Genomic DNA, 144,179 nt, shown 5'->3' with positions numbered 1-144,179 from the left:
CCATGACTAAGGACTGTCTCTCCCTCCCACCATAGGCCCCAATCAGCCTCATTGCTTTGATCACTGTGAGTCTCTTGTATCAAAACCACTCCTATATCTTTCAAATGAATAATCTCTGAAAGTAATCTACTCTTTTTTTCTATCTCTCATCCCATTAATATTTAGAGATCCCACCCGCAAGACTTCCATAAAAAAGAGGGAGAGAAGGAAAAAAAGAGTACAGAAAATAAAAGAATTAAACTTCACCATTATTATTGCGTTTTTCCTTTGCCTTTCCCCTCGTCATACGTTCTTTCCCTATTTGTTTTCCTTGTCTAATACCAGTTATGTGCTTTTTTAACCGAAACCTCTTCTGCTGTGAGAGCTCTTCAAGGCTTTTTTTTTCCTTGCCCATGTAACAGAGGTTATAAACTTTTCAAGATCCGGAAAAAAATCACTGACTTCTACACCTGTTTTTCCTTTTGTTTCATCTAAAAAATAATTGATCTGTTCAAGAGTATATACTGTATATCTTTTTCAGCCACTCTTGCAATATCAGATGCATCAGACTACTGTTCTTCATTTCTCAAACTAGCATCATTACATTGAGACATTTCATCTACCTCATCAATCATATTTTCTTCAGAAACTCCTGCTGGTGTTTCTTTAAGCAGACCTTCATCACCTCTCTGAGTTTCACTATCATCAGTTACATCAGTCACAGTCTCAACAACGCCAACCAACTGCTCACTACCTCTAGCATGTAAATTCACATCACTCTTCTGAGGCTGCTTTCTCCTGTGTCTCAGTTCTCTGTTCTATATTCTGTTGATATTGGTTTGCATTGTTGTCATCTCCACGTGATGTAGACGGCCGCTGATCGTCTTTGTGGGCATGTGTAGCGTTTATGTCCTAGGTCACCACATTCAAAGCACTTCAGACTTTCAGTACTTGCGTAAATCCTAAACGAGTTCTCTCCTTGTTTAACTCGGAACGAAACCTCCAATGTGCGCTCAGGTGAAGCCAAAAACATAAAAACTTTATGCGGCGGCGAAAAGAAGTGACATGTTTAAGCGCGATGTTTTTACAGCCTAAAGGAATCATTCTCACTGGACTTGCTATTTTTCCGAATCTTAGCAACTCTTTCGTAATGACTTCATTACTAATAAAAGGTGGAACATTCGAAATCGTGATTTTTGTTGCTGGAGCGGATAGTGGGGTAACCGGAACAAACGTTTCCTTAACCCATATTCCGCTCACAGTCAACTGGTTAATCAACGTTTCAGATCTCAAAAAAACAACAACTGCTTTGTTCATGCGTGAAGCTGAAACTATATTTTCAAAACCTAATTGCTCCCTTACAACTACAAGCAGATCCTCTATAGTCACGCCGGGCTCTGGTGCACACCTGCACCCATTTCGGAGTGATAAATTAGGTGGCGTTTGCCCGGGAATTGACGCCATCCCGGCGTCTAAAATTCCACGAGCACACAATAAAAACTTATCCTTATTTTAACTTAAGTCGAAAAAACGAGGGGAAAGGAAAAAGAAAATACACGAAAAAGGAAAAGAAACATATAGGCCTAAGAGAAAGAAAAGTTTTCTTTTCAGTCACTCCCAGACCCACACTCCCAACATGCAACACGGAGAGAGAGAGAGAGAGAGAGAGAGAGAGGTTTGCATTGTTGTCATCTCCACGTGATGTAGACGGATTAAGACACTTTTATTTTAACAACAATTTTAAACAAACATTTTTTTTCACCACTATATGATGATGATGATGATAACAATCATCCATCATCACAACAAATGAATAAATATTAAAATTTCAACACCAATTCATCTTCATAAACTGTACATAAGACATGGTTTATCCCCCAAATTTCCATAAAACGCTCTAAACGGCCAACCAATTTATAGTAAGCATATTCCACTCTGAGACGAGAACCCACTTGGCCCAAAAACATGAAAATTGGATTTACTGCACCTTGTTCTAATATCTTATTTTTCCTAGTTTTCCAGATGGCTAATTTTGCATTACCAAATAGGAAATTAAGTAAAACCAAAACATTCTTTTGCTCAACGGTGTACTTTGGACCAAAGATGAACAACTGAAAAGAAAATGTTTCACCCAAAGATGTAACCCACTCTGTTAACAAGGAAAACAATTCCATCAACCTTGTACATTGCATAAACAAATGAAAAACAGATTCAATCTCTGCACAAAAAGGACAACCCACACTAACACTAGGATTAAGATGCACCACATGTCTGTTTGTAGCTATAGATCCGTGTACAATCCTCCACTGGAGGTCACCAGTCCGCTGGTCAATCGGACGTTTGTACAGGATACGCCAACTACCTTTAGGGGAAGAGTCAGAGCCAAAAATCTCTGTCCATTTCGTCGAAAGAACCCCAGCCAAAGAATGCAAATTAGTCACCTTTACACAGGTGACATAAAGGGCTTTCTTTCCGACTGACTCAAATCCATCCATTTGTGGAGTTCTGAATGACAGTAGACTTTTCCTCTCTTCCAGCCAGTCCCCCACAGCAGCTCTTACAGTCAGAGAGGGGAAACAATACTCACATCCACTTCTCCATTCATCTATTATAGCTGGATTGTCCAGGAAAGAACGATAATTAAAATCCAATTCTCCAATCACCTCTGTAATGAGCTTTTGTAATATTCGTGTTGACTTAACTCCAGCTTTCCTGCCCAAGGATTCCAAACTGGTGTGTAGTAAATGCCCCAGCTTTGTGCACCCAGCAGACAGTAGACGTGCACGCAGAAAGGCTGAAGATAGAAGTCTCGAAGGCAGGAAAGAGTTAAGAAACAATGGCTCCTCCAACAGCCACATCCCCGCAGGTACTTCAGGTGATCTTGAAAATGCAAATACTTTCCAGGCTTCCAGAACAGATTTATAGAAAGGAGTAAGATCTGTAAGCTCAGTCTCTTCTAGCTCCATCAGAAACAAATGCTTATCAAGCCCCATTCCACCAGCTCTTCTCAAAAGCACCACTGCGGTGTCGAACCAATCACTATCATTGTTGTATAATAGTCTCTGGGCGGCTTGTAAACGAAATGTCATTAGCCTGGACCTGATATCCACCAAACTGTGGCCTCCTTCTTGCATCGGAAGAAACAGTACAGAGGACCGCACCCAATGTTGTCCGGACCAGAAAAAAATCACCAGCTTTCTTTGTACTTCTTGCATTAGTCCAGCCGGTGGTTGTAACACATTAAATCTGTGCCACAATGTGGAAGCAACCAAGTTATTGACAATCAAGACTCTCCCCCTGTAGGATAGTTTGGGTAGCAACCAGGTCCAGCGATACAATCGGGTGCATACTTTCTCCATTACACCCTCCCAATTTAACTTCTGAAAGTCATTTGAACCAAAATTAACTCCCAAGATTTTTAACCCTGCTTTGCCCCAATTAAGCTTTCCTGGCAGTGATGGCAAACAATGTAAAGGATCTTGACCTGCCCAAAAAGCCTCACTTTTGTCCCAATTTACTTTTGCTGATGAAGCCTTCTCATATGAATGAAGGACTTCAGACAGAGCAGTAATATCTTGCCCACCGCTAACCAACACAGTCACATCATCAGCATAAGCAGTAATAGAGACATTTGTATTCTGTAACACATTTGGTATTGAAAACCCACATAAAGTCTTTCTTAAATTAAAAAGTAGAGGTTCAATAGCAATACTGTACAACAAACCAGACAACGGACAACCTTGCCGTATTCCTCTTTGAACAGAAATTGGTTTACTCAAACCGCCCCCAACTTTTACCATACATGAAGCACCAGCATAAAGGAGTTGTATCCAATTTAAAAAACCTTGCCCAAAACCAAAAACTTTAAGTAAGTTGAATAAATAACTGTGATCTACCCGATCAAAAGATTTTTCCTGATCTAGGGCAACTAATCCAACTCCTAAATTAAATGTTTTACAAATGTCTAAAATGTCTCGTACTAAAAACAAATTATCCATTATTGACCTATTTGGTATGCAATATGTCTGATCTTTATGCACTATTGTGTGTACATATTTCTTTAACCTATTGGCAAGACATTTTGACAAGATCTTATATTCCGTGGTCAATAAGGCAACAGGCCTCCAGTTCTTTAACAAAGACAGATCTCCCTTCTTAGGAAGCAAAGAAAGAACAGCACGGCGACATGTAACAGGCAAAAATCCATCTTTGAAACATTCACAGAAAACCTCATAGAGATCAACACCAAGGAGGTTCCAAAAGTGTTTGTAGAACTCTGATGTCAACCCATCAACACCAGGGGAACGCCCCGAGCTGAGCTGTGCGGCAGCAGATGAAAGTTCCTCAAACGTTAAAAAAGAGTCTAAGGCAGTCTTAGAATCAGAGTCCAATTTAGGAAGGCCTTGAAATAACTGTTCAGCACAGTCCAAGTCACAATGTTCTGCAGAATATAAACAGGAATAAAAATCCACTGCATGACGACGCATTTGTGCAATGTTCGTGGTGACCCTTCCATCATGCAGAAGGAGGCAGGCCATTTGTTTGTTCTGTGCTGCTGAACGTTCCAAGTTAAAAAAATATGCACTTGGGGCATCCATCTCATTTACTGCAATAAAACGAGACCTCACCAAGGCTCCTTTTACCCTTTCATTTAAAAAGGACCCCAATTCACTCTTTTGTTGTTGTAAATAGTGAGACAAACCAGGATCATATCTATCCAACAAATCTTTCTCTATTGAATCTATAGATCGTTCAAGAGTTTGAATAGCTTTCTTTATCATATTTGTGGAATTAACTGTATATTGCTGACAAAACATTTGTATCTGTGTTTTTCCAATTTCTCACCACTGTCTTAAATTTTCAAAAGTATTTTTTGTTCTTTTCCAACATTCCCAGAAAACTTCAAAATGTTTACAGAAATTAACATCTTGTAATAATTTGGCATTAAAGTGCCAATATGAAGATTTCCTTGAAGACTTTGACAACACCAATGACATTAACACCATATGATGGTCTGAAAACCCCACTGGAAAAATTGAGCACTCAACAACCCGATTACTAGAGCATTTAGATATATAAATTCTGTCCAAACGGGCAGCGCTCACTCTATCATCAGAAACTTTTACCCAAGAATATTGTCTAGCAGTATTATGTTTAATCCTCCACATATCTAATAATTCAGCTTCTTTTACTATTTTAGAGAGGTAAATGGAAGATTGCATATGAGGTTCCTCAGAAGTTCGATCAATGGTAAAATTTTCTGTGCAATTCCAGTCTCCCCCAACTATCACATTGTCATTATTATGACACTGTTTCAATATTCCACTTAAAATCTTGAAAAACGTGATTCTCTCATACCCCACATTCGGTACATACACATTTATGAAACAAAAATTAAAACCTTCAATTTCAACCTTTACTAAGACAAGACGACCTTTTATAACTTCTTCAGAGCTTAAAATATTAACTCTAGTTTCTGGAGAAAAAAGAATCGCCACACCTGCACTCAAATTTGTCCCATGACTAAGTATCTGTTGCCCCTTCCAACACATTTTCCAATCAACTTCATTATTTACATCACTATGAGTTTCCTGAATCAATACAACATTTAATCTTTTTAGCTGTACGCTTTCTAATAACAAATCACGTTTATGTTTATCCCTCCCACCATTAACATTAATGGAGCCCACCCTCAAATTATCCATACCTGTATTTAAGAGGAGGAAAAACAGACACAACAGAAAAAGAAAGAAAGAGAGGAAACCCATGTGATGCATTCCTGATCAGTTTAAGCGCTTTTTTTCCCCTTCCTACCTTTTCTGATCACTGTAAGATGCTTCTTTAGTCGAAAACGCTTCTTTTCACTCAAAATATCGAAACCAACTGCTTTTTGAAGAAACGTAACAGACCTAACAAACTTCTCAATATCTGGGAAAAAATCTTTAACATTCACCTGTGTGCCAAAAGTATTATCCAAGAAGTCATTTATTTCCTCAAGGGGATATAAAGAAATTTCCCTTTGAAGATCTCCCTGTGAGCCCTCAATATCAATTGAATCTGTATCATCAGACATGACATCAATGCTATCATTGCCTGTACAAGTTAATGACCCACTCGGGTTAATTTCATCAGATTCCTCACCATTATAGTCACTTTGCTCAACGTTGCTGATACCTGGTACAATAACGCTAATTCCAGCTGTGGCGTTCTCAGCATTATCCTTGCGAGTGACGTCACTAGCGCTGCACTCAGACACTGCCTCAGAGATGACGCGCGCTACTGTACCAGTATCTGACTGTAACCCAGAAGGACCTGCGATTTCATTGTCAACTAATTTTTCTGAGATGATCACAGCATCAACCTCCCCCTCTGAAACAATTTGTTTCGCTCCTCCATGCTCTTTATGTGGACACGCAATACGCTTATGCCCTATGTCACCACAATCAAAACATCGCAAGTTGCCAGTAGTTGCATAAACCATATATGATCTCCCTTCATACTTTACACGAAAAGAAACATCCAAAGTATTTTCTGGAGAATCCAAAAACATGTACACTTGTCTTCTAAAAGACTGAACATGTTTCAAAGACGGATGTTTACAACCTAAAGAGATCGTTCTAAACTCGCTAGCAAACTTACCAAATCTAACTAATTCGCGTTCCAACGCCTCATTAGAAATAAAAGGCGGAATATTTGAAATAATGATTTTACTAGAAGGTGCATAAAGCGGAGTAACCTGTACAAGATTATCACGTATGACAATACCATTTTCAATCAACCTACAAGCAGTGTTTTTCTCTTTTACAAATACAACAACCGCTTTGTTCATTCGGGAGGCATAAATAATACTTTCAAAACCTACCTCATCTCCCACTGCCACGAGAACGTCCTCTACCATAACACCATCATCAGGTACACACCGCACACCATGCTGCAAGGATAGAGATGGCGTCTCCTGAGACGCCATCCTATCGCGCAACTTAGTTGCGCTCAAAAATTAACCACTTACTATCAAACAAAAACTGTCAGAACATGCAAAAGAGAAAAAAAAGTGAAAGGAAAAGAAAAGAAAAGACAAGAAAAAAAGAGATAGACAAAAAAAGAGAGAAAAAAAAAAGTTTTGCAGGTCAGTTCTCACTCAACGCCACTCTCACCCCAAAACTCCCAGCATGCAGAGAGAGAGAGAGAGAGAGAGAGAGAGAGCGAGAGAGAGAGAGAGAGAGAGAGAGAACTCTCACCGACTTCAAACTGTCTTGCTCTCCCTCGTTGATCCTCGTCTGGCCTTTTAATTTGTAAACTTCGAAACCCGAAGTTACATAGTGCCAGTAAAAGCGATACAGACACTGTCAGGCTTCGGCAGACCTGTCATTCAACCTATTGTAAGTCGATGTACCATCTCAAGGGTCTTGGAAATATATTATGAAGGTTGAAAAACTACATAGTGTCCCTTTAACTGCAAAATCAAACAAAACTAAACCCTAAATATGAAATAATATATCCAATATATAATGTCATTAAATGTCAATACATCTTTTTTTTTTGTTTAGCTCTACCTGCTGTCTGTTGGTATATCATTGGGTTCCACCTACAGTGTGAAAGACCCTTTAGGTTATCGACAAGAAGAGTTGTAAGTATCAAATATTTAATTTTTTTAAAACTCAACTTTATTTATTTTATGCCCAGACTCACAGACAAGGCTTACACCTAGTCCCAGACTAAAATGCATGTTTGAGCTATTTATGTTGGTGCCATTGTTTTGTCTAAAGATGCACACTAATGTTTTTTCAAGCTACCTTTAAAAAAAGATACTTAAATGCCCTCATTTAAGACCTAACCCTGTCTTAATCTAAGCCCTGCCTGTGAAACCAGCCCTTAGGATAGTTCACCCAAAAAGAAAAACTTTGTCATCATTTACTCACCCTCACATCGTACCAACCCCGTAAGACTTTTTTTCATCTTCAAAGCACAAATTGACAGTCTACGCAACAACCACTTTGTCACCTTGTGCAGTTTAGTCCAAATGTGATCACTATATATGATGAACAAATTGAATTTAGGCTTTTATTCACATATGAACATTGTTCAGCGAACATAACCAGAAGCTCAAGCATCCTTGCTTGCGTCGCTGAGAGTGTCAGGCTCGGGTGAAATCCTCCACCGTGTCCCAAATGCTCAAGACTAGATGATTGGTATCTTGGGGTGAGGCATGCTGAACAGCAGTGTCCCACTCCAGTGCCTTTCTTCCCCGGAGGTCAATGAGGAGGTCACAAAGTCGTGGAGCCACCTTTTTCTGCCCGAAACCACACTGGCACGTTCTCCACACCCTCGATGGTTGGATGGCCAAGGGGCACTTGGGTATCCCCCCAGTGGAGTGTGCCGTTGAGATGCAGCTATTCCTTCAAAATTCTGCTGTCTGGCAGGGTAATCCGCATCTCCCATTTAAGGCCTGTAAGTTTTCGTCTGTGATTACGGCCAAGGCTTGAATCAATGCTGGACAGGCATCTCTGCCCTGCACTACCATGGCCATCCTGCAAGTATATCAGGCCAAGGAACTCAAAGAGTTTCACGAGGGTAGTTCTGACCCAGGGTTGAAGCAGGAACTGCGCACAGCGACGGACCTCACCCTACGTGTGACAAATGTCACAGCGAGGTTGGCTAACTGGATTTTGGATGCCATAGTCTTGGCGTATCAGGCTCACGACCGGCCGTGTCCCCTTGGAGTGAGAGCTCACTCCACTCAGAGTGTTGCCTCCTCCTGGGCATTGGCACACAGTCCCTTGCTGGCAGACATTTGTAGAACTGTGGAACTCACTCGCCAATGTCCATTGGCTTGTTTTATTTACACTCAAATGTGATTGGGTTTTCAGTTGACATTCAAGTTCGTCAATAACCTGGCGTAACCTTGCTAAAGCTCAAACATGCTGCATAATACACAAGAATGAAGGTCATTGGTTCTTCCTGAAGCTCAAAAGTGCTACATTACACACGAGAATGAACCTCATTGGTTCTTGCCGAAGCTTAAATGTGTTGCGTAACACGATAATGAACCTCATTGGTTCCTGTGGAAGCTCAAACGTGCTACGAGCAAGCATGGTTGGGCTTCCATATTCCATAACTGATGCATGCTTTGATGAATGTTTATATGAGAATAAAAACTTAAGTTCAATATGTTAATCTTATAAAGCGATCGAGTCATTTCAGGAAATTTGAACAAAGCTGCTCAATTCACGTGGATTAGTTTCATGATCTTTTTGTGAACTTTTTGAAGCGCACAAGTAGTAGTTGCATAACTGTCAACGGATGGACAGAAAGCTCACAGATTTTAGTGAAAATATCATCATTTGTGTTTCGAAGATGAACTAAAGTCTTAAGGGTTTGGAATGATATGAGGTTGAGTAAATTACATAATTTTCATTTTTGGTTGAACCAACCCTTTAAATGTAAAAAACTTTATTTGTGTGTTTTTACATTCAGTTGTCACTCTTCTTTGATGCAGTTGCTGGCTGGCTTCTCTGGACCACAAACAGAAGTTCAGTATGGGGAAACCCATGTTTTGGGGATTCTTGCTCCCATTAACGCTCATACTGATCTCAAACATGGCAATACTGCTGCACTTCTCTCACAACATCTGCAGGACCAACACTAACTTAAACAGGTATGTTTACTTTAGGACTAGAAAAACACTATCAGTTATCAACCAAAAGGTATGTATGAGAATATATTTAACCAATAACACTGTTGCTGTTTAGTTCACGGAAAACTCCTCTAAAGAAGAAGATTTTTAGTAGTTTCTCTCTAGCAGTGACGCTCGGCCTGTCCTGGGTCACCGGCTACATTTTGATCATAACCCATGAAACAAATCTCAAACTTATTTTGAATGTGGTTTTCTGTCTCTTAACTACAACACAGGTGTGTTAATGCACATTGTATAAAACTTCATAAAATCTTATAATGGATTATAATTTAAATCATCAATGCTTCTGTTTTTCTTTCCATTTCCAAAGGGTGTTCTGATATTAATTTTATTCACTCTGAGGCCGTTATTAAACTCAAACCCAGCATTTCTGAACAGTCTTCGTGTGTCAAACATACCTGTAGACTTTCACATGAAGACTTTCTATTCATGGAAAAATAAGATGCCAGAAAGCAACGAAAGCTACAAATCCACTGAATCTGAATTGGCCTGATTGGCCATCAAAGGTAATTACCAAAATATTATTTTGAGAATTCTTTTAATTAATTTCATACAATAAATGATGACAATGAGGAATATCAGCTTAAGTCAGTTATTTTGTCTTGGGGTTCGTACTAGCAATTTGTTGTGTATGTGTGTATTTGTGTGTTTATACACACATTTTTTTCTGACTTTAATGTGTATGTGTGATATATTTTATATATTTACAATGTTCCCTTTCGAGGGAACTCAACACTGCGTCGAGAATCGACACTTTGGGGACGCTCCCTTAGCGTGCGCCTCTGAAGTAAGAATGAAACTAATCCAATCCTGATTGGTGTTGCGTCGTGATGTAACATGTGACGGCATAACCGGATGCATAAAAGTGACGCTGACACACACACACATCAGCTTTAGCTCTTTAGCAAGCGCTCTCTGTGAAACTGTCTGTCTTATTTGGTGTTGTTTGTCTGTGCAAAGCTCTGTATTATGGCGACGGCTTAGATCGTGGAGATCGCAGAAGGATCTCGCGGATGAGAACGAGACTGCTGAGGCACCTTTTCTCTCATCATCCGCAGATTCTATGACACTTGTTCACGACGCAGAAGCCCGCGATGCGGCTTCTTCTGCCCGTGACGAGTGCCCAGTGCTCGAGCTATCTGTTTATAAGGAAGTAGATGTGCTCAGCATCGGGCAAGAGCAACATGAGTCACACTCGCCGGCTTATGTTTCTGCTTATGTAGAGCTCGTGGAGGTTGTGATGCGTGCGGTGGCCAGACTAAATAAATATATAAATAAATATATTTATATATATAAAATATATGAGCTGGCCACAAAATAAGCAGGATGATCCCCATCAAAATGAACTAGACGAGAGATTCCTGCAGCACCGTTCACAACCTCAGAGCCGGGGCTTACTGTTTTTCCCAGATCTTTATAAAAATATAAATATATATGTGTAGATCCTGGGAAAAACCCCATTCTTTAGGTATCTCACCACATTCATTATATGTTTATTCGAATGTGGTGGGTGCGAGAGAGTCGGGTTATGGCAAGTTGCCGCAGATGGAGGAAGCTTTAGCGTGCTATCTTTCTCCTGATCCGGCATCTTCACTTTAAGCCCCGGCGCTGCCCAACAAACCGTGCAGGGACACCTCTGCACTGGTTGGCTGGGCTTATATGGTGCAGGAAATCGATGTTGCTCTTCCGCCGTTAAAAACGTTTCGGGACACATCGGTTTCCAGCGAACGCAGGCTGCACTGTCCGCCCCACATTTTTGCGGCCAGGCAGCATTCGCGTTCGCCAATCGAGAATCTTTTTCGGTCCAGCCCTTCCGGAAACCCGCTTCAGGGGGTCGAGAACGAATCCCGATTAATACCCGAAGCCAGGCTCGAGAGCCTGGTTCCTTTGGTAAAATATTTAGAAAAGAAAAGGTCAGGCTGGTGCGTGCCTGCACTCTAGGACGATCTTCTTAAAGATCTAAGTGAGGGAAATATTTCCTGTTGGCCGCTCCGCTATCTCCTTCTGGCCGGTTGACTGGTTTCAGGAAGCAAAAAAAAAAAAGAGAGCGTTGCCTCTAGAGGCCCTCCTGCGGGAGTTTGGCAAACAGAGGAAGCACTCTCAACCGAAGTCCTCCAGCCAGAAGGGTGACCTGAGGGCCGCCCTTCAGGCGAAGAGGTCCTAATTGTAGGACCTCTGAGGTGCCCGACCTCCCTAGTTTGCTGGGGTGGTACCGACTGCAGTGATTCCAGAACAGGCTCGGGTTATGGAACAAGAGGTACAGACTCTACTGGAATTTAGGGGCCATAGAATGTGTTCCCCTACCAGACAGGGAGTCCGGGTTTTACAGCCGGTACTTTATAGTTCCAAAGAAGGATGGCGGACTGAGGCCAATTTTAGATCTAGGGCTTTTGAATCGTTCTTTGAGGAGATTCAGGTTCAAAATGCTTACTATTCCCATTATCGTGAGCCATATCAGATCCGAGGACTGGTTTGTCACGATGGATCTAAAAGACTCTTATTTCATGTCTCCATCCTTCCATGTCACAGGAGGTTCCTGAGGTTGTTTTCGGGGGCGAAGCATACCAATATCGGGTTCTTCCGTTCGGCCTAGCACTCTCTCCCCGCACGTTCACAAAGTGTATGGATGCGGCTCTGGCTCCACTGAGGCTTCAGGGCATCCGTATACTGAATTACATCGGCGACTGGCTCATATTGGCCCAGTCTCGAGAAATGGCAGTTCGGCATCGAGATGTCGTCCTTGGCCACATTCAGAACCGGGGGTTGAGGCTCAACACTAAGAAAAATGTGTTGGACCCAGCTCAGAAGACTACTCTTCTGGGCGTGGTATAGAATTCGGTTACGATGCGGGCACGTATGTCTCCCGCTCGTATCGGATCCATCCTGGCCATGGTGTCCGGGATAAAGCTAGGCCAGGCCATCACTGTAAAGCAATTTCAAAGACTGCTGGGCCTCATAACAGCGGCATCCAACATAATTCCTTTGGGCCTGTTTCACATGAGGCCCCTTCAGTGGTGGCTCAAAGCCAAGGGTTTTTTCCCCAAGGGAAATCCGTTCCATATAATAAAGGTTACGCGCAGATGCCTTCGTTCCCTATTAATATGGAAGAAACCTTGGTTCTTGTCCCAAGGGCTAGTGGTAGGGGCGTCATGTCGCCGGGAAACTGTTTCGACAGACGCTTCCCTCGCTGGCTGGGGCGCGGTCTCGGACGGCCGCTTTGCCAGGGGTCTGTGGTAGGACCATCATCATTCTTGGCATATAAATTGCCTAGAGATGTTGGCTGTGTTCAGGGCTCTGAGGAGCTTCCTCACAGACATCAAAGGTTACCACGTCTCAGTGGTAGCTTATCTAAACCGACAAAGAACACTCAGATCGCGCCCTCTATCCAGATTGGCGCATAAGATCATTTTATGGCCCTAAGGGAAAATATTATCTATAAGAGCAATATATGTCCCGGGGGATCTGAATCAGGGAGCGGACATCCTGTCGAGGCAGGGGCTGAGGCCCGGGGAATGGAGACTCCATCCAGAGGTGGTGGAGTTCATATGGCAGAGGTTTGGACCAGTGGAAGTGGATCTGTTTGCGTCTCGAGGGACGTCCATCCCACTGTCCACTTTGGTTCTCCCTCACTCATCCAGCCCCGCTGGGGTTGGATGCCATGGTACAGGCCTGGCCGAGGCTTCGCCTGTACGCTTTTCCCCCCGATCGCTCTGCTCCCGGGGGTCCTGGAGAGGGTCCGTCAGGAGGGCATCAGTCTTCTTCTGATAGCCCTGTTTTGGCCAGCCCGAGTATGGTTTTCAGACTTAATTTCACCCCTGATAGGCACTATATTCCATCCTCATCCAGAGCTGTGGAAATTGTGGGTCTGGCCTCTGAGGGGGCTCAGTACCTAGATGCTGGTCTATCATCTGGGGTGGTCGAAACCATACTTATCTCTAGGGCTCCATCTACTAGGAGATTATATGGCCTCAAGTGAAATATTTTTCTACTTGGTGTAGAGAACTTGAGTTAGACCCAGTTAACTGCCCAATGGCTTCAGTTCTGGAGTTTTTTCAAGATTGTTTCTCTGCGAATCTCTCCCCTTCCACACATAGGGTGTACGTGGCTGCCATTGCGGCGTTCCATGCACCACTAAATGTTGGGCCTTTAGGGAGGCACCAACTGGTCATACTATTTCTCCATGGTATTGGAGGATGAGACCGACAGTCAGGTCCAGGGTTCCTTCCTGGGACCTGGCGGTGGTTCTCGAAGGGCTATCCCTGGCTCCCTTCGAATACCTCCAGTCGGCTTCGCCTAGGAACTCACGTTCAAGATAGCCTTTCTCTTAGCTATTTCTTTAAAGAGACTGGGAGATCTCCAAGCCCTGGCATTATCGCCAGTTTGCTTGGGGTGTGCCCCAGGCGGAGTTAGGGCCATCCTGCATCCGAGACCCAGCTATGTGCCTTAAGTGCAATTTATCATGGCTAGGTCCATGGTCCTGCAAGTATTTCATCCTCCACCTCATGTGTCGGCAGAAAAGGAGAGGTTCCTTGCTCTGCCAGTCAGAGTTCCGAGTATTACCTTGAGAGGTCCTCTTCTTGGAGGAGGTCGGACCTACTGTAGTGTGTTTTGGATCACCTATTAGGGGCTCCCGGCTATACAAACCATAAGTAGGCCTACAAGGTGCGGAATTTCCCTTCACCTTTGGCCGTTAGGGCTCATTCTACTAGAGGCATGGCGTCCTCTAGGGCCCTCATTTCGGGAGTTCCCATCAAGGAGATCTGTGAGGCAGCCGGTTGGGCTACCCCACACACTTTTGTTAGGTTCTATAGTCTGCACCTCCCTAGTACGCTTGGCGCACACGTGCTCTCGTCCTAGCTGAGTGCCTGAATCAGTTTCACTCCGGGGCAGGCCTGTTTTCGGTGCGTGGCTTAGTGGGCATTCGTTCCCCAAAGTGGCGATTCTCGACGCAGTGTTGAGTTCCCTCGAAAAGGAACGTCTCGGGTTATGACTATAACCCTTGTTCCCTGAGAAGGGAACGAGACACTGCGTCGTCCTGCCACGCCCCTCGAGGCCTTAGAGCGTCTTGCTTCATCGCGGAGCTGATGTGTGTGTGTGTCAGCGTCACTTTTATGCATCCGGTTATGCCGTCACATGTTACATCACGACGCAACACCAATCAGGATTGGATTAGTTTCATTCTTACTTCAGAGGCGCACGCTAAGGGAGCGTCCCCAAAGTGTCGATTCTCGACGCAGTGTCTCGTTCCCTTCTCAGGGAACAAGGGTTATAGTCATAACCCGAGACGTTTTATTGTATGTGCCATTGGGAGCTTTTTGGGCTTTTTTTCACACTGTACACAAAACTGATTTGGTTTTAAATTTCAATCTTTAGGACTTACTGTTGAAACATTTTTCAGGTTATGAATTCTGACCTGCTAATTACACTAGAAGTATAGGCTTCTTCACCACGTAATGCATGTCATATAATTCACACGAAAATGTGCCACATTCCAAATGATGATAAAAACTGCTCAAATCTGATCTGAGGGTGAAAACAATTGAAAACCACAACAACAACAACAACAATAGATATAGCGTTGTTAACACCTGAATTAATTGGCTTTATTTGCTGTTCAGATTAAAGAAACTAAAGATTTTTAGATGTGTCTTAACAAAGCTTGTCAACTAAGGTTTGGAGTTGCAAGTTTATTGTCAGTTGCCAGTTCAGTTTTTTTGCTATGTTTGATTTTTTTGTGCTCTAATGTGAAATAATATAAATGTACTGTAAACACACCAATCTTCACACAAGTTTGGCTCTTTGCTTCTTTTTTACTAATCACTGTTGACATATATTAAAGGGCACCTATTATGCCCCTTCTTACAAGATGTAATATTGGTCACAGGTGTCCCCAGAATGTATTTGTGAAGTTTCAGCCAGTGGCGTAGCGTCTGGGCATGCAGGGTATGCACGTGCAAATGGGCCCGGGCCGATAGGGGGCCCGCCCATGGGGAACTTTTAATTAAAACAGGTTAATTCATTTTTAAAGTGTAGCCACAATCAATATATTTTTGTATGCATGTCATGTGTAATAATTTCTTGTTTCTCCATAATGTCTAATTTCTCCGTCATTTCTTGTGTGCATTTATTATGCGTTTATTATTTTTTGCACCCCGAGGCTGCCGTAGAACTGTACCGTCATTTTTTACGGCATCGCCGCGTCAAATTAAAAAAAGAAAACACAGTGTGAGAGAGGTTGCTAGACGCTAGCTAATTGAACATTAAAGGATGGAAAAATACAAACATAAAAGTGGGGCCTTAAAGAGAAAAAAGAAGGTGGAGAAGTTAGTTGCGACACAAAAACTAACTAAAATAGACCGGTTTAGTTCTCTTTCTTACCATCCCTTCTGTTGCTTCAGCGGAGCCCTCATTTTCAAAACTGAAGCTAATAAACAGACTATTGGGACGGGCAATTATTTCCATCGAGAATGCACAAAGCCATGAATTAAACACCAGTGACATCGTGCTCGTGGATAAATTTGCAGAAAGAAAGGCCCGGAGAATGCAACTAAATGAGTAAGTAGTTTTATGTTTTTTACATTTTGGGCCGCGGTGCCAAGATCAGTAGTTTATTATTGACATTGGGTGAGCCTTGGTTGGTTTTAGACTTGTTTTTGTTCCGTTCTGGTTGTGAAAAGTTGTTGGGTAGAGTGTTTTTTATGGTATTGTTTGGTATGGTATTTTCTTGATACACTACAGTGAACGTCTATAAATTAATCTTCAATGTACTTGGGGGGCAGGGTTAGGGGGGCCCGTACACATTTTTTTTGCATATGGGCCCGGGACTGACTTGCTACGCCACTGGTTTCAGCACAAAATACCCCACAGTTAATTTATTATAACCATTTGAAAATGTCATTTTTGTGGCCTGTTTTAAAAAGAGCTGTTTTGGTGTGTAACACTGTAAGGAACTCAGCTTTTTGGAAATATTAATAATCAATAATATCTTGTTATTATTAATTATAAATATTTGGGTCAGTTAATTGGATTAACTTGATGTGGCTGAATTAATATTACAATCAATGAATCAGTTCTTCCAACGAACTCTTTTGATTATTAATTTATTCTAAGAAAAGGGTATCTTCCATGACCACAGAAGAATAATTATTTCTTCGCATGTACAGTACTTTGAGCCAGTAGCAAAAACCGTGATCGTAAAGTGACTTGTATTGCAAACAAAACAGAACCAAATACATATTATGTCCAAGTTTTATTAACTAAATATAGATATTTATATGAATATAAATAAACTAAACAACATACACACATGAATACATAAATAGGTTAGTGATAGGATGAAATTGGAAACCGAAAGAGGGTCTATGAGAAGAACTATCAGAATTTCATTTTCACATTTCATTGAATTGAATACTTGCATTTGTAATGGGAACAATTCTTGAAGTTGTTGAAAATTGAAGTCGTTGATGGTTCCGGCAGTGTCAAGTGGAAGTTGGTTGAGCGTTCTCTTTCTCCAGGAACGCATGACTGGTTTGATGAAGGCCTGGGACTCTGTTGAGGCCACGCCGAGCACCCAGGAGAAGTGAGGAAGTCGGAAGGATGGGTGATTGGAGTCGTTGTTGGTTGGAGTCTTTGTTCCAAAACTCTTGAGATTGTCCTTGGTTCTTTATGAGAGAGTCATCTCTCTCCTGCCTGTGCCCATATCTGGTTGGATTGAGGCCTGCTGGGCCCTGGGGCCCCCGTGGAGGGGGAGGGGGTTCCCCAGAATCACCAGAACAGTGTTGCGGCTGGATGAAAGAACTAAGAGAGGGAGGTCACATGTGGACTGTCTCTAATAAGGCCTGGAAAAGATCCTCCCCTAAGGGTTGAACCTGACCAATCAGAAAGGTGACATGTCTGAGAGGGAAAGTGGCTCTTAGTTGATTTACGGATCTTTGTCCCTAGCATGATTATACCTTCATTAATGTTCAGATAGCTATAACACATCCACACTGCATTCTAGATGAAGGTGATGTACATCAAAGTGTGAGTCATTAAATGAGCATTAATTAGGTAGGAGGCGTGATACAGGTGAGGTTACATTGATCGTTAGTTGGTTGTATACCAGGATACATACCATAATATATACCTAATAGTACACGAGACAGTAAACCATTTACACTGTTTCTTTCACAGTTTTATGCATGTTCATTTACAGATCAGTTAGTCTATGATTAATGCAGCAAAGTCTGTTTTAAAGAGGTTTCTGTTTCATAGTCTCTCTCTTGAGTATGTGGCCACATTCCTCGGAGGTCGTAAAATCTCCTTATCATGCCCTGTAACATGACACTGTTTCTGCCCTTGTGTTTGTTCATTTGGGCTGTGTGAGGAGTTTCATAAACCTTTGTATATAATGAATAATTATTATGTGTCTGATTGGTCCATACCCTACACCACCTTAAATGTAAATGAGCTGCATATCCCCGCCCTGCCTTTGGATAAGGGCGTAACTTGCATACCTATGGCAATAAACAGTCTGTAGAAGCAGAATGGCTGAGAATGACAGACTCGCTGTTTTGTATGGCATTCGGCCGCACATATTTGAACCAGAATCAGACCCAGATGATGAAGAGACTCCGGCAGAAGAAACACAAATGGGAATGGACCAGGAGGTCTCGGAATGGTTATTTGATACATGTATGTACTTATAGAGTTGTAATCACGCCCCCTTTGCAATTATGGATGTGCAACACACAGACACAGACACACACAAACTGTGATAACGTTGGCGCAATTTTATGATACTACAAACACAAATACTGTGATAACGCTTGCTACGTACAAACGAAATTACATTTATGTGATGTTTCTGTCTGCACGCCAATATCCCTCGTTCTACAGCTTCGTGTCGATGTGCTGGCCTTTGTATAAACATAACAATTTTGATGTCTTGTCTTTACAGAAAACATGCACAGTTTTTAATACAATATCTTTAAATATATTTATAAACGTGCAGTTACACACTATACAAACAAGGTTTGAATTATATACACAGACATCCTACGACGACGACAACTTTAGACGCATTTGTTGTTGAATTGGCTGACATCAACTGAAATGACTATTTGCTCAAAAATCATAAAATACACATAAATCTACTGGAGGTGACGTTGGATCGCGAACAGTAGGCAACGATCCACACTTGAGGATTAACTTTGAAGCAAGACCTGCTTTGAATTGACCCTCGTTCATAAAACAGTCAGTCAGAAAATGATTCGCGCAAACAAACGTATTTTGGAAGTTTAAGTGGCGCCTTTCCTTCGTAAATAAACTCCATCCACTGCGTTTTCAGTGGCTCTGATGTCGGAAGTAAGTGAAAACTACTATGTACATTATTACATCCCACAACAGAACACTTATGTTTCTGAACACCGGCTGTCGTTGAAACAATGGAGGCTGGTGTACAGATCACCGAGGGCGGGGTCTATGCCAAAACCACAGTGTCAATCAAACAACGTCGGTGGGGCTTGCTCAATTCTACGTCACATTGAGCCGAATCTTAGAACAGCTCGTTCTGAGACAGTGCTTATGATTTATTGAGATTGTAAAAAAAAAACACTGGGTGGATTTTTATCATTCTATGGTGGTTTTGCTCACACACTGCCAACACACATTTATGTTCAAACACCATGTACAAGTGAATTTTGCATAATAGGTGCCCTTTAAACATTGATGAAATGAAATATAGACTGTTGGGTCTGAATTTATTTTTCATTGATCTTGAGATCATATGTATGAGTTGAGGAATTTCTTTACTTAAGTAACCATGGCATTTTTAGTTGAGATCATATTAGAGTCGGACAGTTAGGAAGTTTCTGTAATACGGCCCGAGACCCCTAAAGCTAAGTCAGGAGAGTGTTTCCACCAGGGGGAGCCATTTACAAGATCATACTTTTGTGATGCCTATAGAAGCTACATAAACTGTGGTTGATCATACTTTGCATTGTTTAAGCATATACAGTGGATATTTATTTCCATTTTTTTGTTACTCTTACATTCAAATGTTTCATCTGACGCAGATCAATTTTGCACTGAGACAAGACAAGCTAAACACATAAACATAAGTTGCTTTCATGCAATTTATCAGAAAATGACATCTTCAACATTTTAAATGGTATATTTTCTAACTGATTATGTGAACACACACACACACACACACACACACACACACACACACACACACACACACACACACACACACACACACACACACACACACACACACACACAGATAATTACATTGCCAAATGCAAATCTTGCTCTTCTATTCTAGAAAAAAAAAACATGGTGAGTTTTTTTTGCCATTTTCTGTTCCCACAGAAAAGTCAAATATTAGACTACTCTGTCTGTTAAGTATTTTTTTACTGTTCTTCTAATGAATCTATGAGCTATATATATATATACAGCGGATGTCACTGTATGCACGGTAAGTCTCACAACCTCCCTTTCATAATTCATACCTGCCATGGCGCTGCTCTGAATAAGGTCTATTACAATAAAAACTAGGTGGATACCCCACATTAAAATATTAATTTTATTTGTAGTCTAATAAACATCCCAGTATTTCTCGTTCTCTTTTGTCCCGTCTGCCATGGGAGTTTTCGCATGTTATTGCAATAACTGTGTATATTCCTCCCTCCGCTGCTGCTGCAGCGCCTTGTGAGCTCCTTCACACTACAGTGTCACAGCTGCAAACATCGCAATGCATTCCCTTCTTCTCATCTCAGGTGATTTTTAATCATGTCTCATTGTCCTCAACTCTTCCCACATTTACATGTTACATCCGACACTAGGGATAATAAGACCCTGGATTTACTGCAAACGTGAAGGATGCCTATAGTTCCTCCCCTTGCTTGGTCACTCAGATCATAATCTGGTGCACCTCTCATCTGTCTACAAACCTTTAGTTCAACAACAACCTCCTATGACAAGGTATGTGAGGAGATGGACAGAAGAGATCAGTGAGGAGCTGAGAGACTGCACATGATGAGGAGGACATACACAGTCTGACACACTGCATTACGGACTACATAAACTTTTGTGAGGAGAAAACTGTGCCCACTAAGACAGTGACAGTAATAAACCTTGGGTGACCCCTGAATTAAAAGCCTTGTTAAATGAGAAGAAAATAGTTTTTAGATCTGGGGACAAAGAGGGGCTGAGGAGGGTGCAAAAGGAACTTAAAAAGAAAGTAAAATAAGGAAAGGACAAATACAGGAGAAAGGTGGAGGGGCAATTACAAAAGAGAAATACAAGGGAGGTTTGGAGGGGATTAAAAACAATATCGGGATATGATAGTGATAGTAGGAGGGATCCTGAAATTGGAGATCAGGAGTGGGCAAATAAACTGAATCTATTTTTTTATAAATTTGATCTAGGATCCTCGCCATCACCAGCCCATCAGAACTTAGAACAGTCTGTATCTCTGCCATGTTATTTCTCACTGCCAACTTCATCCTCCTTTATAGCACCCATGACATCTTTTGTGCCACCCTCATATGTCTACACCTCTCCATCCCACTTGTGAAGTCGGGAGAACTATATATGCCATACCTACCCTCCATCAGCCTGCCTCCTCATGATCCACCCTCACCTCTTCTACAAGCCTCCGTATAACTAAGGATCAGGTAAGAAGAGAACTACAGAGAATCAAGGTGAAAAAAAAATACAGGGCCAGACGGTATTTGCTCCAGACTGCTCAGGGACTGTGCAGACCAGCTTTGTCAGGTGGTTCTGTACATTATTAACCGGAGCCATTGTCTGGAGAAAGTTCCTGTTCTATGGAAAACTTCCTGTATGTTTCCAGTACCGAAGATTGCACAACCGAGGGAGCCTCACCATTTCAGACCTGTGGTGTTAACTTCTCACTTGATGAAAATCATGGAGAGGCTGATATTGAACCATCTTCGACCCCTGTTGAGCCCGAAGGTAGACCCCCTGTAGTTTGGATTCAAACCAGGCATTGGGGTGGACGATGCTTCTACTTCATCTACTTGCTGCACAGATCCCTCTTGCACATCAAGGATCCCAGAGGCACTGTGAGGTGCATGTTCTTTAACTTCGTGTGTCTTTAATACAATACAACCGTTGCTGCTGAAAGAGAAGTTGGAGGCGGCGAGGGTCGACAGTCAGCTGACTGCGTGGACTATTGACTACCTCACAAACAGAGCACAATACGTGAGGCTTCATGGCTGTGTGTCTGAAAAGGTGTTCTCCAGCATAGGGGCTCCACAGTGGACAGTGCTCTCTCCTTTCACATCAGACTTCAATTATAACACTAGCAGTTGTTATATCCAGAAGTTCTCAGATGACACAGCTCTTGTTGAACGGGTATCAGATGGGAATGACCTGGAGCATAAGAAAGTGATCATGGACTTTGTTGATTGGAGTGAATTTAATCACCTTCACATCAATGCTACTGTAGCAGGTTGATTGGTAGCAATGGTTTTAATCACTCTCTCTCTCTCTGGACCAATCAGTACGTAACTGCATGCTATATAGGCAGGGGGTCCTCTTGACACTCTTTACTCCTTTTTGCTGGAGGCACATTTCCGCTCTGGAGCCTTTCGCGTCGGTTGTGCAGTTATGGTAATTCGACAGGTAATACAGTGTGGCTAATTTGTTTGTTAACTATAGGCCTTGTTTGTGTTAGGATGGGAATTACAGCGTGCAGTGTCTTTTTGCAGTGTCTCCCTTTCATAAACCCGATCCTTCCTGTAACGGAACCGGGTTGAGTTTTGCTGCTGGTAGGTTGCTCAAATCTTTTTCAAATTTTCTTTTTTTGAGTGTTTAAGTAATTGGCCGTTTTATTGTAGGCTCCGTGTAGCTGTACTATTGGCAATATTGGTGTATTGGTGTGAAGCTTCCTGGCGGGTACCGTAAAACTTTGAATAATAGCCGAGTCCCAAATAGATGCCTGTCTTTTTTACACGCCTGGTGTGGCGACAGGTTTGGTAAATAAAGGCCGGTCTCAAATATAGGCCGGGTCTGTTTTTTAGTTTCGGGTTGTATTTAATCTTCTAAAACCCGTCGGATCGTACGCTTTTTGGCGGCCGCCAAAGCAAATTTTTGTCCCGTCAAAGCCTTTTTTGATCGGTGAGAGATTTAGAATAGAATTGACAGGGCGCAAACGAGCAGAGAGAGAGCGCCCCGGCCACACGCGTGCACTCTCACGTCTTCAAACAACACAAGCACGGTCTTGCTCTCTCTCCCTCGCGCATATTAAACAAAATCAATGGACACAATAGAAAAAGGTCGGAAGACCGCAGTTTCACGTGGAGCATTTGGACATTTTTAAAGATTAAAAACTCTAGGAACAACATCTCAATGATCAACATCTCAATACTAAATTATAAAGGCCTGTCTCATATAGACGCCTGTCTCAAATACAAGCCGGTGCAGTTCCGATTTGGGAAAATATAAGCCCGGGCTATTATTTGAGGTTTTACGGTATATATGTATACTAGTTGGCATTGTGGGTATACGTTGTTTAATCATAAAACGTTATTGAATTTGGTTTGTTTGTTTACGTCAGGGTTGTAAACTGCATCGCTTGCGCTGGGATCTGCACTTGCCCTTCCCTTCCCTGCCACGCTGCTGTTCTGTCTCAACCTATTTTGCCTTTCAGCGCCAGGATCTGTTGCCCACGACACGGACGATAGTTTTGCCTTCCTGTGGCTCGCCCGTGTTTGTCAGTATGTGTGTGGAGAGTGGGGTTTATGCTTATGGATTGATTTGTTAGATTACAATTTAGTGATGTTTATGGATTGATTTGTTAAATTTTTTGTTAATTTATATTTCTTTTGTTTAAGTTTTGATAAAAAGACTGTCATTTTTGTTGAAACGTTATCTGTTCATTTTTGGGGTTTTTTTTGTCAGGCTCTGGGCAGTTATAAAGTAACCTTCGCTGCCTAAATTTGCCTTTGATTTAATTTTATTTATTTTTGGTTTATTGATCCACGATAATTGGATAATTATTTCCCCCAATAATTGGATTTCTTCTCTCACAGTTGCTGAGTGCCGAAGGTGGAGGGGTGGAGGTGACGGTGTCCTCGGTGGTGGTGTCTCTTCCTGTGTGCTGTGTTTTCCCTCTTTTGTGTTTTTTTTTATTTATAACTGTGTGTGTGTGTGTGTGTGTGTGTGTGTGTGTGTGTGTGTGTGTGTGTGTCAGTGTGTGAGTGTTCACGTGTGCGTGGGGAATTCTGTCCTGAGATCCCACACCCTTTGACCCTGTCCCTCCACTGGTAATGCCTCAGTACTTATTTCCCCTATTTTAGTGAGAGTGGTACTTCATACTTGATGTTTCTTGTTAGTAACTGTATAAATAAAATTATTGTCTTTTAACGGAACTACGGGTCTCTGGCTTCGTGCATAGGTCGAGCATGTGTGCTTTCTGTATTTGGATGTTTAACTATCGCACTAGTCAAATTCCCCGGGTGGCATAGCCGGTGTCTTCCTTGAGCCTGGGCGTTGAGCGGTCGAAAAGAAAAAAAAAGAAAAGTTCCACCCACCACACTACCAAGACAAAAGAGTTGGTGATTGACTTCAGTAGGGCTGGACATTGAGAGGGTGAGCGTGTACAAGTATTTGGGTGTTCATATTGTTGTGGAAAATATGCAATTGTCCTGTTACAAGTATGCCTTTTTGTCTGTAGAACACTTCTGTATTGTAATCAACCAAATTTCTGCAATTTTTATTGTAAAATGGTTAACTGAGAAAGAGGTTTATAAAGAAAAACATACCACTCTTAATGTTTTAAGCATTTATTAAAAAGAATATGAACAAAACATGTATTAGAAAGAGCTTTGCTAAAGAAAGAAGAAAAATGCAAGGATTACCGTGTTGCGGACGAGGCACAGAATGCAACAAAGAAGAAAAAGTCAGAAGAAGGAGGACGAAGAGGCCAAAGGCTTTATAGACAGGTCCGAAAGGAATATCCAGAGCTAATGACAGTTCAAGACTCTGGATTGGATAAAGACTAATGAATTATGTGGGGATTTCTAAAGATGACGACCTCAAGAATTCAGATGGTCTATAAAAAGCTGAAAGGAGAAGATGAAGGCAGACGCTGATTCTTAGGAATGGCCTCTCTGCTGTTAGATGCCATGCCACTGAACTCTGACAGAGTTCAAAACGCTTGTAAACAATTTACTTTTGATGTTGTTTTGTCTATTTTTTTTTAAAATATATATTAGCACTTTATATGTAAATTAGTTAACCTGTAAATAATAGAACAATATTTAATAGAAACTAAGAAAGCTTGCCTGCCAAAAGTCTTTGATCTCAAAAGTGAGCTCAACAGACCACAGAGAAGTTGACTTAGGAATGGAATTTAAGCCCAGATGGAATTTAATATGCATATAGAAATACAGACTGCAAGGGGTAAATAAGTTTTTGTTTTAAGCTACTAACATTTACATGCTTTAATACATCCTAATTTGCTTGCACTGAAATATCTGCTTATCTTTATTTGATTGTTTTTTGATTGGGTAAATTCTGACGTTGATTATTCATGAGGGGGCGGGTTTTGGGAGATGTCCACGTTTTTGCAGCAATGCATGGTGAAAGTGAAAGGAACTTGCAATCCGCTTAGTTCTTTTAAAAAATATGATAAAGTACACCCAGTTATTATGGATGACCACTCGTTTTGCTTTTCTGGGATGCTTGTCAAATTGTTTGAAGGTTTTCTGAAAAAAAAATGTTCTGTTTTTTTGTGTTTAATACTGTCTGTATTCAATATGGCTAAATACTGAGGAAAATGCTAATCGCGAATACATTTAGTGACTGTTAAAGTGTGTGCACATATTATATTCACCCGTTATGTTTGTATTTTATTTGGCAAGTTACATGGACTGATTATAAAATATTTTACACAGGAAACGGACAGTTGTTTCTTGTGGTTGGGTTTATGTACAGGGATCATCTCCTCCTCAGTGGGGAAAGATATAAAACAGTTTCTCTGAGGATTCGTGGTGTCGAGTATTCTTCACTGGAATCCGTATCTGCTAACCGGTAGCTGATTGAACTTGCAGTTTTGTACCTTTCTGCCTGACGTTCATCTGCAACTGGACATCTTCTCAGGTCGTGAGTACTACCAAGCATGTGCAGTAACTATTTTGTTCCCATTCAGGGAACTCAAGCTGCCTGAAACGCTGTGGGAACGCCCCTGCGTGAGTGCGTCATGAAGCACGTATGAAATCAGTCCAATGGCAAGACGGAACGTCATAGGCGGGTGACGTCATCGACCAGGAAACTATATAAGCACCCCAAAACACAGCGCATCAGCTTCTGAGTCTTCAGCAAGCGCTCTGTGTATGAAAAAGTCTGTGTCTCAAGTGTTTTTGTCTGTCCTTAGAAATTGCTATGCAGGAGTTTTTCACATATATATATATATATATATAAACTATAAAAGAGACTATATATATATATCATGGCGAGCGAACAGCAGTTCAGAAAGTGTGTTCATCCCTGCCCACGTTATATTACAGTTGGGGACACACACAATCTGTGTGTTGTTTGTTTGGGAGTGCAGCATGCCAAGTCAGCTCTCGAGGGAGCTCATTGTGAGCATTGCGAGCGTTTGTCCATAAAAACTCTCCGCTCCCGCCGAGCCCTCTTCGAGGAGAGTGGTTCGGTGCGTGCTCCCCGCGGTTCGGGTCCCGCTGCTGCCGAGGCCCAGCGAAGGCCTCAATCGTGGGGATCGCAAATGGATTTATCAGCGGGGATTGAGTACGGGCTCTGCCTTATCTCAGCCCTTGCCTGGTAGATCCAGTGCCTCAGATCCGGGTTCGGAAGCACGCGCTGCGGTTTCTTCCGCCCGGGCTGAGGCACCATCACTTCAATTATCCAGTTCTTAGGAACTGGATGTTGAAAGTATTGATATAGCAGAGACTGGGGACTCGTCACTTCAGTCTCCTGCTAGTGAGAAGCATATGGAGGTGCTCACTCGTGCTGTAGAAAAATTAAGCATCGAGTGGCCAGCTGATAGACAGGAATCTCGTTCAAAGAGTAAACTAGATGAAAGATTTCTGCCCTCTCGTGCTGCACCTCCATGCCGGTGTCTTCCGTACTTTCCTGACCTCCACACCGATTGCCCACCAAGCCATTAATAAAGACCTCGGCTTTGGTGGGCAAAGCTTACTCGGCGGCAGGTCAAGCGGCAGCACGCTTACACACTATGTCGATATTACAAGCCTATCAAGCAGACCTATTAAAAGATATGAGTGAGGGGGATGAAATTAGTGCTGACGTAATTCGAGAATTACATCAAGCAGCAGATCTGTCTCTCTCTGCCACCAAGGAGATGGCCAAATCAGTGGGCCGCTCTATGGCAGCCATGGTGGCAACGGAGAGACACTTATGCTTGAATTTATCCAACATGAAAGAAAAGGAAAAATCTTTTCTCCTGGACGCCCCCCTTTCAACTGCTGGCCTCTTCGGTGACTCAGTAAATTCGGTCATCGAGAGGTTTCAGGAAGAGAAAAAGCAGGCGGCGCTCCAGAAAGTTCTCCCCCTCCATGTTCATGTCGAGCAGCCCCGGCAGTCGAGTAGCTCCTCACATAGGGCGCAACAAAAACAGAGCGTCGCGTCTCATGCTCCTCTCGTGCTCCTCCCCGTTCTGCCAACCCCGCCTGCGTGCCGGGGTGTAGACGGTCCCAGCGAGCGCTTTCCAGAAGGACGATCACCCGTTCTGAGGAGCGGTTTAGAGCGGCGAGACCATTTGTTCCCTGCCGGTGCGCCGTTACAGGGCACTGTGTCTGCCACTCAAAATATTCCACAGGCCAGTCTCAAGAGACTGGTACCCTTAGTATAATTTTTGGCAGAGTGGAAAAGCCTTCCAAATGTATCTCAATGGGTCCTGCAGACTATCGAGTATGGGTACGCGATCCAGTTCAGATCACGCCCACCTCGCTTCAGAGGGGTTCTGCCCACAGTGGTGGGCCCCGAGCAGGCTCTGGTTATGGAACAAGAGGTGAAAACTCTTCTGCTGAAGGGGGTTATAGAACGAGTTCTTCCTCCCAGCAGCGAGTTGGGTTTTTACAGCCGATATTTCATCGTTCCAAAGAAGGATGGGGGGTTATGTCCAATTTTAGATCTGCGCCTATTAAATCGCTCAGTAGGGAAGCTCAAGTTCAAGATGCTGACTCTCAAGCAGATCGCGTCACAGATCAGGTCCGAGGACTGGTTTGTCACGATAGATTTAAAGGACGCATACTTCCACATTTCCATCCTTCCTCAACACAGGAAGTTCCTGAGGTTCACTCAGGCCCGGGGAATGGAGACTCCATCCCGAGGTAGTGGAGCTCAGATGGAAACGTTTCGGTCGTGCCGAGGTAGACGTATTTGCATCTAAGGAGACATCACACTGTCCACTGTGGTTCTCTATAAGCCATCCAGCCCCTCTGGGGTTGGACGCTATGGTACAGGCGTGGCCGAGGTCACGTCTTTACGCATTTCCCCCGATTGCTCTGCTCCCAGGAGTTCTGGAAAGGGTTCGCCGGGACGGGGTCAGTCTACTGTTGGTAGCCCCGTACTGGCCGGCCCGAGTTTGGTTTGCGGACCTAATTTCTCTTCTCGACGGCTTTCCTCTTGAGATTCCGATCAGGAGGGACCTTCTTTCTCAGGCGAGTGGGTTGATCCTTCACCCCCGCTCAGAACTATGGATGTTGTGGGCTTGGCCTCTGAGGGGGCCCAGCTCATAAAATCTGGTCTCGCGACTGAGGTCGTGGAGACCATCCTCCAGTCCAGAGCTCAGGCCAGTAGGAAATTATATGCCTTGAGGTTGGAAGATGTTCACCTCTTGGTGTGAGGAACACAAGTTGGACCCAGTTAACTGCCCGGTGGGTGAAGTGCTGGAATTCCTTCAGGAGCGTTTCTCCACAGGGTTATCCCACTCCACACTGAAGGTGTACGTGGCGGCCTTATCTGCTTACCACATCCCTTTAAGTGGAGCCTCTCTCGGGAGACACCCACTTGTAACTCGTTTCCTTCGTGGCACTTTGAGGCCAGCAGTTCGCACGAGGGTGCCGACCTGGGACCTTGCGGTTGTTCTAGAAGGTCTCTCTAGCACCGTTCGAGCCCATTGAAGAAGTTTCTGAGAAATTCGTTACTCTAAAAACTCTTTTTCTTCTTATTATCTCTTCTTTAAAAAGAATAGGAGATTTTCAAGCTCTATCGGTCTCTCCCTTGTGCTTGGAATTCTCGCCCGGCATGGTAAAAGCCTTTCTCCTTCCTAGACCGGGCTATATTCCTAAGTTCCCAACTAATACTGTTAGGCCTATTGTACTGCAAGCCTTCTGTCCTCCTCCATTTCTGACGTCGGACCAGGAGAAGCTTAACCCTCTGGGGTCCTCTGTGTTTTTGGGGTCCTGGAGGTGTTCTGACATGCTCTAACATTTGTGCTTTTTTCAGTTATTTATAAACATGTTAATGGCAAAGGTGTAAATTCACTCTATATAGCACAAACAGGGCTACCATAATATGTTAGCAAGATGTATGTACATGTTTGTATTTTTGAGAGAATATTGTTTATGCATGGTTATTGAAAAAACTAAAACTTAAAGTCTCTGAAATAAGGCCACAAAACACATACTAAATATGTGTCCACAAGACTTTTGACTAATGGATGTTCTCGCCTAGGATTTTTGCTTCAAAATGATCTGAAAATCATCCTTCCAAATCATTCACATAAAACAATACATTGATTTAAATTTAGTAAAACACTTTTTGTTTGGAAAGGCAATATGCGAAATGGGCGTGACTCATGTATAATGGTCTGATTCACACCTGTGAAGACAAAAGACCTGCTTAATGAGCCTGCATAATGAGCTTTTCACAGGTGTGTCACTGAGCCACAAGACAGAATACAAGGACACAAGAAAAGAAATGTGTATATATACTACAAAATTGGTTCACAGTTGGAAACATCTATAAAAAATAGTATTTTTCCACTTGTATTTTTGCTTGCAAATTGTATAATATCCAAGGTGAACATTTCTAGTAATTGTGTAGTTAATTGTCATACTGTATTTTCAGAAAGTTTTGGATATGTATCCTCTCCCCAAATTTGTCACTAATAAAACACAATACAAATAATTTGAAGAGAAGGCTTATATTGACCTTTTAAGATTTTGTTTACATCTACCTTGTAAATATATTATTTGCTATTTTATTAAAAAGGTTACAATTACAGCAACAATTAAAATAACAATATTTCAAGTGTAATATTTCTTTGTAAAAACTAAAGTATACATTTTATCATACATATTTCAAAGTTAAGGATTCATTAGTTTGAATAAAGCCTACATTGGAACAAACACTATAATAGCATCCTAGTTGATGACTTTATTTTTGACAAAACAAACATAGCCTAATATATTTAACATTTGAGCAGAAATTGGTGAACAAAAGCTTATTCAATGTGGCAGTAGTCTATAGTTTAGGCTACAGTAAACAGTTAATAATCTATCCAAAAACTAGTCAACGAAATGTTGTCTTTCATATTTCTTCTGTAACATAGGCATATCGTTTGTTGTTTTTATGATAGCCTATATTAGGGCATATAAATATTAATTTGCAGTTTAATACGTTGCTAATACAAAGACATTTTAACGTTATTTCAACATATTTCAGTCGATTTTCACTCATCTCAGTATAGCAATAGGGTTTGGTAAAAACTGTTCAGTTCATTCATTCACACACAGACGCGATTCATATTTAAACAGTCTTTTTGCAGTTTACATACACTATGATATCGCAATTAGAACACTAATAAAAAAACTTACTTCTCAGATGGATATTTCATATTTCTTTGTAAAAACTAAAGTATACATTTTATCATACATATTTCAAAGTTAAGGATTCATTAGTTTGAATAAAGCCTACATTGGAACAAAGACTATAATAGCATTCTAGTTGATGACTTTATTTTTGACAAAACAAACATAGCCTAATATATAACATTTGAGCAGAAATTGGTGAACAAAAGCTTATTCAATGTGGCAGTAGTCTAGTTTACAGTAAACAGTTAATAATCTATCCAAAACTAGTCGACGAAATGTTGTCTTTTATATTTCGTCTGTAACATAGGCATGTCGTTTTTTGTTTTTATGAGCCTATATTAGGGCATACATATTAATTTGCAGTTTATTACGTTGCTAATACAAAGACATTTTAACGTTATTTCAACATATTTCAGTCGATTTTCACTCATCTCAGTATAGCAATAGGGTTTGGTAAAAACTGTTCAGTTCATTCGTTCACACACAGACGCGATTCATATTTAAACAGTCTTTTTGCGGTTTACATACACTATGATATCGCGATTAGAACAATAATAAAAAAAAAACTTACTTATCAGATGGATCCGTTGCTCCTCGAAATGAAAAAAAAACAGTACATGTTCTGAGGTAAATGTCCCAGGATTATTCCTCACACAGCCTCGCAAGAAGAAATAGGGTACATTAATCTGATGATTACATTTGTTGTGTCATCGCGTTTATGAGGGGCGTTGACACTTTGCATGTGTTGCTTCAGATCATTTGCGTTTGAATACCGCGCGCTCTCCGTGGGCGTGTCAGATTAGCAGAATAATGAGCTAAGAGAACGATAATGAGATCGGCTGACACCTCTCTCTTTTTTAATAGATTACATAAACAGAGAATATTTATTTTAGTTTTGAATTAGATATTTTAAAAGTAAAAACTTAAATGATAATAAAGATATATTGCTCGTGCTTGTGTGAATAGTATTCGCTGAGCTTTGTTTAAGTTTAGAGACGTGCACCAGAAATTTTTTTAACGGAGACAGAGAGGCAGAAAGCACACCCTGTTTATTTTCTTCATTTTACAAAAGCACACGGTTTTGATGTTAATGTGAGTGTACACAAAAAAGAAGACCCTCTATAGTTTATAATCATGTGTTGATTTTATTTATATGACCAAAAATGACGGAGTATTTTAAGTATATGTTGCTGCTATGTGGAAAAACGCCGGCGCGTTTCTCGACCCCAGAGAGTTAATCTGCTCTGCCCAGTTAGGGCTTTAGATGCTTACGTCCACAGAGCTGACCCGTGGAGGAAATCTGAACAGTTGTTTGTTTGCTTTGGACCACCCAAAAAGGGGTGTCCTGCGTCTAAGCAGAGGATGAGCAAGTGGGTGGTCGAGGCCATCTCAAGTCGGCTGGTCAGCCTTCACCCTTGGCTGTACAAGCTAACTCTACTAGGAGAATGGCTGACCTCTAAGGCTATTTTGTCAGGTGTATCAATTCAGGACGTTTGCAATGCGGCAGGCTGGTCCTCACCGCACACATTAGTAAAGTTTTACCATTTGACTTCAGCTCCACTCCAGGGGCGCAGGTGCTTTCGTCCGAATGTGCGCCTTGACTACACACGACGGACACTTGCTTGTATGGTGACGTTAGTATTAGCATTCCCACAGCGTTTCACGCAGCTCGAGTTCCCTGAAAGGGAACGTCTCTGGTTACGTATGTAACCTTAGTTCCCTGAAGGGAACGAGACGCTGCGTGTCTGTGCCATACTCCCAGCATGCCCTTGAGCACTTGCTTCAGTCTTATCAGAAGCTGATGCGCTTGTGTTTTGGGGTGCTTATATAGTTTCCTGGTCGATGACGTCACCCGCCTATGACGTTCCGTCTCACCATTGGACTGGTTTCATACGTGCTTAATGACGCACTAAAGCAGGGGCATTCCCACAGCGTTTCACACAGCGTCTCGTTCCCTTCAGGGAACTAAGGTTACATACGTATCCAGAGACGTTTGCTTTAAAAGTGAAGCAATTCCAGTATAAATCAAGTGGGGAAAGTGGGCCCACTTGATTTATTGTTACTAAGGTTCTACTAACTTGAAGGTTCATTAAATCTGATTTGGGTGTAAATTGAATTGTGGATTTATACTGGAATTGTTTTAATTTTGTGTTGCATATTAGTTAACTGTTTTCCCCTAAATTCAACATATTTAATCACAAACATTTAATACTTTATTTTAATTTCAGTAAATTGTATATAATTACTACATTCACATTGCTGTATGTTTTTTTTCCTGGCAGTTTACAGTTTACACCGTTCTTTGTGGGTTTAATCTGTGAGTTAAAAAACATACATTCTTAGTAGGATAATTTGAATTAAAGTAATAATTTACTACTAAGTGGAGGCACCACCAATGGCACCACCACCAGTGGAGCAAGTTGCTGCAAAGTTTATTTAACCAAGTAGTCATAAAATAAACCAACACCTGTGTTATTTGTTTTAATATTATTTAATTTAGAACCGACCCAGGGCCCCACCTCGTGTTATATTTACTAAATTGGGTTAGTTACATTCAGTATCATAATCAGCATAGAGACAAGGGGTTACATAAATTGGAGGCAGAGCTGGGATCCTTTTGGGGTTTTATTTTTGTACTATTGATGCAAGTTTGAATATCTGAGATTAATTTGAGGTAAAGCAGAGCAGCCATGGCTGGCACAGCGAGGACTGAAAGGATGGCTGAACTCCGAAATTGGTGTAGAGGTGAAGGAATTGATCTGGCTCATGCAGTAATGCTATCCGGAGTGCCAGAAGAAGCTGATGTGGCACACATTGAAGGGACAATGGAGATGATCAAAGCTCTTGGTAGAGTGAGAGTAAGAGGGAAAGTATTTAAGCCCAACCAGAATTGACTCAAGGTGTTGTGCGAATGCCGTGAACAAGTAGATTCATCAGTACTCCCTCCTGAAGTCGTCCCTTTGCGTGGAGGTAATGCCTGGATGATAACTGTAGCCGATGAGGAAACTGAGACGAATGATCCGGATAGTTTCACAGAGAAATTGTCACGCTTATTATTAAAAGAAGAGGTAAAGACTTGGGAGGATATTCAAGCTGTTAAAGCTTCTAATTTAACATCGGGAAATAGCCTTGAGTCTATCATTAGAGCTGTTGGGGAACTGTTAGAAAAAACAGCAAGACCCCTTCCAGAGAGCAGTGCTTATCGCCGTCTTCGAACCCTGTCAGATGTAAGCCCTACTCCTGTAGGGGAAGAAACTTTAGACAGTTGGAGCAATCAGGCCAGACTAATGATAGAAGAGTGTGACTGCTCAAACAAAGAAAAGAGGAGAAGGATGGTAGAAAGTCTAAGGGGTCCAGCTTTGGAGATCATTCAAGCTGTGAGAATAGCGAATCCAGATGCAAGTCCCATTGAATACATAGAGGCTTTAGAAAGTGCATTTGGAACAGCCGAATTAGGGGAGGATCTGTATTTCGTTTTTCGTCTGCTCTGTCAGAATCCTGGTGAGCTTCTATCTGCATTTTTGAGAAGAGTGGAGCGATCGCTTACCAATGTTTTGCAGAAAGGTGGTTTAGATTCCACATTAGCTGATAAAGCGCACGTTGAACAGCTCATCAGAGGGGCTAGTGAGTCAGATATTCTACTGTTGCGGTTAGTAAGAAAGAGCAATCCTCCTACCTTTTTGCAGCTCCTTAATGAAATCCGTGAGGAGGAAGAACAGGATGTAGCGAGGCACAAGTTCAGTGTGCCAGTGTAGAGACAGCATGTTAGAGCTGCACAGATCAGTCAAGATATAAATTCAGAACAATCAGAACTTTCTGATTTATGCACTGAAATAAAGGTTTTGCAGTTAAGGGTAAGAGAGTTGTCTACTCAAGGGCGCTCTACACCAACTACTTTGGTAAATAGTAGTAGTGTTACTATGCCAAAGAAACCAGCTAAAGCAGATCAGAATAGTGAAGTGCAAACTCTGAGAAAGCAAGTGAAGGAGCTTCAGACTCAGTTGACCGCTATGGCAGTAAAGTCTGCGAATGAGTTGAGAGAACCCAAGGCACAATCTTTTGGCACTTCAGATGGTCCATCTATACACGCAAGAAACTTGTATTTTCAAGATACTGATGACTTCTTTTGTTATTGTTGTGGTCAAGATGGACATTGCTACCAGATGTAGTGCTGCTGAGAACCAAACGAAAGTAATTCAGAAGTTGCTTCATGTCTTACTGTTACGACCCTTCTTAGATTTTAGCCGTCTAGGGCGTTAGAAGGGGAACATTAATCATCCCTCGACAATAATTACCAAAAGAACACTGGGAAGTGAGTGAAGCAAAGGCAGTAGAATGCTTAAGGGTTTTTATTCCTGGCCACAACCTGTCAAAAAGAGCTCTCCATAAAATATATGTATTTCACAAGTACATATACTTATAAAGAAACAATTCAAACAAATAATTGCCAATCAATAAAGTAACATAAACATACCAGCAAATTATATATTAATTCTGGGAAAGGAAAAGGGCAACTGGACAGTGCCAACTCAAATAAATAAATAAATAAAAAGAAAACAATCTTTCTTACCCGTTTTTAATCTAACCTAACTAATCAAAACAAAATGTAGAAAAGAAAGATCTTCCACGTCCACAACGCCATATGCTTCCTTACACTAACTAACCAAAACAAAAATACAACGGTGGCACTTGTCCCTAAATCTAATGTGTCTAAACAGAGAAAAATACTACATGTGCAAAGTGTATGTCACGTGACATCTTACCCAACCCTTTTCTTTATCCCGTTTTAATAAAGCATCAATACTCAATTCCAGATAACGAGTAAAGGAGTTCAGGTTACAGAACTAACACTGATTCACATGACAAATTTAACATAAACGAACTGATTCAATAATCAAACAAATGTCAACACAAACATAACAAAGAACTAAGCAAACGGTTGCAGTTCACAAAACAAAAGGCTGGACACATCAATTGCGTTCTGGTGCTCCTTTATAGTTCCCGCATTTCCTGATGATCTCCGTGATTGGATCGCTCTTTCCCTCCTCTCTGATGACAAGCCGCAGAGATGAGCCAATGAGTGTAACCAGGACAACCAATCAGCGCTTCATCTGCGAAAGAGAAAGTAGACCACGGCAGAAACACAAAGAAATACAGAGACACCCAAAGTCGCAGTCTCTTGTAATCATCTTTATTCGTAAACACTTACCAAAGCTCAAAGAAGAAAAGAAATCCATACCGAGTAAGTCAACGAGAAACTGTTATGTGAAGAGGAGCACAGTTGAAACCTTGAAGCTAGAAGCTAACATTCCAAGGGGACTAGTAGGGCCGTCATCTACCATAGATATTAAGATTTGTGGTCATCCCTGTGAAGCCCTGCTTGATAGTGGCTCACAAGTCACAATTATCTTTGAGAAGTGGTACTCCAAACATCTGTCAAATGTGCCAATCCATTCAGTAAATGGCCTGGCCATATGGGGACTGAGTGAGTTAAGCTACCCATACAAAGGATATGTTGTGGTAGATCTTGAGTTCCCCAAAGACCTAGGTTTTTTAGGGTCTTTATCAGTACTCCCATTGGTATGTCCAGAACCTAGCCATTCAGACCAAGTTCCGGTTATCATTGGGACAAATGCCTATTTATTCAAACGGCAAGCTGATCTTTATCAGGAGATACCAGATAACAGGTCTGTTCAATGTCTTAAGCTACAGCCCATAATTTCACAAGCTCTTCTTAAACAGAAATATCTGTCCATTGTAAATGATGATGCTGTTGGACAGGTGAAATGGTTAGGCCCGGGTCCACTCACCATGGCTCCTAGGAAAGAGTGTTTGGCTATCTGCAAAGTAGAGAAGTTTTCGCAGACAGAAAAAGATATCCTACTTGTTGAGGCACCTAGCTCTCCTACCTTGCCAGCTGGTATGTTAGTACAGTCTTTTGTACTCCCTTCTTCCCGGGAGTATGAGAAAAGGTTCCTAGAGAATGGTTGAGATGAGAGGATGAGAGAATCTCCCTCCCTGTGGGCACTGTCCTTGCTCATATGTATGCTACCGATACTGTGACCGTGGCACAGAAGGATGTTACAAAGACTGCTGTTTTAGACCCCAAGCTCTTCAACTTTGCCAACTCACCCATTTCTGAGGAGTGGAAGAATAGACTGAGTCATAAGCTGGCAGAGCGACAAAATGTTTTTTCCCTTCATGAATGGGACGTAGGTCTGGCTAAAGGTGTAGAACATCAGTTCCGGCTCAGTGATACTCGTCCTTTCAGGGAGAGATCACGTCGTTTGACCCCAGCTGACATTGATGACGTACGCCGCCATATTCAAGAGCTAATGGCAGCTGGCATTGTGAAGGAGTCTCGCAGTCCATATGCCTCTCCTATTGTCATAGTACGAAAGAAAAATGGCAGTGTTCGTATGTGTGTGGATTATCGCACGTTAAACAAGCGTTCCAATCCTGATCAGTATACGATGCCCCGCATCGAGGATGCCCTAGAGTGCTTATCAGGATGTAGATGGTTCACTGTCCTTGACCTCCGGAGTGGATATTACCAAATAGCAATGTCAGAAGAAGACAAGGAGAAAACAGCTTTTATATGTCCCCTTGGGTTTTACCAATTTGAGCGTATGCCGCAAGGCATTACTGGGGCCCCTGCTATGTTTCAGGGGCTTATGGAGAAAGCCATGGGGGATATGCATCTTCTTCAAGTCATTGTCTATTTGGATGACATAATAGTTTTGGTAAGAGTTTGGAAGAACACGAAGAACGCCTTCTAAAAGTTCTTGACCGTCTGGAGTTTGGATTGAAGATTTCCATAGACAAATGTCAGTTTTGTCAACCTCAAGTGAAGTATGTAGGGCATATGATGTCGGATACTGGCATTGCCACAGATCCGGAAAAGGTTGAGGTGGTAAAATACTGGAAGCAGCCCACTGATCTTAAGTATTTGAGATCCTAGTTGGGTTTTGTGGGTATTACCGCAGATTCATTAGCAATAACTGTGCTATAGTGAGACCGTTAACAGAGCTTACCAAAGGTTACCCACCCACACAACATAACAGAAAACCAGAGACAGACAAGTTAACCGGTTACTTTAAGGAGTCTGAGCCTTTTGGTGAAAGGTGGGATCAAGCATGCTCTGAGGCATTTAGTAGGATACTCCACTGTTTGACTAATGCTCCCGTTCTAGCTTTCGCTGACCCAATCAAACCATATATACTACATGTTGATGCGAGCAGCAATGGATTGGGAGCGGTGTTAAATCAGGAACGTCCAGAAGGTTTGAGACCGGTGGCTTTTGCCAGTAGGAAGTTAAGTCCTTCCGAGCAACGGTATCCTGTCCATCAGTTAGAGTTTTTGGCACATAAATGGTCTGTGGTAGATACATTTCATGATTTCCTCTATGGAGCCAGATTCACTGTAAAGACAGATAATAACCCTTTGACCTATGTTCTCGCAACAGCAAAACTGAATGCCACTGGACATCTTTGGCTTGCTTTTTTGGCAACATATGATTTCACGTAATTATGAGCCCGAGCCCGATTTAAACCCGACCATTTTTAATACGTGGGCCGTTAAAACCAGGGGCGACGCCAGATCATTTTTTAACACAGGTGCTGAATGGGTGCTAGACCATTGACAGGGGGGAGCTGCGCAATTATATATATATATATATATATATATATATATATATAAATACTATTAATAAATGTGCAAAAATTGTCCACTTAATATTTAATATTCAATTATTTTAATTATCACAATGAAAGTTTGAATTTTATTAAATTGAACAAGCACAACATTCAGCATTCAATCAAATATTCTAAAAGATTCATTATTATTAATAATGTTATTTCGACATATGTGTGCGTGCAACAAGCAAGATGTGAATTTGTAAATTCGGTGACAAGCGTGGCGAGAATTGATTTAATTTATGATGAGATGGCTATAGTTCACGTGCTATGGTGACCGCGGCTCGCCGGCGCCTCCATATCATGATTATTGTCTGCTATATTTTCTGCTTATTTATTAAATCCAGGCAATTGGTTGATGAAAAATTTATTAAAATTAAGATACAATTTATACAAAACGAAATTCACTTTAAAGAAAGGCTTTCTACAAAACAAAACATAATGAAGTGGTCAAAATAATGCCTGAACCACTCCATGCCTCCTGATATTAGGCATCCTCCTATCTACTCTGTTCACTTTCATAATCAACATAGATGGAAAAAAATAACATCATAATATTTTAATAAATATGAAACTAAATGCGCTTATATAATGGCTACAACACGCGTACAGACTCTAGCAGCGCGCCGCACTTGCACTCAACAAAGCCAGCACATATGTTGTCACTGCCCACGACTAGTTTAAAATATTTCCATACCTCCGACTTTCCTTCATACTTGCTCAAAGTTAATTCTCCTGTTTTAATTTTTTTCTTTACTTCTTCAAGCTCCATGTTGCACTTAAGCTACACAATAGGCCTACAGCACAGCGTGCGAGTGGAGGAGACGCTGCGCGTGACACGTGACGTGCTTGATCATGGGCTTGACCCGACCCGAGCATAGTGGCGGGAAATATCGGCCCGGCCCGCGGCGTGAACGTGCGAAGTTGGTAATACTGGATGGTCTGCTACACAGAGTGACCGAAAAGTCCTCAGGAAAAGAAATCAAGCAGCTTGTCTTACCTAAAAAATTCCAACCTATGGTAAAGATCTCTTCACGATGAATCAGGCCATCTTGGAGTCGAGAGGACTATTGATCTTGTCAAGGACCGGTTTTACTGGCCTAAAATGAGTTCGGAGATTGAACAATATATTAAAAACTGCGGAAGATGTATTTCTCGGAAGTCATTACCGCAGAAATCTCCACTGAATCAGATCACAAGCAATGGTCCACTAGATATTGTGTGCATAGATTTCTTGTCCCTAGAATCATATTCTAAGGGAATTGGCAATGTGCTGGTGGTAACTGACCATTTCACTCGGTACGCCCAGGCTTTCCCAACAACAAACAAAAAAGCCATCACTGTAGCCAAAGTATTGTACGAAAAATACTTTGTGCACTATGGTTTACCAGCCAGAATACATTCCGACCAGGGCACTGATTTTGAGAGTAGATTAATCAAGGAGATATTGTCAATGGTGGGGGTAAGAAAGTCTCATACAACACCTTATCATCCCCAGGGAGATCCCTAACCCGAGCGATTTAATCGTACTCTTTTATCAATGCTCGGAACCCTTGACACTTCCCAGAAGCAGAAATGGAATCAATACATCAGTGATCTGGTACATGCATATAATTGCACGAAAAACGATGCCACTGGCTACTCCCCTTACTTCCTCATGTTTGGTAGGGAAGCTCGTTTGTCAGTTGATATCTGTTTTGGTACCTCACCTGATAGGAAAAATGAGATCCAATATCAGAGGTACGTAAGTGAGATGAGAAGAGACTTAAGGAAAGCTTATGAACTTGCGTCTGATGCTGCGAACAAGAGTCATCTGAAAAACAAAACAAGATATGACCAAAGGGTTCGGAATCAATCACTGGAGAACGGTGATCGAGTGCTAATCCAAAATGTTGGAATAACAGGAAAACATAAACTGAAAGACCGTTGGAAGTCGGTACCTTATGTGATTGTTGAGAAGTTGGCAAACTTACTGGTGTACCGTGTCAAGCCTGAACAGGGAGCTGGGATTATCAAGACCCTTCACAGAGACCATCTGTTACCAATTGGGTACCTGGTTAGGCTGTCTACTTCTGTGGAAAAAGAGAGAGTGGCTGAGAAACCTGTCACCAGAACTCAAATTGCACAAAAACAGACCAGGAAAAGGAAATCCGATTTGTCCAGGTCCTATGATTGCAAACAAGCAGAAAGTTCGGTTTCTGAAGTTGACTATAGTTATGAATTTGAGAAGCATGAGAACATCCTGAAAGTAGGTGATGGAGCGGTGGATGAGGAAAAACCCAGTTCTTATCAGAACGAAGATTTGGAAGAAACAACCTTTTTGGAGGGCTCTGAAATTGAGGTTACCCATCCATTTCCTGATACTGTGGGGGACACAGAGTTAGAAGAAGGAGACGTCCTTGATTCTAGTGCATCAGTAGAGGATGGTGAAGCTTTGGGTTCCTGAGTATCCAGATGAGTTGTGAAGCCAGTCATCCGTTTGACCTACGATGAACCTGGAAAACCCTCAGATATGCCGTTAATTATCAGTCATATGGGAATGATGATCCAAATCAGTTACTCTGACATTCTAGGGAACTTGAAAAGTACACAGAGAACCCATGTTACTTGTGCAGTGTGTGCTAAACAACCAAACCTTTTCGATAACAAATATAATCACTGATTGATAAGGGTTTGATGAAGACATCAAAACTTTTAGAAGAGGGAGGATGTAGCCCAGATGGAATTTAATATGCATATAGAAATACAGACTACAAGGGGTAAATAAGTTTTGTTTTAAGCTACTAACATTTACATGCTTTAATACATCCTAACTTGGTTGCACTAAAATATCTGCTTATCTTTATTTGATTGTTTTCTGATTGGGTAAATTCTGACGTTAATTATTCATGAGGGGGCGGGGTTTGGGAGATGTGCGCCGTTTTTGCAGCAATGCATGTTGAAAGTGAAAGGAACTTGCAATCCGCTTAGTTCTTTTAAAAAATATGATAAAGTACACCCAGTTATTATGGATGACCAATCATTTTGCTCTTATGGGATGCTTGTCTAATTGTTTGAAGGTAAAATTTCTGGTTTTTGTGTTTAATACTGTCTGTATTCAATATGGCTAAATACTGAGGAAAATTCTAATCGCGAATAGCATGTTCGCATACATTTAGTGACTGTTCAAGTGTGTGCACGTATTATATTCACCCGTTATGTTTTTAATTTATTTGGTAAGTTACTTGGACTGATTAAAAAATATTTTACACAGGAAACAGACAGTTGTTTCTTGTGGTTGGGTTTATGTATGGGGATCATCTCTTTGTCAGTGGGGAAAGATATTCTACAGTTTCTCTGAGGATTTGTAGTGTCGAGTATTCTTCACTGGAATCCGTATCTGCTAACCGGTAGCTGATTGAATTTGCAGCTTTGTACCGTTGTGGCTGACGTTCGTCTGCAACTGGACATCTTCTCAGGTCGTGAGTTCTACCAAGCATGTGCAGTAACTATTTTGTTTGCTTTAAAAGTGAAGCGGCCGTTGTGTTTTTTGGCCACCACGCTCTCAAGCTACGTCACAGGCCTGCAACGATTTGTTTTGTTGAAGACTGAATGAATGAGAGAGGTGAATGAAGGTGTGGGCCCACTTGAATTATTGTTACTAAGGTTCTACTAACTTGAAAGTTCATTGATCTGATTTGGGTGTAAATTGAATTGTGGATTTATACTGGAATTGTTTTAATTTTGTGTTGCATATTAGTTAACTGTTTTCCCCTAAATTCAACATATTTAATCACAAAAATGTAATACTTTATTTTCATTTCAGTAAATTGTATATAATTACTCCATTCACATTTCTGTGTGTGTTTTTTTTTTCCTGGCAGTTTACAGTTTACACTGTTATTTGTGTGTTTAATCTGTGAGTTAAAAAAAAAAACATACATTCTTAGTAGGATAATTTGAATTAAAGTAATAATTTACTACTAAGTGGAGGCACCACCAAAGCAAGTTGTTGCAAAGTTTATTTAACCAAGTACTCATAAAATAAACCAACACCTGTGCTATTTGTTTTAATATTATTTAAGTTAGAACCGACCCAGGGCCCCATCTTGTGTTATATTTACTAAATTGGGTTAGTTATCTTCAGTATCACAATCCCCATAGAGACAAGGGGTTACATATATTTACCCATATACTTATATTTAGGATATTACTTTTTTTGTTTTGGTCTCCCTACATAATGTATCTTCGGAATACATATTTGCAATATGGTTTTTGTCTTCTTAAGTGTAATATTTGTTTCTTTTACTGTTTATTCTGCTGTAACGACTAAATGTCCCCTTGGAGATAAATAAAGTTTTATCTTATCTTATTTTTAGCTGTTGGTTGGCGTCTCTGGACAAGGCGGGAAGGTTTGATCCGAAGCGGCCTATGTTGTGGGGTTTCTTGCTCCCTCTAGCGGTCATGTTGTGTTTTAACACAGCTCTGCTTGTTTACTTCTCTCACACCATCTGCTGTGCAAATCCCAACCTGAAGAGGTACGAACCATAACTGAACTGAACCATAAACTAATGTTCCGGGTTTAAATCCGGGTTTAATTCCGTGTTTAAAAGTATATACTTTTTGATCACATAATTTTTACAGTGTTTAGTAAACATTAGATATTACAATATAACATAATATGCAAACAGACTTTTCAAAAACTTAACTTTAGTCTTTGATTTATATCAGACTTGCTTTAGGACAATTTATGGATTTCAATTTTTACTGTTTATTAAAAAAAAGATTTATTTGAAAATATGTGGTTTGTTTTAATTATTCTTTACTGCTTTCAAGGCTCAGTGATGATGAAACAAAATATTTTAGTTTATAGTGTTTTTTATAGTTTATAGTGATATTTGTCAAATGTTGATGCTTAATATAATGATCTGGTAAAGTAAGGAGATAAGGACAAAAGGAAGCTTTTCATAGGATTAGGAAGTCTTCCTACTTCGCAAAGTCAAGCCTCGTTTATATTTAATCTGTCATGTTAGGTTGATTGGAAATGTGGCTGTTCATATATATATATATCTTTGTTTGCAAATATGGTCCCACTTTTATTACATGTCCACGTCTTTAACAACTTACATAAGAAAATGTTTGGTCCAATGTCCTCATTGTGTTCACGTTTTTTTCTTGTTAGGCTATTGAGGTGGGATGCAGGTAAGGTATAATCATTAACATACTTTTTTGGGTACAATGTCCTTATTGTGTTCATGTTAAATCTTGCTTTTGAGGTAATACAGGTTAATTTAGGTACGCTAATCATTACCTAAAAATTCATTCATTCTCAATTATAAATGGTAATTTTTCTAAACTTCTTAATTTCCAAATTCCTCTTCATCATTCACGAGTTTCAGCATTAAACATGTTGACAAAGGGTATAAAGGATGAATTAATGGTTTCTTGAGCTTTCAGTTCAAAGTCGCAATATCCCTCCATAATTTTGCATGTGTGTTTAGGAGATACCCTGAAAAAGATTGGTAAGATATATGTGCTGTGCCTGTGTGAATAACACAGAATAAAATGTAATATACTGTTTTGTATTTGTATTGTTTAGCTCTGTCTGTAATGTAAGTATTATTGGAAATGGATGGTTATTTCCTTGACTGATGGACTTCCCACTCCAGCAAAGATCCAGCCCTTTATAAACCAGACAGAGTTCATATTAGTAGTTAGTTTTATATTTGTCATGTGTAATGGATCCCTTCATGCTCTTAATCGTTACCGCAGGTAAGGTTCACTTTTGAAATATTTAGAATTTCTATACAAATTAATTATATATAGTTAACCATACTATGTTATTATTATTATTATTATAATTATTATTATTATTATTAACAATTAATAGCAATAATAAAATAATATTTCTCCACTATTTTCATTATAATTAATTAATAATGGGTATGTTTTAGACAAGTATGCATTATTTCATTTTGAAGCTTTATCTGATTGAGCAGCAAGACATTACTTCTCATCTTTTGTTTTTTCTTTACCCTTTTTGCACAACTTCCTAATTCTGTGCTTGTTTACTGGGTTAATTTGTATATTGTTGTTTTGCATATCACAGTTCTGTGTAACCACTGCATATTACTTCCTAATTTTCCAATTATTTGTTAAATAGAAGTAGCCTCCTAATTTGAATAAGGCACGATACATATCGCTAAAAATCACATTAACCTGTTAGCTGCAACCCCACTATTGAAAAATCCCCAGAAATGGCATACCCAAACTGAAACAGATACAGTTCATGAACCCTTTGTACTAAAAGCACAAGTGTGATCTCATTTGAAAGCTGACACCTAGCAGTTTATTGCAAATGTAGAATTAATTATTGCCATAATGAAAAAATAGTTATAAATAGGTTCAAAGTTTTGTAAAGTTATTAGAAATTATTTTTTATGAAATATCTTCATAAAAATAATATTGAAGTTGGCATTGTATCAATCTATGAATGCACTGCAGCTAAAGCCACATGTTTGATCATGTTAAATTTACCATGTTATGGGAATTCTAAAACTCTGTATTTAGTTAAATGTTTTTCCAGATCATGTCATATGACTTTATTTTGATTAGACTCTAAAATGCATACTGATGTTTATTGTCATTTTCTAAGCATCTATTCAGTCTATTGTCTCTATTGTTTTGTGGTGCAAACAAGCCCCATTCAGTCTCAAGTCTCCCCTGCACACATTCACACCTCTCCGGCCTGTTTATTGCTCTAAATATGTTTTTCTTTTGTCTTCATTATAATTACTAACGACTGGCTAGGGACTGGCATAGGCATAGGAAAGTCGGGCTGAATAAACAAAAGAACAAAAAACAAAAACGAGACAAATGTGTATAAACGTGTAGTCAAATAGACAAAACACACTGGCAATGAAAGGGAAAAACTGAGGGGAAAAAAAGGAACAGATCAGAAAAGAATGAGAAACAGCTGTAAGAATAGCATGGCTGCATTTATTACAAAGCCTTATAAGCTGTGTGTGGCCGACACATGAAAAATAAAAAATAAAAACACTTGAAGAAGAAGAGACAGATCAAACCTGAAACCTGACAGATACCTTTTGTCTAATGTTTTGTCTCTGTAAACAGCTGTTTTTGAACACACTGAATCCTCAACACTCGGCTCAACAACACTCGACTCCTCAACACCAGGCACCTCAACACTCGACTCCTCAACACTCGACTCCTCAACACTCGACACCTCAACACTCGACTCCTCAACACTCGACACCTCAACATTCGACTCCTCAACACTCGACACCTCAACACTCGACTCCTCAACACTCGACACCTCAACATTCGACTCCTCAACACTCGGCTCCTCAACACTCGACCCCTCAACACTCGACTCCTCAACACTCGACTCCTCAACACTCGACACCTCAACACTCGACTCCTCAACACTCGGCACCTCAACACTCGGCAACTCAACACTCGGCACCTCAACACTCGGCACCTCAACCCTCGGCACCTCAACCCTCGGCACCTCAACCCTCGGCTCCTCAACACTCGGCACCTCAACACTCGGCACCTCAACACTCGGCACCTCAACCCTCGGCACCTCAACAATCGACTCCTCAACACTCGACACCTCAACATTCGACTCCTCAACACTCGGCACCTCAACACTCGACTCCTCAACACTCGGCTCCTCAACACTCGGCTCCTCAACACTCGACACCTCAACATTCGACTCCTCAACACTCGGCACCTCAACACTCGACTCCTCAACACTCGGCTCCTCAACACTCGGCTCCTCAACACTCGGCTCCTCAACACTCGGCACCTCAACACACGACTCCTCAACACTCGGCTCCTCAACACTCGGCTCCTCAACACTCGGCTCCTCAACACTCGACACCTCAACACTCGACTCCTCAACACTCGACTCCTCAACACTCGACACCTCAACACTCGACTCCTCAACACTCGGCACCTCAACACTCGGCAACTCAACACTCGGCACCTCAACACTCGGCACCTCAACACTCGGCACCTCAACCCTCGGCACCTCAACCCTCGGCACCTCAACCCTCGGCTCCTCAACACTCGGCACCTCAACACTCGGCACCTCAACCCTCGGCACCTCAACAATCGACTCCTCAACACTCGACACCTCAACATTCGACTCCTCAACACTCGGCACCTCAACACTCGACTCCTCAACACTCGGCTCCTCAACACTCGGCTCCTCAACACTCGACACCTCAACATTCGACTCCTCAACACTCGGCACCTCAACACTCGACTCCTCAACACTCGGCTCCTCAACACTCGGCTCCTCAACACTCGGCACCTCAACACACGACTCCTCAACACTCGGCTCCTCAACACTCGGCTCCTCAACACTCGGCTCCTCAACACTTGGTTCCTCAACAAGCGGCTCCTCAACAAATGGCTCCTCAACACTCCAGACAACAATCCATAGATCCACCACTACAGCTGCCCCGAACACAACAATGACCAAACCCAATCTGGTGTGTGAAAACAAGGGTACCTTACAAAATGGGATCTGCCTGTGCCCAGACGATTGGACTGGAACTACCTGCAACATCTGTAAAACCCATTTAAAATATTGCATGATATGTACACTGAATAATCTTGATTAAGTTCTCAAGGTAACTGACAGTCTTCTCTCTTTTTTTTACAGCAAATTTCTGCCCTGAACAAAAACCCACACAAACTAGTACATTCACCTTTCCAAAAACGGTCTTAGGCCGGTTTGCTTCATCAGTTGAGCGATGTCCATCACATACACCAAATGGTATTTCAGTCTATCTTTCTGTATTTACAATGTAACGAGTTAGCTCAAAGGGGAAATATTAATAATTAGTCATAACTTGTTATGATTGATTATGAATATTTGGGTCAGTTAATTGGATTAACTTGATGTAGCTAAATTAATATTACAATCAATAAATCAGTTCGTCCAAACGAACTCTTTTGATTATTCATTTATTCTAAGAAAAGGGTATCTTTCATGGCCAAAGAAAAATAATTCTTTCTTAGCATGTGCAGCGCTTAGAGCATGTAACCAGATCAAGATCGTAAAATAAACGTTGTTTGTAAGCAGAGAATCAGAACCAAATACATATTGTGCACAAGTTTTATCAACTAAGTCACAAACACATAACTAACATACAAACAATTACACAGACATTGGGTAGATGGTTAAGGTGACATAATGAAACCGAAAGCAGGAAATGGAACTACGGAAAATATCCATTTAACCCTTTCACACGTACGATCACACCGGTGTGATCAGTCTTGGCTGGTCCCTGGAGCGTACGATCACACCGGTGTGATTAGAACGGTCAGTGCATCACGTGATCAACTGCTAAATTCAAACGTGCTTTCGCGCGTTTGCTGGCGCTGAGCCAGAGAAGACCCACTCAGTGCTGTCCTATATCACAACTATTGAGTGCTTTTAACCACATAATGTTTATTTTAGGTTTCAGACATTTAAATACACACAAGTACTAGCAAAACAATGATTTTGAGTTTGTAACACACACTGATGTTTATGGAAGCGGCAATTATAATCCTTTACATTATAATAAGACAACACGTTTTATTCATATCAGATACACATTGTGTAAGTAGCTTTACATCTGACCCTATTCTTCTCCCAGTTCACCTGCCACTTACTTTCATGCATTTCGTGAGAAGTGGAGGAATTGACGTGTAAATCCAACAGATCCGATTCTCTGAACTGTGAAACAAACTAACATGGCGCCGCCCATCGCGCATAGAGCTCAACTAACGCGATCGTTATAAAGGTGTTTAAACAACAAAACACATCCACTTGCACATTTGACAATCGGAATATCAGTGTTTCATGCTAAGTCTAATAAATTTGTGAATATTTTTAATAAAAAAGGGAAAATTACATAAAAGCAGATCATCATTCATTCAGCGCTGTGTTGTGGTTGCGCTGTGTCACGTGGCAAGCAATGGCGCGTCACCATGGAAACATTAAAGTGACAAGTTCTAAATAACGGTCGCCTTGAAAAACTCATGCTGGGGGGTCAGTTAGAATATTTTAAACTTACGTGTGAAAGGGTTAACCTGTTAGCCTGCAACCCCACTTTGTAAAATCCCCAGAAATGGCATACCCAAACTAAAACACATACAGTTCATGAACCCTTTGTACTAAAAGCACAAGTATGATCTCATTTGAAAGCTGAGACCTGGTAGTTTATTGTAAATGTAGAATTAATTATTGTCATAATGAAAAAAATAGTTATAAGTAGCTTAAAAGTTTTGTAAAGTTATTAGAAATTAATTTTTTTATGAAATATCTTCATAAAAATAATATTGAAGTTGGCATTGTATCAATCTATGAATGCACTGCAGCTAAAGCCATATGTCTGACCATGTTATATTTAAAATCTGAAGATGACAAAAACTCTGTATTTAGTTAAATGTTTTTCAAGATCATGTTATATGACTTTATTTTGATTTGACTCTAAAATGCAAACTGATGTTTATTGTCATTTTCTAAGCATCTATTCAGTCTATTGTCTCTATTGTTTTGTGGTGCAAACGAGCCCCATTCAGTCTCAGTCTCCCCTGCACACATTCACACCTCTCCGGCCTGTTTATTGCTCTAAATATGTTTTTCTTTTGTCATCATTATAATTACTAACGACTGGCTATTCACACTGTTTCAATCCCTGATTTCTTTTTTCAAAGTTCTCACTTCACATTTGAAACTGTCTCGAATGACCTTCTTGAAAAAAATAAACATTTCAGTAAGCATTCCTATTTAGAAAAAAATCATAAAAATAACAGCTAGGTGGCAGGTGCACCTAGGCCTAGCTAAAACGTTAGCTTAGCATAACATCATTACACTACAATTTATGAGATTAAAACGATACTCGGTTACTAACGTAACCTCGGTTCTCTCTAGAGAGGGAACGAGTATTGCGTAAGTTTAGCTTACGCTACGGGAAAGATTCATCTTCTCGAGATACTGAAGCCAAAAAAATATCCTTAATTTTGTATAACTTGTCAACGCAGTGCAGCAGCTAGCAGACCTAGAGCAGGCCATCTCGCGTGCTCATTGGCTGCCCTGCGGGCAACTGCTGCAGCCTACCAGTGCGCCCGGCGTGACGTCACGCCCAATGAAGGGCGCCCGCGCCTTTATAGCGTCACAGCCCACCAGATAGGCGTGGCTTAGCGTATAAAATAGGGGCTGTAGGCTGAATTCTCTGGTTTTTCGACGACTGAAGCGAAGTCGCTCGTGGCGTGAGCACGGCCGGTTACGCAATACTCGTTCCCTCTCTAGAGAGAACCGAGGTTACGTTAGTAACCGAGTATCGTTCTCTTACGAGAGGTTCTCTCGTATTGCGTAAGTTTAGCTTACGCTACGGGAACACTTTGTCAACGCCGTGCGCGCCAAGCATCCACATGAGACCCCGAGCTTAAGGGGAACCCCATAAGTGGAAAAAATAAGGTGGCCAGCCACGCGGGCCATCACTTGTACATAAGCACACATAGGGAATACAGAGCAGCGCGCCGGTCTGTATAGTCATATGGCACATACCCTACTTAGTGCAGCTCAACCAGGAGAGCTGAGTCATGAACGTGATCTGAGCAGGAGATCTGGGCAGAATACACCTCTTTTCAGACTGACAACAGTTTAGCCTGCAAGGCAGGAACTTCTAGGTTATAAAACCTGACAAAGGTAGACGGGGAGCTCCAGCCCGCCGCTACACATATGTCATGGATAGAAATTCCACTGGACCATGCCCACGAAGAGGCCACGCCTCTCGTGGAATGAGCCCTGATGCCCACAGGGCATTGCAGACCTTTTGACGCGTAAGCTGCCGCTATAGCGTCCACTATCCATCTGGACAGGCTCTGTTTCGAGGAGGCAAGCCCCTTGGCGCGCCCACCAAACGAAACGAAAAGCTGTTCCGAACGCCTGAAGGAGGCGGAGCGCGTAATGTAAACCCTCAGCGCTCTGACAGGGCAGAGGAGATTCACATCACTTTCGCTGTCAGATGCTGGCAGAGCTGACAGCGAAATAACTTGCGCTCTGAATGGAGTGCCCATCACTTTAGGGACATAACCATGTCTAGGTCTGAGGATGACTTTAGAGTCATTTGGTCCGAACTCAAGACACGACGCGCTGACAGTCAGCGCGTGCAGATCCCCTACACGTTTTACTGACGAAAGTGCAGTCAGAAAAACGGCTTTTAGTGATAGATATTTCAACTCCACGGAGTCTAGTGGTTCAAATGGAAAAGCTTTCAGGGCCTCGAGGACCAGTGAAAGATCCCACATGGGAACCGACGGGGGGCGCGGCGGATTCATCCTTCTAGCTCCTCTAAGGAAGCGGATGACCAACTCATGTCTTCCCAGTGACTGGCCGTGCGTCGATTCCACGAATGCTGCTACGGCCGCCACGTAAACTTTGAGCGTGGATGGGGATCTTCCCTTATCCAACAGCTCTTGTAGGAAAGTGAGCAGATGCGCCACCCCGCATGTCCGCGGGTCCAGACCTCTGTCGGTGCACCATCCAGAGAACACCGACCATTTAGACGCGTAGAGCCTTCTCGTGGAAGGGGCTCTAGACTGCGTGATCGTGTTCATCACTCCTTCTGGCAGGGCAACGAGTACCCGTTGATCAACCATGCATGCAGAGACCAGCGCTCTGGATGGGGATGCCAGATCGTGCCGCGAGCTTGAGAGAGGAGATCTGCCCTCACCGGAATCGGCCACAGAGCTGTATGTGACAGCCGTGCCAGTTCCGGGAACCAAGTCTGATTCTCCCAACGCGGGGCTATGAGGAGCACCGAGTGGCGCGTTTCCCTGATCCTCTTGATCACCTGTGGCAACAGAGAGACCGGAGGGAAAGCATATAGCGGGAGGCTGGGCCAAACCTGGGCCAGCGCGTCCTCGTCCTTCGAGAAGAACATCGGGCATTGAGCGTTGTCTTTTGACGCAAACAGGTCGACTTCCGCTCTGCCGAATAGGCGCCACAGTTTCTGGACCGTTTGGGGGTGCAGGGACCATTCCCCTGGGGGAACATTGTCACTGGACAGTCTGTCTGGGCCGTCGTTCAAATGGCCAGGCACATGCGCCGCCCTCAGCGAGCGCAGGTTCGTCTGTGACCAAATAAGGAGGCGTTCTGTCAGATTGCAGAGATTTCTGGATCTGACACCGCCCTGACGGTTTACATAGGATACCACAGATGTGTTGTCCGAGCGGACAAGAACATGCTGGTCCTGTATAAACGGGAGGAAGCACTTCAGCGCGTTCTCGACCGCTATCATTTCCAGACAGTTTATGTGAAAACCCTTCTCCTGGTCTGACCACTGGCCAAAGGCCGGTCTGCCCTCGAACAGCGCGCCCCAACCCGAGTTGGACGCGTCTGTCGAGATGACCTTCCGATAAGAGATGGTTCCCATCATTACTCCATGCTGGTACCAATCGGCCACTAATCAGGGCTGCAGAGCTGTTATGCAGGTCTGAGTCACTCTGATTTTCTGGCCGCCAGACACCCAGGCTCGGCGAGGCGCGCGAGCGTTCAACCAGCGTTGGAGCGGGCGCATGCGCAGTAGGCCCAGCTGGAGCACCGCTGCAGCTGATACCATACAGCCCAACATCCTTTGAAATGTTTTCAAAGGGAGAAAGCTGCCCTTCTGGAAAGATGCGGCTAGGTGGCGAACACGGCGCGCGCGCTGTGTCGATAAACGAGCCGTCATGGTCACCGAGTCCAGTTCTATTCCTAAAAAGGAAATTGACTGGCTGGGCAGTAATGAGCTCTTGGTCCAGTTGACCGTGAGACCCAAGCTTTCCAGATGACTGAGAAGCACTGTTCTGTGAGATAGTAGTTCTGTCTCTGACTGTGCCAATATCAGCCAATCGTCCAGATAGTTCATTATGCGCAGCCCCTGACTTCTCAGGGGGGCGAGCGCCGCGTCCATGCACTTTGTAAATGTACGGGGTGCTAGGGACAGGCCGAACGGCAGGACGGTGTATTGATATGCCTGACCGTCGAAGGCGAATCTCAAAAATTGCCTGTGACGGGGTACTATCTGAATCTGAAAATAGGCATCCTTCAGATCTAGAGAAATAAACCAGTCCCTCGGGCGAACGTGCGCGAGGATTTTTCTGGTCGTAAGCATTTTGAACGGTCTTTTTACAAGCACTTTGTTCAAATATCTCAGATCTAGGATAGGTCTGAAGGCTCCGTCCTTCTTGGGTACGAGAAAATATCGGCTGTAAAAGCCTGACTCGCTCAGAGAAGGCGGCACCTTTTCTATAGCCCCTTTGCACAGCAGCTTTGCTATTTCTGCGTGAAGTAGGTGTGCTACTTCCGCATTCACTATCGTCGCGGTCCGGGCTTGAAAGCGCGGAGGACGGCGAACGAATTGAAGTGCATAGCCCTGCTTTATTGTGCTCAACACCCATTCTGAAATCCCTGGGATAGTTTCCCACCCAGCTATGTGAGCCGCCAGGGGGCGAATGGCCTCCGGGTTCAGACCGCCGCCATTTGCGGGCACGCTCTCGGTTCTGGGCAATGGCCGCTCGCTGACAGCCGAGACCGGCTGACTTATGTGAGATGTCCCGATCATAAGGGATGGGGAACATACTTTTGCCACACTTTGACGCGCGAGCAGCGCTCTGGGCGGGAGAGCTCTCTGTAAGCGTGAGCGCGCGCACGCGGGCACGAGACTTACAACTGTATCTGACGCCCCGATCATAGTAGATGGGGAGCGTTTTATTAACGCCCTGTGTTTCGTGATAACACTTAAACGCACAGGCGGGACCCGGGGGAAGGTTTGTGTTAGCAAGCGTGAGCGCTCTCTGGCGGGCACGAGACTTACGTTCATAAGCTTTTTTGATCGTGTAACAGAGCGGGCAGATAGTGGGCACAGACCTGTGGACACATTTCTTACATACAACACTCGAGGGGCTTTTCTGCGCTTTATGAGAGTGTGCTCTGTGAGTGACACGGGATTTTGAGTGCTTATGTGTAGGGGTGAACACTGGGGCGTGGGCACATTCACTACACTTAAAACACTGACGGCGTGAGCCGGACCAGACATTATACTCTTTTTGAGATTTCTCTGGGTCGCCGTGAAAACGGCGTTTGTGTGCAGGCGAGAGGGTGAATAAACCGGCTCGTTGGCTGCTAGTTGAACCACTGCAGTAGCCTGTTCGAAGGGGACTGACAGGGAAATTAACTTTGACGGCGGTCCGGCCGCAGCGGGACACGCGCGTCTTTTCTCTCCCGCTGTTAGGAGGGCTTCGCGTGCTCAGACTTCAGCGTGAGCCTTTGCCGAGGCCCTCTGGGGGGCGGCGGTCTGCGACGGCTGTCTGAGCGCGATCTAGGGCGGCCGCCCTGACGTCGCTGCGAAGGCTGATGCTGAGGCTGTGCTGGACGCTGGGTGCTGGTTCGCACAGGAGGCTGGCTTTGTCTCTCGCGAGAGCGGCCTGTGGCGGAACTCGAGCGTCGCGACAGGAAGAGGTTCATGGCCTGCGTGGTCTTTTGCACCATAGAGAAGCGGTCAACAATCCCGTTCACCGCTGGGCCGAAGAGACCAGTGGGGGAAAGCGGCGCGTTCAGAAAGGTGGCTCGCTCAGTTTCCCTCATATCCGCGAGCGTTAACCACAGGTGCCTCTCCGTCACGGTTAACGCGGCCATGGCTCGTCCGATGGCCTGGGCTGCAGCTTTGGTGGCGCGGAGAGAAAGATCCGTCGCGCTTCTCAAATCCGTAACCGCAGCTGGGTCCCGGCCCTTCTCATCCCATTCACGGAGGAGGTCGGCTTGCAGGATCTGAAGCACAGCCATCGAGTGTAGAGCAGACGCGGCCTGGCCGGAGGCGGCATAAGCGCGGCCGACCAAGGCGGAAGTGGCTCTGCAGGCTTTAGACGGGAGGGCTGACCGTGACCGCCATCTCGCGGAGGGCGGGCAAAGGTGCGCTGCGACCGCCTCTTCCACAGGGGGAATCGCTGTGTACCCTTTCTCGGCGGCGCCGTCCACTCGGGAGAGCGACGCGGAGGCCTGTGACTGAAGTCTAGCCGAAAAAGGCGAATTCCACGACTTCGTCAGCTCCGCATGAAGTTCCGGCAGGAATGGAGCTGGCCTGGTTTCTGAAACTGCGCGGCGGCGACTTTGAAGGAAGCAGCCGTCGAGCCTGTTCGGCGCGGGTTCCTTCGGCAGCGACCACTCGAGCCCGAGACGGTCGACAGCTTGCGTCAGCAGGCGCATAAGTTCCGCGTCAGCTCCAGCGCGGGTACGGGCGGATTCCTGGATTGACGAGGAGGCGGAGTGAAGCGACCATTCCTCGCTGTCTGATGCCAGGATAGAGCAGCAGTCTTTTGTGGCGTGTCCCACGGATTCATCCTCCGAAGTGACGGCAGTGAGGCTCGCAAGCGGCAGCTGCGCGTCAGTGAGGAGAGGTGGGGAAGGCGAGAGCGAGGCTCGAGGGAGGTTCTCCGGCGAGCGCGTCGCTGTGGCCACAGGTTCCGGCTGTCTCAGGGAACGGCGCTTCTTTCTGCGCGGTCCCACAGGAGGCGGAGTGACTGCTGTGGTGTTGAACGCTTCGAGTCGAGCCCGCAGGGTCGACAGCGGAAGCTCCTCACAGAGCTCGCAGCCCCCGGACGCGAGGGCGAGCTCTGCGTGTTCCAGGCCCAGGCAGAGAGCGCAGATCAGGTGGCGGTCTCCGGCGCTGAGCGGGGCTTTACACGAGCCGCAGGAAGTGCGAGGCTTCTTTAAAAAGACGCTCGCTGCTCTTTTAGAATGATTTGCAAAAAAGGATACGTCGCCGGATAGCGTAGCTCGCACGGATGGCTGAAGGTGGCGAAGACGGCCGGCTTCCTCAGCGCTGTCCTAAGCTGGCTGTTCGCTGTTCGATGGCGGCGGTGGCTTCTCTCAAATCCAGCGATGCGAAGAGCTCGCTGAAGAGTCGAAAAATCAGAGAATTCAGCCTACAGCCCCTATTTTATACGCTAAGCCACGCCTATCTGGTGGGCTGTGACGCTATAAAGGCGCGGGCGCCCTTCATTGGGCGTGACGTCACGCCGGGCGCACTGGTAGGCTGCAGCAGTTGCCCGCAGGGCAGCCAATGAGCACGCGAGATGGCCTGCTCTAGGTCTGCTAGCTGCTGCACTGTGTTGACAAGTTATACAAAATTAAGGATAATTTTTTGGCTTCAGTATCTCGAGAAGATGAATCTTACCCGTAGCGTAAGCTAAACTTACGCAATACGAGAGAACCTCTCGTAAGAGAACCATGTTTGTGTTCCAAACTTACTTTATAGCGCAAGTCGAGTGTTTTAAATAACCTTCTGTGATCTGTTTGGCTTCAGATAAAAAAAAAATCAGACAGAAAATATAGTATTTTAGTATTCTGCACAATGACAAAGTCTACATCGATTAGTATTACATTATAAATATAATCTATTATTATGAAAATACCTAACATGGCTCGAAGAACACAGGTAAATCAAATATCATTGCAATCATGTTTATTGTCTTCAAAACGTTTTTATCTGCATTTTACAGCGATCTCTGGAAGCTTTGTTTATGCCAGGGACTTACTGGGATGTCACACGATTATGGCTCTTCTTCGTGTGTTCCATATATGGACAGCATGTGCACACGGCGCCCTCAGTGCCAGTATGGATTGAAAACACAGTACATCTGAGTATCCAGCGCTAGTAATGATTACATCGACCCATTTGTGTATAAATTCAATACATATTATTCCTGTCTATATAAATCTGATGTAAACCTATGAGAATCTATTTCTCCAAATCTGCACATTTTTGAGCTAAAAGCCCTGAGGGACGTTGTTTTTTCAAGCGCTGTCATGATGACCTCACAGGAGTTTTTTTCTGAATAAGAGCGGCTGACGCTCATAATTCATATTAAACATATCGACTCATTTTTTGATTACATAACTCCTGACACAAATTAAGACATAACTCTCAATATAAGTTTCTCAGAATACATTAGTGGTCAAATACTGAAACCTGAGTCTTATATCTTTTTAATGATGTATAGTTTGTCAAGGTAATAACTTTAAATCTGATAGTAACTTTGAACTATTTAAACAAAAAAATGCTTCAGAGCGCCGGCGCTCTGGCAACGGTTAACAGGTTAACTATCAAAAGAACCATCAGCTTATTATTTTCAAAGCCCCTCATTAAATGTATACTAGCATTGGCCTTTGCAGTGGACACAATTCTTGAAGTTGTTGAAAATTAAAGTTGTTGATGGTTCTGAACTCCTGAAGCACTCTTGTACACTCTGTACGGAACTCCATTAGGCCCTGGAGATGATGAAGCCCTTGCCTTTCTCACAACCTGCTCTATCTCTTTCCACTTAGGTGCACAGACCTCCATTTGGTATTCTGGTGGATTGACAGGTGGGATGTCTGACGGAATTGACATAGGCTCATGCCTTTTTGCATCTGTATGCGTTTCCTCCAAATATCTCTCTAGCTCAACCCTAGATGCTTTTAAAGTGCCATTCTTCTCACTGGTGAATAACTTCTTTATGAATTTGAATGGATCTTTATAGAAATTAGCCCTCGCACGTTCCTTCTTTTTGTAGCGTTTCCGTAGGCGCTCAGCTCTGCGTAATGTTGAAAGCTTATCTTTTATGGCCCTTTGTAAGAGATTGAGTCCCTCCTTCCGACTTTGTTCCGCTCTTTTCCATTGCTTCCTCAGCTGTCTCCTTTCTCTAACTAACCCTTCAATTTTCTGCTGCCGTCTAGACAATCCAGGAGTAGTTTGTACTGTACTGTTTTTTCCACACCAAACCTCTCACTTCCATATGCGTAAATGATGCCCCCAAATTTATCCAGCTTCTCTTCAACTGTACCAGTTAATCTTTCCAATGCAAAGCATAGATCTGTGTTTACCGTGTCCCATGCAGTTTTCTCACTAGCTCTTGGCCATCTAACTCCAGGCCTATGCCCGTTGAGGTTCTTTTCTCTCTTATGCTGGTTAGTCTGACCGGGTTCACAAGAATCAATGTGTTCATCACTAACTGTGCAAACCCTCATCTCCTCTATGACAGGGGTGCTGATATCCTGCGAACTGTGGTTTGCTTCCTGTCGCTGGATTTCATTCGACTGACTTGACTGACTCCGTAAGAAGTACTGATCAATGCGAGGCCCTTGTCCCTTCTCCCTCAAGCATTTCATTTTCCCTTGATGAATCTTCAAACCCCTGACCGTTGTCGCCTTGCTCCAGCCACAGACACAAGCTTGGAGTTCAATGGCTTTGCTAACTGCTGAACCTGAACTAGTCTTTTGTGAAGTACTCTCCATACTCATATCCGTTTCCATTCCAAAGTCGTTAACCATGTTGTCCACCATTGAGTCATCTTCCGCCCCTGCTCTCGCAGACTCTAGGGGTATTTTCCTCTTTAATTTTTCAGAAGCCTTGGGCGGGTGTCTCCAGCATCCTGTAAACACAGAATAGCTAAGCACAGTAGAGTTTATACCTTTCAAGGCGGAGGGATTACATAGAGGTGGAGACAATCTACACAAAAGCATGTAAAGGAAGTACAGGAGTCAGCCCGTTACTGGAAATTCCCCAGCCCTGATCTCATCAGCATAACAGTGTCATTGGTTTACAGGTGCTAATCCAATCAGCCTAACTATTTAATGACTGGGACAGGGGGCTCCAGGAGCCATTAAAGACAAAGGGTGAGTCTCAGTAATCTGAATCATTTAACTTACAATAGAGAGAAACAGAACTGGCAAGGAATCTCTTGCTGATAACTCTGATATCATCATTTATACCTCAAATGCTAAATTCAGTCTACTAAACTTTCTCAGTTTATATAATATTGTATTGGAGCCTAAATTAAACATTAATACATTTGTAATACAACAGTTCCCCCTTTAAGAGTTCTAATAACTCTCACAAAATACCAATTTAGACACTTAAAAGTTCATTCTTGTAACCTGTGATCGTTACAGGCACATAGCACATTCTCTGTGTTGATTTTCTGTTATTACATGCTGACACAGAAACAAACAATTAGGGACCGTGAAGTTTGTAGTAAATCTGTCAGGTAAGACAGGTCAATTTAGCTCAAAAGGAATTATTAATTAGTTTATAGGGAATCTTAAACGAACCACTTAAACGGCCGAGAAAATGACTCGTCCAGCGTTCATTTGAATGGGCTGTAACTATCAGCTCTAAAATGGATATAAATATTCAAACTATAGTGAAACACTATGTATTAGCAATGTAACTTAGATCAGCAGTTTAACCCTCTGGGGACCATAAAAGCGCCCCCGCGTTTTGCTCGTTTTTTTTTATTTTAGCATTGTAAAATAAACTCAAAATGCGCTGTTAATTTTTATCTTTCATTTTCGTGTTATACATCAATCGATCCTGTTCAGTTTCAATTTTTTTCTGTATACTCACAATAAAAATAAAGTGTTTTGCTTTTTGCCAAATAAAGAATAAATTTACATGATGCGTGTTCTGCACTCTCTCGGTCAGTGAACTCCAATTTGAAACGCGTTTGAAAATGATCTGTAACTCCACGAAAATTCAGTCAAACAGGCAAACATACCCACGGGCATAAAGCTTGAGAACGCATCTTTTAAAATAAGTAATTTATATAAAAAAACAAATATTCTCAGCTTCTGTAATCTGTATGAAAAGAGAGCGATTCCAGCTCACGGAGCGGCTATTCATTGTGTTTTGCAAAGGACAGCTTGATAAAAGGCAGGACACACCTTGGAAATGCCCCCGTCCCACCCACTTTTTAAAACAAAGAAAATGTACTCCACGCTACTTGTTTAGCAAAGAGCGTGTTTAGCAGTTGTATGTACAACATTATGATGTTCAGCAATCGATTTAAACAGTATATTGGGTATAATTTGGTATATGTTTGGTAGTGGTCGACCGATATGGGTTTTTTGATGGCCGATGCCGATGCCGATATCTTAGAGAGCAGGGTGGCCGATGGCCGATATTTATATTTATATATCAAACATATATATATATATATATATATACACACACACACCATATATATATATATATATATATATATATATATATATACTTTATATTTATATATAAATCAATATTTAATAAATTAGATAAATTTAATAAATATTTAAAAAATATTTAAAATAAACATGCTTAGATGGCAACTTCTTGAATCTGCAATCCTATTACAGTATTTTTCTCAAATAAAGTAATTGTTAAAAAATATATGAATATGTGAATAAAAAGAAAGTAAACACTGTAACACTGATGTGCACACTGATAAACATATTTTTTTTTACTTTGACTTTTGACAAGGTAACGCTAATTTTACATACAGCACACAGTGAAAACGAAATTAATATGAAACAGTGGGCAACTGGATATAGGACAGCATATTTAAAAAAAAGTTCCGGTCGTGTCTCCTGTGAAGCTGATCTTCTGTTCGCATTTACTCACTTAGCACGGACCGTCACTCGCAGGAACACGTTTATGCAGGCTACAAATGCACACTTCACAAGATACCACAGCTGGATTCGATTAAATCTGCAAGGTTTGTGAAATTAAATGTTTATAAGATATTTAGAGATTTGTTTAAATTATGTAGATGCGCATTTGCTGAATGTTGACGGTAAATTATAAAGTATTTTAGCCTGATTGTTTGCCTTTTCGGTTACAAATAATATAAAAGCAAACGCATTACTTTTTCGCATACCATTTACTTTCTTTGATTACCAGTTCTGTAGCCACGGGTTCGGTCTGATCTGTGTGATCAGATTCAGGCGCTGCCGTTCTTTTCTCAGGTGCTGGGGCCTCATGTACAAAGACTTGCGTTGAATTCATACTAAAACATTGCGTACGGACAAAGCTGTAAATGTGCGTACGCACAAAAAAAAACAGATGTATGAATCTCTGCGTACGAAGGATCCCACGCATATTCTCTTTGTACATCCCAATTAACGTAAAAATTAGCGCACATGCACGAGCACAACGCCCCACCAAGTCTCCTCCCTTAATTAAATACATTTAAATATGGTAATGAGTCCACTTTGGCAAAAGAAAGGAGTAAGAAAATGGCTAAAGCAAGCGGCAAGAGACGAAACTTTACAGAAAGTGAATCAGAGGTGCTGAGGTAGAAACGAGAAAAAAAATATTTGGAACTTTGTCCTCCGGAATTAATAACAAAAGGAAAAAATATGAGAGTTTGGCTGATGCCATCAATGCAGTGGGATCTGAAAGTAGCACTGTAAATGACCTTAAAAAGAAATGGTCTGATATAAAGCTGGACATTAAATGGAACTGCTGCGCACTGACAGAGTGTGGGCAGAACAGGCAGTGGTAAAGAGGTCGATGAACTTACACCCTTTGAGCAGAGAGTTGCCTCAATTATGGGTGACACTTTACTCTCTGTAGTAGTAACTGCTGCTGTGTGAGACTCGGATTTACTACAGGACTGCCCTGAAGGTAATCAATATTATCTGCACATTTATTTTTCCGATTCACATATGCAAATTATTCTTCAGATGGCGCCTTTATAGCAATGTGTGTGCAGTCGATCGCTCCGATTACATTAGGAAAACCGGCTATCGCTGCAATTGCGTTTTAATGTTTGGCTGGTCAACTGCATCATATGGGAACCTTATATACCTGGTAGACATGCGGATGATCCCGACCCATACCGCTGGCATTGCGCGGCTCAAAGACGTCTGGCTTATTCCTGAGCGGTCTGCCAGTTCCCTTTGGAAAGAACCAGTTGCCAGGAAAGCAAGTGTTGTCAGCACATGCAAGGGAACGGGTATTGCGTGGCTCCTCGCTCTCTCTTTCTTTAGATTCGGACCCAACTCCGCACAGGATAGCCCTTGGAAATCAGAAACGGCTGATAAACCAGTCATCATCCTGGGCCAGAAAATCATTGTGGTCCCTAAAAAGTCGTTCTCTTCGGATTCTGCCATTAGCAATGTCCTCTAATAAGGCCAAAGCTGCCATTGCCATAGACTAAGGGTTGTATCAATTTGCATATGCTTTTATATGTTCACTTAATTGCATAATTGATAGAATATTCCCATAAGGCTCGTGTGACAATATATGTAAATTATTTTATAAATTGCAAATTAATAGTAATGCTTCCCACAGGTGGTATAGTGCGATAGACTTAGAACAATTCGCTGTGTAATGTTTGCAACTTAACTTCATTGCCTGTAAGAGTCGCCAACGGACAAAAACTATGAGAAATGTACGTACGCCAGACATGAAATTGGCGTGGAGGAACTCACATTCTCACGTTAATTTCACTGTTAGTACATCCGACCGCGAGCGTGAAAGCTGGCGTAAGCAAAGTTTTTGTGCGTACGCAAGATTGATACATGAGGCCCCTGGTGTTCTCTTCTCAGGTGCTAGTGCCGCCCGTCAAAATAAAAGTCTGCAGCACCGTCAAAATAAAAGTCCCGCTTCCAACACATCGGCGAATGAGAAAAACATATCGGCCGATGCCGATATTTAAAAAAAAAGCCAAATATCGGCTTATATATCAGCCGTGGCGATATATCGGTCGACCACTAATGTTTGGTATAGGTTTGATATATGTTGTTTGTGGTGAGAATTTTACGTTTAAACGGTCCAGTGGCATAACTTTTTCCCAGCGTGTCAGAGGTTCTGGGTTCTAATCTGCACTACCGCATACAGGTTTTTTTTCATCAAAACCGATTATGTTTATCAGTGGTTGTATATCAGGCAAGGATACGTTTGTATGCATTTTGTTTTGTAATATCACCGGAACGAATAGAGAGTCTCTACAACGGATTGAAGCGTGCATCCGAGTGAAGACTATGCGCGAGCCACTAGAGAACACAGTATGCGCGCCACTGATCACAGCGGTAACGAGCACTTTGATCACTTTATTTAAAAAACAACACATTGCAGCACTAGATTGCCTCTTATTTAACAAACGAATTAAATTAATTCTCTGCTAGTTAACTGGAGATGTTTTATTTATTTGTATCGGTACATTCGTGCCGCGAGATGTTTCAAAAGTGGTGGTGACAATATCGACCTCAGTAAAAAGTGGTGGCGCAAATTACGCCTATGCAGGCATGTAATGTTCACTTGTGTCTTCAGTTAAACAGGAACTGTTTTCAAAAATGGCACCAAGACATGTTACTGTATTCTCAAAACAATCGGATTGCTTTGATTTCACTACTTATATCCAACTTTCCGAACTTCCGCTACTAGTCTTAGCCCGCTAGCATAGCAGGCGTGGTCTGTGAGGATAGAGATCTGCCTTTACTTTTGTTTATTTTGCTCACATTTGATTTGCTTAGAGCCCGCATCAACGTGGCATACGCATTTACTGTGAGATACCTGCCTTTACTTTTGTTTATTTATCGCTCACAATTGCTTTGTTTATAGCCGACTGATAATTTTTTTTATTTTGCTCACATTTGATTTGCTTAGAGCAAATTTAGAACATTGAGTTCCTCCACATAGAGGAATTACAATATAACAGATTGAAAAACAAAACCTTTGAATCTACTCTCATTCTTTGTTCAGGCTGCCTCACTTGATAGGCCATAAGCCATTGGGGGAGTGTCTATGTCACACCCCTGGTCTGAATCTCAATAATATTGATAGGCCATTACCACTCCCACGCATAAACCTCTTCTGACAAAAAAACTGTTTTACAAAGTTTAAATCAATGTATGGTTTTATGTGAACGATTAGGCAGGATGATTTTCACATCATTTTGAAGCCAGAACTCGAACCGACAACATCCATTAGTCAAAAGTCTTGTGGGCACATATTTAGTATGTGTATTGTGGTCTTATTTCAGCAACTTTCATTTTTATTTTTTTCAATAACCATGCATAAACATTATTCTCTTAAAAATACAAACATGAACATATACATGTTGGTCACATATTATGGTAGCCCCATTTGTGCTATATAGACTGAATTTACACCTTGGCCATTAACATGTTTATAAATAACTGAAAAAAGCACAAATGTCAGGGTATGTCAAAACATTTGGTCCCCAGAGGGTTAAGACATTAAATTCGTAAGCACATAACACAAGAAAAATTCTCTTTAAAATACAAAGAAGACTTTATTGATTATTCTACCACATAAAACTAATATCTAACACAATCAGACGCACACACACATTCATACGAGTTGCAGAAAGAAAGAGAGTGAGGAAAGAATGAGTTTTAAGAAATAAGAAATCCCAAGTTTCTATATGCACTTATAAGACATGACCTGAACGAACCATCAATCATTAATTTAACCCTTCTATTGTTTCTTAGGCGGGGTTATTACATTTTAAATCAAAGCACCAGTTCAGTTAAGAGTCTGGAGGCTACTTGCTTTTCTTTGCGTTCCTTTGGGGATTCCTTTTGTCGGCGTAAAAGGGGGTTTCCTGGGTTCGTTGATCCTCGTGCCTGGATAGATGTCTTGGGTGGCCAATCATGTGGTGTGTTGGCCGATGGATGGAAAGTCTTTGAAGTTGGAAAGCGGGCTTTGCAGTCGAATCGTTTAACCAAAACTTTGCAGCAAAACTTAACTTAGAAAAGAAAACTATGAAAAAGAAAGAAAATTGAGACGAGGGTAGTTAGATGGCTTGAATGAAGCTGTTTAACCCATGTTCTTATGATCTTGTTTTGGGTACTTTTGTCTGCTCGTCTACATGGTTACTCGTCTGTCCGGTTACCCCGTCATGGCTTCTCCATGACTTCTGTAAATCTGCTCTAGCGAACAAATTCAACTCAAATCAACCCAACTCTGGCTTTGTTCGGGTCCTAAGATTTTAAACTCAAATGTTTGTCCAGCCTCCTGGATGAGTTCTGACCAATTAGGCACTGTCTTTATTTGAGAGGTGGCATTTTCTTCACCTCTCATCATAAATCATGCATTATCTGTGATCTCTTTACTCTCCGGCTCACAAAGGGGTACAGTTTAGACATGATTCCTATTATAAGAACTCAAAACATTTTACACAGATTTCAAATCAAGCCATCTTCTCAATTAAAAACATATGATCGTACTGATAGGAAACAAGACACCCTTTCATTCAAACATCTAATAGTTATAACAATTACATGACTTGTATGTGATCTAAGCATAATAGACTCATACAGAGGTTGTAGACACAACATAAGATTATGTAGTTGAACAATGTTTGATTAGAAGTCTGTCAATAATTGTTTAGTGATGATTTTATGTATTTTATATGTAAAGTCTCAGTCTTTGTGGTTTTAAGAGATTTCAACACTGGGGTCGTTCCAAGGTCATTAAAAAGGAGGAGGTCTGTTTTAAATCATGTGTCATGGGTTCAAACAACCTCTGCTGTTATCTTGGTGGGTCCCGGGACGTGCCATCTCTGAACCAATCAGTCTTTTCCAAACTATCTAACGTTGACAACATTCTTGCTTTAGTTGGGCACCTCTCTCTGAAGCTTTCATGGTCATAAAGTTCTAAGCTGGGACTGGCTGGAGCCCACTCCATTTATGGCCCTAGATTAGACTGGTGATTTGGGGGTCTGGAATATTGAGTTCCCTTTCGTTGTCACTCCGAGTTACGTCGGATGACGACGAATGGGGTTTCGCTTAGAACACCTATCGACTTCGAGTATTACAAAACGAGCCAATGGCAAAGAAATGCCATGGGTCTGCGGAATTTGCATAGCGTATCTCCGCCTTACCTCGTGGGTATAAAAGGAGGACGCCGGCAACAGGCAGATATGTTTTCGCTTCGGAGCCAAGAGCATTTCTTCACTCCACAGTCATCTCTGACTTCGCTCTACGAGACGAGCTTCTCTCTCCGGTGTTGGTGTGACGGCGATCTGCAGCGAGCTCACAGTGCCTGCTGATCTGTGCAGTAATCTGCCAGTGTGTGTGTGTCTCCCTGTGCGCTTCAACATCGCGGAGTTTTTTCTCTCCTCTCATAAAAGAGCTCGCACGCGGCACGTCTTTTTAAAGACGGCTCGCCCGTGCATTTCTGGTTGCAGCGGACTGGTATCGGACTCTGATGGGCACGAGCGCTGTCTAGTGTGTTTGATCATGCTTGAACAGCGCTCGTGGGTGACTCATGTTCTCGCAAGGGAACGTGATCATCGCGTCATAAATAGGTCGAGACTCGGTGAACTCGCAAGAGTGAGAGTCCCCTCATCCACCCCCCGATCTTCGGCGGGTGGCCAGGGTGACCTGAGGGTTACGGTCTGGAACAAGGCGCCGACTATGTGTCCGTGACCCCAGCCCCCCTCTTCGATGACGGTGCCCGCTAGTGAACTGCTGATTCCCGCGAGTCTACCCTCTGGTGGCCCGCGTGTTTCAGTTGAAGCTACAGAGGAAGATGCCATGTCTGTTGCAGCATCACTAGGTGGGCTTGAGTCTTCTGGAAGTGAGGGCTCGTCACAGCTGCCACCTTCCGGTGTGCATACGGCTGTGCCTGAGTCTGATCCGGAGATGACGGCCATGCTTTCCTGGGACGATTGGTTTTGGGTAAGGCCGCCGACCCTCGTCCGTGGCAAACCCCAATACCTCTCTTCCCGGACGTGCATGATGAGATCTCGAAGTCCTAGAAGACCCCCTTGTCTTCTCAGGACCGCTCGCTGATCTCATCCGCCTTTCCTCCCCTCGATGGGGCCGCTGCCCTTGGGTACACTGGGGTTCCCCCGGCTGAACGCTCTGTTGCGATGCTATGTGTCCTCAGAGTGCTTCTTCTCGGCGCAATCCTAAGCACCCGCCCGTGGCCTGTAGTTTTTCGTCTACGCTTGTGGCGAGATCCTGTAGTGCCACGGGACTGGCAGCCGCCTCTCTGCATGCCATGGCTGACCCAGATGCTCATGGACCTGCACGAGGGCGGGACTGACCCAGGGCTCTTCACTGAGCTGCGCGCCGTCACTGACCTTGCTCTCCGAGCGACGAAAGTGGCCGTACGCTCCCTGGGTCAGGTGATGCTCACCATTCTGTGGCTGAACCTGTCTGATGTGCTGGTGTCGCACGGACCCGTCTGTCCGACATTCCCATATCCCAGGTCGCCCTCTCCGGCGGTGCGGTTGAGGGCTTGACCAACAGCTCTCAGCCGCTCATGAGCAGACTGACGTTGATTCTGTCCCGACGGCCCCGCCGTCCGCCCAGGTCCCTCGGTCTGCCCACCGCCGAAGGCGCCCCCCCGCGGCTCCCACCCCGCCCGTTCACCCGGGCCGGCTCTGGGGGCCGCGGGCGGACGCCACAGCCCCTCTCCAGCCCCGCCCCCCGCTACACGCCGGGTTAAGCGGCGCTCCTGAGACGGGTTCCTCGGGGATGGAGCAGACTGAGGTTGACTCTGTCCCGACGGCCCCGCCGTCCGCTCAGGTCCCTCGGTCTGCCCACCGCCGTGGGCGCTCCCCCGCGGCTCCCACCCCGCCCGCTCAGCCGGGCCGGCTCTGGAGGCCGCGGTCGGACGCCAAAACAGTCCTCTCCAGCCCCGCCCCCCGCTACACGCCGGGTTAAGCGGCGCTCTTGGGATGGGCTCCTCAGAGATGGGACTCAGTTCTTTCCAGGAGCTGGTAGCAGGACCACTCCTTTCCCCGGGTGAGGGCCGGGGAAGAATCCTTATTCTCCAATGAACTGACTCTCCCGTCTCTGAGCACAGAGAGTTCGGACGACACAGAGCGCCGCCCACATGCCGTGCTCTCCTCGTCCCCCTCTGTCCCGGAGGTGGTTGACACGGCGTGCCGTCCACGACCGCTTCGCCCCTGTCCCCCTCTGTCGCCAGACCCTTGACAGAGCAGGCCCCTGTGGAACGCTGGTCCTTCCCTGGCCTCCTCTGTCAGGGTGCGGTTTTGACCTTGCCCCCAAACCGGGCCGCTATGCCGTCCACGTCTGGGCCGGTCATTCCGCTTCGCTGCACCACCGGAGGGACGTCTGTGGTTCTCGACGCCGCTGGCACAGTTGGGAGCCTGCCTAGAGCTTCCCTTCTGTTCCGCGCGAACCATCGGCTCGGCTATGCGATTCAGTTCGCACGGTCTCCTCCCCACTTCAGGGGAGTCCGCTCCACTTTGGTCGATGGCTATGCCCTATCATGAGAGCGGAGGTTGCTACCCTACTGGCGAAGGGTGCGATTGAGACTGTCCCTCCAGCCGAAAGGAGGTCCAGGGGTACAGCCCCTACCTCCTTGTCCCGGAGAAGTCTGGTGGGTTACGGCCAATCCTGGTCCGAACCGCTCCCTTCACAGGCTGCCGTTCAAGATGCTCCTGGCCAAACGCATTTCTGGATGTGTGCGGCCACAGGATTGGTTTGCAGCGATCGACCTGAAGGACGCCTACTTTTATGTCTCTGTTCTCCCTCGACTCAGAACATACCTTTGGTTTGCTGTCAGGGCGCGCGCATATCAGTACGCTGTTTTCCCATTCGGGCTAGCCCTGTCTCTTCGCGCCTTCACAAGGTTGCTGAGGCTGCCTTTGTTCCTCCATGGGAACACGGGGTTCGCATCCTGAACTATCTCGGTGACTGGCTGTCTTAAGCTCACTCCTGAGACCAGGTTTGCGAATACAGGGACCCAGTGCTCCGGCACCTAGCTCGTCTGGGCCTTCGGGTCAACCGGGGAAGGAGTAGACTTTGCCCCGTGCAGAGGAGCTCTTTTCTCGGTATGGACTTGGTCGCCTTCTCCACTCAGCCATTGCTGACTTGCCTGAGACTATCAAGCGCAAGAGGGCGGTTCCACTGAAGTTTCTTCAGAGGCTCCTGGGGCATATGGCATCTGCAGCCGCGGTTCGCCGCTCAGATTGCTTCATATGAGACCGCTTCAGCTTTGGCTTCGCGACCGAGTCCCGAGGTGGGCATGGCAACACGGCACCTTGCGAGTAACTGTTACTCCGTCCTGCCGTCAGACCTTCACCCCGTGGTCGGACCTCAGTTTTCTACGGGCCGGAGTGCCCCTGGAACGAGCTTCGCGGCATGTTGTTGTAACGACAGATGCCTCCTCCACGGGCTGGGGTGCCATGTGCAATGGACGTGCTGCCGCGGGCTCCTGGACAGGACCCCGCCGCCTCTGGCACATCAATTGCCTCGAGTTGCTGGCCGTACGTCTTGCTCTGCGCCGCTTCCGGGCCGTGCTCAAGAACCAACACGTACTAGTCCGTTCAGACAATACCGCCACTGTAGCGTACATCAACCATCAAGGTGGTCTACGCTCCCGCCGTATGTCGCAACTCGCCCGCCACCTCCTCATATGGAGTCAGAAGCATCTGAGGTCGCTTCATGCCATTTACATCCCCGGAGCCCTGAACTGTGCAGCGCACGGCTTCAGCCCCTCCCGGGAGATGGGCGACTCCATCCCCAGTCGGTTCAGCTGATTTGGGACCAGTTCGGGGACGCACAGATAGATCTGTTTGCCTCTCACGACTCGACCCATTGCGCCCTGTACTATTCCCTGACCGAGGGCACGCTCGGCACAGATGCATTGGCGCACAGCTGGCCGCGGGGCCGCAAATATGCGTTTCCCCCAGTGAGCCTTCTTGCGCAGACCCTGCGCAAGGTCAGGGAGGACGAGGAGCAGGTCATTCTGGTCGCGCCATACTGGCCCGCCCGGACCTGGTTCTCCGAACTAGTACTCCTCGCGACAGCACCTCCCTGGCCGATTCCCCTGAGGAAGGACCTCCTTTCTCAGGGACGGGGCACCCTATGGCACCCTCGTCCCGATCTTTGGAACCTCCACGTGTGGCTCCTGGACGGGACGAAGCAGGTTTGAGTACCCTTCCACCTACGGTGGCGGCTACCATCACTTCCGCTAGAGCGTCGTCCACGAGACACGTCTACGCTTTGAAGTGGAACCTCTTCGTCAACTGGTGCTCTTCTCTTCAAGAAGACCCCCGGAGATGTTCGATTAGTGTCGTGCTTTCCTTCCTTCAAGATAGGCTGGAGCGAAGGCTGTCTCCCTCCACCCTGAAAGTCTATGTTGCCGCTATTGCCGCACACCATGACCCAGTCGAAGGTAAGTCTGTTGGAAGGCACGACCTGATCATCAGGTTCCTGAGAGGAGCGAGGAGACTGAATCCTCCTCGTCCTCCTCTCGTTCCCTCTTGGGACCTCTCAGTGGTTCTAACTGCCCTGCGGAGTGCTCCCTTTGAGCCTTTGCAATCAGTGGAGCTTAAGTTCCTGTCTATGAAGACAGCGCTCCTGGTTGCATTGGCCTCCATCAAGAGGGTGGGGGACTTGCATGCATTCTCCGTTGACGAAGCGTGCCTGGAATTTGGGCCGGCTTACTCTCACGTGATCCTGAGACCCCGGCCTGGATATGTGCCCAAGGTTCCTACCACTCCCTTCCGGGACCAGGTGGTGAACCTGCAAGCGCTGCCCCCGGAGGAGGCAGACCCAGCCTTGGCACTGCTCTGTCCAGTACGCGCCCTCCGCGCCTATGTAGACAGGACGCAGTGTTTCAGGACTTCAGACCAGCTCTTTGTCTGTTATGGTGGGAAGCTGAAGGGAAAGGCTCTCTCCAAGCAAAGGCTGTCTCACTGGATAGTGGACGCCATTGCCTTGGCATACCAGCAGCAAGGTCGACCGTGCCCCCTTGGTGTGACCGCCCACTCCACCCGGAGTGTGGCATCCTCTTGGGCTCTAGCGCATGGCGCCTCGCTAACAGACATCTGCAGAGCTGCAGGCTGGGCGACACCTAACACATTCGCCAGATTCTACAATCTCCGAGTGGAGCCAGTGTCCTCTCATGTACTCGCTTCAACCAGCTAGTACTGGACCCGCTCAGGTGTCTTCGCTTGCTCGCCATTCCACTCCACGGACTGGATACGTGCGATATTCTCCTCAGGTGAGCTTCCCCAAAAAGCCCTGAGTTCCTCCAGCACTCTTGACGTTGGCGCCAGTGTCTATTGCCTGTGCGTCGGCTAGGTGCCTCCCGTGTGCATGGTCCCTCCTCTGAGCGACCCCCACATGTGTATTTCCACTGTAAGCCTCTCTGAGCGTGTGTCTTTCCCTTGGCAAGCCACCTTGCCACCCCTGGGGTTGAAATATTCCACCTGCGGCTGGACACCCCAGTGTTCTCCATATGTCTCCTTCGGGTCATATGTGTATTCTCTAAGCCCCCCCCCCTCTGGGTTGGCAGTAATTGCATATTTCCCCTAAACTTTGGGATATGCCCCCAGTGTACCTTGGTATTCCTGTGCTAAATAGGAGTCCTTCGTCCGTGCCAGTCTCACGACAGGGATCTCAGATTTACGCAGGGCACTGGAAGACAGCTGAGAAGGTGGCGTGATTAGACTGGTAACCCCATTCGTCGTCATCCGACGTAACTCGGAGTGACAACGAAAGGGAACGTCTCGGTTACGTATGTAACCCTCGTTCCCTGAGTAGGGAACGGAGACGTTACGTCTGCCTGCCACTTTCCGCTGTACCGCGGGGATCGCCTGAGCTCAGTCTTGGCTCCTCAGCGAAGAAACATATCTGCCTGTTGCCGGCGTCCTCCTTTTATACCCACGAGGTAAGGCGGAGATACGCTATGCAAATTCCGCAGACCCATGGCATTTCTTTGCCATTGGCTCGTTTTGTAATACTCGAAGTCGATAGGTGTTCTAAGCGAAACCCCATTCGTCGTCATCCGACGTAACGTCTCCGTTCCCTACTCAGGGAACGAGGGTTACATACGTAACCGAGACGTTTTGTGTGGAATTATGTTTGAACAAATCACCTGGAAGATTCATTTATGTTTGGTTCGCCCTCAAATCCTACAAGTTCTTACGGGTAATAGCCTTTTTTGTTTAGGACTGTTATTTCTTCGTGAGGGGCGTGAGTCATTTGTTGAATGAAACACTTGATACTGTCGATGCATAGATAGTACGCCAGTAGAAGAAACAACAGCAGAATTGCTCCTTGATCCACAGCCAGGGTTTACCTAAAAAGTTTCCGAACCATGAAGAATTATCTTCAGTCATCTGGTGTAATTTTGCTGAAAGATCAATAATGTCTTGTTGGATTTTGTCCAAGTCCTCTGTTGGATCCATTAAACCGGTGCAGCATTCAGGGCCGATAATGGTGTAGGCTCCCCCTTCCGTTGCAAGATTGTAATCCAAGGCCACTCTGTTCTGTAAGATCATTATCTTGTGCGAAGCGAGAGTGTCCGTGATGTTTCCCAGGGCCAAAGTCATATCATTGGCCAATTTCTGTACAGAATTCAATAAGCTTCTGACTTGATCAAGGGCCTGCATGACACCATAAGACGGGATTAATGCTCCTAAGAGTTCTTGACCACCATGTTTGTGCACAAGTGAGTCCTGGATTACAGCCATCTTCTTTGTTTGTGGTAGGAGCTGAATTTTGTAGATGTTGAGAGAGATGGGGTGTGCCACCCATGGGATTCCTGCTCCTACTGAAGGCGGGTATGCCATGCAAGCGTTCTTTCCAGTAAACAAGGCTTTTCTTGACATATTCATCAGCTGTAAGAATATGTTGTTTCTGGAGTCTACACTTTGTGCGATTTCCATGATGGTTACTGCTACGACTGTCTTGATCATGTTGATGGATGACTGAAGGTTCCGTAAGTGAGTCTCTGCGTTGTGTATTTTTTTTCTTTTGTGATAGTTGGCTCGGCAGTGGGTCTAGTTGTTTTCTTGAGGTTGTGGCTTCATACGCAGGTGAGGAGGTTGGTGCATATGGGTCTCAGGACAGCCATCAAGTGGTATCTGCACAGAGTAAGAAAGAAAACAAAAGACAGTAGAGCAGTATTTGTACAAACACCAGGGTTGTATCCTTTTTAGAGTCTGCTATTGTTGTTCCTTCTTTCCCTATTTCTTAATGCCTGCGACACCTAAAGAACAGTGAGGTAAGGATGGACTAGTGGATGGGGAAGACCTATGAGGGAGTCTTCACCGCAGGGTTGGCCCTCGAAGCCTGTTGCATTCGGTTCTTCCCTGGGCTCCTCACTGGTCCGTGTCCTATCCTATCCCTATAGGTGGGGGAACAACTTTACAGTGTGACACATGAGTCCAGGTTTTCCTTCCCTGACACAATACTGCAGCTGCTGTAATCAACATCACTTCAGAATCAGAATCAGAATCAGAATCAATTTTATTGCCAAGTAGTGTTGTGCACATACAAGGAATTTGCTTTGGTAATAAGGTGTTACCGAGGCTGCTATATCAGCGCCAACTTGAGAAAAAAATACAGCATGACATGAGGAGAGGTGAGGAGAAAAAAAAGGCGACCCCCAGACTATGCTCCTGTAAGGAGAACAGTCTGGGAACAGGAAAAAACACCTCAGCAACATTAGCACATAAACAGTACACTCTACAAACAAGACATTGCAACATGGTGGGGAGTGGGGGATGGAGGTAGTCCAGCCCAGGCAAGCAGCATCCGGTCCTGCAGCCGTTATGGCGCTGGTCACAGACCCGCCTGTCAGACTGGGGGTACGAAGCGGCGAAGGCGTGGGATGGGGTGTGGGTTAGGTGCATATCTGTGTATGTGTAAGTTCATGTGTGTGTAGGCCTGGAGAGAGTCGCTAAGCCGGCACCATATTCTAGGAGCCTCAGTCCGGAGGATTGTCATAGCGATACACAGCAAGTTGCCATGGAGACAACCTTGATCATGTCCCAGGCAGAGTCAACAATCACCAGGTGTCTGAGGAGTCGGAGGAGGAACGCAAGAGTGGCTCACTGCAGTGCTCTTCCGGGAGAGTTGTTGTTCCAGCAGCGGCCTTGGCCAAGGCCAGTGCTGGTAGGGGGGTGCCGAAACAGATAAGATTGGGATTGTTTGGTCTTCGGGCGAGTAGCCGCATCCAATTTATACAGGCTATTCTCCTGGTCCGTTTTGGTCTCTGAAACGATCCATTTGCCTTTGCAAAGCTGTGAGCTTCTCCATGATGTTATCCATATTGTGGTTCATAGACCCAGTCTGAGTGCTGACAGCTCTGCCCACCGCTTCAATCATCACGGGCAGCCTTGCGGGGCTTTTGACAGCTGTCACCGTCTGCTTAGTTCCTCGATAAACCAGGGCAATACCTAATCCAATCAGCAGAAGACCTGTTATCATGGTGCCGAATAGGTAGATATCTTCAACGTCCTCCACGGAAAGAACCGCCAGACACACGACCCGCCACCTCTCCCACGCGTCCATCGTGTAGCCAGCTGCGAACGTCCCGGCAGGGCAGTCAGGTTCCCCCGAACCCAAGCTTCTCGTTGAGAAGATGGTGTCAATTGCGTTGAGAGACCAGTTGATCAAATCCATAATTTCTTGGTTTTGGAGAGCAGTGTAGCGAGAGTCTCTCAAAGTACAAGACAGTAGACGTGACGAGAGAAGCAAAGCAGGAGAGGTGAGGGGAGGGAGAGGGAGAGAAAATGCGACCGCCTTCGTTGAGAGCCAAGAGGGATGCAGTCCGTACCACTTAGGCTCTAATGGGTTGTTTCTGAATGACTTTATCATGTCTACCGAGAAGTCAAGAGAACCAATGGTAGGAGTATATGCAATATAAGCCTAAGAAAGGTCCCACCTCTCAGGGTTGGCTCGGCCAATAAGAATGGTGGAAGTTCCAGGCGGGAGAATTTGGTTTATGGCTCTTTGTTTCAAGGGTGCTCATTTGCATGTGCACGCTTGAGGGGTTGTAGCTGATGAAGAAACTATGAAAGATTCTTGTAATAATAATATGTTGTTGCTATCGACATATCATGCACACAGTAATTTCGATCTTCAGAGTACCAAGTTATAGAGACCAAATATTGTATGTAGGTGAGGTTACACTGACTGTCGGTTCTCATCAAAATAATCCACAGTATCAAAAATAAAAATTAATAGAATTAAAAGACACTACACAAAAAGTAAATCATTCACACAATTTTTCTGGGAAGCAGGTTAATTTATAGATCCGTTTGTCAATGATTAATGCAGCAAAGTTAGTTTTAGTGTCTGTAGGTTCTAATGGCAGGGGCCCTGACCACATTCTTAACAGCAATAAAACCAACTTATCTGATCGTAGTCATGGTTACTAAGACCTTCTTGCCCTCACTGGGGGATGGGACCACAGATCCCAGAGTGAGTTTTAAAGATTGTTTGGTACATATACCAAATAATTGTGTCTGATTTGTCTCAGTCGTTACAGAAGCTAAGACCTGTGTGGTTCCGAGAATATTTTCTGGAAAGGGCATAAGCGGAGGTTCTTATGGCTAAATTATTTCTCTGGACTTAAATGGTAGTTCACGACGGGCTTGACAAAGTGAAGGATAGGAGTAAAAAGGATAGCTTTCCTATTCAGATTATGCTCATTATCAATCCTCAGGACTATATTTATGCACTAGTAATTGTTGAGATTACTTGTGTAGCAGGGTCATAAAAATAAGTGCACTTGTTGAGAATTAACAAAATCACAAATAAAGGTGTCTCTGGTTCCTTTCTGGGCCCTATGGAAAATGGAACCACATTAGAACAAGAGGGGAAATGTAAATAAATCAAATAGATGAAAGAATAGACAAGTGCATAGCTGACTGCTATTATTATCAAGGCAAGGCAAGGCAAGTTTATTTTGTATAGCACAAAATAAAATAAAAGTAAAATAAAATAGAAAGGGCTTAAATAAGTGATCAAAAGAGCAGGAATGATCTGAAATTGGGAATAATCATTAGTGACTAACTTTTAGATTTGACTGGAACAACACTCCACAGTGGGTCACAGCTGCTGCATGTTCAAGACCACATCTTGTGTGTGTCCCTCCAAAAGTTTAGTCAACATGCTGATGAAAATTCTCATTACTATAATAATTCTTCTCTAGCTACACAGTTTACATGTACTTCAATTTAGATTTAATAAAAGTAACTGCAAACTTAGCCGTTTGCATTCAGCAAGGACTACGCCTAAACTAGTGAAGGTGAAATTCAGCTGAGAAGAATTGAAGGTAGGGAAAGAGAAAGTGAAAAATCAGAAACCCAAAATGGGGTTAAAGGAAAAGTATTTTAGAATTCTTTGCACTGCATATATACAAGCTGTAGTTAAAGGCTACAAGTAAATTATGCTAACCACTAACTGTACAAGTTATTATTTAGCTTAGCCTAAGTTGATTGGACGCTAGGTTAGCTTAGCCACCTAGGCTGGTTTGTTTACAATATGACGTCACGCGTATGCACTTCCTGTGACAAGTCGTTGTCATGGGAATCAATGCATGTCAGAGAAATTCAACAGTCCAAGAAGAATGTCTGCATATTTTAAACGAGTTATGCATGTTTCAACTAGTTAAAATTTGGCGCCTATACTTTAAGTTTTACTTGATGAAAACTTGATGTTACTTGCGAAAATGCAAGTGTGGTTTGGCATTTGCAAATTTTACTCATGTAACTCTTCTCTTTACTTTAAACAAATTCTACTTGTTTAAAGAGTTAGGAAATAGATTAGCTGTAAGTCAAAGCTTGTCTAAACATACATAATTCATAGTGCATGGTTTGTGCACGTCCATCTCGTGCATAAATACTGAGCTTTCAGCGAGTGAAACACAGTTTTGATCGCCAAGTACGTGTAGCTATGCTTGTAGATGCAGCTAAAATTTAGATGAATTACATCAATCTAACAATAATTTTTAAGGTCTTTACATTGCAGAAAGGGGAGCATCCCCCAAGTCTACGTTTATATAACATTGTACTGAGATTTCTTCATCAGAAACAGATTAAGCAATACTGCAATTTGGATTTCTTCAACCAAAGCAGAATAATAAATATCGGTACAGTTTACATGGTGCTGAGATGAGCTTCCTTTGTCAAATAGACTTACGCTTTAATGCTAAAATTAGGATTTATTTTTCAAAATCAGAGTAACCTTATACGGATACCATTTGAACATATGCTAAGGTGTGTTAAGACCCTTTCACTTACAGTAGAGATGTCAATTCCAACTATCGTTTTATCTGCATTTAAACAAGCCAGCAATTAGCGATCTAAATGCATAATATCGATAATATCATTATGCGGTGTCCTATTCGGATTGGAATGATCAAATGCAAACTTTTAGGTTAACGGTAGTTTAAACGAAGGGGCGCTAAGTCATGTTAGCTTACCCAGCTCAGGTGGTTTGCTTAGAATCTGGCGTCAGGGTGACGTATGCCCTATTTGGAGTTAGTGTTTCCTGTAACAAGTCATTGTCGTGGAAACTAATGTGTAGCAGAGCCAATTCAACCAGCAGGTGGCAAATATCTGTATGTTTCAAAAAACAGTGCATAGTCTGTTGGCATGTGAGGCTTACACATGCATTTAAGATTTTCTTTAAATCAGTAAAATTCTAGTTTTACTAATTCAGACTCTTGCTTCTCTTTGAGCACACATTTTCATCTACTTTAAAAGTTTTATGTCCTATGCTGATTAGGAACTTTGTAGCAGAGTCTTGCATTGTGGTCATGCTGTGTGCCTTCTGGTTTTGCAGTTCAGAGTCAATGGGGTCTTAGGAACCCTTTCTGAGGAGGCCTTGTTTGTTAAAGGCCTTCTGCGCCAGGTCACGCGTCGTTGAATGGGCATTGCGTGCGCCATACTGCCAAAAATGGTGACTAACTGGTTTTGGAGGAAAAGGTTCTTGAAGCTGGTGTCTTCCTCGGTCACAGGTTTGTTGCAAGCTCCAAGGTAAGCTTGTTCAGAGTCTGTAGTAGTAGCACAGGGACTTTTAGGTCTGCCATGCTTGGTGGCTGGGGGAGCGCCCAGCTTGCATTCAGACTCTTAAGTCTGAGAATCCTGTTATAATGGCTTGTTCCAGTTGCTGGTCGTGCCACAGCCAAAGCCAGAACGCGGCGCCTCTCTGGGCTGGATGTGATCCAGAGAAGATTGAGTCTGTCTTGGTGTGTCACACCGGTCAAAGATTGCAGGTGAAAATCAATGTCTCGTAGATTGGCAGGGATGTCGTGGTCTCCTGCAAGCTCTGGTGTGAATGCAGGGATGTTTCTGACCATTTGCTTGAGGTCTTTGAGTATCACTTCATGTGCCATTTCAGGGTTTGTCTGAATTAATCCTTTTCCTCCCGCGGCTGCAGAGGCTCTAAGGAAACTGGCTGGTGAAGTGTTAAGATCTTCCCCCCTTTGTGCAGGGCTGGGGAAGCTTAGGCTGTTGATGTTCAGCAGGGCACATCTTTCTTGTGGGGTCCATTTTCAGTTGGTTGGACTGTTTCAGTTCTCTTTGGACCACACTGAGTTTGTCTATAATGTTACAGCATTGCTAAGTCAGTGTTCTGACTTCAGCTCTGGCTGCACGCCGATGGCTTTCACATCTCTCTCTATGAGTTAAACCAATTATTTAAGTGAACCAGTTCTTTACCAGTCTGTCGGCAGGGGCTCAGCAGCTGTCAAGAGCCGCTTGAAAACTGGTGATCTCTTTCAGTTGCTCCACTTTGTCAGGGTCTTTGCATCTGTCCTGTGCCTTCTCCCGTTGAGCAGGGTTTGTACTCTGTGGAATTCTGTGGCTGGCAGCATTAGTTCATTTACTTCCTGTTCGCGGCCTGCGGGAGCATGGCCAAGGAGAAGATGATGCTGGTCAGCTCTTGGTGGCTCAGGCTGGGTGTCAGACGTCCGCTTTCGTTGTCATCTAACTGTTCCTTTCTCTGCCATGGCAGGTTGTTGCCGTCTTCAGGCTGAAGGATGTCCATGAAACTGCTCTGCTGGGTCTCCAGGTGGTCCTGGTGGGTGGCAGGGCTGGATGTCTGAGGCCTAATTGCACACTTGTGGGAGCACGAGAGAGAAATGGCAAAGGCAAATAAATTTCTACAGAGGTGGTAAGCTATCTGTGTGGGAGAACAATTATGTGGGCCATGTAAGGTGTGAATAGCTGATGTGGAGCAACTAAGATTTACTGTTGGTGAGCACACACAACAAAAAGGTTTTGAGTATCTTAGTTGACGTGCTTTAAGTAGCGTAGATTGATGACTGGGCTTTTACATGTCATCAAACTATTACTCAAAATACTGATGGTTCTTTTCACTTGTTGTACTACGAGAGTAACAAACAGAACAAAACCAAAGTAAAACAATAGGATGAAATCAGAATGGAAAAGGAAGAAAGGATTGTTTTACTTATTTAAGTTTAGCTAGGAGACATAGGTAAAAAGGGCTCACTTATGGGTTATGCTGCTGTTAGACTAAGATAGCAGGGACACATCAAACATCTCAAGGTAAAAAAAAACACACTGGGAAGTGTTTCCAGTTCTATCTGATGCCTACAGTGCTTTAACTTTAACCGTACTTCATGTCCTTAGCTTGGTGCTAAGGAGTGAGGAGGGGTAAAGCACAGACAGGAATTAGGATACTAATAACCTGTGTAGCTCGTTACTGAAACAACAATTGCTAGAACGTCCTGGTTGCGTATGCAACCCACCGTTCCCTGGAGAACGGAGGACGTAGTCGACGTCGACTGAATTGGGATCACGCTAGGGAGCCTATCATCTTCGATTACTATTGAACGAGCCAATGGAATTTGGCGTGCGTGATTTGCATCACACACTCCGCCCCCGCGGCGCGGGTATAAATACGGAAGTGGATGCACGCACTAGTTGCTTTTCGCTGAGGAGCCGAGAGATACCCGGGGTCAGCAGTGGTCCAGCGGTAGTGGCAAGGGGACTACGTCCTCCGTTCCCTCCTTCAGGGAACGGTGGGTTGCACACGCAACCAGGACGTTCCCTTTCAGTCGATAACGTCAGACGTAGTCGACGTCGACTGAATTGGGATCACCCTTTGAACACGCCACTAACGCTGCCACCTTCCAGTGCCTAAACCAAAGCCTCCTGATGCCCCCGCAAATTTAAGGTGGGGAAGGACGGGGCTTAGGCCAGGGAAGTCACTGCTGTTCCTACAGGACCACTGGGAAAGCGTTCCCCGTACATTGGAAGGAAGGGACGCTACGGAAGCCACATCCAACCCAGAGGGAGGTAACGTGGACAATACACATATGAACTGGGCGGAAACCGGGCAGTCTAACATATGGAATGTCACTGGGGTGGCTCCAGCCTAAGACGGGGGAGACACACCGGACAGTGACGGCAGAGAGACTCTGCCGTGGGAAGACACGGGCTCGCCGCAGGGAGCCGTATCGTGGAAGAATACACATATGAGGTCGCCGTAGGGTCCGCAACATATGGACCCGCCTAACACAGGTTCCACACTGCTTACGAGTGGTAGGCCTAACACCAGACGTTCCGCACGTCCGACGTCGGAGGGGTGTGGAAGAACTCAACAGGGTTCAATTTTAAGGGAACTCAACTGGAGTATAAAGAGGGACGCAAGGATTTACAAGACCTTGCTCCCCAGGAACCTGACGATCAGAACGTGCTTCTGCACACTTCTGCAACACGATGAGCGTCGTTTAAACACCGAGGCAACATAATTTTGAGGGTGAAGGAAAACAGCCTACTCCAACCCATTTTGCAGGAAAGAGAGCACTGAAGTGACCGAAAGCTTTCAGGATCTCCTCTGGAGAGAAGACGCACTCAACGACTAGGTTCCACTTCTAAAGGCGTAAGCACGCTACCCATTTCTAGGGGGTGCTCGCAGAAGTGATGGTAACTATCACATGTCCCTGTGATAGCCACCTGAACCTCCGCGTTCAGATGTAAGACCGCCCGGAATCTCCGGGGGAAGAACGCGGGTGCCATCGTGCCCCGTCCCTGAAAGAGTTTTCAGGGGAAGACAGGAAGGCTGTCGATGGGAAGCAGGTCTAGTTGGGCCAATAAGGGGCAACTATGAAGACCTGTTCCTCTCCTGATTTAGCATGTAGGTGCAAGCGACGGGCGCAAAAAGACAGGAGCATTGCTCAACACAACATCTGTAGATCACTGGGCTTCAGGAGCATTTTCTGCTCAGCACTTGAGTGTGACAAGTTCACTGAGCTTCAGGAGCATTCCTGCTCAACACTTGAGTGCGAAGAACTTCACTGAGCACCAGGAGCATTTCTGCTCAGCACTGCGTGTGACGAATTTGCTGAGCTACAGGAGCATTTCTGCTCAACACCTGAGTGTGATGAACTCACTGAGCTACAAGAGCATTGCTGCTCAACACCTGAGTGCGATGAACTTCACTGAGTTTCAGGAGCAATTCTGCTCAACATGAAGTGTGATGATTTCACTGACTTGAGCAGGTGCAAGGCGACCATGAGTCGCAGTCACTTTTAGAAGGCTCACTGGGGTAACCACATTTCTGCGGGCCCCTGGGGCAGCTGAGACCCAGTGTTTGTCCAAGGGTAGTCCGCTCGGTTTACACAAACACTGGCGGAAAGATGAAACCGGGGGGGGGCAACTGAGCGGCCCCGGAATGGTCATGACCCAGCTGGACCCAGGGGATGGAGTCTCCACTTGCCCTGGCTATAACTGTCGTGAGGCTCGATGGCGGCACGATTGAGTAAAGCGGGAAGAGTGGTACAAAGCGTCCTCAGAAGCTTCTGACTCCAAGGAGGAGGTGACGGGTGAGTTGTGACATGCAAGGGAAGCTTGCGCAACGGTCGCAATGTCTAACAACTGGAGGCACGAATGCCCGTGTAGTCGGGGGTCGCCCAGGCCCCCGTTAAAACACGCCCTTTGTACATGGCCCCTCTGTTGAAGAGGGTTTGGCAGCACACCGGGATGAACTATAGTCAAACAGGGTGAGCTGCTCTGCCACGGTCACCTCGGGACTCGATATGAAGCTAGCGCTGAAGCGGTCACATATGGAGGAAGCCAAAGGCTGCGACTACCATATACCCAAGGAGCCTCTGAAAGTTCTTTCAGTGGGACCTTGTCTCACTTCAACACCAGCTGAACACATTCTCATTGGAGAGACGTGTTAGACCGAGTCCATCTCCAAAACTGAAAAAGAGAAACTCAGCCCGTGGGCGAGATTACTCTCTTCCAGTTGACCTGAGGACCCAACGGGCTCTGGAGCACTCGAGGGGAAGGACACTGTACTGATACTCCACCCTTACATGCCACACACAGGATGGCCTGCGGTGCGGAAGGTAGAGATCTAAAGCACATGTCTTTCAGGTCGGAGCTGCAGACAAATCTTGGGCCAAGATGGTCACGACCCACACCTAGTAGCACGAAGAACAAGTTCACAACTGGCTTTCGTACCGGCTGGAGGAGCGGCTATATCAAATCCCTCGCCAGCAGGATAAGATAAGCACGCACAAGTCAGGAGCACTGCTCCACACTCGGTGTGATGAATATCACTAAATTTTCAGGAGCACGTCTGCTCGACACCTAATGTGATGATTATCACTGACTTGAGCGGGGTAGCCGAGCCTGGGGTGTGGCAACAAAGTAGAGATAGTGGTGTTAGTGTGCAGTGCAACACTTACCTGTCTCCATTAGCGGCAGGGGGACGTGAGAAGGCGGATGACCGGGTCCTCTAACGCCCCAAGCTGAAGCTCGGGGATGTAAGGCTATTACAGGGTCACACCGCCAGACTGGTCCACTTGGGACTCAGGAACAGAAAATTGGCTCTTTTTCTGAATATGTGGGTACCGCTGACCCCATTTTTATAGGGGCCAGCGGCGGAACAGACACACACATAACAAAAAACTCCAGCCGGCCCTCCAACCAGCCAGAGGGAGTGGATCGGCGACCACTCCACAAGCAACTCCTCCATCCCTGAGAGCCCGTCCAGGTTCAGCGTTTCTTTTTGCGCTGATGCTTACCATCTGGCTTGGCAGCGCCTGGAGCAGGCTGGGCGCCCCTTCCGCGGCCGGCTCCACGCCGGAACCTGGGTGAAGGCTGCTGCGATGGTCCGGCGGGAGCTGAGGCGGCTGCGGGCGGACGCCCTCGGCGACGAACAGGCGGAGGATCTGACCTCGGCGGGCGGGTGAAGGCAGCAGCGTCCCTCCGAGGCAGGATGTGCCGGATGGCCTCCGTCTGTTTCTGAGCTGTAGAGAACTGTTGGGCAAAGTTCTCCACAGCGTCGCCGAAATACCCAACCTGGGAAATGGGAGAGTCCAGGAACCGAACCTTGTCCGCTTCTCTCATATCGGCCAGGTTGAGCCAGAGATGGCGCTCCTGGACCACAAGTGTGGACATCGCCGAATCGACCACGCGAGCTGCAACCTTCGTCGCCCGGAGGGCGAGGTCAGTTGCAGTGCGGAGCTCACTCATGAAGGCGCACGTATCCAGTCCATAGGAGGGGAATGGCGCAGCAAGCCGACACTTGAACCGGGCTCACGGTGAAACTGGCTTCATGAGAAGGGAGCCCACGGGAAGCAGCGGTTCAACTAGGTGTCGTCCAGCCCCCAACTCTAGAATCTGTTTAGCAAAGCATATCGTCAACGCCCAGGCGGAGCACTTTACACTCATCATAGAGGAGCTCAACACCTAAGTGGACATGTTGCATCTCGGATTTTTACCGAAATGAAGGCAAGCACTAAGTGCAACTTTGCATGGAACAGCCTTCCCTCTCTGCTGAATTCCAACAGATATTTGTAGAGCTGGTCTGAGGTCTATGGCTTGCGTTCTGTACACGTCCAAGCGAACGGACAGAGAAGCCAGGGCTGGATCTGCCTCCTCCAGGGCAGCGCTTGCAGGCTCACCACCTGCTCCTATTACGAGAGAGGTAGGAACCTTGGGCACAATCCGAGCCGGGGTCTCAGCTTGTGAGAGTTAGCCGGCCCAGACTCCAGGCACAAACGTTGACCGAAAGTGAGCAAGTCCCTACCCTCTAGTAGAGACCACGCGAGCAGGAGAACTGATATAACAGAATTTTTAACTCACTGCCTGCAGTGGCTCAGGGGCAGCTCACGGTCTGAACTACCCTCGTGCATGTTCATGAGTGCCTGGGCCTGGTGGACCTGGAGCAACGCCATGGCATGCAAGGAGGAAGCGGCTTGCCCACAAGCTTTGTAAGCCTTGCCCGTAAGAGCGGACGAGAACTTACAGGCTTTAGAGGGGTGACGAGGATCACCTCTCCAGGAAGCGGCCGCCGTTGGGCATAACTGCATCGCAACGGCCCGCTCCACCGGAGGGATAGCCTCGTAACCCTTCACCGCTCCCCCATCAAGGGTAGTGAGGGAGGAGGAGCTACTCAGGCGGTTTCTGGCAGAGAAAGGTGCCATCCATGCCCTCGTAAGCTCCTCATGCACTTCAGGAAAGAAAGGAACCGGGGCGGCGGACTGAGAACCAGTACGGCCCGCCACGATATACCAATCATCCAACCGAGATTGCTCGGGACACGGTGGAGGGTTCCACACGAGCCCTACCGCCTCGGCGGCCTTTTTCAGCATAGCTGACATTTCTGGATTTGGCTCGGGCAACACTGGTCTCCCGGACGGAGGCAGTGCAGCCGAGTCGTCACCTCCAGAGTTCAGCTCCCCCTCCGATGCTGCGATTGACATCGTATCCCCTGGAGGGGCCCCAAATGACACGGCTGGCCTGTCCATTACAGAGGGACCAGCGGGATCAATGGGGAGCTCCACCGGTTGCGGTGTGAAAGAGGAGTGAGGGACCCACGGGGCCTGGCCGGGCGGATTACCCCTCACTGTGATCCTCAGATCACCCAGCTTGGACTGCACCCCAGTCTTTCTCTGGGAAGGTAACCCAGAGGAAGAACAAGGGCGGGGCCCAGAGGTGGGGACTGCAACAACGCTTTTGACGAAGGCGAGTCTAGATCTCAACACCGAGATGGCCATGTTCCCGCAGTGAGAACATGACTCATCCACGAAAGCTGCCTCGGCATGCTGTAAGCCCAAACATGTGACACAACTTTCGTGACCGTCAGAGGGGGATAGTGCCAGACCGCACCCAGAAACGCACGGATGGAATGGCATCTTGAAAAAGACGCACTCACACCCGTGTTGCTCTTTTAGGAAATGGGACCATCACCAGTGCCGGAGCACACAGGGAATGACCGCGGCAAACACTGAATAGTCTTTCAACCAACAGTGAAGCACTCACTTCTCGCCCTCTAACCAACCGTCAACACACAAACAAACAATAGAAATTTGATGCTGTTAAAACAGCAGTTGAGAGCTGAGAAGCTCGCGATCACCGCTGCACAACGCTGTAGAACACCAACACTGGAGAGGTCTTCCCGTAAGAACACCGACACACTCGCTCGTTGAATACAACAGCACTCTTCAGAGACATCAAAGACGAACGGCTCCGAAGTGAAAGGCAACTAGTGCGTGCATCCACTTCCGTATTTATACCTGCGCCGCGGGGGCGGAGTGTGTGATTCAAATCACGCACGCCAAATTCCATTGGCTCGTTCAATAGTAATCGAAGTTGATAGGCTCCCTAGCGTGATCCCAATTCAGTCGACGTCGACTACGTCTGACGTTATCGACTGAAAGGGAACTACTGTAATCCTATAGAGAGAGGGAAGATGTTAATAGTAAATATCTAAGATAAGGTAAAGGTAGAATGTTCTTATAGATCTAGAAAATTAAAAGGAAAGGGAAACACACAAATTGATTTAATAAAATTTCAGATTTAATTAAGCTCAATTTAGCTGAATAGGAAAATTCAGGCTGAAACAAAAGTAAATAAATGAAATGAAGTAAAATAAAAATACAGAATAAACGTGGAAAGTCCTCATAGCTCTGGTAACAAAAAGGGAAATTGAATAAGCAAGTCGATTTAATTAAATTACAAATTTAATTAAATTAAACTTAACTAAATGGGAATATTCAGGCTCAACAGGTGTAAATACACAAAATAAAATTAAGTCGAAATAAAATTGAAAGTGAAACCAAATGGGAGGGGGTATAGAGAGAGAGAGAGAGAGAGAGAGAGAGAGAGAGAGAGAGAGAGAGAGAGAGAGAGAGGGAGAGAGAATCAGTGATTCGGAGCGTGTATCAAACTGCTAAAGTCACGTAATTTCAGTAGACAGGGCTTTGTTACACGTCATAGCTGGTTTTGAATTTGTTTATTAAAATTTCAACGGTTGGTAGCTGTCTCATGAACCAGTGTATATCTGATTTGTATGTGATCCCGTATCACTTTCATAGATTTGTACACATTTAATGACGCATTTGATAAAGTGAAGAGGCGTATTTAATAGTCTCTTATTGGTCTGGTTAACCAAGCTTTCATAAAACGAGCCCTACAGGTTACTAAGATATCACGGCTTGGAAGACAACTCATATTAAAAGGTATTAGATGGTTCGTGGATTACCATTACTTGATTAGCTACACCTTTGACAAAACATTTGCGATTGGTTTGTAAAAGGTGTTCCATTGAGTTGAGTCTTCGCTACACTTACACTGTTCTGACCAGCGGGGGTCACCGGCGGGGGCACTTCAAAACAATGAACCATTTGTGACGCAATTTGACTCCTTGGATTCAAAGCCTCGAGGAGCTTTGTCTCTCATCACACGTGTTCAAATCACTATCCCTTTTTCTCAAGGGCAAAGGCCCAAAGTCTATAGTCTTTGGTTTAAAGGTTACACTTTACGCTCACACGTGTCTAAGTTTTAGCCGGGGGCTAAAGCTATAAGTCGAGATAAAGGGCTTTAACTTGCATGCGTGTAGGGTTGCTAGGGAGCTAGCTTTGGCTACACGTAATCACTTGTTTTCACAAGGGTCTGTGAGGTTGGTGCTGTTATCAGATTATCAGAAGTGCCTGATCGCACTTCCCTGTGTCATGCGTTGCTAAGAGACCAATGCCAACCAACAACACAATTTTATGGAAACTGATTTGGAAACAAATTTTAACAGGACAATTATGATACCACTGAGCTGAATGGAAGTGCAAGACCGAACACACACTGATAAACTTGCTGAATAAAAAGACTGATAAAGTGATTTTCACTGACCAAAGATACATTTTTAATTGACACCAGAGTTTAAGAGGCACAAACTACAGCATTTATATAATTTAAATTAAATAGAGCAAATAGAATAACATTTAAATAAAATATTATATAAAATAATAAATAGAACATTTAAATGTTTGAATTTTTCTAATAAACAAAATTAACATTAATGTTGCTCAATAATCAGCCCTTAAAACAGCTACTACACACTCACCTCATAACAGATTTCATTTATGAGCAAAGGACAGGACACTACAACAAGTGGGGAATGTATCTATCTCTATAGGTTAAACGAAAACACAGAACTTACCAGCATTGTCAGCTTCTTGGGTGATATGACTGTGTTGTGAACCAGGAATTGAAGTGGTTGATGGAGCTGCAATGAAATAAAGAAAATAATTATACATAAAGTTAGACTTATTTTTTTTTTTAATGCAGAAGGTTATCATTTTACAGCCCCTTTATACTCACCAACAACTGGAGCTTTGCTTACTGGCAGCATATACTTCAATCGTGCTCCTGGAAAGGGGACATAAGGAGTAAGTTAATGTGATCCCTTTAGTGTAGAAGCCAAACTGGGTTTATATTGTTCTGTTGAATGCTTTAACACCACAGCGAATGGTAGGGATGGCTGACGCAAAACAGTCGTTCCGAAGCTTTGCGAGAACCCGAAGCGCAGATGTTTCGAAACACTGATTCGAATCGTGATTCAAAACACCCATGTCACGTGACTATGGCCAAACGAAGCCTCGAAGTGTTTCACTAAATGTTTCATCAGGTGTGATCCGCCGAATCAGCGTTTGATTGACTGACACGGTCGGAAACAGACCACACAATCGCACATCTGTATAAAAGTGAAATCAACGCATATGACCTCGTGGGTTTTTGTGAGAGGAGTTTGATTTTGAGATAGCGGATTTTTGGTGATATAGTGACATTTATAGTGCGATTTGTTTAGTTATATTTAGGCTTACATTTAAATTTACACAACACATTGACTGATAGGCTAGAGACACAGAGTATACATATAGTGACACATTAATAGATACATAGATATAAATATATATAGACAGCTAGATTAATAGATAGATACATATATAGATATATTAAAGATAGGCTACATATATAAATACATAGATTATAGATACATATATATATACATATCTAAATACATAGATAGATTGTAGATACATATATCTAATTACATAGATAGATTAGAGATACATATCTAGATAGATTTGGATAGATAGATAAAATGGAGGCTCCCCAGAAGAGATGCCGTACATCTGTGGTGTGGGAGCATTTCCATTTAGAAACCCAAAATAAAGTGAGATGTGTGTATTGTGGTCGGCAGCTCGCCTACTGCAAAAATACATCATCCATGATGCGCCATTTGAGGAGCACTCATCCTGCCATTTTGCAGGGTGCAGAGGATGGCATTCCCCCTGTACCTAGGCCTGCTACTGACACTGCTGGGCCATCTAAGCAAGGTATGCAGATGTATCCATCACCATCAACATCATCACCATCAACATCAACACCAGTAGAAACACAGGTCAGTTTATGGGAACTTTTTGATACTCGTATCCATCAAACCCAGATGATACACAATGCTACAGCTGATGCCACAGTGGAAGTGAAAAAATACATCAACGATGCGTATTTGCCCAGAACTCATGATCCACTAACTTACTGGAAAGAGAGAGCAGTAATCTTTCCTCATTTGTATGTCCTTGCTAAAAAATATCTTTGCATGCCAGCAACAAATGTCCCTTGTGAGAGGATTTTTTCAAAGGCTGGAGAAATTATCTGTAAAAAAAAAGAAGTAGGCTAAGTCCTTCCAAAGCAGAGAAATTAATTTTTTTGAAGAAAAATATGTAAAAAAGTGAGACATTGTGGCTTGATTTATTTTATTAATATTAATTTTGCAGGACCAAAATAACATTATGCACAGTGAGGAGCCTATAGGTTACAAGATTCACATATTAGAAAAGTACAATAATAAAAAAACAACAAATTTTCATGGCTCGTCAAGGTTGTTTCAGATCAACACCTGCAAGTGACCACTAGGTGTCACCGTTGAGACGGGTGTCGGATTGATTCGAAGCCTCGAAACAATATGGACCATTTGGTTCAACTGTTTCATTGCTTCACGAAGCCTCGATCTGCCCACCACTAGCGAATGGCCTAATATTAAACCAATTTTATGCAGCATGTTATTAGCATGTTGTAAGGAGGATGAAGAGGCAGAGTGAGATTCCATGTGCGGAAGTTTATTAAAGATAGTCACCACAAACAGGTGACAAACAGGAAATGAGTGTAGAAGAAGCAGAGGACGTGGATCACAGTCAGTACTCTGGTGAGTGCTCCCTCTGCTGGTTAGGCATTACACATGTAAATAACTGTAGCATAACGAAAGTTAATAGAAGCACGATTTAGGCTAATGTTAATATAAGACTTTTAGTGCAGATTATCCATACAGGTATCGGAAAATTAAGCCTACAGCCAGGTTTACGTTATACATACCTTTATCTTCTTGCTTCTTCTCTTCTTCCAGCCTCGTCTTTTGTCGTTTTTCATGGCCTGAAAAATATTTTCGTTTTTTGTCAGTCATCGTCGGAGTCACTGACTGACTGACCAAGTGACAACGAGTGACATCATAGGGTCAGTCAGGGTCAAGACTCGCAGGGAGCTCCCAGCTGATTTGCCATAATAAAGAACTAAATACATAACAACTGTGCTTATAATGATGTTTGATAAAGAGCGCTGTTGGCCCATTTCTTTTAATTTATTTATTTTATGTTACTTTTGATTGTTGTGGTCTGGGGCCCGGTGGGGCCCCGCAGCCTGACAGCAATTTAAAGCCTAAGAAAGGACCCACCTCTCAGGGTTGGCTCGACCAGTAAGAAAGGTGGAGTTTTCAAGTGGGAGAATTTGATTTATGGATCTTTGTTACAAGCGTGCTCATTTGCATGTGCAGCTGTATTGGTTGCTGATGAAGAAACTATGAAAGATTCTTGTAATACTAATATGTTGTTGTTATCGACATATCATGTACACAGTCATTTCGATCTTCAAAGTACCAATTTATAGAGACCAAACATGGTATAGATGAGGTTACATTGACCGTTGGTTCTGTCATAAAATACACAGTATCAAAAATAAAAATTTATAGAATTAAAAGACACTAAACAAACCAGTAAATCATTCCCACAGTTTGCTAGGGTGCATTTTCTTCTATAGATCAGTTCGTCTATGATTAATGCAGCAAAGTTTGTTTTAAAGTCTGTTTCTTCCTTCTCTGTCTGTACCACGTGATCACATTTTTAACAGCAATAAAACCAACTTATCTGATCGTAGTCATGGTAACAAAAACAAAAACCCTTCTTGCCCTTATTGTTGGGGGATGGGACCACAGATCCCAGAGTGAGTTTTAAATGTTATTTGTTAACTATAACAAATAATTATATCTGATTTGTCTCAGTCGTTACAAAAACATACTCTCTACATTTTGCATGAATGTTTTTCAGCTGGATTCCCCAAAGCTTCAGCCCTCTGTAGTATATCTACTCACTTTTTTGATCCTCCAAACATTCTAGATTGTGGTTTGACCCTGGACACCATTAACAATGATGTAAGTAATCAATGTCTAATGATTGTAATATATAGTCATATAAAACTTACATGAATTTTCCTCAGATGAAAACAGAAAAGATTGCATGATTGCATAATTTTTATTTTTATTTTTAATGAAGCTTTCTGGAGCTACTCAAGCTGATGTCCTCTTATTAGCATCCAGTACCCAGATCCTCACATCCATACCGGAACAGCTAACAGCCCACAACATCACAAATGCTGTTAAAATATCCAACATTCTACTCCGTGATGAAACTGCACAAAGCACGGTACTTATTAAGCCTTAAACAGATTTTAAAATTTAAATTTCCAGATTTTCGCAAACTGTGTTTGTGTGTTTGTGTGTTTGTGTGTGTGTGTGTGTGTGTGTGTGTGTGTGTGTGTGTGTGTGTGTGTGTGTGTGTGTGTGTGTGTTTTGTGTGTGTGTGTGTGTGTGTGTGTGTGTGTGTATGTGCTTGTACAGTACCTGTTTGGAAACATTACCTCTTTTTTATGTTTTTGTAAAAAGTATCTTACACTCACCAAGGCTGCTTTTATTTAATGTAAAATATTGCAACATATTATTACAAATTAAAATAACTGATTATTTATTCCTGTGATCAAACCTGAATTTTCAGCATCTTTACTCTAGTCTTTGGTGTCACATGATCCTTCAGAAATCATTCTGATATGCTGATTTGATGCTCAAGAAGCATTTCTTGTTACTTCTTATCCATATATTAATGTTTTATTAATAATAATAATAATTATACAAATAATTATATATTATTTGTATTATTGTATACATTTTCCAAACTTCACATGAAATAGACAGATATAATAATTTGACTACTCCAGGTACACCACAGAACACTATACATAATCAAACATGTAAGCACAATGTTTTTGCACTCCTTTGCTAAGGTTTAATCACACCCATCTCCCTTATAGTGTCATGTTTCAATGTGTTTAATTCAGTTTTGAGATCTTGTTCCCCCCCGTCTTTGTGATTTTGGTTCGGTCCTGTTAGTTTTCCCGCTCCTCGTTTGTGTTCAGTTTCTTCACCTGTGTTCTGTTAATTATCATATTAGTCCCTGTTCATTTAAGCCTTTTCCCTCAGTGTTTGTTGGTCGTCGTCTGTGTATGGTTGTGTTTACCCTGAAGTCCTGGAGTGTATTTTGTTCCTGTATGTTTATGGAAGTTTAAGTTTGTAAAATAAATCTCCTAAACTGTAGCTACCATGTCCTAAACTGTAGCTACCTGTAGCACACAAACCTGACACATAGAACCATAAGTATGTCTGCAACATTTTTATTATACTACTGTACACAGATGGGCAAAAACATTATCAACACCTCCCTAATCTGCTGTCGGTCCTCCCCATGCTGCGGAGGCATGGACTCTACAAGAAAGTGTCCTTTGGTATCTGGCACCAATACATTAGCAGCAGATCATCCAGATCATGTAGGTTGCGAGGTGGAGCTGCAGTGGATCGAACTTGTTGGTCCAGAACATCCCACTCATGCTCAATTGGATTAAGATCTGAGGAATTTGGAGGCCAGGGCAACACCTTGTACTTTTCATCATGTTCCTCAAACTATTTCTGAACAATGTGTGCAGTGTGGCAGAGAGCATTATCCTGCCAAAAGAGGCAACTTCCACCAGGGAACTCCACTGTCATGAAGGGGTGGACCTAGTCTGCAACAGTGCTTCGGTAGGTGGCACATATCAAGTTGATGACCACATGAGTGGCTAAACCCAGGGTTTCCCAGCAGAACATTGCCCAGAGAATCACACTCCCTCCTCCGGCTTGTCGTCGTCCCACAGTGCATCCTGGTGCCATCCCTTCCCCAGGTAAGCGGCACACACGTGCACAGCCGTCCACATGATAAAAAAGAAAGAAAACAGGACTCAGTGGACCAGCCGACCTTCTTCCACTGCTCCAAGATCCAGTTTCGATGTTCGAGTGCCCCATTGTCGACGCTATCGATGGTGGACAGGGGTCATCGTAGACACTCTGGTCTGAGCTACGCAGCCCCATACGAAGCAGAGTGTGATGCACTGTATGTTGTAGCCTGCCTTCGGTGCCCAACACCCTGTCGCCGGTTTGTGAATTATGACTTCTCGGACCACTATTGGTAAATTCTCACCACTGCTGACCCGGAGAAACCCACAAGCTTTGCCATTTAAGAGATACTCTGACCCAAACGCCTTGCCATAACAATTTGGACCATATCAAATTCGATCAGATCTTTATTTCTGCCCATTTCTCCTGCATTCAACATGTTGATTACAAGGATTATTATTGTTTGCTTACCATCTAATCTACCTAGACCTTAATATGTGGTCTTGTTGGATGATGATCAACAATATTTGCTTCACCTGTGACCGGTCATAATGTTTTGGCTCATCAGTGCTTATACAAACCAGAGTTGTTTTGTGAAAAGTCTTTTTCTTCATTGTTCAGGACATTGCAGTGTCAGCAGTAGCCACAGTCAGTCAGCTCCTGAACGCAAGTCATGGGATGTACTTTTCTGTTGACCAAGCTGCAATAAATGAGTAATAAAACAATTCACACTCACTGCACTGACACACAGAACCATCTCAACCAAATTCGTAAGTACTTTCATTTTGACCTGCTGTCTGACTTCTTAATTGTGTTTGTTTAGACTAACACAGACTCTACAGAAACTCTCTCTGCGTGAGAAGTCAAATCCATTGCTGGTGCAACCGAACATGGCAGTGCAGTCACTAAAGGGGCAAACTCCAATCCGACATGTGCAATTAACCTCTTTTAAAGGCAAGTTTGAAGCTGAAATATACAACAGTACTCTCTAGAATAAGGTCCATTCACGGCATGTCAAAATGACAAGATTCCGACTTGTAAAAAGTGTTCATGACCTTGTAGAACTCGTAATTACAGTTCTACAAGTCTCCGACTTGTACCACCAGGCCACTGCAGATTAATTTTGGCATTAATAGTGTTATCATAGAGATGCCTAATTACAAGTCTATGGACATGAACAGCTCAGAGTAGAATGTCACATGTTGTCATCTTGTAATTAAGACATGGTGTGAATGTAGCAAAAGAGGAAGAGTCATGATGCAGTGTTTTTATTTATGTACACTGCTGCTCAAAAATGTGGAATATTTAAGAAATTTTTATGTTTGCATATGAAGTCACTTATGACCACTGCCAAGGATGCCATTCGCCCAAGGAGCCTCTGAAAATATTTCGTGGTACCGCTGTTTTGTCCTTGAACAGTTTCAAGCAGTTCAGCACTGACTGTGGACGGTTTGTGACAGACGTCCTGTCATGGGGATCGAGTCCAACTTCATATCGAGAAAAGAGTAAGGGCTGTAAAACCCTTCTTGGCTGGAGGGACAAGCTCCATCCTGTCCTTCGCTTAGAGGACAGCAATCTCCACCCGGAATTTCAGCAGAGTTCTCGCCTCGTGCTGAAGTAGAAAGAACGCCGCTGAATCTGTGCGGGCGCCTGAAGAAAAGAACAGCCGAACCAGACTGTTCTGATGTGCAAGCATGATGGGCTGGAAAGAGCTAGCCAATGCGTCCACATTCTGTACTAGCAGCACCAATAGAACCACATTTCATGTGAGGTGGGTGGCGAGGGGGAGTAGGAGTTGCCACGTTGGGAGGTTTTGCGTCCCTTGGCACTCGTGGTGAATGGAGTGTCAAAACACCTACTTTGCTCACAGGACCCACTGTCGAGGGGCCTGCGCCTCATTGATACTCTCACACTTACCTTTCTCTCTGCATAGACCCATTGCAACAAATTGCGGGGAGGCCAAGTATTCGTATCCACCAAGGTTCTGGTATTCGATGTCTGGCCATCATAAAAAAAATACGTAGTATGTGTGTGTGACCCAGGGAAAGAGAAAATTCCTATCTTTCTGACCATGTAAATGTCCCTCCACCCTCCCATGGGAGTGAGGCTCACCCCAAGTCCTGTGGACCCTCGGGGATTCCTGTTCTGGCTGAAAAATGTGCCTTCCACGACTTTGAGATCTCCGGGAAGAACAGGACCTCAGCTGTGCATCGAGTGTTTGGAACAGAGCGGAGAAGTCCACTCAAGCCCAATGCTTGTGGCCTCCTTGTGGCCGGGAAGTCATGGCTGTCAACTCGGCGTCAGCCAGAGACTAAACTATGATACCCGAAGATCATCCAACTCAGAAGGTCATTCAACTCAGAAGGCATAAGCCCGCCCTCTGATGCAGTGATTGATAACTGATCTTCCTCATGAGCCAAGATTAAGAAATTCAGCTCACCCGTGGACGAGCAGCCTAACTCATCCAGAATGATGAAAACATCACTTGTGAGCGTCCGAGAGAGAGAGAAATCGCCTGCACCCAGGACACGGAGGGAACGGCATCTTTAAAAAGAGGCGATCTGCAGTGCAGCTCTTTTATAGGAATTTACTCTTTTATTAAGGAAATTGCCTCTTTCAGAACGCCGCTGATGCACCCTGGGGAGCTCCCTGCACTTATCTCTGCAAACGCTGAGAGAGACCGCTGATGTTTGATCTGGTTGCACATACCAATTTCATTGACCTTTTCTGAATACATCAGAGGTATTTGGGGCTCTCAAGAGTGACCCTTAGTATCTGTATTTCGACACAGCATCAGAAAGGGAACAACCAGTATACATACAAGTTCACTTATGCACTAAAAAAGTGGGCCAATTTAGTCCTAAGTAGTATTGAAATAGTACACACAAGTATACTACTAGTATATTGATATTTATATACTTGTACATACATTAAAAATATACTTGCACTTTACTTATGTATACTGAATACAATTTAATTATACTTTTTTTTTTTTTTGTACGAGTTGGACAGTTAGCGTGCTACTAACATTCATGTTTATCTTCATTTCTTCAGGGCAAAGTGATACCTTTTTACCTAACAGAATACAACTGGATACGACACAGGCTGAGATTTCCAAAGATAACATTGACCTTCAAATGAATGTCATGTTCAGTGAAGGTCTACTTTCCCCCTTGTTGTATTTTGTAATTATTCCACATGAAATAATCGGTTGAAAGTGATATTTTAACTATAGCAACTTTGTCCCTATTTCTGTAGATTTTGATAAAGATGTTGGGTTTGTCCTCTATGATAGTGATCAGTTCTTTCAGTCAAAAAGCTTTCAACCTTCTCTGGATACCAAGAGAAGAGTAATATCTGCTAATCTTCAAGAATATCTTGGATTTGACCACATTGAGTTTGAATTCACACCATCGGTGAGCAGCTAGTCCAACAACACAACACGCCTTGCTGTAGCTTATTAATAATCAAACTCTTAAAAATAAATGTTCCAAAAGGGGGTTTTAGTTCCCTTAAAGAAACTTTCAGTATATAGTTCTAAACCATTTTTTTCTTAGTGTGACATTGACAGAGGTCAGCACAGGTATGTGGTTTATGAATTAATACATTGTTGAACTTTCAGGTCGATTCCACACTATCCCTCAACGACTTTGCATGTGTGTTTTGGAGTTACACTAAAGATGACTGGAGCACAGAAGGCTGCTCCAAAACAATGAACCCCTCAGGTCATGTAGTATGCAGCTGTAAACCGACAAATTTGAAATTTGAAAAATGTCAAAATGCAAACTTTGCCATTCTGATGGTAAGATAGGATGTAAATATCATTGATATTTGACTTGAATGGTTTAGTACACTCTAAAAAATAAAGGTGGTTTCTCAGAGCAATGCCATAGAAGATACATATTTGCTTCACCAAATAACCTTTAATTAAACAATTCTTAAAATAAGATTTTTTTTCTTATTGTAAAGAACATTTTTAATAATCAGAAGAACCGTACTCCACTATATATAACTTTTTTTGCAATGGAAATGTTCCATGAAATGCCAATGAACCAAAGATGCCAAGAAATAACCTTTATTTTTAAGAGTGTAAAGTCTATGATGCTGTGATTTAAAGTCCATTGCAACTAGAATTTTTTTCTGCAGACATTTGATATCAACTATCAGTATTCTGAAGCCTTGCATTGGATCAGCATCATTGGCTGCGTTCTGTCTGTACTGGGTCTGTCTGTCACAGCTGTGTACCAAATCATAACCAGGTAAAGGCTTATAGTTTACACTGGCATAAACATTACACTGGCATAGCCACATCTATTTGAGTGGTACAACTTTTTATAACTTATATTCATGCACTTTGCCACAGGAAGTCAAGAGGATGCAGTCCTACTCTGCTAGTTGTGAACATTTGCATGAGCATGACTGTTTTCTACCTTCTCTTCATCTTTGGCATAAACAACCCTGTCCAACATCCGATTGTGGCAAATGTGTCTGGTCAGAACATAATTCCTGAGTCAGACCATCACAAGTACCCAGATGAGGGTCCCTGTACAGCATTTACAGCTCTCCTTCAGTACTTCCTGTTGGCCACGTTCACTTGGAACACTCTGTACGGCATTAATGTGTTTCTTCTCTTCAAAAACGGAGTCTCTGGAACACCTCCATGGTTTCCAAAGGTCTCCCTGGCAATTGGATGGGGTAAGGGATATTGAACAAAACACTAATGTATTTTGTAGTTTGTGCTTGGTTTTCAGTATGGGTAAAAACCACGGGTGTAATTTCCTATGGGACAGGGGGATGTCCCCCCCATTTTTCAAAATCCCGTTTGAGTCGATGCGCGCGTCCACATCCAGGAACTTTGCTTGCACAATAAAAATAGCTCACTGAACACTCTAATGAGCAGGTATAGCGGTTGGGGCACAGACATCGATGAAACGCCAGAAACAACAACAGGTGACTTTAATGTCATCATGGATGAAAAGAAAGAAAGGAGATCTGAGTTGGTTTGATTTACATCAATTAGCTCAGGTCAGGATAATCATATTTTCTGTCTACACCTGTTGATGTTAGCCCTACGTTGACTGAGCTAACTTTAACATACACTGCTGCTAGGTAATTTCAGACTGTTAATGTTAGCTAAACATGTAATGTAGAACATTCTGTGTAGTCTACTAAAAAACATTCTGTAGGCCTACCTCGAAAACGATTCCACTTTAAACCACAGCATTTTCTGTCAGCAACGAAGTAGTGCTGTCAACGTTAACGCATGCGATTAATTTTTGTCCAGCTTTAAAGCGTTAAAATATTTAACGCAATTAACACAGCATTCGTTCTATCTGTCAGGGGTGACAAGACAAAAGAGAACGCGCTCGAGTGAATGTCCTCCTGACACACACATGACGCACAGAAAGACGCGCGCCAGTATCGCACAGACAGCGCGCCAGGATCGAGTTCTCCTTCGCGTTTGGACTAACAATAACACACACGGACACACATTTATGCCAAAATGTCCGTTTTATCAAGTATACCACAAGAACAGTCTTAAATTAGTTAAAAAAATGTAAAAATGAAAGTAAAGAGTAGTGAGACAATGAGACGCGTGAGATCCTGTCAGCAACGACTGGTCTTAAAGTGACAGCAGACACTAATTCTCTCTGTCAGTACAGTTTACCAAAGAACAAAGGGAACAGAGAAAATTACTCACTGATTAATCAAATAAAATTCTATTTTAAATTAATTAATTTAAATTAATTAATTAATTAATATTTAATTGATAATTTATGCAGTGAGGACTGTTTGATAACCTTATTCAATTTCTGTATATTTCATACATGTTAGACAGGAAAGGCACAGCTGTTAGACAGTTAGACAGAAAGTCAACATAATATGACATTTATTATGGGATTATGTGAGGGTTGTTTTAACTTCACTTAAATTAAAAGTTGTTAAATTTTGGGAATTATTTTCATAGAGACATCAGTAGCTATATTAATATCAGTGATACTTGCCTTCATTTATAAAAAGATGCCATTAAACAATTATTTAAAATATTCTGTCTTTATGTTGTTTCTACATTACAGTGGAAAGTGAGTCCCACATTATTTACATTTTATTTACACAGAAAACATTAATAGCTAACATTTATCACTTTGAAATGATTAATACAATTTTTTTGAAGTCTTGGCAATCGGCAATTCTATTAAACAATAAAGAAAGTAAGACAATTTTTTTCATTATACATAGTTTAGTAGCCTACTATTCTTTTTGGCAGAATTTATCATTATAATTAAATTATTTCCTGGATTTTGTATCACCATTGTCCCTAAATGTATGTAAATATAGGAAATGGGATTCAAAATATTTTCCCCCATTTTGTGCCCCCAACACACACTTCTCAAACCAAAGTTACACCCTTTGTTAAAACGATATATGCGTAAATGTACTGTATCAACTGGTATAACTATTCACATTTTTATTGCGGTTATGCCAGTGTTACCTATGCCACTTTTCTGCAACTGAATCATTAGCGCCACAGCAAAATAAATCCTTTTGTTTTATGTCAAGAAAGCATTGCTTTCTGTTGAGTTTTCCTCACAAACTTGGATTAATAATTTCTCATAATTTACTCACCCTGGTGTTGTTCCAATGCCGTATGCCCTTCATTCTTTTTGTGACCACAAAAGGAGGATTAAAAACAATATGTTCTGCTCGTGCTCGTCCATACAATGGCATTGAATAGCAACCAGGATCAAGCTTTATGCAAAAAATATGCAAAAGCTTCACAGAATGATCCCATGCGACTCATGCCATATATTCCAAGTGTTCTGGGAATATACTATAGGGTTTGGAAAAAAAACAACCAGAAACTTGCAGAAAAATGGACCTTAGCCGTTGGTCTTCTTTGCACTACTGGGCAATATTTTCATTAAAAAAATACATCAAACTTTTGCTTTGTTTTTTTTTTTTTATATACCCCCAGGACACATGGAATATAAGACACGTGTTGCATGGGATCATTCTCTGATACTTTTGGTTATTTTGCTGGTCCCTATTCACTGCCATTATATGGATGAGTGCAAGCGGAATTTTTATTTTTACATTCTCCCCTTATGGTCCAAAGCAGAAAGAAGGGCATGTGGCATTAGTACAACACCAGTGTGAGTAAATGAAGACTTTTTTTTTGTCATTTTAGAGTGAACTATCCCTTTAAGGTTTGTTAAACGTTAATCATCTAAAGTACTGTATGATTGTGTGGAATTGACCCTCTCACTGTGACGTTTTCTTACCAGCATGAAGAAGCGATAACGGTGAGGGAAGTACCTCAGTTATTATTAAAGGAGTAGTTCACTTTAAAATGAAAATTACCTCATGATTTACTCACCCTCAAGCCATCCTAGGTGTATATGACTTTCTTCTTTAAGATCAGAGTTATATTGATAAACACCCTGACGCTTCCATTTCCATTTCCATTTATTCATTTAGCAGACGCTTTTATCCAAAGCGACCTACAAATGAGAACAATAGAAGCAGTTAATCTAACAGTAGGACAACAATATGCAAGTGGTATGACCCCTCTGTTTAATCTAATGCAGTACATGTAAAAAAAATTTAAATAAAAAAATAGAATAGAAGAGAAAGTGTTAGTATTACTGGATCAAGTGCTGCCAAAAAAAATGCATCTTCAGCCGTTTCTTGAAAGTGGCTACGGACTCGGCATCTCTGGTTGAGTTAGGCAGATCATTCCACCAGCAGGGAACAGTCATGGTAAAGGTCAGAGAGCCTCTTTGAGATGGTACCACAAGATGACATTCGCTTGCAGAGTGCAAGTTTCTGGATGGCACATCAGCCTGAAGTAATGAGTTTAGGTAAAAGGGAGCAGAGCCAGTGGTTGTTCTGTAGGCAAACATTAGTGACTTGAATTTAATGTGAGCGGCAACTGGCAACCAGTGCAATTTTGTGAGGAGAGGAGTGACGTGCTCTCTTCGGCTCATTAAAGACCACTCTGGCTGCAGCATTCTGGATCAGTTGCAGAGGTTTGACAGAGAAACCTGGAAGACCAGCCAGGAGAGCATTACAATAGTCAAATCTGGATAGAACAAGCGCTTGGACAAGGAGTTGTGTAGCATGCTCTGTTAGGAAGGGCCTGATCGTCCTAATGTTGTGCAAGGCAAATCTACATGAACGGGCAGTTCTAGCACTGTGGTCTATGAAGTTAAATTGATCATCAAGTAGAACCTCAAGGTTCCAGGCTGACCTTGATGGAGTTATGGATGACGAGCCTAGCTGAATGGTGAAGTTGTGATGAAGTGTTGGGTTGGCCGGGACCACAAGTAGCTCTGTCTTTGCAAGGTTTAGTTGAAGGTGGTGGTCCTTCATCCAGCCAGAAATGTCTGTCAGGAAGGCTGAGATGCGAGCAGTTACCGTTGGATCGTCAGGCTGGAATGAGAGGTTGTGTGTCATCGGCGTAGCAGTGATAGGAAAAGTCATGTTTCTGAATCACAGATCCTAGTGATGTCATGTAGTTGGAGAAGAGAAGTGGTCCAAACACTTGAGGCACCCCAGTAGCTAGATGTTGGGTCTTAGACACCACACCCCTCCACAACACCCTAAAGGACCTACCTGAGAGGTAAGACTTGAACCATTGGAGTGCAGTTCCTGAGATGCCCTTCATCTTTAGGATTGACAGGAGGATCTGGTGGTTAACCGTGTTAAAGGCAGCAGACAGATCCAGCAGGATGAGAACTGAGGGTTAGGATGCTGCTCTTGCCAGTTTCAGAGCTTCAATTACTGAGAGCAGGGCAGTCTCAGTTGAGTGTCAGCTTTTGAAACCAGACTGATTGTTGTCCAAGAGGTTGTTCTGTGTAAGAAATGAAGAGATCTGGTTGAAAACAACTTGTTTAAGTGTTTTCGCAACGAATGGAAGAAGGGATACCGGTCTGTAATTTTCCAGATGTGCTGGATTTAGAGTGGGTTTCTTAAGCAGTGGGATTACCCGAGCCTGCTTAAAAGCTGTGGGAAAGGTACCAGTGTAAAGAGAGGTGTTTATGATGTGCGTGAGTGTGGGTACAACTGAGGAAGAAATGGCTTGAAGTAGATTAGTGGAAATAGGATCAAGCGGACAGGTGGTAGGGCGATTGGAAAGGAGGAGTTTGGAAACTTCTGCTTCTGGAAGTAGAGAGAAGGAGGGAAGAATGTGTGCATTAGCTTGTAAAATGTGTGCGTCAGTTTGTGGATTGGTAAATTGGCCGCAAATGGTGGTTGTCTTATCTATGAAGAATGTGGCAAAATCATCAGCTGTTAGGCTTGATGGAGGAGGAGAAGGAGGGTTGAGAAGAGGGGAGAAGGTTTTGAAAAGCATGCGTGAGTCAGAAGAATTGTTAATTTTGTTGTGATAGTAAGTCATTTTAGCAGTAGAGATATTAGCAGAGAAAGAAGAGAGGAGGGATTGATAAAGACCAAGGAGTTACCAGTGTCAGTGGAGCAGTAGCGCATTGTAAATAAGGTCCAATTGGTTACCTGATTTGTGAGTAGCCGCTGTAGATACTCATTTGAGGTCGAATGAGGCAAGCAGAGTGTGGAAATCAGAAGCCTGAGGTTTTTCTAGGTGGATGTTGAAGTTTCCAAGGACTATGAGAGAGTACCATCTTCAGTGAAGGATGAGAGTAGCACATCAAGCTCCTCCAAGAAACTGCCAAGCTGACCTGGGGGACGATATACAACTACAAAATGTATTTTAATAGGACTAGTGATGGTAATTGAATGTGATTCAATTTAGCCGTTGTCACATAGAGGTGGTAAAGGATCAAATTTCTAGTCGTTTGAGATGAGCAGACCAGTACCTCCACCTCTTCCGGTCAGACCAGTACCTCCACCTCTTCCGGTCAGGCTAGGAGTGTGTGAGAAAGTGAAGTTAGTGGAGAGGGCAGCAGGTGTGACAGTGTCCTTTGGTCTGATCCAGGTCTCAGTCAAGGCCAATAGGCTGAGATCTGAATGACTAGAAATATATGTAATGAAATCAGCTTTGTTTACAGCGGACTGGCAGTTCCAGAGACCAATAGGAAAAGAGAATAAATTACTAGAAGACACCGGAAAGGTACGCAGGTTGTTAGGATTGTACTGCCTCCGACGAGTGACATTTGATTTACGTATGTTACTAATAGTAGGGATTTGAAAACACATAGTGTAAAAGAGCTCACAAACAGAAAAATCAGATGAAAATTTGTGTAGAAGAGAAAGGAAACAACAATAAAATAAAATAAACAACAAGAAATTAATACTCAAGTGCCTTGTGAGTGTCCTTGCTTGGTGGAGTCGCACAGGTCACACGATGAGGGTTTCAGACGAGGGCTGCCGCGGTGCACTGACCTATTATATACACGCCTAATACCCCGTTATTGAATACAGCAGGCCACGCCCTACTACTTAGCCATGCAAAACTCAAAAGTCACGACACACAAACAAACTTCAGGTCAGCGCGCATTTTACCAGGGTAAACACAGTAAACAAAACAAAGTTTCCTAGCGACGAAGAACCACGCTAAAATCTAATGAAAAAAGTAAACACTCACAGACTGATGTTCTATCCTGTTGTTCCACTGCTGCTTCTAACAAGTACTAGCAGATGGGTGGAAAAAGTACTTTAACTGGCTTTGGCCACGCCCTACTACTTAGCCAAGCGAAACTCAAGTCACAACACACAAACAAACGCCAGGTTGCCGCGCGTTTTACCAGGGTAAACACAGTAAACAAAACAAAGTTTCCTAACGACGAAGAAACGTGCTAAAATCCAATGAGAAAAGTAAACACTCATAGACTGATGTTCTATACTGTTGTTCCACTGCTGCTTCTAACAAGTACTAGCAGATGGGTAGAATAAGTACAGAATAAGTAAGTAATACCTTCTGAGCTTTATAATGGCAGTGGATTGCAACCATCAGTTTAAAGCTCAAAAAAAGCAGCCAGCCAAACGAACATACGGATTCGACTTAAGTCTAAAGCGCAACTTATGGGAGTAATGCGACACATTGCTGATAATTACGCTACGCCATGACGCACTACACTACTTCCGTTGTCATAAGTTGCGTAAGTTGTGTCATAAGACGAATAAGAAGTCTTGCTTGTATTGGAAAAAAAAAACACACTAATGACTCATCGAAAAGATATTATAAAACTGTATTTCAAATAATTGTTTAGTTATATTGATCAAGTAGCTTTCCTGCAGTGTACATGACTGTATTTTAATTGAAAAAAACTTTTACAAAAACTAAATAAATAAAGAAAGATAGGTGTATACTGTCAACCAACATTTCTATAAATATTGGTAAATCATTTTTTCTTATTTCATCCACCCCTGCATCCTGGGTATTAACTGCAAAATCAAACAAAAGACTAAACCCTAAATGTAAAATAATAAATCCAATATATAATGTCATTAAATGTCAATACATCTATTTCTGTTTAGTTCTACCTGCTGTTATTGTTGGTATATCATTGGGTTCCACCTACAGTGTGAAAGACCCTTTAGGTTATCGACAAGAAGAGTTGTAAGTATCAAATATTTATTTTTTTTAAAACTCAACTTTATTTCTTTTATGCCCAGACTCACAGACAAGGCCTACACCTAGTCCCAGACTAAAATGCATGTTTGAGCTATTTATGTCAGTGCCATTGTTTTGTCTAAAGATGCACACTAATGTGTTTTTTCAAGGTACCTTTAAAAAAAGAAACTTAAATGCCCTAATTTAAGACCTAACCCTGTCTTAATCTAAGCCCTGCCTGTGAAACCAGCCCTTAGGATAGTTCACCCAAAAAGAAAAATTCTGTCATAATTTACTCACCCTCACATCGTACCAAACCCGCAAGACTTTCGTTCATCTTCAAAGCACAAATTGACAGTATACGCAAAAACCACTTTGAAACTTTGAGCAGTTTAGTACAAACAGAGCCGCCGCCAGCCGAGTGCTGATGAGGGGGCGTCTGAAATACCGAGAGGGGGCGTTCACATTAACGTACATCACCACTTTTTGCCAGGGTCGATCTTCTCCCCACCACTTTTTAAAACATCTTTGCGGCACGGATGTACCAATACAAATTAATAAAACATCTCCAGTTAACTAGCAGAGGATACATTTAGTTCTTTTGTCAAATTAGAGTCGTTTGGCGCTGAAATGTGTTGCTTTTTAAATCAAGTGATCAAAGTGCTCGTTGCCGCTGCGATCAGTGAAGCGGATACAGTGTTGTCTTGTGGCTCGCGCAGCTTTCACACGGACACGCACTTCAAGCTATCGTTGTTGCGGAGAGACGCTATTCGTTACGGTGAAATCACAAAAGAAAATGCACACAAACGTGTCCCTGCTTGATATAGACTGTTATAGACGATTGATAAGACATTTTTATGAGAGAGAAAAAAAACTTTTTGCTAAAAAGGCCTAGCCTTCCCCTGGCCACGGACGTGAGACCAGCAATATAGCCTACAATTCGAGTGAAATTTTCTCCCTCAAAAGCAGCCTGACTGCTTCTACTAGCTGCTTTTATAAAGAAATGCTGCACATAATTGCTGGTGTCACGGTGTGGGCGTTGTGTTTTGTTCCTTGTTCTTGTCTGTCATGTGTTTCCCTGTCTGTACATGTTCAGCTGTTCCCCGTTCTGTTGATTAGTCTCCCCATGTGTTTCTGTTTAGCCACGCCCCCTTGTTATCTTGTTTAGCTTGTTTGCCTGTGTATTTATACCCTTGTTCTTCAGTTGGTGTTTGTCGGTCGTTGTTTGATGTTCCTAGTTCTGTGTCCTGTGTGCCTTTTCTGAGTTTAGAGTTTTTTGGATTACTTGTCTGTTAGATAATTAAAGTGCTTGCATTTGGATTCGCTCTCTGCTTCATTCCTCCTGCCAGCGTTACAGAACGACCGACCAAATATGAATCCAGCAGCACGGATCTCGCCTGATCTACACAGGCTAGACCGGGAGTTCGCTGGACAGATCGCGGCCTTGGCCCTGGAAAGCCTTGATCTGTTCCAGTACACCTGGGGGTTTGTTCCCCTCGCTGCCTCCTACTCTCTGGGTGATGAGGCGATTAAGATGTGCTACCGGCTGGGGGCTAAGGAGGTCGACCCGAGAGAGCTCCCCGATCTCTCCGGTCTGGACTGGAGAGAGGCACTCACCAGATGTCTGGAGAGCTTCCTCCCGTGGCACGCCACGTCATCACCTGTTCTACACGTTCACCAAGACATGCCTGAGCTTCACCACGACATGCCTGAGCTTCACGGCAGCCACGTCCGGCCAGAGCTTCACGTCAGCCACGTCCGGCCAGAGCTTCACGTCCGCCACGTCCGGCCAGAGCTTCACGTCAGCCACGTCCGGCCAGAGCTTCACGTCAGCCACGTCCGGCCAGAGCTTCACGTCAGCCACGTCCGGCCAGAGCTTCACGTCAGCCACGTCCGGCCAGAGCTTCACGTCAGCAACGTTCGGCCAGAGCCTTCACCGCTGGTCCCGTCCAGCACAGAGCCTTCACCGCTGGTCCCGTCCAGCACAGAGCCTTCACCGCTGGTCCCGTCCAGCACAGAGCCTTCACCGCTGGTCCCGTCCAGCACAGAGCCTTCACCGCTGGTCCCGTCCAGCACAGAGCCTTCACCGCTGGTCCCGTCCAGCAAAGAGCCTTCACCGCTGGTCCCGTCCAGCAAAGAGCCTTCACCGCTGGTCCCGTCCAGCACAGCGCCCTCACCGCTGGTCCCGTCCAGCACAGCGCCCTCACCGCTGGTCCCGTCCAGCACAGCGTCCTCTCGCTCTCGGAGACGGAAGAGGACTTCCCGCGTCCCGCAATGCCTGGAAGTCCTCCCTGTACTTCCTGTCAGCCCAGAGTCCTCGCCGCTGGTCCCGTCCGATCCAGAGACTGTTCAAGTCACGTCTGCCGATCCAGAGACTGTTCAAGTCACGTCTGCCGATCCAGAGACTGTTCAAGTCACGTCTGCCGATCCAGAGGCTGTTCAAGTCACGTCTGCCGATCCAGAGGCTGTTCAAGTCACGTCTGCCGATCCAGAGGCTGTTCAAGTCACGTCTGCCGATCCAGAGGCTGTTCAAGTCACGTCTGCCGATCCAGAGGCTGTTCAAGTCACGTCTGCCGATCCAGAGGCTGTTCAAGTCACGTCTGCCGATCCAGAGGCTGTTCAAGTCACGTCTGCCGATCCAGAGGCTGTTCAAGTCACGTCTGCCGTTCCAGAGGCTGTTCAAGTCACGTCTGCCGATCCAGAGGCTGTTCAAGTCACGTCTGCCGATCCAGAGGCTGTTCAAGTCACGTCTGCCGATCCAGAGGCTGTTCAAGTCACGTCTGCCGATCCAGAGGCTGTTCAAGTCACGTCTGCCGATCCAGAGGCTTTTCAAGTCACGTCTGCCGATCCAGAGGCTGTTCAAGTCACGCCTGAACCTGATCGCTCTATGTTTGTTTCTGTGTTTACGTCTGTCCTTGTGGCTGTTTCTGTTCTGGTGTCTGTTCCAGAACCGGAGCCAGTGTCTGTTCCCGAGCCATTCTGTGTGTTGTCTGTTCCCGAGCCAGTGTGTGTGTTGTCTGTTCCCGAGCCAGAGCCAGAGTGTGTTGTCTGTTCCCGAGCCAGAGCCAGTGTGTGTGTTGTCTGTTCCCGAGCCTGAGCCAGTGCGTGTGTTGTCTGTTCCCGAACCCGAGCCAGTGCGTGTGTTGTCTGTTCCCGAGCCAGTGTGTGTGTTGTCTGTTCCTGAGCCCGAGCCAGTGTGTGTGTTGTCTGTTCCCGAGCCAGTGTGTGTGTTGTCTGTTCCTGAGCCCGAGCCAGTGTGTGTGTTGTCTGTTCCCGAGCCAGTGTGTGTGTGGTCTGTTCCCGAGCCCGAGTGTGTGTTGTCTGTTCCCGAGCCCGAGCCAGTGTGTGGGTTGTCTGTTCCCGAGCCAGAGCCAGTGTGTGTGTTGTCTGTTCCCGAGCCAGAACCAGTGTGTGTGTTGTCTGTTCCCGAGCCAGAGCCAGTGTGTGTGTTGTCTGTTCCCGAGCCAGTGCCAGTGTGTGTGTTGTCTGTTCCCGAGCCAGTGTGTGTGTTGTCTGTTCCCGAGCCAGTGTGTGTGTGGTCTGTTCCCAAGCCCGAGTGTGTGTTGTCTGTTCCCGAGCCAGAGCCAGTGTGTGTGTTGTCTGTTTCCGAGCCAGAGCCAGTGTGTGTGTTGTCTGTTCCAGAGCCAGTGTGTGTGTTGTCTGTTCCCGAGCCAGTGTGTGTGTTGTCTGTTCCCGAGCCCGAGCCAGTGTGTGTGTCTGCTGTTCCTGAGCCGGTGTCTGCTGTTCCTGAGCCGGTGTCTGCTGTTCCTGAGCCGGTGTCTGCTGTTCCTGAGCCGGTGTCTGCTGTTCCTGAGCCGGTGTCTGCTGTTCCTGAGCCGGTGTCTGCTGTTCCTGAGCCGGTGTCTGCTGTTCCTGAGCCGGTGACTGCTGTTCCTGAGCCGGTGACTGCTGTTCCTGAGCCGGTGACTGCTGTTCCTGCGCCTGAGTCACCGCCCTGGCCGCCTGAGCCGGTGTCTGCTGTTCCTGCGCCGGTGTCTGCTGTTCCTGCGCCTGAGTCACCGCCCTGGCCGCCCGAGGGGTCTTCACCGCCCTGGCCGCCCGAGGGGTCTTCACCGCCCTGGCCGCCCGAGGGGTCTTCACCGCCCTGGCCGCCCGAGGGGTCTTCACCGCCCTGGCCGCCCGAGGGGTCTTCACCGCCCTGGCCGCTCGAGGGGTCGCCTGCTCAGCCTGCTCCACCCACGGTCCAGGTCCACCCTCACTCCACGAACCTGGCCCTCCGTCCCTCCCCCAAGACCGCCTCCACTTCACCACCCTCCTGAACTTTAGTGTTTTTTTTTGTTTTGTTTTTGTCTCAAGGGGCGTCTGGAGCCGCCCATAGGGGGGCGGCTATGTCACGGTGTGGGCGTTGTGTTTTGTTCCTTGTTCTTGTCTGTCATGTGTTTCCCTGTTTGTACATGTTCAGCTGTTCCCCGTTCTGTTGATTAGTCTCCCCATGTGTTTCTGTTTAGCCACGCCCCCTTGTTATCTTGTTTAGCTTGTTTGCCTGTGTATTTATACCCTTGTTCTTCAGTTGGTGTTTGTCGGTCGTTGTTTGATGTTCCTAGTTCTGTGTCCTGTGTGCCTTTTCTGAGTTTAGAGTTTTTTGGATTACTTGTCTGTTAGATAATTAAAGTGCTTGCATTTGGATTCGCTCTCTGCTTCATTCCTCCTGCCAGCGTTACAGCTGGTCTACGATCGGTTTCCTCGATCCACTCCATAACCAAATGATAAGCGCGACTGGGCTGGCTCAGTATATGTGGTCTGTGGAAAACGACGTAACCTACATGCCGATTTTTAAATAAATGAAAGCAATATAATTTATAAATTGCAATGTTTTTATTAAATTGTGATCACTTTAAACACAAATTCATTCATTTGCACGTTAATTGTGTCGAACACGGCCCGGCCCGACACATTAACTGTAAAATTATGAGCCCGAGCCCGATTTAAACCCGAAGATTTTTTAATATGTGGGTCGTTATAACCGACGTTCTCAACTACTTTCTATGTTACTTTCCCCCGCCCGCAACATTAATGTTTTGTCCCGCTCCTGCCCACAAATATACTTTTTTCTGTAGGCTACCTCCAAAATACAAATACTGTCGCCATCATACACATCAGCATAAATGCTCCTGATAAATTTGTTACTAAAGCATTAACTTTAAAGCTTGTTATTGCTTGTTATTAAAGCACACATATAGTTGTTCTTGTTGCTTTTCTGCAACATATGAATAAAAATGTAGGCCTATTAGTTTTTATATGTTTTATTCATAAATATTTCTAATAATTCGCGAATCGTTTTATTCTCCTGCAACCCGCACACACAGAGTGATGTGCGTTACCGCCCGCGCTCGGCCATCAAATCTAGTCCTGCGCCGCACTCTATTGCGTTGGGACTGCAGCTCTTTAGATCAAGGGCCCGGCCCTGCCCGAGGATAGTGACGGGAAATATTGTCGGTTCGGGTCAAGTTCGGGCTCGAGCAGAGAATCTATAGCTCTAATTGAGAGTGACATAACCACAAAACTAAACAACGAGGCGAGGGCATCATCAACGTACGCATGATGCCATGTCTAAACCTCTATGGTCTAAACGCAGAATTTTGCTACATTATAGGTAAGGCAATGTTTATTTATATTGGCTGCCAGACATACAGTACTGCTTGCTTTTTTGCTCATATTAACAGTTTGTAAACGTATAGTTGCGCTAATAACAAATGAGTTAACGGGACGTTTAAGTTGTTGCTAGGCGACGTTGGTTAAAACTACATGGTTAGGAAATCTATTTAAATGCAGGGGAAGCGCAAATCTTAGCCCTGGAGTTGGTTCACCCTCTGCCTATGCCGACTCGCCCGATTGCCCCCGATATGCAATTTTCAACCTTGAAATTATGGAATATCCATTTTACAGTCCATAGCCGTCGTGTGATCTTTCCCGTATGAGAAATTTAACATAATGCTAAGGTGAGCGAGCATGCAAAATCAAACGACCAATCAAAAATCGACTTTGTCTAACATACTGTCCTTAACTAAAATATTATTAATTTAGCTTAATATTCACAAAAACAAGAAAATGTGAAAATGCAAATGTGATTTTTAAATATTATATTTTATCAATAAAATCCCGTTTACATTCATGGTGATCTGAGGGGGCGGGAGAGTCCCGTTGAGGGGCGCGTCGCCCCCTCACGTCCCCCCATGGCGCCGGCCCTGAGTCCAAATGTGATCACTATATATGATGAACAAATTGAATTTAGGCTTTTATTCACATATGAACATTGTTCAGCGAACATAAACAGAAGCTCAAGCAACCTTGCTTGCGTCGGTGAGAGCGTCAGGCTCGAGTGAAATCCTCCACCGTGTCCCAAACAAGGAACTCAAAGAGTTGCAAGAGGGTAGTTCTGACCCAGGGTTGATGCAGGAACTGCGCACAGCGACGGACCTCACCCTACATGCGACAAATGTCACTGCGAGGTCGGCTCACTGGATTTTGGATTCCATAGTCTTGGCGTATCAGGCTCACGACCGGCCGATTTCCCTTGGAGTGAGAGCTCACTCCACTCAGAGTGTTGCCTCCTCCTGGGCATTGGCACACAGTGCCTTGCTGGCAGACATTTGTAGAACTGCGGAACTCACTCGCCAATGTCCATTGACTTGTTTTATTTACACTCAAATGTGATTGGGTTCTCATGCGACATTCAAATTCGTCAATAACCTGGCATAACGTCTCTGTTCCCTCCTTCAGGGAATGGGGGTTAAATTAGAAACCTAGACATTCTTGCTAAAGCTCAAACATGCTGCATAATACACAAGAGAATGAACCTCATTGGTTCTTGCGGAAGCTTACATGTGCTGGGTAACACACGAGAATGAACCTTATTGGTTCTTGCAGAAGCTTAAATGTGCTGCGAGCAAGCATGCTTGGGCTTCCATATTCCATAACTGATGCATGCTTTTATGAATGTTTATATGTGAATAAAAGCTTAAATTCAATATGTTCATTTTATAAAGCGATCGAGTCATTTCAGGAAATTTGGACTAATCCGCTCAATTCATGTGGATTAGTTTCATGATCTCTTTATGGAATCTTTGAAGTGCAAAAGTAGTAGTTGCATAACTGTCAACGGAGGGACAGAAAGCTCAAAGATTTCAGTAAAAATATCATCATTTGTGTTTCGAAGATGAACTAAAGTCTTATGGGTTTGGAACGATATGAGGTTGAGTAAATGACATAATTTTAATTTTTGGTTGAACTAACCCTTTAAATGTAAAAAAAAAAAAAACTTTATTCATGTGTTTTTACACTGTTCTCTCTTGATTTTAGTACAGTAGTTCAGTTGTCTTTCTTCTTTAATGAAGTTGCTGGCTGGCTTCTCTGGACCACAAACAGAAGTTCAGTATGGGGAAACCCATGTTTTGGGGATTCTTGCTCCCATTAACGCTCATACTGCTCTCAAACATGGCAATACTGCTGCACTTCTCTCACAACATCTGCAGGACCAACCCTAACTTAAACAGGTATGTTTACTTGGGGACTGGAAAAACACTATCAGTTATCAACCAAAAGGCATTTCATTTGAGAATATATTTAATCAATAACTCTGTTGCTGTTTAGTTCACGGAAAACTCCTCTAAAGAAGAAGATTTTGAGTAGTTTCTCTCTGGCAGTGATGCTCGGTCTGTCCTGGGTCACCGGCTACATTTTGATCATCACCCATGAAACAAATCTCAAACTTATTTTGAGTGTGGTTTTCTGTCTCTTAAACACAACACAGGTGTGTTAATGCACATTGCATAAAAATGCATAAAATCTTATAATGGATTATAAATTAAATCAACAATGCTTCTGTTTTTCTTTCCATTTCCAAAGGGTGTTCAAATATTAATTTTATTCACTCTGAGGCCGTTATTAAACTCAAACCCAGCATTTCTGAACAGTCTGCGTGTGTCAAACATAGACTTTCACATGAAGACTTTCTATTTATGGAAAAAAAAGATGCCAGAAAGCAACGAAAGCTACAAATCCACTGAATCTGAATTGGCCTGATTGGCAATCAAAAGTAATGACCAAAAGATTATTATTTTGAGACTTCTTTTAATTAATTTCATACAATGAATGATGACAATGAGGAATATCAGCTTAAGTCAGATATTTTGTCTTGGTGTTCGTACTAGCAATTTTTTTGTGTATGTGTGAATTTTGTGTGTATTTGTGTGTTTATACAAATTTTTTTCTGAATTTAATGTGTATGTGTGATGTATTTACAATGTTTTATTGTATGTGTCATTAGGAGCTTTTTGGGCTTTGTTCACACTGTACACAAATCCGATTTGGTTTTAAATTTCAATCTTTAGCACTTACTGTTGAAACATTTTTCAGGTTATGAATTCTGACCTGCTAATTACACTAGTAATATAGGCTTCTATTCACCACGTAATCAATGTCATATAATTGACACGAAAATGTGCCACATTCCAAATGATGATTAAACACTGCTCAAAATCTGTTCTGAGGGTGAAAACAATTGAAAACCACAACAGCAACAATATATATAGCTTTGTTAACACCTGATTTCATTGGCTTTATTTGCTGTTCAGACTAAAGAAACTAAACATTTTTAGATGTGTCTGAACAAAGCTTGTCAAGGTTTGGAGTTGCAAGTATAATGCCAGCTGCCAGGTCTGTTTTTTTTTTTTTTTTTTGCTATGTTTGATTTTTTTGTGCTCTAATGTAAAATAATATAAATGTACTGTAAACACACCAATCTTCACACCAATTTTGGCTCATTGCTTCTTTTTTACTAATCACTGTTGACATATATTAAACATTGGTGAAATGACATATAGGGCCCTATCTTGCACCCGGCGCAAATAACTTTGTACACTGACGCATGTATCATTCCTATTTTGCACCCGCGCAAAGCGGATTTTTCCCTCCACAGACACACGTCGGTTAACTAAGAAATACACTTGCGCTCCCCGGGGCGGTTCAGCGCAAAGAGGAGGCGTGTTCCGGCGCAAACTTTCCCTCATGCTATTTTGCTGTTCTATAATTGCGCCACTGACCAGAAAAAACCTAGTCTAAAGTCAGTGGCGTGTTGCGCGTACATTCAGATGCTATTTTAAGCGAGCATGCTTGGCCATAATACAGAGTGTGAACAACGCGCATACACTGTAGATGGTTCTCTCATCTGCACAGATGCATTTGACTTTTTGCAAATGATACATTATTATAAGGAAAAATATTAAAACACGAGGGAAATCATTGTTGTGTCCATGACGATGGGGAAAATAGGCATATAGCTTACACATTTACCCAAATTATTATATGCATGTTTAACCGAAGCTAATTTGGGTGGGTTTGTCCCAACCCCAATGTCACTTCTCTTTCTTTTACGGCCCTGACGAGAACATCGATCTCCTCGGCTGTGAACCGATTCTGAAGCGCGCCTGGTAAATCCGCCGTTATAATAGTATTGCCATGGAACAAGTCAAGTCAGATTTATAAATAGAGCACATTTAAAAAAAACTTCCGCTGACCAAAGTGCTGTACATATGGAATCAGTTAGTCAGAATACAATCACAAAATAATAAAATAGAATAGATCATTACGTACAATAGAGTATAAAATATACAGTGGTGGAACGGCCAATGTATCCTGTCTATTCATTGTTGAAGGCTATGGAAAACAGGTAAATTTTTAGCCTGCTTTTAAATTGGTCTACGGATTCTGCAGATCTAACAGAAAGTGGTAGGCTATTCCAAAGCCGTGGTCCTACCACTGAAAAGGCTCTGTCCCCTCGGGAGATGAGTCGAGTTTTAGGGACAGTCAAAAGGAGCTGATCTGCTGACCTCAATGCTCTGGCAGGAGCATAGGAGTGCAGCATATCCGAAAGATAAGGTGGCGCAGTATTAATTAAACATTTAAAAACTATTAATAAAATTTTAAACTGCACTCTAAAAGATATGTAGTGTAATGAGGCCCGCACAGGGGTAATTTGGTCCCTTTTTCTTTTCCCTGTCAGAAACCGAGCAGCCGCATTCTGTACCCCTTGGAGGCGGCGGAGAGAGCGCCGTTCGAGTCCGCAGTACAACGAATTGCAGTAGTCCAGCCGCGATGTCACGAAGGCATGGACTGCTCTCTCTAAGTCTTTCTTGGGGAGATAGGGCTTGATTTTACTAAGTAGTCTTAAATGATAAAAACTGCTTTTTACAACTTTTTAACAACTGCACTGACCTGTTTGTCGAATTTAAAACCACAGTCCAGAATCACTCCTAAATTTTTTGTGCTTGAGCGAGAAAATGAAGCCAGTGGGCCGATGGCACTGTCCCAGCCCTGCAGACAGTCTGTTTTTCCAAAGACTACAATTTCAGTTTTGTTTATATTAAGACTCAAAAAATTTGAGTCCAACCATAATACCACCTCCTCAACGCAGTCCTGTAAAATTTTAATTGCTGTAAAGTCAATTGTGCTCAGTGGGAGGTATACTTGAATATCATCTGCAAAGCAGTGAAAAGCCACATTGTGTTTCTTAAAAATGGCCCCAAGCGGAAGCATATACAGTGAAAATAAGACAGGGCTTAAAATTGCACCCTGAGGCAGGCCGAAATTTAGTGACATTGTTGAAGAAGAGTGGTCACCAAGCTGAACTGAGAAACGTCTACGGTTACGTATGTAACCCTCGTTCCCTGAGTAGGGAACGGAGACGTTACGTCGGATGACGACGAATGGGGTTTCGCTTAGAAAGCCTATCAACTTCAAGTATTACAAAACGAGCCAATGGCAAGGAAATGCCATGGGTCTGCGGAATTTGCATGGCGTAACTCCGCCCCACCTCGTGGGTATAAAAGGAGGAAGCCGGCAGCAAGCAGATATGTTTCTTCGCTGAGGAGCCAAGACTGAGCTCAGGCGATCCCCGCGGTACAGCGGAAAGTGGCAGGCAGACGTAACGTCTCCGTTCCCTACTCAGGGAACGAGGGTTACATACGTAACCGTAGACGTTCCCTTTCGTTGTCACTCCGAGTTACGTCGGATGACGACAAATGGGGTTACCAGTCTAATCACGCCACCTTCTCAGCTGTCTTCCAGTGCCCTGCGTAAATCGAGATCCCTGTCAGCCTGGACAAAGGACTCCATATATCACAGGAATACCAAGGTACACTGGGAAGCATATCCCAAGCTTAGGGGAAGTATGCAATTAATGCCAGCCCGGAAGGGGGGGACTTAGAGAATACACATATGACCCGAAGGAAGCATATCATTTGCATATCATCAAAACACTGGGGTGTCCAGCCGCAGGTGGAATATTTCAACCCCAGGGGTGGCAAGGTGGCTTGCCAAGGGAAAGACACACGCTCAGAGAGGCTTACAGTGGAAATACACATGTGGGGGTTGCTCAGAGGAGGGACCATGCACACGGGAGGCACCTAGCCGACGCACAGGCAATAGACACTGGCGCCGACGTCAGGAGTGCTGGAGGAGCTCAGGGCTTTCGGAGAAGCTCACCTGAGGAAAATATCGCACGTATCCAGTCCGTGGAGTGGAATGGCGAGCAAGCGAAGACACCTGAGCGGGTCCGGTACTAGCTGGTTGAAGCGAGTACACGAGAGGACACAGGCTCCACTCGGAGATTATAGAATCTGGCGAATGTGTTAGGTGTCGCCCAGCCTGCAGCTCTGCAGATGTCTGTTAGCGAGGCGCCATGCGCTAGAGCCCAAGAGGACGCCACACTCCGGGTGGAGTGGGCAGTCACACCAAGGGGGCACGGTCGACCTTGCTGCTGGTAAGCCAAAGCAATGGTGTCCACTATCCAGTGAGACAACCTTTGCTTGGAGAGAGCCTTTCCCTTCAGCTTCCCACCATAACAGACAAAGAGCTGGTCTGAGGTCCTGAAACACTGCGTTCTGTCTACATAGGCGCGGAGAGCGCGTACTGGACAGAGCAGTGCCAAGGCTGGGTTTGCCTCCTCCGAGGGCAGCGCTTGCAGGTTCACCACCTGGTCCCGAAAGGGAGTGGTAGGAACCTTGGGCACATATCCAGGCCGGGGTCTCAGGATCACGTGAGAGGAAGCCGGCCCAAATTCCAGGCACGCTTCGTCAACGGAGAATGCGTGCAGGTCCCCAACCCTCTTGAAGGAGGCCAGTGCAACCAGGAGCGCTGTCTTCATAGACAGGAACTTAAGCTCGACTGATTGCAGGGGCTCAAAGGGAGCACTCTTCAGGGCAGTTAGAACCACTGAGAGGTCCCAAGAGGGAACGAGAGGAGGACGAGGAGGATTTAGTCTCCTCGCTCCTCTCAGGAACCTGATGACCAGGTCGTGCTTCCCCACCGACTTACCTTCGATGAGGTCATAATGTGCGGCAATGGCGGCAACATAGACCTTCAGGGTGGAGGGAGACAGCCTTCGCTCCAGCCCCTGTTGAAGGAAGGAAAGCACAACACTGATCGAGCATCTCCGGGGGTCTTCTCGGTGAGAAGAGCACCAGTTGACGAAGAGGTTCCACTTCAACGCATAGACGTGTCTCGTGGACGACGCTCTAGCGGAATTGATGGTAGCCACCACCGCTGGTGGTAGGGTACTCAAACCTGCCTCGTCCCATCCAGGAGCCACACGTGGAGGTTCCAAAGATCGGGACGAGGGTGCCATAGGGTGCCCCGTCCCTGAGAAAGAAGGTTCTTCCTCAGAGGGATCGGCCAGGGAGGTGCTGTCGCGAGGAGTACTAGTTCGGGGAACCAGGTCCGGTTGGGCCAGTAAGGGGCAACCAGAATGACCTGCTCCTCGTCCTCCCTGACCTTGCGCAAAGTGTGCGCAAGAAGGCTCACTGGGGGAAACGCATACTTGCGGCCCTGCGGCCAGCTGTGCGCCAGAGCATCCGTGCCGAGCGTGCCCTCGGTCAGGGAATAGAACTGGGCGCAATGGGTCGAGTCGTGAGAGGCAAACAGATCTATCTGCGCATCCCCGAACTGGTCCCAAATCAGCTGAACCGACTGGGGATGGAGTCGCCATTCTCCAGGGAGGGGCTGAAGCCGTGAGAGCTCGTCGGCTGCACAGTTCAGCGCTCCGGGAATGAAGATGGCTCGAAGCGACCTCAGATGCTTCTGACTCCATAGGAGGAGGTGGCGAGCGAGTTGTGACATACGGCGGGAGCGTAGACCACCTTGATGGTTGATGTACGCTACAGTGGCGGTATTGTCTGAACGAACTAGTACGTGTTGACCCCTGAGCAACGCCCGGAAGCGGTGCAGGGCAAGGCCTACTGCCAACAACTCGAGGCAATTGACATGCCACAGCCGCTGGGGTCCTGTCCAGGAGCCCGCAGCAGCATGTCCATTGCACATGGCGCCCCAGCCCGTGGTGGAGGCATCTGTTGAGACAACAACATGCCGGGAAGCTCGTGCCAGGGGGACACCGGCCCTGAGAAAACCGAGGTTCGCCCACGGGGTGAAGAACTGACGGCAGGTCGGAGTAACTGGTACTCGGAACGTGCCGTGTTGCCATGCCCACCTCGGGACTCGGTCGCAAAGCCAAAGCTGAAGCGGTCTCATATGAAGCAATCCGAGCGGCGTGACCGCGGCTGCAGATGCCATATGCCCCAGGAGCCTCTGAAAAAGGTTCAGTGGAACCGCACTCTTGCCCTCGAATTGTCTTAGGCAAGTCAGCAGTGACTGCGCGCGCTCGCTCGTAAGCTGCGCGGACATGGCGACCGAGTCGATGTCCATACCGAGAAAAGAGATCCTCTGCACGGGGCAAAGTTTGCTCTTCTCCCAGTTGACCCGAAGGCCCAGACGGGCTAGGTGCCGAAGCACTAGGTCCCTGTGTTCGCAAACCTGATCTCGAGAGTGAGCTAGGATCAGCCAGTCGTCGATATAACTCAGGATGCGAACCCCTTGTTCTCGAAGGGGAACAAGGCCCGCCTCGACGACCTTCGTGAAGATGCGAGGAGACAGGGCTAGCCCGAAAGGGAGAACCGCGTACTGGTATGCCTGCCCCTCGAAAGCAAACCGGAGGAACGGTCTGTGTCGAGGAAGAATGGAGACATGAAAGTAGGCGTCCTTCAGGTCGATCGCTGCAAACCAATCCTGGGGCCGTATGCATTCGAAAACGCTATTGGCGGTGAGCATCTTGAACGGCATCCGGTGAAGGGAGCGGTTCAGCACGCGCAAGTCCAGGATTGGCCGTAACCCACCGGTTTTCTTGGGGACAATGAAGTAGGGGCTGTAGAAGCCGGACCTCATCTCGGCTGGAGGGACAGTCTCGATTGCACCCTTCGCCAGCAGGGTGGCAATCTCTGCTCTCATGATAGGGGCATTGCAACCGACCAAAGTGGAGCGGACTCCCCTGAAGCGGGGAGGAGACCGTGCGAACTGAATCGCATAGCCGAGCCTGACGGTACGCGCGATCCAGTGGGACAGACGGGGAAGCTCTAGCCAGGCTCCCAGGAACTGAACCAACGGGATCATGCGAGCCACAGGCGTCCCCCCGGAGGGGCAGCGAAGCGGAGTAACTGGCCCAGATGTGGACGGCATAGCGGCCCGGAGAGGGGGCACAGTTAGCAACCGCGCCCTGGCAGAGGGGGCCAGGGGAGGACCAGGCTGGTCGTCCCGCGGGGCCTGCTCTGCCAGGGGTCTGGCGACAGAGGGGGACAGGGGCGAAGCGGTCCGTGGACGGCACGCCGTGTCAACCGCCTCTGGGACAAAGGGGGGCGAGGAGAGCACGGCTTGTGGGCGGCGCTCTGTGTCGCCCGAGAACTCTGAGAGCTCAGGGAAGAGGGGATTGTTTCTGACTTTAACCACATTAGGGTGCTGCCCACCCGTGGGTGAGCAGCGGGGTGTGGAGAACAAAAGATTCTCCCCCGGCCCTCCACCGGGGGAAGGAGTGGTCCTGCTACCACCTCCTGCGAAACAACCATCATCCCTGAGCAGCCCGTCTCAGGAGCGCCGCTTGGCCCGGCGTTTAGCGGGGGGCGGGGCAGGAGAGGGCTGTGGCGCCTTCTTACGGCTTCCTCCGCGACCGGCCCTGGGTGGAGGCTGCTGCGTGGTCCGGGCGGGAGGGGCGAGAGCCGCAGGAGGGCGCCCTCGGCGGGAAACAGGTCGAGGCGTCTGCCCGGCCGGCAAGGTGGAGGCAGCAGCGGGCCGGCGGGGCAGAATGTGTCTGATGGCCTCGGTCTGTTTCTGGGCAGTTGAAAACTGTTGGGCAAAGTCTTCAACTGCACCGCCGAAGAGGCCGGCCTGGGACAAGGGGGCGTTAAGCAGACGGGTCCGCTCAGCGTCCCACATGTCAGCCAGGTTCAGCCACAGATGTCGCTCCTGGACCACAGCTGTGGACATCACCAAACCCAGGGAGCGCGCGGTAACCTTCGTCGCCCGGAGAGCAAGGTCGGTCGCGGCGCGCAGCTCATCAAAGAGCCCTGGGTTTGTCCTACCCTCGTGCATGTCTCTGAGCATCTGGGCCTGGTAGACCTGCAGAGTGGCCATAGCATGCAGTGAAGCAGCCGCCAGTCCCGCCGCTCTGTAAGACTTCGCCACCAGGGTCGACGAAAATCTACAGGCTTTGGATGGGTGCTTAGGCTCGCCCCGAGAAGAAGCACTCTGAGGACATAGTTGCATGGCAACAGAGCGTTCAACCGGGGGAAGCCCAGTGTACCCACGGGCAGCTGCCTCATCGAGGGGAGGAAAGGCGGATGAGACCAGCGAGCGGTCCCGAGAAGACAGGGGGGTCTTCCAGGACTTCGAGATCTCATCATGCACATCCGGGAAGAAAGGTATTGGGGTTTGCCGAGGACGAGGGTCGGCGGCCTTACCCAAAAAACAATCGTCCAGCCGCGAGCGCTCAGGACAGGGTGGAGGCCTCCACTCAAGTCCGATGCTCGCGGCTGCCCGGGAAAGCATGGCCGTCATCTCCAGACGAGACTCGAGCACAGCCGTATGCACACCGGAAGGTGGCAGCTGTGACGAGCCCTCACTTCCAGAAGAGTCAAACCCGCCTAGTGATGCAGCAACAGACAAGGCATCTTCCTCTGTAGCTTCAACTGAAGCACGCGGGCCACCAGAGGGTAGACCCGCGGGAATCAGCAGTTCACTAGCGGGCACCGTCATTGAAGAGGGGGGCTGGGGTCGCGGACACATAGTCGGCGCCTTGTTCCAGACCGTAACCCTCAGGTCACCCTGGCCACCAGCCGCAGGACGGGGGGTGGATGAGGGGACTCTCACTCTTGCGAGTTCACGGAGTCTCGACCGTAATGACGCGATAGTCATGTTCCCACAGAGAGAACATGAGTCATCCACGAGCGCTGCTCTAGCATGATCAATGCCCAAACATACTATGCAACGCTCGTGCCCATCAGAGTCCGATACCAATCTGCCGCAACCAGAAGTACACGGGCGAGACATCTTTAAAAAGACGTGCCACGTGTAAGCTCTTTTAGTGAGAGAAAACTCAAGTGTTGAAGCACCCGGGGAGAAACGCACCGACTGGCAGACCACTGCAACAGATCAGCAGGAAGCACGCTCTCGCCGTAGATCGCCGTCACACCAACACTCGAGGTACTCGTTTGTAAAGCTGACAATTCAGAGATGGCTTGTGGAGAGAAGAATACACTTGGCTCCGAAGCGAAAACATATCTGCTTGCTGCCGGCTTCCTCCTTTTATACCCACGAGGTGGGGCGGAGTTACGCCATGCAAATTCCGCAGACCCATGGCATTTCCTTGCCATTGGCTCGTTTTGTAATACTCGAAGTTGATAGGCTTTCTAAGCGAAACCCCATTCGTCGTCATCCGACGTAACTCGGAGTGACAACGAAAGGGAACTTCTGTTAGATAAAAACGAGCGCACCTCGTTCATCATGCTCTTAAAGGGAATGTGATATAAAGCTCTTATTGGTTTGTTTCCCGTTACGCCCAAACCACACCTATGAATAATGAAGCTACTTCAGACCAACCCCTTTTAGATTTGCGCCAGGCGAAAGAGGCATTTATCTCGCCGGGAAAATAGCAACAGCGCCGAGATCTGCCCACAAAGTTCCTTGCGCTTTGACACTTGGGTTTCAGATTGTTAAAATAGGGCCCATAGACTGTTGGGTCTGAATTTATTTTTTCACGATCTTAATGAGATCATATGTATGAGTTGAGGAATTTCTTTACTTTAGTAACCATGGCATTTTTAGTTGAGATCATATTAGCGTCGGATTTGATGGTTAGGAAGTATCTGTAATACCAACCCTATCTCACGACGAATTCGTACTAATTCGCACGATTTAACCAAGTGGCTAAATCGTACGAAATCATACAAGCTGGCTCGTACGAAATCATACGATTTGTTCATCCCATTTAACACACCCCTTTGTAACGGCAAATTCGTAGTAATTCGTACGAATGGATTAAATCGTACTATATCCTACGATTTTGTTAATCGCAGTCAAGAAGCGAGACCCAATTCTCATTCGCACAACATCGCGATATTTATCAACAGTTTTACACGCCACATTTCGGTGAGTATTTATCAGACGGTGTCTTGGTCTTCGATATAAAGTTTATTATTATGTTCTTTATTAATTCAGATCGGCTTCTTAATATTCTCTGGAATGTATTTGTCATCTATATTACATTATTTTTTGTTCAAAATAAGTTCAACCAACACATTATACTAGGCTACTGGTGATTAGCGGGTGATTAAACCCGTATCAGCATTCACATAACAGGCCAGATCTTCGATCATTTTATTATATTCATATTTTTGGAGTTAATGTAAGTCTACCACTGTACTTCTACTGTGGTATTTTGTGTTTATAGTACACAAATCATACCATGGTTTTACCGCAGTAAGCCTATTTCTTCTGTGGTATTTTGTAGTAGGCCTACCCTACAGTAACAGCAAACCTTACCATGCTTTTACCACAGTAATCATAGTAAAAACACAGTTACAATAACACGTAACTTTACCAAGCTTTTAATACATTTGATGTAAGTTACAATCCAGAAATCTTGAGACTTTCTTTTATGGTAACAGTTTTATTTTATTTTATTATTTAGTCTTATGATTGTGGGCGGATCTTGGGGTTTGTTGTAAATAGTTATATACATAAAATGTTTAATAAATAAAGAATCACAAAAAAAATTCCAAAAGTTGTAATTCACCATGTTTTTGTCTTGCAGTTACTTCACATACATCTCATACTCCTCCATCTACACGCTCCACAACATTTAAACCAACGGCTCTTTTAAGAGCCATCACTTGCAAAAGCTCTCCTACTCTGTCACTCTCTTACACACACACTCACTCACTCACTCTCTCTCTCTCTCGATCTCCCCCTCTCACACACTCTCTCTCTCTGTCTGTCTTTCAATTTTTCTTTTTCCTATTTCTCTTTGCATTCTTTCTCTGCTTTTCTTCAATTTGGCATCTTGTCAAAATTCATCAAGTTTTGACCAATTATGTCAGGAAGCTGCAATTATTTCAAGGGATTTTGAAATCAAAGCTGACAATGCTGAACTTGAAGCAGCTACCAGGAAGGCTGAACAAATTCTACAAACGTTCAATCCTAAACTGGTAATGTTAATTACATTTCAGTTTTCTTCTTCATTAAGTTATTTTTATTTATTTACATTAAGTTGCTTTAATAAATGTATATTGTTTTTATCTGTTAATAGATTTCCAAGTCCTTGCTTTCAATCACTTTTAGCAATTTCTTTCAATAGTTTTATTTCTAATTTTCATTAATTTTTCCCAGCTTAAAAAGAAAACCAAACGAGCCCATGGCACTCTTCCCAAGCCTGTCTCTTTTGTGGAGAGGGATGAGTATGGGCATCTTGTGCCTAAACGGAGAAGGCCAACATCTATAAAGGCAAAACAAATAAATGGTATGTCGGCTATAATTTGCACAATGTGTTCTAGCACCTCGAACAGTTTTCTCCTCTGATAATGTGTAGCCTGTACTATATATTTCTATTAATCTCTAATAAATCTCTATTTATAGCTACAAAGATCAACAATTCAGTTAGTACATCATCTCTGGAGTCTGGGCAAGGATACATTGATCATGGTGAGTAATAACACCACCAATTGTCACAAATCATGCAGAGTTATTATTAATTATTTGTTATGTCTCATTGTTCACAGGTGAAAGTCCATCACTGTCTGCTCGCACTGTTTGGCCAGCTGTCGAAGATATAGGTGTGTATTATTGTGTCATTACTGCATTGTAATTGTCAATCTAACCAAGTGCCATGTACACTATAATTTTGTTAGTTTTTTCTTATACAGAAACTCTTCATCATTAGGTAGAAGATCTGCTAGAAGATCTGCTAGCTGATAGTGAAGACATTCAGTACATAAATCCGACTTCCTCAAACACTTGGTCTATTCGCATGGCCCAGAGTAAAAAGAAGTGGGCAGCTTTGAGGCCAGAGGTGGTGGAGTCTTTATTAACGGCCGAGTATACAGAGATCAAGCAGTGCCAGCACTGCAGACTGAAGCCGTCTATTATCCGCTGTAAAGACTGCTATCCTAAACAGCTGTACTGTGCAGACTGTGATGTACTGGCCCATGAAAGGAAACTTCACAACTGAGAGACAGATGTGAAAGGATTCTTTCAGCCCCTATCCCCAACAACTTCGGTGAAGGTGGATATTGAAAGCCAATTCCAATTTGAAGAAAAAGGTATGTAGTTCTTTTTTTCAGAATTATAAAAACTTAGAATCTATCATGTGAACACTATTTTATTTATGGTAACTTTTTTCTAGATTGCCTTTTGCCTCTTGAGGCACCTGAGCAAATGTGCCAATGTGCCACTGATTACATTGAGGTGACAGAAGGTAAAAGGGCCATTCTCATAGGAATCGATGGTGAGTCCAGTGTAAAACAAACAAACAAAAACAAATATTTTAATGATTGTTTGTTTTGTTATATCACAAATACATTATAAATACATTGTTATTATTTCAATAGGTCGCTACAATGTCAGCTTGCCACAATTCACATGTCCAATATGTCTTTTGAGCAGAAATACCAGCATCCCGCAACTGATCAAGTCTGGTTACTGGCCTGCCACAGCAAGCTGTGAAACATTATATAAAATAGATGTGTTTGTGTCCTATGACCACATGAAACTGACTGCTCCTGGAATGTCTAGACAGTCCTTCACCAGTTTACTAGAACAGCGGACAGAGTTCTTTGGCCAAGTATTAATTGAATTAATAACCAATTATTTATTTTTCATCTTTTCTTTTTTGGGAGTGAGCTTTTTCTTATATGGTTTTTGATTGTTTTGTTTTATAGAATGGAAAGATATGCGCAGATGCTTTTCAAAGAAGTTTTTTCAAATGGAGATACTGCCAGTTTGAAATCGATCAGCTCTGTGGACTGAAAGTGTTTGACTGTCCAGCCTGTTCTCCATTTATGCTCGCTGTGGCGGTAGATGGTAACAGGAAAATGTATCGCTTCAAAAGAGGGTAGGGGAAGTTATATAATTGTCTTTCAAATAGCATTTCAAAATAATATTTTATTCCAGTTAGTTTTTCATTAGATAATTAAATTAAGCCCTTCTAAATATTTTCAAGGGATGAAGATCATGGCTTGTTTAAGGGTGTCTTTGTCTGTGAGGATGAAGATGTTTCCAAGTTTGTGGACTACATTAATGATAAGACAAAGCATGTAAGTTGTATTGCTGTTTTGTCTTTATGATCTTTGAAATGGTACTGTATATCCTAAACAAGAAATAGGAATGCAAATTTTCTACAATAGCAAAATTAAGAACAATGCATTGGATTGTAAAATATTGCCATCTTGCATGGCTTGAAATTGCAGTAAAGCAAAAATTCACTTGTGGCAATTTGAAATGTGTAAAAAAAATACTAACAGACTGACATGTCTTTACACATATGTATTTAGGCATTTATCCAAATAGGTAATTTAATACTGTGTTGTTAAATAATCACATTGTTTTTCTTTCACTTTGTTCTCATCTTGATAGTCAGTTGGAAAAGGTGTCTGTGGGTCGAGTCAGTGGACTGCAGCACGGGAGTCCGTCCCAAAGAAAACCAACAAGTTGGATGAGGAGGGCATGGAGGTGGCTGTCTGTCGACATGGTGTGCTTCTGAGAAGTCTCAACATTATGACCACTGACAGCTTAAGTGAATAACACTGATTATCTCTTCAGCACGGCACCTGTTAGTGGGTGGGATATAGCAAGTGAACATTTTGTCCTCAAAGTTGATGTGTTAGAAGCTGGAAAAATGGACAAGCGTAAGGATTTGAGTTTGACAAGGGCCAAATTGTGATGGCTAGACGAGTGGGTCTGACCATCTCCTAAGCTGCAGCTCTTGTGGGGTGTTCTGGGTCTGCAGTGGTCAGTATCTATCAGTGGTCCAAGGAAGGAACAGTGGTGAACCGGCGACAGGGTCATGGGCGGCCAAGGCTCATTGATGCACGTGGGGAACGAAGGCTGACCCGTATGGTCCAATCCAACAGACGAGCTACTGTAGCTCATATTGCTCAAGAAGATAATGCTGGTTCTGATAGAAAGATGTCAGAATACACAGTGTATCGCAGTTTGTTGCAGATGGATCTGCATAGCCGCAGACCAGTCAGGGTGCCCATGCTGACCCCTGTCCACCGCCGAAAAAAACAACAGTGCACGTCAGTGCACGTCAGTGCACATCGTGTGTATCAGAACTGGAGCAATGAAAGAAGGTCGCCTGGTCTGATAAAGCACATTTTCGTTTACTTCACGTGGATGGCCGGGTGCGTGGAACACATGGCACCAGAATGCACTATGGGAAGATGCAAGCAAGGCAAGATGCTCACGTGTCCACTGTTGGTTTTTCGGCGGTGGACATGGGTCAGCATGGGCACCCTGACTGGTCTGCGGCTATGCAGCCCCATATGCAACAAACTGTGATGCACTGTGTATTCTGACACCTTTATATCAGAACCAGAATTAACTTCTTGATCAATTTGAGCTACAGGCAGTGTGATGCTTTGGGCAATGTTCTGCTGGGAGGTCTGCTTGACAGGTCATGGCTGATTTGGCAGCAAAAGGGGCACCAACACAATATTAGGAAGGTGGTCATAATGTTATGCCTGATCTGTATATATATATATATATATATATAGGTGCTGTTCATATAATTAGAATATCATCAAAAAGTTGATTTATTTAATTAATTCCATTCAAAAAGTGAAATTTGGATATTATATTCATTCATTACACACAGACTGATATATTTCAAGTGTTTATTCCTTGTAATTTTGATGATTAGCCTATAACTGACAACTTATGAAAACCCCAAAATCAGTATCTCAGAAAATTTGAATATTGTGAAAAGGGTCAATTTTGAAGAAACCTGGTCCCACACTCTAATCAGCTAATTAACTCAAAACACCTGCAAAGGCCTTTAAATGAGGGGGCTTTCACACTGGCAGTTTAGTTCGGAACGGGGCACGGTTCGCATGAAAAATCGCTAATGTGAACGCTGTCATGTGAACCCGGGTGCGCACTGGGTCCCGAACCCGAGACTGCCTGGAGGAGGTGGTCTGAGTTCGGTTGCTCCCGAACCGTGCTGCGGTTCGCGTGCATGTGAAAGCAACACAGACTCGGGTGCGCACTTGTTCAGGAAGTAAAGTGTCCTGCGCATGCGTTTTAGCCGATTATGATGTATCTTGTTAAATAAAACACACGTAAGAGATGAAGATTTACCCTGGATACGAGCAAGAGTGAGTCTGCAGTGTATTCGCGTATAGTGCGTGCAATCAGGACAACAAATTAATGGAAATCCACTGTCTCCTCAAAAGAGTCCATTTGCAAGCAGCAGAAAGACAGCTTATGCGACACACACACACACACACACACACACACACACACACACACACACACACACACACACACACTTAACCTGCGTTGTTACTCAGCTATGCATAATAGCACCAAATTAATAATAAAAAAAACACAATATATTGACCTGCGTCGTGTTTTCTATCATGCGCCGTGCACGTTTTGGAATACACGCAAACGCATCAGAGTTCGATATAATCAAGTTGAGTATGAAACCAGACCAACGCTGCGGGGGGCGCCGGGAACAATCGCGCCTGGGCTCGGACCGCAGCAAACGAGCCCGGTGTAAAAGCCCCCTCAGTCTAGTTCTGTAGGCTACACAATCATGGGGAAGACTGATTGTCTGATTGACTGATTGGGAAGACTAACTTTGTTAGATTTACCATGTTAATAACTGTGGAAATGCATCATCACATTCTGTGAAAAAGGATCATTATAATAGGAAGAGATTTTCAATTGGTAAATGCATATGTACAAATAAATATCTCTTACAACAGCCTCATAAAGTCTCTGCATGACTGGTACGGAGGGATGGCCCTGAATGTTGACGTTTTTAACTACAACTTTTGTGGAGCGATGCTGGCCTTTCTGTGTTGTAATGAAGAGCATTGGTGAGAAGCCCAGTTATTCCAATTTATGAAACTGCGAAGAGAGAACAAAATGTTTTAGGCAAGAGTACATAGTCAAATTAAAAACTATGCTCTTATCCACTATCTACTCAAAAAAAGAATTGCTTTTTTGTTTACTGAATTGTATAGTATTAATTATAACAATCATTTAAAATAATTGTTTATTTCATATATTGAAATGAAATGAAACTTACAAGCAAGTCTACACAATTCATAATTTTGCAAGAATTGCCATATTTTTTCAATTTGGTTGCCCACTGATCCTCAAAGTTTACTTTTGGGATTTCAGTTTTTTTTTTGAATAATCTTTATTACACAGTGTTTGCAGGTTTTGGAGGCACTGCCGATTTCTTTGTAGCAAGCACTACACTGCCGTGTTGTGGATCCAGGTGCCGAGAGAGAGAGAGAGAGAGAGAGAGAGAGAGAGAGAGAGAGAGAGAGAGAGAGAGAGAGAGAGAGAGAGAGAGAGAGAGAGAGAGAGAGAGAGAGAGAATGTATGTGAAGTAACTGCAAGACAAAAACATAGTAAATTACAACTTTTGGATATTTTTTTATTCTTTTTTATTACTTTATTCATTAAAAATTTTATGTGTATAACTATTTACAACAAAGCTCAAAATCCGCCCACAATCATATGACTAAATAAAAATAAATAATATGACAATGCAATAAAATAAAACTGTGACCAAAAAAAAAAAAGAAAGGATCTCACAGTCTCAAGATTTCTGGATTGAACATCAAATGTATTAAAAGCATGGTAAGTGTTCTTGTAACTGGGTTTTTACTATGTATAACTAACTTACTATGGTAACTTACTATACTACAATCTACCACAGTAGAAATAGGCTAACTGTGGAAAAGAAACATGGTAAGATTTGTGTACTATAAACACAAAATACCACAGAAGTAGAACAGTGGTAGTTACTACTTCCATTAATTATGAATATAATAAAATGATCGATGATCTGTCATGTTATGTGGAAGCTTATGCTAGTGTTTAATCACCCGCTAATCACCAGTAACGTTAGCCTAATGTGTTAGGTTGAACAAAAAGAATGTAGCCTAATAGATGACCAATTTAATTCAGAGAACATTTAGAAGCCGATCTGGATTAATAAACATATAATAAACGTTATATCGAACACCAAGACAACGTCTGATAAATACTCACGGAGATGTGGCGTGTAAAACTGTTGATAATTATCGCGATGCTGTGCTAACGAGAATTGGGTCACGCTTCATGAATGCGATTAACAAAATCGTAGGATATAGTACGATTTAATCTATTCGTATGAATTAGTACGAATTCGCCGTTACACAGAGGTGTGTTAAATGGGATGAACAAATCGTACGAGCCAGCTCGTATGATTTCGTACGATTTAGCCACTTGGTTAAATCGTGTGAATTAGTACGAATTCGCCGTGAGATAGGGTTGGTAATATGGCCCGAGACCCCTAAAGCTAAGTCAGGAGAGCGTTTCCACCAGGGGGAGCCATTTACAAGAACATACTTTTGTGATGCATAGAAGCTACATAAACTGTGGTTGATCATACTTTGCATTGTTTAAGCATATACAGTGGCTATTAATTTGACTTTTTTTTGTTCCTCTTACATTCAAATGTTTCACCTGACGCAGATCAATTTTGCATTGAGACAAGACAAACTAAACATATGGGAAGTTGCTGTCATGCAATTTATCAGAAAATAACATCTTCAACATTTTAAATACTATATTTTCTAATTTTAACTGATTATGTGAACACACACACACACACACACACACACACACACACACACACACACACACACACACAGATAATTACATTGCAAAATGCAAATCTTGCTCTTCTATTCTAGGAAAAACAACATGGTGAGTTTTTTGCACTTTTTCTGTTCTCACAGAAAAGTTGAATATTAGACTACTCTGTCTGTTATTAAGTGTTTTTTTACTGTTCTGCTAATGAATCTATGAGCTTTATGCATATATATATATATATATATATATATATATATATATATATATATATATATATATATATATATATATATATATATATATATATATATATATATATATATATATATATACATTTTAGGGGTGTGACGAGATCTCGCAAGACTAAAATGTGGCGAGATTTCCCGTAGAGTGAAAAGCTGTCTCGCGATATTGCCATGAGTGTGAAATAAGCATAAAATATTCCACCGCTACACTCACATTCGCCTCAACTGTCGTTTTGCTGATTTTATAAAAAAAATAAAAACCATTATAAACTAATGTAAAATATGGGATCAAATTCCCGCCAAATGTATTGCGGCCACGGATCAAAATATAATAAGCGTGAATCAAAAAATAACAAGCATGAATAAAAACTTTAAACACATTAAAAAATATTTTTCACAAAACTTTAAATTGTGTTCATGCTTTCTTTAAAATTATGTTTTCCTTGGTTTTATTACTCTGTACTTTGCGCTCTCTTTCATTTTCTGCTCATAATTTATTTTTTTGTACGCTTGTGCTATTTTTCTCTTCGCTCTTCTTTCCATGTTCTGCGCTTGCTCTTCCAAATGTTGCAGTTCGAGTTTCATGTAAATTAGGGCGGGCTTAAGCGTCACCATTGGTCCACTAGTTCTAGATTGACAGCTCCATCTCTAGCCAATCAATCGAAGAGGGGAGTTGACGTCACTCCAATGCGACTCGCGCTACTGATGCTCACTCGTACAGGGGAAGACAACAGTTTATTTTAAACTTTACAAGGACTTTTAAGCAGTAAAGCTATCTGAACTCTGGACATATACAAATTATTAAATTCCTCTTTTTTGAGGTAGCCTACATTTTAATGCGCACACTGGTAATTGGTGTTAAACAATACTTGGCTCATGATGTTAATATGCTAAGGCAGCTCTAAAACATCATGCAGTTTTGAAACACTACATTTCTTTGCAAAAATTAAGTTAAAAACGGCCATTTTACCCGTCTGAAGAATTTAGGACTTTGACCTTTCAACGCTAGTACACACATCCTACCTTTATATATATATATATATATATATATATATATATATATATATATATATATATATATGTTATTTAGTTCCATTACAAACAAGGCATACAGTGCAAAAAGTACAAGACAAATACAAAGGCATTTGTGGTACAGTTCAGAGTATGTAAAACAAAGAACAACAACAACTAACATTTAAAACAAACCTGTAGCCTTTGTAAAAGGGAAAAAAACGCACAGCCTACCTGGTGATCCATTACAGTTAAATACGCCATCCTGAAATATTTTCTTAATTGTTGTTGTTAAGCGATCATATAGCCTAGGTAGCTTGGGTAAATTAATTCTAGACTAGATGTACCATTTGACAAAAGATTAATGGAAATTATAGTGTACAGACAGGGCCGGAGTGGGACTAGTTTTCAGCCCTGGAGTTTCATACCTTAGACCGGCCCACTTTAGTTCCCGACCGACTATATTAAAATAATGTAATTAAACCCTCAGTATATAAGTCTGCAATAGTGCACTGTTCTGTACAGCCTTGTAATTCATTTTATTTTTCAAAAAATATAATTGTCTATTCAGTGCAATAGCCGTACATAAATACAAAGGTCCCAAAAGTGATCTGGGTTCGGGGGCATATTATTTTTCCACTGTCATTGGCAAAGAACATGTATATCTGTGTTAAATAGGAATCCATTGTAATAAAGTTATTCTCCTTCTGGGCATAGTATGCAATACGCTATTGCTCTTCCTGCTCTCCTCTCTCATCTCCTTCTCTCATTCTTCTTCTCTCAGTCTCTTTATCTTGAGGTTACCTGTAAATCTCCCCTTCCCGAAGCTGAGCTTTGATTGATACAGTCTTTGCAAACTGATTATTTATTTCGGTCGTTTAAAACTTCTATCGTAAAACAGCTGTTTAGTTTAGTTCCACTTGCTAATCTCTTGAAGCGTCGCGTTGGGATTCGCGCGCGGCCACGGCTCGCGCTTCTGTTAACATAAATCCTGCTTGCTTTGATCGGTCATCTCAAACATTTTGCCATTGCCGATGAGCGGTGTTGAGTAGCTACTGAAGCAGCTCAGATTATGAGGTCGGTTATCGTCGCGATATGCGAATCATTGCAGCACCAAATTAGAGTATTAGGCAATTATTTCACAAAGTTCATTATACACTCAGAAAAATGACCGAGGTCCGGACCTCGGAGACCACAATGGTATGTACGGCTCTGAGGCTATTTGGCCGCTTGAGTTTCTAGAGATGTTTTATTATTCTGGCCTTTTCAGCGCCGCCTTTGCGCCTATTATCCATGTTTTGCATCTCTTATTCTTTGTTCGCACATCTCTAACAACTGACTTTTTTTTTTGTGGGGCTGCGAGAAAATTATAATAAAAAAATAGTGGTGCTGCGCTGAGACTGGAGCATTCAACCCAGTGCCATGACAACACCGGCCCTCCTGGGCAATAAAACAGACCGGCCCACCAGGAATTCTCCCGGTGCTCCCGATTAGCCAATCCGGGCCTGTGTACAGAGGAGATTACAGAAACCAGGTGGATTTGATATGCAGTGATTTATTATAGTTATTGTGTTCATTTACATAGCTACATAATTGCATATTACTTTAGGATTAATGTTTTAAATATAGCTTCAATTTTTAATACAGCAACATGAAAATTATTGAAAAGATCAGGGATAGGTAACGTCGTTTCTGGAGTGCCGCTGTCCTGCAAAGTTTAGCGTCAACTCCGATAAAAACCTAGCTAGCAGTATTAATAATCCTAAAGAGGATGATTAGCTGGTTCAGGTGTGTTTGATTAGGGTTGGAGGAGCTAAACTCTGCACCCAGGAGGACCGACATCGCCCTTCCATGTCATAGATTAAATATGAAAGTAAAACAGCCAGTGGGTGGTGGCAAGTTATACTGTCTTTATGAGTGAGTCATTCAAACTTCTCGTGCAAATCAGGAATTCTTTAATGAAACACTGTTGTGTGGCTCGCAGGAGATCGACGCTCACAGTGCAAGGTCCAGAAGTAAGGCCAGGGCATTAAAGGTGAATATGATGGATCGTCAGACAGGCACAATTGTTAACTGACGACACAACATGTCGTCGTCGTTAGGGTGACGAATTTAACGATAACGGATCGCCAGGTAGACGTAACAGATCGAGATGCAGGCACACATACAGTTTAACGGTGTCCTGCCACGGAAAGATTTTTGCCAGCTGAGCTGATGGTTATCTTCACCTGTAGCTACGAGAGAACATCAGTAGCGCGAGTCGCATTGGAGTGACGTCAACTCCCCTCTTCGTTTGATTGGCTAGAGGAGGAGCTGTCAATCTAGAACTAGTGGACCAATGGTGACGCTTAAGCCCGCCCTAATTTACATGAAACTCGAACTGCAACATTTGGAAGAGCAAGCGCAGAACATGGAAAGAAGAGCGAAGAGAAAAACAGCACAAGCGTACAAAAAAATTAATAATGAGCAGAAAATGAAAGAGAGCGCAAAGTACAGAGTAATAAAACCAAGGAAAACATAATTTTAAAGAAAGCATGAACACAAGTTTAAGTTTTGTAAAAAAAAAATTTTAATGTGTTTAAAGTTTTTTTTCATGCTTGTTATTTTTTGATCCGTGGACGCAATACATTTGATAATTCATACTCATTAAGTAGACCTGAAATGACATGCATTAGAAGATTATTAGTTAAATTGTAAAACATTTCAAAATGCACCTGCAGAAAATTTTTCCAGTCATGAATTTTGTCATTGAGGATTTCTGAAAAAAATAGGCTTGTTTGAGATGAGCAAAATCTGCGCAGAACTGATCTCCGGTGATGGAACAAACAAGCGATGGGATTTTGCCGAGACAAAGCGATGATGGTGAGGAGGTAGAGCAACTCAAAGCTGCAGCAGGTAAAGAGATGGATATTGTGGATCCACCTGACACTGACTCTTTTGCTTTTCAAGACCCCTCGGTTGGCAGTGAGGTTAAAGGAGTTAGAGCTGGAAATAAAAAAGCATGAGTGTGAAGCTCAGCTTAAATTGAGAACCGTTGAAGCGGAGGCTGATAGGGATATTAAGTTGCAAAAGTTGGCTTTAGAAGCCCAGCGTGCTGCTGTACAACCAGTCCCTTTTCCACATACCAAAACCTCTTTGTTTTCCTCTCCTACATTGACGGCAACTAGTCCTTTGTCTGAGGGGCATAGCCATGTATCTACTGCCGTTTCTTTTGACCCCAGTAGATATATTAAACTAGTGCCGCCGTTTAGAGAGGCGGAAGTAGATTCCTACTTTGCGACGTTCGAGCGAGTTGCAGGAAAGTTAGGATGGCCAAAGGAGATGTGGGCTCTATTGTTACAGTGTAGTCTCACTGGAAAAGTGCAGGAGGTATGTTCTGCTCTACCAATCGAATCTTCTCTTGACTATGACATAATTAAGGCAGCGGTTTTACGCACGTATGAGCTTGTCCCTGAAGCTTACCGGCAAAAAATTTGGCGCCACGTGAAAACAGCCAGACAGTCTTACGTGGAGTTTGCAAGGGAGAAAAAAATCCTTTTTGATAAATGGTGTCTCTCTAGCAAGATAACGACTCTGGAACAATTGCAGGAGTTAATCATGCTAGAAGACTTTAAGAATTGTGTGCCAGAGACTGTGGTAGTTCATTTGAACGAGCAAAACGTCTCGGTTACGTATGTAACCCTAGTTCCCTGATAGGGAACGAGACGCTGCGTCAAACGCTGCGGGAACGCCCCTGCGTTGTGCGTCATGAAGCACGTATGGAATCAGCCCAATGGAGAGATGAAACGTCATAGGCGGGTGACGTCATCGACCAGGAAACTATAAAGCACCCCAAAAACACAAGCGCATTAGCTTCTGATAGGCTTGAAGGAAGCGCTAACGGGAGTGCCGGGAGTATGGCGGAGCGACGCAGCGTCTCGTTCCCTATCAGGGAACTAGGGTTACATACGTAACCGAGACGTTCCCTTTCAAGGGAACTTCGAGCTGCGTCAAACGCTGCGGGAACGCGAATACCCACGTCGCCATAGGACCAAATGACCGTCATGTGAGACTAGCGCACAGAGGACGAGAGCACCTGTGCCCCAGGGGTAGAGCTTAAGTCTAGGTCATAGAACTTAATAAAAGTATGCGGTGAAGACCATCCAGCCGCATCACAAACATCACTCAGGGAAACCCCCGACAAAAGAGCTTTAGAAGCAGCCATACTCCTGGTAGAGTGAGCTCGGACAACCAAAGGTGAAGGCTGGCCAGCCGACTCATAAGCAAGTGAGATAGCCTCAACCACCCACTTGCTCATTCTCTGTTTAGACGTCGGACACCCTTTCCTGGGTGGCCCGAAACATACAAAAAGTTGTTCTGATTTCCTCCACAGGGCAGCTCTGTGGACATAAGCGTCTAATGCCCTAACAGGGCAGAGTGAATTAAGATTCTCCTGGTCCGATGACATAAATGGAGGAAGACAGAAAGCCTGCAGAACCGTAGGTCTAACAATATTAGTAGGAACCTTAGGAACGTAACCTGGTCTAGGATGCAGAAAAGCTTTAACCATGCCAGGTGCAAATTCCAGGCACGAGGGTGAAACCGACAGAGCCTGCAAATCTCCGATTCTTTTTAGTGAAGAGATAGCAAGCAAAAAGATAGTCTTAAAAGTGAGAAACTTCTCGGGAACTTCTTCGATAGGTTCAAAAGGAGCTAGGGAAAGACCTTCTAATACAATGGCCAGATCCCAAGTCGGCACCCTCGTACGAACTGCTGGCCTCAGCCTCAAAGTGCCACGGAGGAAACGAGTTATAAGCGGGTGTCTCCCAAGAGAAACTCCACTGAAAGGGACGTGGTAAGCAGCCAGTGCCGCCACATACACCTTTAGTGTGGAGGGGGATAACCCTGTGGAGAAGCGCTCCTGCAGGAATTCCAGCACTGCACCCACTGGGCAGTTAACTGGGTCCTGCAGGTGTTCTCCACACCAAGAAGTGAAAAGTTTCCACTTCAAGGCATAAAGCTTCCTCGTGGATGGAGCTCTGGAGTTAAGAATGGTCTCAACAACCTCGGTTGAGAGACCGGAGTCTATGAGCTGGGCCCCCTCAGAGGCCAAGCCCACAGTTTCCACAATTCTGGGCGGGGGTGAAGTATCGTGCCCCCCGCCTGGGAGAGTAGATCCCTCCTGACCGGGAGCTCCAAAGGAGAACCGTCCAGGAGAGAAATCAGGTCCGCAAACCATACTCGGGCCGGCCAGAACGGGGCTACTAGTAGTAGACTGACCCCGTCCCGGCGGACCCTCTCCAGAACTCCTGGTAACAGAGCAATCGGGGGAAAGGCGTACAGACGTGACCTCGGCCACGGCTGCACCATAGCATCCAACCCCAGGGGGGCTGGAAGAGTGATGGAGAACCACCGATGACAATGAGTGGTCTCCTTGGAAGCGAATAGGTCCACCTCGGCGCGACCGAAACTCAACCAAAGGAGCTCCACCACCTCGGGGTGGAGTCTCCATTCCCCTGGCCTCGGCCCCTGCCTCGACAGGGAGTCTGCTACCACATTCAAATACCCAGGGAGATACATTGCTCTCAGAGATAGTAGCTTCCCTTGGGACCACAGGAGGATCTGACGGGCCAACTTGTAAAGCCGGCGAGACCGCAGGCCCCCCTGATGATTTATATAAGAGACCACCGACGTGTTGTCTGATTGAACTAACACATGATGGCCTCTCAGGTCTGTTATGAAGTGTTTCAGAGCCTGAAACACAGCCAACATCTCTAGACAATTTATGTGCCACGAAAGATGATGATCCTGCCACAGACCTTGGGCTGGGCGACCACTCATGACCGCCCCCCACCCTGTGAGGGAAGCATCCGTCGTTAGCATTATGCGACGACAAAGAGCCCCCAGCACAGGACCTTTGGATAGGAACCAAGTTTCTCTCCACATGACCAGAGCACGAAGGCAGCGCCGCGTGACTTTGAACGTGCGGAGCGGATTTCCCCTCGGGGAGAATCCCTTGGTCCTGAGCCACCACTGTAGCGGTCTCATGTACAACAGGCCGCAAGGTATAACGTTGGACGCTGCTGCCATCAGACCCAACAGTCTCTGAAACTGCTTGACAGTGAGTAGCTGGCCTAGCTTCACTTGTTTCACAGCTGAGAGAATCGAAGCGATGCGGGTCGGAGAGAGTCGCGCCCGCATCGATACCGAATCCCAAACGACACCCAGAAAAGTGGTCTTCTGGGAAGGAGATAATACACTTTTCTTTGCGTTCAGCCTCAACCCCAACTTTCTGATATGAGCGAGGACGACATCTCGATGCCGAACCGCCATCTGCTCGGTCTGAGCTAAAATCAACCAATCGTCGATATAATTGAGAATACGAATGCCCTGAAGCCTCAGAGGCACTAGTGCTGCATCCATGCATTTCGTGAAAGTGCGGGGAGATAAAGCTAGGCCAAACGGAAGAACCCTGTACTGGTACGCCTCGCCCCCGAAGGCGAACCTCAGGAACTTCCTGTGTTGTGGAAGGATGGACACATGGAAGTATGCGTCCTTCAGATCTATCGTGACAAACCAGTCCTCGGACCTGATTTGAGACACGATCTGCTTGATAGTGAGCATCTTGAATTTTAGCTTCCCTACCGAGCGATTCAATATGCGCAGGTCTAAAATTGGACGCAACCCCCCATCCTTCTTTGGAACGATGAAATATCGGCTGTAATAACCTGACTCCAAACTGGGAGGAGGAACCCGTTCTATAGCCTCTTTTTGAAGGAGCGTTTTCACCTCTTGTTCCAATACCAGAGCCTGCTCGGGGCCCACCACTGTGTGCAGAACCCCTCTGAATTTTGGTGGACGACACCTGAACTGGATAGCATAACCCTTTTCTACTGTCTGCAGGACCCAATGAGATATTTTTGGAAGGCTTTTCCACTCTGCCAGAAATTCTACTAAGGGTACAAGCCTCTCGAGACTGGCCTCTGGTGTAACTTGAGCAGCAGACGCAGCGCCCTGTAACGGCGCACCGGCAGGGAACAACTGGTCTGACCGCTCTGAGACCCTCCTCAGAGGGAGCGAGCGTCCCTCGGGAAAGCGCTCGCTGGGATCGTCTGTGCCCCGGCATAAAGGCGGGGTTGGCAGAACGAGCCCCTGAGGGCACCGAGGAGGAATGGGCACCGTAAAAAGAGGTGAACACCTTTCCGCCTCGGTGGGGACCACCCTCAGCATCCTGAACGGCTTGGCGTCAGGACTTCTTCTTAGCCGAAGCCTTCTTAGCCAATATAACTGTCCTCAGATCAGTTCTACTGGGAGAAGGCTTCGGCTGAGAGTGTCGCGGCTGAGCCCACTGTCCAGCAGGGGGAGCACGAGACGCGACACTCTGCTCTGCTGCGCTCTATGTGATGAGCTCGAAGACGGCCGGGGCTGCTCCCGCCCAGCAGCCCCAGGGACATGAACTTTAAGGGGAAGAAACTTTTTAAAAGCTGCAGTTTGTTTCTTTTCTTCTTGGAATTTATCGATAACTGAATTCACAGCATCACCAAACAACCCCATGGGAGAAAGAGGAGCATCTAAAAGAAAAGCTTTTTCTCTCTCTTTAATATTAGTCTGATTTAACCACAAATGTCTTTCTGCGGCCACCAGAGCTGCCATAGAACGACCCATTAATTTGGCCGATTCTCTGGTGGCACGCAGGGATAAATCAGCAGCCTGACGCAGTTCGCGAACTACGTCAGTACTGACCTCCTCACTCTCACTCATGTCCCTTAGCAGATCAGCCTGGTATGCCTGCAAGATTGACATAGTATGCAGACATGACGCAGCCTGACCTGCTGCCGAATATGCTTTACCCACCAAAGCCGAAGTGTTTCTTAAAGGCTTGGTGGGTAATGCCGGTGCCTTAAAAGATGATGCTGCTTCGGGGGAGAGATGGCTCGCAAGCGTCTCTTCCACACGAGGCAAAGCACCATAACCATGAGCCTTGGCTCCCATAATATTAGCGTATGTTGAAGTCTGGGGACTAAACACTCTATATGACACCGGTTTTCTCCATGATTTCGACACCTCGGTGTGGAGATCATGGAAAAACGGCAGGCACCGGCGTGGAGGCGGCACACGTGACGGCAAAAATCTCTCATCCAACTTTGATTTAGAAACAGACTCCTGTCTAGTCACTGGCCATTCAATATTAAGTTTTTCAACAGCTCTTGTTAACACCTCCATAAGCTCATCACTCTCAGGAGTGTGGGGTGGCGAATCCTCCACATCTCCCTCAACACTAACAACATCAAGTTCCTCAGAACTGGATAGCTGCAGCACTGGTGCCTCAGCCCGAGCGGAAGAAACCGCAGCGCATGCTTCCGCCGGGACTGAGGCACTGGATCTCACAGGTGAAGGGAGAGATAAGGCAGAGCCCGTCTCAAACCCCGCTGTGAGATCCATCTGCGATCCCCACGATAAGCGCCGCCGCTCTGCCTCGGCAGAAGCGGGACCCGAACCGCGGGGAGCGCGCACCGAACCGCTCTCCTCAAAGAGCGATCGGCGGGAGCGGAGCGTCCTTAACGGCAAACGCTCGCAATGCTCACAGTCTGCTCCCTCGAGAGCAAACTGGGCATGCTGAACTCCCAAACAAACAACACAAAGATCATGTGTATCCCCGCTCGTTAAATAACGCGAGCAGGGAGGAACACACTTTCTAAACTGCTGTTCGTCCGCCATAATCTCTCAATATATATATATATAGGGATAAATTGTTTGTGTGGTGCAGGGTGTGTAAGACAGACAATATCACACAGGGACAGATTCACATGTAGCGCGACTGAAAGCACAGAAGCTAATGCGCTTGTGTTTTTGGGGTGCTTTATAGTTTCCTGGTCGATGACGTCACCCGCCTATGACGTTTCATCTCTCCATTGGGCTGATTCCATACGTGCTTCATGACGCACAACGCAGGGGCGTTCCCGCAGCGTTTGACGCAGCTCGAAGTTCCCTTGAAAGGGAAAGTCACTTGCTTGTCTAACGCTGCTGTTTTGGCTGACGAGTTTGTATTAAAACATCGCACTGTTTTTGCTACAGCACGGCAGCCAAAATTTGCCACACCGTTATTCAGGCGATTCGTTGGATGTGATGCCTCATGTAGTGCGACCTGCAAGAGCAGAAAATTTCCCAAAGAGTGCTCGTAAATTTAAACCTGCAAATAGTTAGAGAAGGGAATGTTTTTACTGTCTAAGCCCTGAACACTTGATTGCGGACTGTCACCAGTGGAAGCAGAAGGGTTCGAAAACGAAGTGTAGCACTTGCTCAGTCCTTACCCAAGTTAAGCCCAGCTAAAGAAAGTTACCAGCCATTTCTTCTAGAGGGTATGGTTTCTATATTCCCTGATGCTGAGTTTAAGCCAGCAGTCATGTTTCGAGACACTGGAGCTGCACAGTCCTTCATTCTTGAGAGTAGCCTACCATTTTCTGCTGAGACGTACACAGGATATGATGTGTTGGTCCGTGGTATTAAGATGCGCTGTGCTAATGTACCTTTGCATACGGTTCACTTAAAGTCAGGTCTTGTAAGTGGAACTGTTAAGCTGGGTGTCCACAGGCAGTTACCTGTAGAAGCTATAGACTTAATTATAGGGAATGATTTAGCAGGTGGCGAAGTTTTTCCTTCTCCAATTGTGACATATACCCCAAGTGTAAAGGAGCCGTCTAACCTATCTACCTTGTATCCTTCAGCATTCCCTGCATGCGCCTGCATGCCCCGTGCACAGGCACAAAAATTCAAGGAAGTGGTGGATCTCGCTGATTCCTTTCTAGTCCCTGACACTACCCCATGTGAGTATTTGCTCATCCAAGAGCCTGAGCTTTCACCTGATCCCAGTTCAGAGTCAAAAACCCCCTTAAAAATGGGTCGAGATGATTTGATAACTGCTCAGAGAGAAGACTCAACGCTAGCTAAGTGTGTTAAAGCTGAAGATCTTGGGCAAGCGCCTAATTCTGGGGATCATGGACTACTGGTGCGTAGATGGAAACCAGACGAAGATGATGAGAACTGTCAGGTGGTCCAGCAAATTGTGTTGTCTTCTGTCTATCGCCTCCATGTGTTGAAGCTGGCTCATGAACAAGTAATGTCCGGTCATCTAGGAGTGACGAAGACATACTATCGAGTTTCCAGATACTTCTACTGGCCTGGTATAAAGTCTGCTGTGTCTGCCTTTTGCAAAGCTTGCAAAGTTTGCCAACTCACAGGAAATCCGAACCAAAGAGTTCCTGTCGCTCCTCTTACGCCAATCCCTGTGATGTGTGAGCCCTTTGAACGACTAATCATATATTGCGTGGGCCCATTATATCAATATATGTTAACTATCATGTGTGCTGCAACACGCTTTCCCGAAGCAGTTCCGTTACGCAACCTGAAAGCCAAAGCAGTTGTGAAAGAGCAGGTCAAGTTCTGTTCCACTTTCGGCCTGCCAAAAGTAATCCAGATGTACCGTGGCACGAATTTTACGTCAAGAATGTTTGAACATATTCTGAAGGAGCTTGACATAAATCATCAGTTATCCAGTGCTTACCACCCAGAGTCACAAGGTGCGATTGAAAGGTTTCATCAAACTCTTAAAACGATGCTGCGCAGCTATTGTGTTGAGACGGGGAAAGATTGGGACGAGGGTCTCCCCCTTCTTCTATTCGCTGTGAGAGAGACAGTGCAAGAATCTCTAGGCTATAGTCCAGCAGAACTGGTCTTCGGTCATATGGTGCGATGACCGTTAAAGTTGTTGACCGAGCAGCTGTTGGGTGAACATCCAACACCGGTGGCTATCCCTGATTATGTCCAGTCTCTCCGTCAGAGACTTCATGGAGCTTGTGAAGTAGCAGCAAAACATCTTGAAACAGCACAAGGCAAGATGAAAGCACGCTTTGACCAGAAGTCTGTTAGCAGATCTTTCCAGCCTGGCGATTTGGTTCTAGCTTTGCTACCCACTCCTGGTTCTGTGTTCCAGGCTAAGTTTAATGGTCCCTACATTGTCAAGAAGAAAGTGAGTGACACAAATTACGTTATTGACACATCTGACCACAGACGTAAAAGCCATTTGTGCCACATCAACATGCTGAAAAGGTATGTGATCTCACAATGCGAAAGTGAAATAAAGTCTGACAAACCCACAGATGAAGCGAAGTGTGAGACGGCAAGTGTGCCAACCTCCACTGTTACTATGGTTACCAACTATACCATGGAAGAAGACGGATTGTGTAACAGAGAAGTTCAAGTTTCCTCCACACGATTACAGAACTCTGCTTTTCTAAACGACCTCGAGAGTTACCTTGCTCATCTCTGTGAAAGTCAAGCTAAAAAACTGGCTGATTTGCTGCAAAAGTTCCCTAGTCTGTTCTCAGATGTGCCTGGAAAAACTACATTGTGTTCCCATGACAATGACTACGTTTGCATGCAGCCAATTTTCGGGTTATGGTCGGGTTAAGGTCACTATTCGGGTTTCTGAAACATTAGGAATAACCCGTTTACAATGCAGGTTTGGACAAGCGGTCAGTCCGTGAACAAGACAAGAGCGCGCAAGTCATTTTTCTGAATATCCAGTTCTCCTGTTGTTTCAGTGTAGTATCTACCACAAGGTAAGGTTGTTTTCGATTCTCTGGTTATTTTCTGTTTTTGCCTTCTCATAAATTTGTATTTTAATTAGACGCGTTCCCACTTTATATAACAGCCGCTCTGAATAGTATTGCAGTTTAAATTGTATAGCACTTAAGTGAGCGCTGTCCAACAGCTAGTTTCGGGTAATTTGCGTTTGCTGTGTTAATTGCTGGGCAGAAACAGCTGTCCTCACTCAGGCGTTAGTACGCATTATATCTATGTAGTGTGCGCGCTGTCGCGGAAGCGCCAGCGGAAGCGTCCAGCCTCCTCGTGTGAAGACCGACTCGGGTAAAGACCATCGACTCTACCTGTGCGGCTTCACCGGGCAACGACTCCGGCAAGGTACTTAAGTATCGTCTTCTCTCCTTTTACTTTCCCACTTCTATCGTACTTCCCTTTCACAACATGTGCTTTCAATAGATTCCTGTTGTCTCTCGACAACGTGCACTCATCACGCACAGAAGGCAGCGCAATACTGCTAATCTGGGTCCCATTCTCTTATCCACACACACACCTCTCTCTCTTTCTGTGGGTCTATGGAATTGTCAGTCAGCAGTCAATAAGGCTGACTTCATTCCAGCCTTTGCATCTCATTCTACTCTTAATATATTGGGCTTGACTGAGACCTGGATCCATCCAGAAGACTCAGCAACCCCTGCTGCTCTCTCTAACAACTTCTCTTTCTCCCACACCCCTCGCCAGTCTGGGAGGGGTGGGGGTACTGGTCCTCTCATTTCTAATAACTGGATATACTCAACTCTCTCTTCTCTATGCAACAACTCGTTTGAATATCATGCAATTACACTTACAACTCCCATTAGGATCCATATTGTAGTTATTGATCGCCCCCCAGGTCAACTGGTAAGCTTTGTTGAGGAGCTGGATGTGCTGCTGTCCTCTTTCCCTGAGGATGACACCCCACTCCTAGTCTTTGGTGATTTCAACATTCATCTAGAAAAGGCGTATGCAACAGACTTCATCTCTCTTCTAGCCTCATTTGATCTCAAACGGCTCATCACCACAGGTACTCACAAGTCAGGCAACCAACTGGACCTGGTTTACACACGCAACTGCATCGCAGACAACATTTTGGTGAAACCTCTCCATGTTTCAGATCATTTCCTCATTACTTTCAATCTACAACTCACTACCCATGCTCCACCAACTCCCCTACCAGTTACTTTCAGACGTAACCTGCGCTCAATTTCTCCTTCCCATCTTTCCTTTGCTGTGTCATCTTCACTTCCCTCACCCTCACAATTCTCATCTCTAGATGTGAATACCGCAACAGATACTTTATGCTACACTATAACTTCTTCTTTAGACAATATCTGCCCTCTCTCCTCCTGGCCAGCACGCGCTACTCCCTCTAACCCCTGGTTATCTGAGGTTCTTCGTGAACACCGGACCAAACTCAGGGCAATGGAGAGGAAATGGCGCAAATCAAAAGACACGTCTGACCTGAGTATGTATCAATCTCTGCTCTCTTCCTTTTCTGCTGATGTTCACGCTGCAAAATCTTCATATTTCCACAGCAAGATCAACAGCGCCTCTAACACACGAACACTTTTCAAGACATTTAACTCTCTCTTCTGTCCACCTCCACCATCACCCACCTCCTCTTTAACTTCTGATGACTTTGCTAACTTCTTCACCAACAAAACAACCTCTATCAGCAGTCAGTTCTCAACTCCACACACACAGGAACCCAAACCATCCTCTCCCACTACCAGAAACATTCTCTTTACCTTCTCTCTGCTAACCGAGGAAGAAGTATCTAAACTTCTCCTCTCCAGTCATCCTACCACCTGCCCTCTGGACCCCATCCCCTCACACCTTCTACAAGCCATCTCTCCCACACTTCTACCAGCAGTCACACACATCATCAACTCATCCCTCCACACTGGCATTTTCCCTACAGCATTCAAGCAGGCTCGGGTAACTCCACTGCTTAAAAAAACAACATTAGACAAATCACTTTTAGAGAATTACAGACCTGTCTCTCTCCTACCATTCATTGCGAAAACACTTGAACGAGTTGCTTTCAACCAAGTGTCATCTTTCCTGTCTCTGACCAACCAGCTAGATGTCAAACAATCTGGCTTCAAGAAAGGCCATTCAACCGAGACTGCACTACTGTTGGTCACAGAAGCCCTGCGGATCGCAAAAGCTGCTTCCAAATCTTCAGTTCTCATTCTGCTGGATCTTTCTGCTGCCTTCGACACTGTGAATCATCAGATCCTTCTGTCCACCCTCTCATCACTGGGCCTCAATGGAACTTCCCTCCACTGGTTTGAGTCCTATCTCACTGGTAGGTCCTTCAGGGTGACATGGAGAGGCGAGGTATCAAAAGCACATCAACTGAACACAGGGGTTCCTCATGGTTCAGTTCTTGGACCGCTCCTCTTCTCCATCTACACCACATCTATGGGACCCATCACACAGCCACATGGTTTCTCTTACCATTGCTATGCTGATGACACCCAGCTTTACCTCTCATTTCAACGAGATGATCCCACAGTAGCTGCACGTATCTCAAGCTGTCTGGCGGACATCTCGGCATGGATGAAGGAACATCACCTGCAGCTCAACCTGGCAAAGACTGAGCTTCTCGTCCTCCCTGCAAAGCCGTCTCTACAGCACGACTTCACTATCCAGCTAGAGTCATCCTCAATCACACCATCAAGGTCGGTCAGAAATCTTGGAGTAATATTTGATGACCAGCTGACCTTCACAGACCACATTACAAAGACAGCTCGATCATGCAGGTTTGCAATGTATAACATCAGGAAGATCAGGCCTTTCCTAACTGAGCATGCAACACAACTTCTCGTCCAGGCCCTGGTTATTTCTAGGCTTGATTACTGCAATGCTCTTCTAGCTGGACTCCCATCATGTGTTACTAAACCTCTACAAATGATCCAGAATGCTGCAGCCCGCCTTGTCTTCAACGAGCCCAAAAGGGCTCACGTCACTCCTCTGTTCATCTCACTGCATTGGCTACCACTCGCTGCTCGCATCAAATTCAAAGCTTTGACGCTTACTTAAAGATCTACCACAGACTCAGCTCCGTCCTAATTTCACTCCCTACTACAAGTCTACGTCCCTACCAGAAGCCTACGATCGGCCAAGGAGCGACGGCTCATGGTGCCATCACAGCGAGGCACTAAATCACTTTCCAGAACATTCTCATTCACGGTTCCATGCTGGTGGAATGA

At 44.4% G+C, this 144,179-nt stretch overlaps 1 protein-coding gene and 1 long non-coding RNA gene across 2 annotated transcripts; both read left to right on the top strand.

Moving 5' to 3' along the window:
- Positions 1–46,692: 46,692 nt before the first annotated feature.
- On the top strand, positions 46,693–89,520 carry LOC143736207 (uncharacterized). Its single transcript, XR_013203393.1, has 3 exons — positions 46,693–46,763; positions 46,858–46,971; positions 89,417–89,520. It is a non-coding gene; the product is annotated as an uncharacterized LOC143736207 (long non-coding RNA).
- Positions 89,521–121,615: 32,095 nt separating this feature from the next.
- On the top strand, positions 121,616–124,012 carry LOC143736346 (uncharacterized). Its single transcript, XM_077227082.1, has 9 exons — positions 121,616–121,733; positions 121,850–121,915; positions 121,993–122,058; positions 122,161–122,532; positions 122,616–122,717; positions 122,821–123,053; positions 123,151–123,323; positions 123,432–123,525; positions 123,845–124,012. The coding sequence occupies exons 5-9, from the start codon at positions 122,648–122,650 to the stop codon at positions 124,010–124,012; spliced, it is 738 nt and encodes a 245-aa protein (XP_077083197.1). The 5' UTR covers positions 121,616–121,733; positions 121,850–121,915; positions 121,993–122,058; positions 122,161–122,532; positions 122,616–122,647.
- Positions 124,013–144,179: the final 20,167 nt, after the last annotated feature.

Source organism: Siphateles boraxobius, unplaced genomic scaffold (assembly GCF_051911475.1).
Source record: "Siphateles boraxobius isolate OS27281-9 unplaced genomic scaffold, OSU_SipBor_1 13, whole genome shotgun sequence".
NCBI classification, from domain to species: Eukaryota; Metazoa; Chordata; class Actinopteri; order Cypriniformes; family Leuciscidae; genus Siphateles; species Siphateles boraxobius.
Note: the sequence above shows the minus strand (reverse complement) of the source record. Positions and strands in the feature narration are given on the sequence as shown.

Coding starts and splice junctions, on each gene's coding strand:
- LOC143736346 (XM_077227082.1), top strand. CDS start 122,648: ATGTGCCAATGTGCCACTGATTACATTGAGGTGACAGAAGGTAAAAGG. Junction 122,718..122,820: donor CATTCTCATAGGAATCGATG/GTGAGTCCAGTG, acceptor TTATTTCAATAG/GTCGCTACAATGTCAGCTTG. Junction 123,324..123,431: donor ATGTATCGCTTCAAAAGAGG/GTAGGGGAAGTT, acceptor AATATTTTCAAG/GGATGAAGATCATGGCTTGT.